Source organism: Mytilus californianus, unplaced genomic scaffold (genome assembly GCF_021869535.1).
Source record: "Mytilus californianus isolate M0D057914Y unplaced genomic scaffold, xbMytCali1.0.p SCAF_6, whole genome shotgun sequence".
Taxonomy (NCBI): domain Eukaryota; kingdom Metazoa; phylum Mollusca; class Bivalvia; order Mytilida; family Mytilidae; genus Mytilus; species Mytilus californianus.
In genome coordinates, this window is record NW_026262712.1 from 75,032,650 (window position 1) to 75,176,828 (window position 144,179).

A 144,179-nucleotide genomic window follows, 5' to 3' on the forward strand; every position below is an offset into this window, starting at 1 on the left:
AAACATCATTACCGTAAAAACTAGCTTTTGTTATAAATCAGGCCGTTAGTTTTTTTTTCAAATGAATTCTTTCATTTTTTTCATAACTGGCCATTTTATAGCCGACCATACGGTATGAGTTTTTCACATTGTCGAAGGCCGTACTGTTGCCTATAATTGGTTGCGTCCACATCTCCTAATTTTTATATTATACAACAAGTTTTACATAAAATTAACACTATCTATGTTCCATGTAAATGAGGTAAGGTCAGATGAACTCTGCTACAAAATCATGTATACCTTGTTACCATTCCATACACCAAATATATTTAACCCACTACTATCTGAGACTGTACGGACGACCGTGAAATTAGGTCGAGGTCAGGTGAATCATGTCTGACGGTCATGACTTGACCACTGAAACTTAACCTTGTTCTGATCCGTGAAATTATTTCGATGTCAGGTGAATCATGTCTGATGGTCATGTAGACCTTGCAAGGATACCATATATTAGTAACCAAATATAGTTATCATAGAACTCATGATAATTGAGACCTTCACATGACGAAAAAAGCTATACAGTTTTTGAGCAGTCACTTAACCATGAATATGAGGTCAAGGATATGACGGAAACTTCGTAACACAATGGATCTATATACAAAGTATGAATCATCCAGTTCCTCTGCCCTCTGAAATATAAAGCTATACAAACAGTTTACGGTGTTGCCACCACCATTATCAGATTGTATTCTGTATTCCTCGCATTCTGCTACTTGCGTCGAATGCGATTTAAAAGAAAAAGAACATCTGAAATTAGCTCTCTTACCTAAAGCTAGTCGGTGGGCTTTCAACTTAACAGTAGACAATGAAACGTAATAGCTACTACTAGCTCGGCAATTTTTCTATGTTGTTTCGCTCTTATTAAAATTCTGATCTTTATTAACTAGCATGCTCTTATATATAAGCTCAAATGAGGATAACGAAATCAGAGATCTATATTTTAATTAGATTGATGTTGTTTACAAGTGTTTGTAAAATACATCGATGCTGTACAAAACTTTCTTTTTGTAGATAATCTTTAACTTCATGTCAATTGTAGGCCAATTTATGTTCGATAAGTCATTTACATTACACTTGATATAAGTGTGTACGATGGAGTGATGAGCCTGCTGTTTCTAATTCTCATTTTGTTTTCATAACTTGTAACAGAAACCCTCCCCCTTTTTCACCGTTTGCAGTTTTTTTTTTTTTTATTTCTGTAAAGGAAATATATACTCAGACCTGCTAATTCAATCAATTCTGCGTTAATATTCATCAGTTTTGGAACTAAGTACTATTTGATGTGCTTCCACGTTCATCAAAAGAGAATTGGATATTTACCCAGAAAATCATGACGAACACCTTCTATCAAAAGACGAAAAAAATAACATTTTGGGAGGGTAACTTATAAATGTTAATATCTAAAAAACGTCTCTAAAGATCACTTATATCGAATCTTATGTAAAAATTCCGATTTTGGAACTTTTAAAAGGTCAAGGTCACTGTTATTTAACAGCTCAATGAAAATTGTAAATGTGCACCTTTAAGTACAAATGTCAATCTCGAACCATATTTGGCAATAAAATTATCAAATTATTCCTAAATATAGAAACTATAGTTATAATCCTTTGAATAATTTGAATTTATTTTGTTATAAACGCAAATATGTAGGGGTGGCCAGCTGTCTAAACGTGACTCTACGTTTTCCTTGAAATTTTAGATTTGACCTTTGACCCAAATTTAAGAAAATCGTGACCACTGTAGACAACGACGACATCAATTTTTCGACGAGGCTTGTCACCTCTTTCCAATGATATAAAATATAGCCGTGTGTTATTCCGTTAACCCAAATCGATTAAATTTGTTGACTGGGCACCCTACTAGATCCCCACCGATAAATAGTTTAGTTTCTTGTTTGACATGTCACGCAAATTGAAAAATATAAAGAGTCAATCCCTAGGGGTCACCTGAATCCTGCCATTTTATAATGTTAAAATAGCTGAGAAAGGATAAAGCACATGTATGGTGTGTTTGTTTTGATTGGAACGCTGTTACACTATTTATACTTACTCCATCAGGTGATCAACAATTCAAAAAATTAAAATTAACATAGAGACCTAATGGGAAATATTTTTGATTATATACCAAAAATTATGAAATTGATAGTCAGAGTTTGTATATATATAATAACATACATCAAGGAAAAAATATTGATTTGAAAAAATGGATTTTTAAGAATTTTTTTCTGCAAATATATAGAAGTTAAATGGACAAGATATATTTACTGGGGCTTCGTTTTGGAGAATTTGTAAAGCATACTGTTACACTAATTTCTTGCTTACGTCCTGTTGAGTGGTGAGTGTTACAACTTTTTATTTGTGTAATTGTATAATATAATATAATTTCACTAAACCATTTTATGATTTAGAGTCATAAGTAAATTTGATGCAGTACGTACGACGTTTTGACGACTTGGTAAAACAGCAAGTAGATATGAAAAAGCTTCGAATAATATATGCTGTGTGTAAGTGGATTTTCGAAATACAATGTGGTGTATCAAATTGACTTTTGTATATTTTTGATTCTACAGTACTTAACATACATTTACGCGGGGACATAAGTGTATGTGCTGTACATTTGATTTCTTATAATAGTTCGCATCTTATTATTGTTAACCTGTGGAATGTTTACCGTTGAAAAATACTGTTTAAACTTCAAAAGAAGTGAAGGCCGATATTTGACGATAATCGTTCATATGATAGCGGCGATGACGTTTCAGAGATATATATTGTGCATAATTACTACTAGTATATCCTATAAATCAATGGTTGCAGTCACAGACATTTTCCGGACACCTCATTTGAATTCAAAGCCATTTATTGTGTGTCCTTAAATAATTCATGCTTTACAGAGAAGGTTCGAATACAAATAAATAGTTTTTGATTTCAGCGAAATGAACAAACTTAGCAACCAAGGCTATTAGACAATCGTGACCGGTTTTAAGTTCAAATTGAAAAATAAAGATAAACAATAAGTAACAATCATACCAAAAAGTAAGCTATAAAAAGTCGTGGTATGATCAATTGTAAACGATTACAACAGAGAAAATCAACGACATGGTTCATATTTCAACAAGAAAGAAAACAAAAGATAACAGACAGCAATGCATCCCGGGAAAACGTGACTGAAAATGTAAAATTGCAAGGATTCAGGTCGAAAACGAAGATAAGTAATTATTTTTCCCGGAACCACATTGAAACGAAATTCGCAACCGATGTAAAATAAGTCGCCGAGGTGGATGTTCCAAATTGTATAGAAAACGCACTTAATTTACCTAGGTTTAAAAAAAACAAAATGTTTGAACGAAAACGAAACGTGAATTATCGTCTTTGAGTTCTTAAAAGAGCATTAGCTGTCAAATTCTTGATAACAGATTTTACTCAAATTTTCTTATACTAAAACGTATATTCAAATTGTAAAAAGTCTGAAATAAACAATTTACGATGCATGGACTCGATCATATGTATAAGGATTTTGTGTGTCTTTTAGTCTTGACGCCACTTAGTTAACCATCGATGTGTCCTCCGAAGACTGCCGATGGTCATATAACCCGATATAAACATAAATATAAATATAAATAGATAGCGAACACGTGCAATTGGATTTTTCTAGGTCTATTTGATTTCATCTTATAGGTTAAAAATATGTTAGTTATCGTTTTTACCTGTATAAGAATGAGTTTTTGTGGATCGAATCAGTCAAACAAATGGTTTACCCTTGTCTCAATTTCAGTGTTGACATTCTTTGCCTTTTAATAGCTGAACAAGCCTAGTTAATGCTTAACCCATCTCTATCTAAAGGGTTAAATTAAAGGTCACATGAAGACGAATTCAATAGGGTCGAATTATTCAATTGCAAGCTATGTTTCTTAGTTTATTTTGACAAAATTGAACCAAAACTGGCTGCTAAAAGCGAATTATTACTTCAATTTTTTACTTTCATGAATGGTTGAACAAGAAAAATATCATATTTGTTTATGTCTCGTAGCTAATGCCCCTTTAAAGACTTCTGAAATAATAATTACAATTTGTTTTTAATGTTGTTGACTTTTAAACAGTGCATGACTATCTATAAAGTTTACGACCTCTGACTGTTAAATATCGATAATTATGCTGATACTATATACAAAAAATCTTTAAGGAATAAATTAAAGCATTTCTTAAGAAAAAATATTCAAGAGGTAAAGGAATAAATACATAGACCGTTCAGGTTTCTGTGTTTTATTCATAATTACAAAAATCACAATTTGAATTTAATGGAGATCAACTTCGTCAATGATATTTCATTTGTATTAGGGTGAACTAATTGCTAATGCTAATGACAATTACATGTTTGTTGTGACAATAAAGTGTTCATCGTCCTGCCTAAGAACATCAATAAAACCTTGTTTGTTTATGCTGTGCATGTACTGATTTTGTGTCACGGATGCATGTCAACGTATATTTGTTCCACCTAACAGAAGTTCCCCTGGAAACTTTGTTATAAACAATGTCATAATATTTGTTCCTGTTGGAATAAATATTCTATACCCTTTATTCCGTAAAGAACAAATACTGTAATATTTGTTCCAATGGAAACAATATAACAGAATATTTCTTCCACTTGGAACTTATATTATCCTTTGTTTTTCATTATACACGTATGTTAAATTGTGAAATACATATTTACTGAAGGGACCTAATTGGTAACTGTTTTATCTTTCGATAAAAGATTCTGACAACAGTTTTCATAGTTCATATATCAAAGTGTGATACAATTTTTTGAATATAAAGTCAGCCAGCATTTGTTATATTCAGATTTTTGTAATGCATTTCTGGAGTCTTATAACACCCAAAGGGATTAATCGATCACTGTTTTATTGCAAATTTCTTCAAAATGTCATCTAAATAGAATTGAAAATAATATTAATAAGTCTAATTTGAAAATAGATATTAATTGACATTTTGCAGGCTAAATTACCTTTCAGATATAATTATATTAATTGGTGTTGTGTTAACATATAATCAGATGAAGGAACTCTGTCAAATGATACTTTATTGATTCATTCTAATTCAGATAATAAATTATTTAAACGTTCTACTACTGCATTGTTTTAAACATATAATTTGAAAACGGATGTTTTTCCATGTTTTGAAACAATTACCTTTTTTACATTGATTACATAGTACTCAAACGAACTAGTAATTGTTGTTGTTTTAATTTCTCTCAGAAACCTTTGCTTCAGGGAGATTTAAATGATGCGAAATATCATGGTGGCTTCAAATCAAACAATATCAATGACCAATTGTCTTACAGTAACAGAGAAAATAAGAAGTAGAGAACCAATTTTATATGAAACAGAAATATCAGTGTTAATGCTGATCTCTGTGGTTATTAATTTAAAGTGGACTTCTGTATGTATCATCTTCGACAAAGAAACAGGTATGTTTTTTAATAATGAATTTCTTTTTATTTGTATATGAATATATTGGTAAGTTTTATACATTTTATGCATGATATCATAAATAGACAAAAGATTTACAATAGTTTAATAGACAACCATCAATTAATCAATTTAAGAAGGTAATATTAAATAAACAAAGCTAAACATAGTTTGATACATAGCAGAATATGATTGCAAGAAAAAGGCTGTTTGAAGAAATAGTACATATGTTTAATTTATACAACATATGGTCTGTTGTTTATCTTTTTTATTACCAAATAAAGTTTTTATATATTTATGAAATCGTGCAAAATTGTAAAGTTTCGTAAATTATGAACACTATTGGTTTGCTTACATGAATTGCGAAATGTGTGAATAAAAGAGACTTTTAATTGACGCTTCTTATAAGCTAGTCTAGAGTGAATGATGATTAATTGATTGATTGTTGGTTGCTTAACGTCCAGTGGCAAATATTTCATTCATATTCAGGACGAGAACAAATTAACAATAAATACAATAGGTAGGTTCTGTAATAGAGGCGTCCGGGATTAAGGTCGGAGAAATTTAGACTACCACGGGAAATGAGGGTCTATTGGATAGGGAAAGAAATTTAGCCTTGCAACAGGTCACCTACGGACCCCCCAAAGAGTTGTTTCAAAGGTTCTTAAAGTGCAAAGAGCGTGGCTCTCTCTTTACACGAGGCATCGGATTTAACGTCCCAATTCTGACCGGACGTGGCTGCAAATTTGTACGTCCCACACATCCAAACGGACGCCCCACTTTGGCGAGGGTTTTACCGCCGGTCGGAAGAAGACCAATGGTGACCATACTTCTATTCCCCATTCACCCTTTGGGGGGAGGGAATGATGAGACAAACATAAATGTTCTAAATAACCATTCGTAATAAAATAAAAGAAAGAAAAAGTATAGAAACAACAGGGCTTTGAAAACACATAGTTAAAGTTATTTCAAAAACTGCCAGAAAAAAATCTATCGTTAATCCTAACAAAAGGGGGTAAAATAGTTGTCATTTTTATATCTTTAAAATGACAAACTTTTATGGAAGTTGACTTCCTGAAATTAATAAAATCTTAATAAACCTTAACTTGCAAGCATACGAAAACATATCATATGAACACGATTCAGATTTTTTCTACAAAACCTTTTACAGTATGTTTAACAGTATGTTTTGTGAGTAATTAAAAATGGTATCGTCTAAATAATAACAGCAGTTAAGTTTATAGGGAACACCATTTAGAAACGATTACCGTTGCGATAAAATAAGATGTCGACAAATATCACACAACAGATTAGTTTCCTTCCCCAAAGCTACAAAATCCCTTTCAATAATAAAAAAATCAAATTTCAATGTTCAATGGACAATCTGTCATTATTTAAGGATCATATGTTTTGCTATACTCTTGACGTCGATGGTTATCTGTAGCAAAATCCCTAGCATAGATGTCATAACACGTAGAGATTGCCATATATGTCATTACGGGTTAAAACCCGACCGTCATCTTCTCAAGGCGTGACAGAAGAAGAGGAAGTTACCATTATTAAAAGTGATATGACTTAACACTAAATTTTTAAAATATTACTTCACTCTCCAAACTTTGAAACAGGATTATTAACTTCTTTATTCTAACTGAAACAACGATAGAACTATCTTTTCCTATTACCAACAATTATGTTCTTTTTGATATTCACTGACACTAGGTCAAAGGACCGATAAAATTCTTCAAACCCAAACTACAACAGAAATCTCATTTCAAATCTGTTGATAATTTTTGAGTTTAAAAAAAAACTAAGCTTTCAACACCCTTAGGTAAAGTTAACCTCAAATGGATTTGGCTAATTTTGTAGGTCCTTTTTTTGTCATACAGATCTCTAACTGTTTATGTTCCTATACAGCCTTGGTTTTTAATATATTTGGCTTTGGGCGTTCCTGATGAAGTTTAATCCTCGGACGCATGTAATTTATAACCTGTTGTTTTCATTTTTTTCAAATTCGCAATCATTTCAACTTTGTAAAAACAGCAGTTTTATATAGGAGAATTCTCACTGCAGAACAAACTTCTTCTGCACATAGAATGTCGCAAAACTAGATAAAATAATCCCTCAAGACAGATAAAAAAAATATTACACCTTTCCCAAGGCAAAAAATCGAAAATTGAACTTCAACTCTACATACAATATATTAAAAGATACAACCTATTAATGACAACACTTGTAAAGTCACTCACAACTTAAATAGGCAAAGCATTGTCTCCGGCATTAAAAAAAGTATTGCAAACAACCAATCAAACGTAAAAGTACTGTTCGACCTCTGTAATCAAAGATATTTGCTATCTCTCTTATGCTTTATAAAAATCAACTCCATCATTCTTACAATCAAATCTCCACATAAGCAAAAACTACTACAACTTGCTTCAACATGGGTCAATACTGAAATTTAAAAACCATTAATTAAAAGATAAGCTTTATGCTGATTATCAAAGACCAAATCTATGGCCACACTGTACATTTAGCTAAAAAACTTGTCATCTATGACCATTACAGTTTTCTTTTACATGCACAGGGTATGGTTTTCCCCTGCCCGTGATATCCCTGGTATAAAGTCCTCATACGACAAATGTTTCTTCTGTGTGTAAATCAAATAATACAAAAGACAAACAACATGACCAATATGAATGCAGAGTGTCTCTGGTTTATTTATGGTCAATAAAGTGTATAAGATTGAAATGTTATGTCATTAAAGGTGTACATTTTGTACTTGTCGAGTTTCTCATATTCAAATTATATTTTTATACTTGTGTATTCTAAATGGTCAACAAAGTTTTTTGGCAGTTGATAAAATTATAATTTTGATTTATGTCAGTTAGCAGAAGCAACGGGTTATTTATAATTGTAAACATGTAATAGTTGCGTTATCAACAAGATTGTTCAATTTAATAAAATATAAATGCTCCGCTAGTTATTACCACTACTGTAATATACATAGAAGCTAGACATTAATCGAGGTGTATGTCCTTGTAATTGATGCACCAACACTTTGTTTTTATACTTTTTTGTAATTGATATCATGTTACAAAATGCATATATGCGTATAAGTACATCATGTAGTTTTTTTTTTTATTCTAATGATGTAATCATAACTTTTATTCGTGTTGTTTATCTATTTTTCTGTGTGTTGCTGTTTTGTTTGAGAGGTAGGGAAAAAAGTTTATAACTATAACGCCGCGTTACCCTTCTAATACTAGCAAATTACAGTATATATATATTCGAATGAAATTCGTTATCAGCATGACTAAGTATTACCTAAAGGGTTCGTTGAATCATTTGAAGTTATTAGAAGATTGTCAATCAGGTTATGCAGCAGCAGTTTGTAATTGTGAAATGTCTGACTCGAAGAAAGTTTTCGATTCTGATCATGCATCTCTGGCTGGTCTTAATGTGCATACGTTGCCTCATGTTAAATCCACACATCATACTAGTAATGACGACTTAGTGGATACTTTTTTACTGTTAAAAGCTAGATTGATTGATTGGAAGATTGCTACTCTTCAAAAAAGACTTGGCATTGATAATGAAATCTTTGCAGACGAACTTAAGCAAGACGTTTCAGTCAAACTTAAAGTAGGAGGAAACCAAATACAGTTAAATTTCAAATTTTATATCATGGCTGACCTTGTTAACCTTTGTGATAAAGATATATTATGTGTTAAATTGGTATATGGTGCTATACTCAAAATCAAGAAGCACAATAAGCTTATCCTCATTGCAGACAAATGTCATCTACTGTAGGCTAGAAAACCGTCCTTGAATATGAGTGACGACCTTGCTTCAGATTCTGAAGAGGAGACACCTATCCGTTCTGGTAAAAATTCTCACCCATATAAAACCCCTTTAGCTACTGTGTCTGCTCCTTCAGCTTCAGTTTCAACTAAGCAACATCGTGAACGACAAAACAATTATCAACAGTCGCCCTTTAGGACCAGCAGACGGAGGGAACCCACAGCTCATGACATCTGTTACAACTGCAACCATCTTGGCCACTGGCGAAGTCAGTGCCCCCTTTTCAGCGCAAAACCAGTTGTCCCAGGGACATCAGAAAAGAGTTAATGATATGTATTTTTATACTCTAGATGAAACTAATCTTTACGGAAAGTTTGAACTGTTTCTGTCACATGTAAAATAAAATATTTTGATGATATTTAGATATTTCATCTGTTGCAAAAGGTGTAAAATAGAGCTTACGCAAACACATACAATTCTGGGATCATGAGGGTGCAAATGATTTTGTTATTCAATCTATCAAATATGGTTACGTTATTTCTAAAAACTCCTACAACTATGTCTTTAAAAATAAAACAAATCTGCAAATTTACTTTCAAAATTTGTAGATAAAGCTATTTCAGAATTACTGAATTTTGGATATGTTATTGAAACTCCATTTCAGCCGTTCGTTGTCAATTCAGTAAGTATTTCTATACAAAGTTTGGTTATTTCAATGTGTCCAGTCATGGGTAACATGACATGTGAATTGACCCGGTGTTTACATCAAGCAAATGAAAACAGAGTAAAGTGTGATTTGAAGACAACTTTAGAATGTCCCGATTGTGTATTTAACGAACTTAGATTTGGCTGAATAACGTATAGAGGCTAAACAGAAAATATTTTGCGCATTATTCTTTTCCTAACGTGCTTGAATATTCTGATGCTAGTAACGTAGCTGCTGGAGCTTATTTGATAGATATCGACTCTATTATTTTTCATCAGATGTGGACTTTACAAAAGTCGTTAAAGAGTTATACGTAGAGAGAACTTCAAGCTATTTTTGACGTTGATGTCTTTTAAGAGCAGTTTGAGATATGAATATGACAAATGACATACAGGTATTAATAACTGCGTTACCACTGATCAGAAAAGAACTACATAAGTACATTAACAAGAGATAGCTATTGATATTTTTAAGTTGTGTTCTGAATTGAATATTTTTTTAGATAAGTTTGGATCCCGAGATCAAAGAATACAAAAGCTGATTATATTTCTAAAAAGATTGATGCTGAAGATTGGGGAACAAATAAAAAAATGTTCATTTAATTTGAAGATGACATGCGGGATCAGGTTTGGGAGTAATTTGAACACAACATTACCAAGATTAGATTTCAAATTATTAAATTCAGGCGTTATAGCAGTTGATCTAAATCTAATTTGATATTTGATTCACATCAAACCATAATGTCAACGATGAAATATTGTGATATTTCTTAACTAAGAAATAAATTAGTTAATGTGTTATGGAAAATATATAACATGATAACGTTATTCTTGACTACAATCCTCTTTGCATGCATGGATATTTAAATGCACAAGCATATGGAATGGATTCTAATTTTTTTCGCCTCTCTTTTACAAGTTAAAAATCTTAGAAACAAGAGGACGGAAAATTATCTGATATTTTGTTTTCATTTTAATGAGATGACTGCTTTTTCTATTTTGTAAAACAAAGAAAGTAACATTTTTCTATGCGATTATAATATAGGCCTATTCGGACCAAGCGGTTGATATGGTACTATCTTTCAATATATCTTTTCCAAATGGTAAATTCCATATAATTTCAAAATGTTGTTCTTTATCGCATCCAAAACTGTATCGTTAACGTAAAAAACAGAAGAAAAAAAAAGTATAAATCCATTACTCTCTCAGAAATAGCGCTTACCCATTTCTAAAAAACTCATCATAGATTCACGGATTTACAGTTAGACAAAACTATATTTGATGATTTTATGCCTGCAAAAAAAAATTTTTTTTCGATTATAGCCCTCTTCGACCCCAGCAAAAATTCGCCACTCGGAACCAAATTGTGAACTACAATTTATGTGTAAATGCTGAACGGTTCTGAAAACCACTTACAAATGAAGTAAAGCAACTTATGTTCAAAATGCATGAAACACTTGCACTTGACATTAGGTAAACGCTAAATAACAATATCTGTCAAATTCAGCAATCAACCTGAATATTGATTGCTGATGAAAACTTTTTTGCTTTCAAAATAATTTATCATTTTCAAGCGAAGAATTTATAATAAATTCATGTAGTCATCGCGTCACGCACGAAAGAATCTTCCGAATCTGAAATATTCATGACTTGAAAATTTTTGTTCCTCCGATTTCTTTTTGTGAAAACAGTCGCGTAGTTTGATTGTCTTTTTGCATTTGTTTTAACGTAGCAAAACCCGTAGAAATGACATATTTGTCATATAGTGATTTGGGGGCTGGTTTCGAATGTATCGTAAGATTTGTTTTAAGACCTGTCTTATGACAGATTTAAGGACTATCATAGGACCATCATTCGTTACGTTAAGACTGCAAATCAAAGCTGTCTGAAGTTATAATCACGATGGTCTTAGGACAATCCTAGATTATACGTTACTTCAATTGAAGAGTATTCTTTCGTCTTCTACATCACACTACGGTTATTATATTAAGCATTCTAGTTATAATGTATATGATGATTCAAATGATTATAAAATTATTGTAAAATGTACGAGAAAGAAATAGACAAAAGTTGTTTACCGTCAATTTTTTGTCTGGTTGGATATTTGTAAGTTTATGTAATATAATATTATAATATTTGAAGTCTTTTGTTGTAGTTAAATACGATTTTGGAATCTTTTTTTAAATATCGAGACTCAATAATACACGTCGTGCATATGCCTACATACAGCATTTTAATTCTTCCAAGTTCTCCTTTCATGATGCTAACAACTGTTTATTGCATATACACGTACTTTACATTACATTTGAACCGTTAGATGAAATCTCAGAAGACGTGTATGCATTACACGGTTATTTCATGGCAATACATTTAACAAACAGTTTCCGTTGACAATTTTAAATTTGTTATTTTCAATACAATGAATAGTCTAATAACACCTTTAAAGGTTGAAAAGGCTAAAGTATCACAATAAATGTGTTATCAATATAATTTTAAAGGACAAACATTTTGCCAACCTGAGACCATCTTCAGACACGTATTTTGATGTTCTAACTTTACGATTAATCTTATGATTTATCTTCAATTAGGACACTTTCAAAAACTTCACATAGGACTAATATATGTCCAAAGACTATTTTAAGACATGTCTTAGTCCTAAGATACTTTCGAAAAGCAAGGCCATTGTTATTAAATGTCTTTTCTTTGACAATTATTTACACAACCAGTTATTTCGGTATATTCCCTAATTACGATCAATGACGTGGTTCCTACAAATTAGATTGAACCCATGCTTCGATATGAGATGTTGAGTTAATTAACATATACTTACTTTACGTGTGTTGGAATTCCTATCGATATAATACTTCGATGGGACTATGTATTATGTAAATAATATTTAGATCTTATAGATTGAGAGGAATTATATCTTTGTCCTATACTAGAGTTGAGAAAATTATTCTATCAACTCTGGAATTTAGCTTAGAGAAGGATGAATAGGGATTACATATAGTCTGAGATCAGGTGGAGCTACTGCAGCTGCAACAGTTGGCATTCATGATAAATTATTTAAGAAGCAAGGTTGATGTGCTTCAGATAAAGCTAAAGACTGCGTTGTGAGAGAAAGTATTTGAGAAAAATTGACAGTTTATAAAAGTTTCGGAGTTAAATTTTCAAATTTATTAATTTTGTTTTGATCAAGTTGGCTTTCGTTGTCTTACAAAAGGCTGCTACAATTGTTGGCACAATTATCCTAATAATGTGTTGTTTTATTTATTTGATAATTTATATTTGTTTGTTTTTTGCGAATTAAAATATAAATATCTTTATTACAGTTATTGGTCACATGATGTAGTAACGGTCAAATGAATGTTTTCTATATACATGTGTTTGTGTTGATACTAATCACGTGTGTTTTTGTAAATGTTAGTTATGATTGGATGACATATACACACAATGCGGCTTTTACGATTATATGCGGCTCATGAAATGCGTGATAAGAATGATTAAGTATTACTTTAACATCCAGTCTACCATAAAACCATGCAAAACAGTCCACAAGGGGGGTCATCAGATTTAATTGAAACTTTGTGTGCTTAAACAACATTATGAAAGAAGTCCATAAAACAAATATTTCAGCTGGTTCCCATGCCTTTCAGTTAGGAGATGCTGTAATGTGCCGGGAACCAGTTTCCCCAGTCTATGAAAATGACCAATTTCAACACCCTGAAACTTATGAATGCAGAAAACAACGAGATAAAGAACGACGATTTATTGAATAATAAAAATAATTAATTCATCAGTACTTGAATTTACGAGAAACAGTTTGTGGATTATTCCCAGGGAGATAATCCAGTAAAAAATAAAATTTTCAGAAAATCATAAGAAGTACGTATTCTTAAAATTATCTAGCCTTTGGTCCATTAAAAATATAAAGATAACTCCCTATGTTTTATCAATTGGAATACTTAATTATGCATTCAAGCTAGTAACCTTGCTGTGGTCTCATTGTAGTACATTCTAAAATTCTAATCTAAAAATGCCTAAATTTACATTTTCTCTCAATAATCAATGAATTTAAGTAAGGTAATCTGTAGATAATTTTGGAAAAGTAAGTGTTTCTTTTTCAAAAGCACTATAAAATTTAACAAAATAAGTCAAAGTAACGATTACCATAGTTTAGTCACAATTTATGATGCCATATATATTGAATTTCTATGATACAAAGGGAGATAATCCAGTAAAAACGCATTTTTAAAAATCTTAAAATCACATTTTTGTAAACTTACCAGCTCTCTGTCCATGAAAATATAAACATATCTCTATTTGGTTATTTTAAGTGACAGAGTTAAGAAGGCATTTTAGCATAAACGATTGGTTGACTCTTGTTTTAGTACTTTTTAGAATTTTCCTTTAATAGTGTCCAAAGGAGAAGGTCCGGTAAGGGCTAATTTTGGCCTAAAATTTGAAGTACATCTGATGAAAGATTTTTGTCATTTTTTATACAATTAAGTGTCTTCTTTAGTCGATTCAATTAGATTATGTTAAAGATTTTAACTGAATTGGTCATCAAAGAGGCTCAAATCCAAGCTTAAATATGAAAAATCTTTCAAAAATGTCATAAAACGTCACTTTTCAGATTGTTTTTGTCCAAAATGGAAGTGGCCACATTCGTGTTCAGTCTCAACATTTATATATGTTATGTATTATCAATAAATACAACATATATTTAAATATTAAGACTGAACACAATTGCGGCCACTTCCAATTTAAACAAAAAGCGTCTTAAAATAAGCACAAATGACAATATTGTGAAGATTTCAGTACTTTTGCATGAGATAATGATGCTAGTACCTGATGCATGTCCATTGTACTGTCAAAAAAGCCCATATTTCTGTAACAAAAGTATTCTACTTTCCAATAAATAGCTAAACGTTTACATTTTCAACAACTTTGAAAAACGTTGTATTTTGGGGCCAAAAAGGGGTCTTACCGGACCTACTCCTTTACAATTTCTCTTACAGAATCAATGAATTTTTAATATCAATCTGTAGATAATTTTGAAAATATATAAATCTTACTTTTTTAAAACCTACGGAAGCGTATTACGGCCATCCTTTTTTATTTATTTTTTTTCAAATTGTCGACTATAATCTTGGAATTATCAACTTTAATCTTGGAATTTCCAGCTTTAATCTTGGAATTATCAACTTTAATCTTGGAATTATCAACTTTAATCTTGGAATTATCAACATTAAACTTGGAAATTCCAACTTTAATGTTGATAATTCCAAGATTAAAGTCGATAAATCCAAGATTAAAGTTGGAAATTCCAAGATTAAAGTTGAATTTGTTTGGTAGTGGTGTGCTATGTTTGTCTAAAACAATATAACTATTTTTATATAATATTAACAAATATTTGGTACCTTTGTTTATTCTAAAAATTGCGACCCGCCATGACATTTCCAGGCTTATGGAGGTAGAACGTCATTGTTAGAAAAATTATAAACATGATAAATATCGAGATTCAATAGAATAAGTATTTGTGAAAAAGAGATAAACACTTTACCTTGGCTTCTTTTTTGCGGAAGCTGAACTATACATCATATATAAAGTTTGAAGAATTTTAACGTTATTGTTTGAAGTGAAAAATATTTGAATCAACATATTAAATTGATACAAAAAAAAAATTCTCTGCTCTATAGATTTTCTTTTATAAATGGAGTCTGAAATTTATCCATAATAACTGCACCGTATCAAATGCATATAAGAGAACACCTACTTATAAAGTGTTACGCGTCGCATACTATGTATAGAGACATGCATAATAAATCTAAATTAAAAGACAAATTTAAAGAAAGGAATTCTTAAAGCTTACTTTGACAAATTTTAAACTAACTTCATTTCAACAAGTTTAAATTACATGTTCTATAATAGAGCCAAGAATTGTTTGTATTGTAGTAAATTTAATTCTTTGTTTTTTTATTTAAATACGCTATTGAACATTACTGAGCGCCAAAAAATACAATGATTTTGTATTTTATAAATTAGTGCCTTCAATAAATAAAAGTCGTCATAGAACAGTCTCATTTTCACACCGGTATTCGAAATGACTCGTTTCATTGCTATTACAACAAATATGTCATAATAACATGACAGAGAGTTTTGTTTCGAATATTCTAGATAAATAAACAAAAAGCAAATTTAGATAATGCACCTTCTTTAGCCTATAAGTGGCTAGTCACATATAGTTAACCACGTTTTTCTCACAATGATGTTCTACCTCCATAAGTCTAGATATGTCATGGCTAGTCACATATATGTAATAAAATATGTACAAAGAATGACATTTACTTGTGTACAATATATTAATGTAAGTATAAAGTCCCTGATTGATTTAAATACCACAATTGGCCATTAATATAAGATTTCCATAACATATTTATATAAGATATGTAGAACATACCCCAAATCAATATAAAATTATGAAAGAACTATGCATATAGATATAGAATGTCATTAAAAAGTAGCGTCATAAATATAAAATCTCGCAAAATTATGGCCAATATTTTTGGCATATCCACGTATACCCATTATTGGGAAGTTACAGCCCCTCTTTTCCATGTATATTAGGCTACGTGAAACTATACAAGACTTTAGATGCACGTCTATTTTTCTGTAACATTTTACAAAAAATGTAGCAGAGAAAATAATTATAATTAGATTAAGTATACGGAGAAACACAATAAACTATGGACTAGAAGTAATATATTAGTCATTTTTAAGATTAAATTAAAATTGATAATTCCAAGATTAAAGTTGAAATTTCAAAGTTTAATGTTGATAATTCCAAGATTTAAGTTGGAAATTCCAAGATTAAAGTTGATAAATCCAAGATTTAAGTTGGTAATTCCAAGATTACAGTTGATAATTCCAAGATTTATGCTGATAGTTCCAAGATTAAAGATGATAATTCCAAGATTAAAGTTGATAATCCCAAGATAAAAGATTAAAGTTGATAATTCCAAGATTAATGTCGACAATTTGAAAAAAAAAATAAGTAAAAAGGATGGCCCTAATACGCTTCCGTAAAAAAACATTATTATACTTAACAATGTAAGTTAAACTAACAATGAAGATAATACAATTACAATAAATGAAGCCATACATATTGATTTTCTATTGTACAAAAGGAGATAATTCAGTAAAAAATGCATTTTCTAAAATCTTTAAAAAGTTTCTATTTTTTCTTCATATTTAGCATTCTGCTCTTGATAAGTTATAAGTGTTTCGATATTTCTTTTCTTTTCATAAAATGAAATATAAAACAAAGCATACCAAGGTGTAATAAGTCAAAGTTTAGACCAAAAAACTGATTTTAATTTTTTTCTATGATTCTGTTGAGAAATGTCAAAATTTGCAATTTCTGAAAAAAATAAAAAAATCAATCTGTATATCCATGTTGTTTTAACGTGTTTTTTTTTAAAGAGCAATAATCTAACAAGGTGTAGATAGCTAACAAATTACAGTCACCATAACATTGATTTTTATATAACCAAGGGGATATTACAAAAAAATCTAACTATAAAAACAGGCCTCTAAAATAATTTGTGTTGTCATATTTTTACTAGAGTTAACTCGTCAAAATTAAACTCATCTCATGTATTTAACTGCTTCTTTCTACGAAATAATTGTAAATCTAGTTTTTCTTGCTTTATAAAGTTTCTATCTTTAAATTGTAGTTTTTAAGATACTTGGCAAAAATGCAAAAAATTGTAAAAAATCTTCATTAATTAAATATTTATTTTCATTTTACGTATTTTACTGATAAATGAATACAGATTTTTTTACAGTTAACAAGTAGTTACAGTCTGGGGTTAAAATTTGGTACACATCAATTACTTTGGCAAACCTTCATACAATTTTATAAATCTTTGGCAGAAGTCTTTTTATGATTCAGAGATAATGTCTGGAGCAAACTTTTGAAAATATATTTTTTTTCAATTCAGTAATTTTCTGAAAGATGGACTTTACATTTACAGACAATCTGGGATTGAATTATTTTGACATGACAAATTTGTAAACCTTCATGGATTGTTATTAAACTTGGACAGACGTTAATCTGTAAGATCAAGAAATAGCATCTAAAAAAATAATTTTTTTCAATTTAGTATTTACTGATAAAGGACTCACTTTTTTGGTCAACATTTTACTTAAACACTGACAGCTGCAATCAAGGGCGAGACACAAGAATCCGAATCACCCCTTACAAATTTTGTATTGTAAAATATCTATCTATTGCAGTTGTCTCATAAGCAATCAGTCCACACATCTTCATTTTCATATTGACATGGCAAGAAAGAATATGTTTGGTTTTAGGGTGACATATGAATTTAAATATTGACCTTGACTTTTTTTTTACCTTGAAGATCAAAGATCAAGTCATCATCCATGGTACGTGACACATGATATTGCGGTGCTGCACTTGTGTGTCAAGTATGGAAAGACTTTGTCAAGGGAGAGGAAAAGGTGTGCTCCAGATAAGAAAATGTAAAAAAAATCAAGTATTTTGACCTTAAGGTCAAATGTCAAGGTCATTTGACGGTTTTAATTTTTATGAGATACACTGTCTTGTAATACACCTTCATGCCAAAAATATCATAAGCCAGTGTCAAAAGATAAATAAGTTTTCATGATTAAATACACGGATTATTGTGAAAATTATGTGAAAATTACTCATTTTTATTCCGTTGCCATGGTAACGGTGTAGGAGACCCCAGCTCAAAATTCATAAAACTTGTAGCAGACGATAAACCTTTATCGAAATATTTAAAACATTAAAAAATACACTGTACTTTACAAGATTTCCCGTCTTTTTTGTTGACCTTTTTAGGAAGTATCTAAAAAATATCCAAAATGCCCTTTTAGACCGGTCAGCCCCAAAATATAGCTATACTCAAGCAAAAACATTTTGTCAAGTTACGAAGGACGAATGATGTTTGTTATAAAACTCAACTCAAATATCAGCTATACATAACCATATCTAGCATATTCAGAGTAAGTAACAAAATTGTGACATTTTTGTGGAAATTTTGGGAATTTTTAGCCTTTTCCAATAGATGGCGCTGCAAAATCTATAATAAGCCTTAAATCAAATTTTAAAGCTAGAATTTTTTATCTCTTGACTATCATAACATATGTGCAAAATTTCATTACATTTGGTTGACAGGTCATGTGGACCCACTTATAAGCCTTTTGCATTGTTCTATCAAAGACTGGGTGTTAAAAGTTCGTCTAAGTATTTGAAGTTATTCGAAGTTCGCCAAGCAGTTTATGTAGCAGCAGTTCGTAATTATGGTAACCAACCAACACTACCTTTTTGATTCGATTATTGTTTATGTAGGTATATATTTATATTGACTTAAAGTTTTATGTAACTTCCTCTTCTGTAGATAGATTTTGATTGTGTTTATGCTTTATATAAAATTGAAAATGGAAATGGGGAATATGTCAAAGAGACAACAACCCGACCAAAGAGCAGACAACAGCCGAAGACCACCAATGGGTCTTCAATGCAGCGAGAAAATCCCGCACCCGGAGGTGGTCCTCAGCTGGCCAATAAATAAAATTGTGTGCTAGTTCAGTGAAAATGGACGTCACACTAAACTCCAAAATATATAAATGAACTAAAATTAAAAGACATACAAGAATAACAAAGGCCAGAGGCTCCTGACTCTGGACAGGCGCAAAAATGCGGCGGGGTTAAACATGTTTTTTGAGATCTCAACCCTCCCCCTATACCTCTAGTCAATGTAGAAAAAAGAAACACATAGCAATACGCACAGTAAAACTCAATTTAAAAGAAATCCGAGTCCGATGTCAGAATAGGTAACAAAAGAAACTAAGCAAAATGACAATGATACATAAATGAACAAAGGACTACTAGCAGTTACTGACATGCCAGCTCCAAACCTCAATCAAACTGATTGAGATATTATATGTCTTCATCATATGAAAATCAAATACAGTCCCTCCCGTTAGGGTTTTAGTATCATACCATCATAAAATATATGAGAAGAACATAACCCGTATCATGCCAACAACTGGTTTTAGAATAAATGTGTTTATTTCGGATGCAAAGACCCTGTGAGTTAATCAATATTGATACCAACATATGCAATCCTTAATGACTTGACAACAGTATCGTAACTATATCCTTTCCGAATAAGTCTGTTTAAAGGTTTGGTTAGGTTTTGAGGTGAATGCCGACATTTTTGTGCTTTGTAAAGAATATAACCATAAAATATTGGATGTGAAATACCTGAACGTATAAGATGTCTGCATGTTGATTTATATTTACGAATGATGTCCTTGTACCGATAATTTTTAGTAAATGTTTTGAATAGTTTGTGATATCGAAAACCCTGGTGTAATAATTTTTCAGAAATACAGAGATTTCTTTCGTTGAAATCAAATACGGTGTTACATACACGAGCGAATCGAACACGTTGAGATATATAAACACCACAAGATGGCGACAAGGGAACGTCACCATTTAAAAATGGATAATTAACAATAGGAAATGAAAAATCATCTCTTTTATCATAAATTTTGGTATTAAGTTTCCCGTTAAAGATAAAGATATTAAGATCCAGGAAAGGGCAGTGTTCATTGTTAATATTAACTTTATTTAAAGTCAGTTCGGCAGGATAAATCTCTTTAGTGTACATACTGAAGTCGTCATTATTGAGAGCCAATATATCATCTAAATATCTGAAAGTGTTATTAAATTTTTGAATCAGATGTTGTTTTGATGGGTCTTTGCTGATTTTAGTCATAAATTGTAACTCATAACAATACAGAAACAGGTCCGCAATAAGTGGTGCACAGTTAGTCTCCATGGGAATTCCGATAACCTGACGATATACGGAATCTCCATAGCGAACAAAAATGTTATCAAGTAAAAATTCAAGGGCAGTTATAGTATCAAAGCAGGTCCAATTGACATAGTTCTTTTGTGTGTTGTTACTAAAAAATTAAAGATTAAAAAGAATTTGAACATATATATTCGCATAAATGCCAATTTAATCAGGTGTGTGAATTTTTTCTTAATAAGAATATGAGGCAACGTGGTATCAAAACTTTGAACAGGTTCGAAATCACAAAAACATGTAATTTATTAAGTACTTCCGACGAATTTTTGACACTCAAAAAGTAATTAATTCCACTATTTTCAAAGGCCTTATTTGAACAATTTATTACCAGGTTTTTGATTGTACCAAGCGTACTTGTAAGTAGAATAGATAGTTAAGTAGTGGAACAATGGCTTGAAGACGAAATAAATCTATATTTGTAAGGATTTTTATTTCATATGCCTGGATAGGTAGTGCATGTCTGTGTTTTGTGAAGTTAGATATTTAAACACTACGTGGCATAATTACAGCACAAACACACGCAAGAACATTCATAACAGAGAAACGCATAAACAAATAATATAATAGTTGACACAACATACAAACCACGGAACAACAACGAACATATTCTCCATCAACGAAAAACACCACAGGATATAAAAAACTGTAACGCGCTTACGTAACTAACATGCAATCTGGAACTTTATACAATTATTTACACAATATTGGTCCAAACAATTTACATGACAATAATGATATTGAAAGGCTAGTTTATAATTATTTTGAATACAAACGATAAGACATAACAGATTATCCAACCTAAACCATAACAGAAACAACAAAATAAATCCATTAATGTTAGATGTACAAAACACCGAGACATGCCGCACAGCAATGCAAATTCACATTCAGTATAACAGTCATTTTCGGGAATATGACAATGATGGTATTGTAGGGCAATTTTATAATTATTTGGAAAACAAACGATACGACATAACACATTATTCAACCGAAACCATATCAAAAACATCAAAAAATAAAAGCATTAATGATAGATGAACAAAATACCGAGACACGTCGTATAGCAATGTAAATTCACTCTCGGTATAACAGTCATATTTGGGATTAGGTCACGTTCGGTACTTAGCAGACAGACGACATAGATGTTAAACCACAATCTAATAAGACGTGGTAAAAATGTCATTAGTTAGTTTAGAGAAAGACACATCGTATAGATCAACCAATTCGTGATGGTGTCCAGTAAATTTACGGAGTGTCATTTTAAATCTTTTTAACCTGGGGTGCACACTTACGCTTTTCTTGTGTTGTACATGTTTTACTTATTAGATAATTTATATTCGTTTGAGCTTAGCGAATTAAAATGTAAATATAATCAACTAAATTCTGAGTTTGCTTGACCAGATTGCTCCTAAATTTGCAAGAAATAAAACAAATCAGATTAAATATCGCAAAGTCACCTAACAAATAAGCAAACCTTATTTAAGGAAAGAAGAACACAATCAAATTGATTATCTAACAATTTAACTCCACAAAAAGGGTTTAATTAAGTCTGTTTATAAATAGAATTATTAATTGCCTATTAGGCTGTTGAGTTATCTGTAAAGTAGATTTGCTTGATTGAATAGTGCATTACATTTGTCGTTTATGTCACGTAGCAAAAGATAAATTTAATATACAGGATCATTTATAGTCTTTAAAAGGTTTCTAATTGAGTACATAACAAAATTGTTCATTTTCATTTAATATTCATTTATTGCAATTTGAAAAGAACTTGCTATTATTAATGTACCTCTAACAAGCGCTGTTGAATTTTACTAATATTTCATAATTGTTGTAATTTACAACATATATTTCTTGTAATATAACCTGATGAAAAGAATAAATGAACAACAACTTTACATTAGGGATGTCAAGGAGTAATCCAGTACTCGAGTGCAAATTTCGTACTCTGATACTCGAATAACTTGATTGATTTTTGACATTTTCCTCTCGACAATATTGCCACATGAGTGTAAATGTAGAATGTTTAATATTTTCCCTTAATTTTAACATAAAAATTCATGAAAATAGGTACATTAAAACTATATTTGAAATGCCTCATTGGTCTTCCCTTATAGTAATATCCCACCTAAACAGATATGCATGATGGTTTGAATTGATGAATCGTCATTTCGTTAGCAACTACACTGACTTACCAAAATAAAAAGGAATATACATATCTGACAAATATGACAGGATACAGAGAACAATAAAATCATGCAGAGATAACTAATCATAACACATACAAGTTGCCTCTAAGTGTTCTGTATACTGGACAAATCAACGCAAAATAATATTCATTTTAATTGTGTTCTCATTACAAAACCTACAAATACGATTATTTTTGTTTGGAATTTTGTCATAGCGACCTGTATCTTATCTAATTGTAAACTTCTACTACGTAATTTGGTAAGTAGGTTGATATTAATATCATATTGCAAATAATTCTTCAAACAAAAATCTAATTTGAAACATTTATAGATAAAAAGTTTATTATAATAAAAACTAGAGTAGGACAAATCAGATTCTAACAACAGTCACGTAAATGGTGGTGTGATAAAGTCTCTGAATATCCGCAACTTTTACTTATTGGAAGACGTCTATATGCAGTGTCTGTGACATATGTTCCTTTTTTTTCTTTATTCCTGTACTCATTCAACATTAACTACGTAATATACTCTTATTTGATGTAGTAGACAACATTTTCTTCCTGAATAAGAACAGAATTAACCCTCCTTGTGATGCACCATATTCGACTGTCCATTATATGGAACGCCAAAACTGTCCTGTTATGCCCATTTTCATTATATGATGTGCATTTATCTTTATATGATGTGCACTTGTCATTATATGATGTGCAAATATCCTTATATGATGTGCAAATATCCTTATATGATGTGCAAATATACTTATATGGTGTGCAAATGTACTTATATGATGTGCAAATATACTTATATGATGTGCAAACATACTTATATGATGTGCAAAGATCCTTATATGATGTGCAAATATACTTATTTTCTCAATTCACTCTGTTCAACCGAAAATAAATCATTTATGTACTCTGGGCTTTTTATTTTCTGACGACACTCTAATACCAACCACGAAAAATATTACGTATGTCTCAAATATGTGCAATGAAATTATTTCTGTATTAAAAAAGACAAACACCATAAAGACTGTCAGGTGACCATCTTCGAGTGTACAAAGAAAGCATGTCAGATGCCGAGTTTCCTAGAAACAGACAAACGTTTATCAAGATTGTCAGCAATGTATTCATCTTTAGCGTTTTCGGTTTTCCAACGACCTTGTGCTTTAAAGAGTCTGTCCTGAAGTTCCATTATTTGCGGCTGCAGAAGCACCGGCTGATATTAAACTATGGAGGCCAAATAATTTGGCATCTAGACCAATGAAAGAAAGTGCAGCTTTAATAATTTCTCTTGCACGTGTATATGACAATTTTGCATCTGTTTTCTTAAAAAAAATTTGTTATATTTCTTAACATATACAATTGATCTGAAAATATACATATCAGAAGTCAAAACAATGTCACCTGCTTTCATGTAATCTAACAAAATTGCTACGGGACAAAATGGTGTATTTATTTTTGCTATAACAACGCTTTTCACTTTCCTGTTTTGCTGCTAGAGATGACAATTTCTAAATATTCTGGTTTGACAGGTTATTGGCCTTAATTGAACAAAGTTCACTATATCTCATGAATCCTGCGTATGAAACCGTACAAATAGATAATAATCGCAAATATCTAAGAGTCCTGGGATTACAAAATCTATTAAACAAAGTTTTTGTTATAGTAGTAGCATCTGTGGGTTCTTTCTTCTATACAGGCCTATTCGAAATCCTTTTTGAAGACTCGACTATACTACGAACTAAATCAGAATCGCAAGGATCAACTAAATTTGCTAATTTTTGTGCCCACTTTATACAGAAGAAAGCTGTTTCAACTGAACTAAAATGCTTTACTGTCTGGATGAGATGTTGTAAATAATAAAGGCTTACGTGCAGTTCACTTGCCGGTAGAATTGAATCAATTTCTGGATATTTCTGCGCCCAGGCTAAAAATCTTTAAAAACCGTAAGCATACTTGGAAACAGTAGTCTTTGCTCTCGAATCAATTACTGTGGAACGTAAATGAGACAAAACTCTTTTCAATTCTGAACTTTGTACATGGTTACTATTATTCCAAAATCCGGATGAAAAATTTCTCTGCAAACAAAACTCTTTGAAAAAATTTAAGGAAAACAGTGAATCGACTAAAATATATAAATATAATTACCTCTAATGGTCAGATATGGCCCAGTGACCAACTGTCACCCAGTGGTGAACACAAAAAGGTCCAATGACCCAAAAAGGTACATCTCAGAGGTCAAGTTACCAAGTACACTACAAAAGTAGGTCCGGTGACAAAATACATCTGTATAAACATAGTCCAATGACCAAATAATACCATGTCCAGAGACGAACGTTTTCTTCAATAAAGTTTTTAAACATTAGCATTCAGTTTTACTGCTAGAATTGAAGAATTGTACCGAAAAATTTTCCGTTTGCAAATATAGAACTCAAGTTATGCCCAGGTACAAAAATTCTTTTGTTCTCATGAAATTCTAAAACGTCTTCCACGTATTCCTTGTAACATAAATTCTCATAAAACAGTAAAGGCCAAAATGGTGCCGAAGGCCATCTAGGGACAACCAAAGTACCTTTTGTTCTGCATTTAACTAGTAAATGGTTAATTGTCCTAGATGCTATCGAAACTGGAGGTACTAACCAATTGTTTTCACAAGACCAGTTACATGTGAAAGCATCTACAGCTGATGTACTGGGTTCCAATAAATCGAACTAAATTTTTCAGTTTTTGCGTTTTCAGTGTTCGCAAATCTATCAAAACTGTGTGGGCCCCACATCGAATCAAGAAATCTAAAAAATTCAGGGGAAACACCCCAATCATCTACATCTACTATTCTACTTAATAAATCAGCTTTTTCGTTTTGCTACCGAGGGATCCAAAGTACGTGAAGAAATATTATGTAAACACAAATGTTAAAAATGTCCAACGCTAAGTTCTGTAACTCGGACACCTTACTGCCTTCCTGCACTATACTCACAGCATTTTGATTGTTTGTGTGTACTGTAACCGTACTATTTCAAAGTACTTTATTTAAAAATTTCAAGCAAATTTGTATCGCTTTAATCTCTCTCCATGTGGAGCTTCTAAATTTCACATGATTTAACCACATCTTGTGAAAAACATATGCTGAATCTGAGACAAAACCACCAGTGCATGTATCACTCGCATCCGTAAATACATGAAAATCTGAATAAATTTTAAACAATTCAGAAGGTTTTAGCGACAAAATAATTTCTTGCCAAAATCTCAACTCTTCAATAGAATCTGGGAAAGTAAAACTGACTGTTTTCAATTCTTCAAACTTAATTCTACTCAAAACATGCTCATTGACATGACGTAAATCCAATATTAACCTTTCTTTACCTTTCGAACTGACAGATACCGTTAACGGATTTATTACATGTGGTCTTACTGAAACGACCTCAGCTGACCCTGAAATAACAAGATCTTCAATTGCTGAATCTACAAATTGTTCATGCTTGAAAGCAGATTTATTATTTTGTAAAATTATATTATCTAGTTCATTTCTCAATGGAATTTTATACCCATTTTCAATTACATCAAGAATAAAATTAGACTCTCCAATATTTTGCCAAAAATTAAGAGATTTACCTTTTACATGAATAGTTTTGAAAGCCTCTTCATAATCACAATAAGAGCTAAACATGTTTAAATTATCATGTACCTGAAAAATGTCACTGTGCGGTCCATACTGTTTACACGGCACCTCCTCTGTATCCAGATTTTTTGTCCTTAGCTCGGCAATCTCTAGCCCAGTGCCCGAAGTTGGCACATGAATAGCACATGTCTCCGGCCTTAGCTTGTCTACTCGGGTCAGCTTGGCCCTGGCTGCTACGAAAGGGCTGTTGTGTAGAAACGGTAGGAATAAAGCTCCTGCCGTTATGCATACCTTGACTTAGTGCTCCTGCTGCTTCAGCGGGTCTTTTACGGCCTTGTTTTTTTCTCCGTCTTTGCCGACTTGATCTTCCTAACTGCTCGACTTTCCGCCGCTCTCATACGTTTTTCATCCTCTGAATTACTGCCGACATCATCTGAAAGATACTCTTGAACCGTGTTCCAGCCACCCGCCGACTTATCGGCTATCCGGATCAGCTTGTTACGCTTCCTAAGTGTATGAATCGACTCTTCAAGAAGCTTCGTAGCTCTAGCGGGCCTTTTACTATCAATGTACTCAACGGCTCTTTCAATACAGTCTACTATGTCAGAATTCAATTCAAATTGTATCTGGTTACCTTTGAAACGAAACGTGGTCTCAACTTTCTTCACCTTCTTAGCCAGACTCTGAGTTTTGTCGTCGGAATTTCTGTCTGGTTCAACTGACTCCTTACTGACTACTTCACTGTCAGACATATCTCTTCCTATACACAAATACGTATTACTCGTTAGATAGTCTCCGCCCTTGTCGATAACTTTTCTCGTGCACGCACGACTTTAAATACTAACGGAACTTCTTACTCTATTGTTATTACAATTAGCCCGCTTCCTATACTAAAAAATTCATACGCCTGCCGTACATAAATTTATTTATATGATTTGCAAACATACTTATATTATGTGCAAATATCCTTACATGATGTGTATTTTCCCTAATATTATGTGCACACATCTTTATATGATGTGGTTGTGTCATTATAGTATGTGCATGTAACCTTATATGATGTGGTTCGGTTTACTTCATTATATGATGTCAAAACGTACTTATATGATGGGCTTTCATCGTTGTTATGGTCAATGAACATGATTACGATTAGAACGATTACTGTCTACGTCATAACTGATTCCGATCTGCTTCACCGGAATTACTATAAACCCGGCTCAAACCTGTAGCTATCGTTTGGAAAATGGTTGAAATTTTAAAAGAGTTAAACCTTGGCACGTTAGTAGCTCGTTTTAAAGATGAAAAAAATCACATCTGATATTGTCAAAATATGAATTGCAAAGTTTAGGTTTAATAGATGGGTCTACAATAATGAACATACGGTTTACGTTATTAAATTATGGGTCCTCGAATGTATGTTGAGTTCATGGAGTTCAAATATTTGATCTTCCAGATGCCAGTTTACTGTTTCTAATCTAGCAGCTCCAGCCTCGTATCAGCTTCCGAAAGTGCAATTTATAGAAAAAATGAGACAGTGCAATTTAACAAAATTTCACATTTCAAACATTTCAGAGGAAGATTTTGATCCATTAAAAAAGGAGCTAGTTGAAGAATTTACTTGCCACGGCGAAAATATGATAAAACAACCTTTATTGCAATAGGCAGCTTTACCGGTATATGTATTCCCTCTTTGTCAATTTCCGCTTTATCTTTATTCATTTCCTATACCAATTAAATTCATTTTTAAAAATATTTCATAACAATAGCTATACATTTTTCTACTCATGCATAAGTATACCGATATGGATGATTGATTGATCAATTGGTTGATTACTTGGTGTTTAACGCCACTTTCAGCACTATCATGTTATTTCGAGTCGGTCAGTTTATATAAGTGGAGGAAGCCGTAGTGCCCGGAGAGAAGCACCGACCTTCGGTAGGAAAACTGACAATTCTAGTCAAGTCAATCAAGATTGGAGTCGAGCTTACCTGCCTACTTGTGCGGGATTCGAACTCACAACCTAAGTTTTGACAGGCTAGTGATACAGCAGTTCGACTACTTAGACCACTCGGCCCCGGTATGGATGAAAGGAGTTATGGGATTAACTTCAACTCGGTGCATTTCATTTGCGCACAGCTTTTTATTACGTTTTCGTGCATTTATTAAACAGCTTCAACTAGACAGTAACCCGCAACATAAACGGTTTCGTGGGAAGCCGCTCATAAATAGACCTCCAGACTCAAGAACTGTAAACAGGACTAAGGTACCAACTATTCATGGGAGGGGGGGGGCATGTTTTTTTTTATAAATGTTCTTGAAAATGACATAATTTGTTCCAGAAGAGAAGCAAACAAAATAGTTTGTTTCTTCATATTTATAGGCAGTTTCCTTCTATAAGAGGTTGATACATAAATTCAAAGTATGTTATTTTTTTTGTATTTTTGCCTTGCTGATCAAGTTTAGCTGGTCAAGTTTCTCTTTATATACATATATTACTTTTCTCAAGATATTAGTAAAAAAGACACAATAAAACGGCCAAAATTTGGACATTGACAAGGTAATGACTCCTGTAAGGGACGGGTCATTTGTAACTCAAAAAAGAGGGAATAGGAGGAAATAAAGGGGGCCTTTAAATTTATTTTGTAATGGAAAGTTGGTATTCATTTTTTTATATTTATAAATTTACGGCCGTATGATGGTATGGCGATGTCGTCGTCGGCCGGTGACATTTGGTTGCCAGACAATAACCTGAGTATAAGTATATGGATCTCTATCAAATTGTACCACAAGGTTCCATACTACAAAAGGAATTGATTTTTTGGGTTATTGTCTTAACTGTTTAGGAATTAGGGACCAAAAAGGGACCAAAAAAGGGACCAAAAACAAGCATTTAAATTTTTTTCTTGTTTCAGGACAATCGCTAATATATGTATCTCCATGAAATTGTAGGGAATTAAGGGGCCAAAAAAAACTCTTTTCTAATACTGTTCAAAGTCTTGAATTATTGGAGTCCTTTAATATGCTGAATCTAACCGTGTAAATATATTTTTGATTTTGGGCCCCGTTGGGAACGAAATTGAGGTCCAAAGGGTCCAAAATTAATCTTTGTTTGATTTCATCAAAAATTAAACTATTTGGGTTCTTTGATATGCCGAATCTAATCGTGTATTTAGATTTTTTTATTTTGAGCCCCGTTTGGAAAAAGGTCAACATTAAGGTTCAAAGGGTCCAAATTAAACTTTGTTTGATTTCATCAAAAATTGAATTAATGGGGTCCTTTAATATGCTGAATCTAACCGTGTAAATATATTTTTGATTTTGGGCCCCGTTGGGAACGAAATTGAGGTCCAAAGGGTCCAAAATTAATCTTTGTTTGGTTTCATCAAAAATTGAACTATTTGGGTTCTTTGATATGCCGAATTTAATCGTGTATTTAGTTTTTTTTATTTTGAGCCCCGTTTGGAAAAAGGTCCACATTAAGGTTCAAAGGGTCCAAATTAAACTTTGTTTGATTTCATCAAAAAATGAATTATTGAGGTTCTTTGATATGCCGAATCTAACCGTGTATTTAGATTTTTTATTTGGTGCCTCGTTTTCAAATTGGTTCACATTAAGATTCAAAAGGTCCAAATTAAACTTTATTTGATTTAAAAAAAAACTTGCCCCAACTGTTCAGAGTTCAACTCTCATCCTACACTTCCCCCTACAGTAAAAAAAAATTTTGACTCAATTGTTAAGTCCTAAGTCCCAAGTTTCAACATGTTCTTCCAGCAGAGTATGTTTCATCTGAAGCTAATATTAGATTAATGTGGGGTAAATATCAATGAGACCATAACCGGCATATCCAAATAAAGGTCCCTGAAGTCACAAACAACTTCCACACTTGAAGTTCTAGATCCACTACTGACGCCATATTTTAAACTTATAATAGCAATAGAAATCTAATGCGTGCTTTTGTTATTACGAACAAACGTATTGCAAAAATGTGTGTGTCTGTATGTGTGGTGGTGGTTGGGTGTGTGTGTGTGAAATTTTTATGTCTATGGAAAGGTGTCTTTAATTTATTTTCCTTCTTCAAGTGACTTTCCCATGTTTCCTCCCACGTCCACCCTCCCAATGAAACAAAATGACCCTTAGAAGTTGATTTATAATTTCAGTCATGTTTAATTAATTATTCTTAAGTCTATTCTTGTCTATACCATTTTGCAAGGAAAGGTTTCTCTGTAAATAAGTTATAAAAGATAATAGGCAATAAAACAACAAAACTGATAATAGCCCAACTTGTCCAAATGGGACCTTTACTATAGAGCATATTCAGACTGTGTCATTGCACTATTCTTTTTTTTAATCTACGTGTATTGTAGTTTTTAAGATAAACGCAAAATATTGAAAGCCACCGCCGAAAACTGAATCTCCCCGACCTGAACCTTTATCGAAAAAAAGAGTTATTCAAGGGTTCACAATTTTAAAATGCTTGGAGGGACAAATATTTACAAAACATTATTTTTTAGTTGACAAATGTGTTAAAATTAAGAATAATCTACTCGAGTCCATATCCAAAATTGATATGAAAGGTAGGGCTTACTATTTGGACATTGCTCTAGATCGTGTATTGCTCACTATTTCAACTGTTTCTACCCAAAAACTATTATTTAAGGATGAACTTAGGTGAAATTAAAAAAATCTAGAATTTAAAATTGATACTATTAGTTAAAAGAGTATTAGTTAAGGAGCAAAATAAGCTAAAAATATTGATAGGTTATGCAGCTCCTTTTCGAGATATTTTATTTATTTTTTTCAAATGGCGAGAAAATATTCTATCCTGTATCGTACATGTAGTAAAAAAAACCAAGGAGTCCGAACATCTGGCAAAAATTCCTAAACCTGACCTTAGTACTTCCTTAAAGCCAATTACTCCTACAAGGATTCATCGCCGGAATAAATTTGGTGGAAATAGAAAGTTTATGTAGATATAGAGCTTGACATTCTGCACAATGTTTTAATGAACAAGTAGTTTATTAATAATATTTCCCGTTGTTTTTCAATGAAAACTATGTGCCACTGTGACCAATATCGGCAACCTATCAATAGTAAATGATAATCGTTGAAAGGGGCTACTTATTATTAGAGCTTCCAAACATATAGCTTTGCAGTTTCAGTGAAGAGAATTTTTAAAAACTGACCTGTAAAATTCAAAGATTGACTCTGGTGGTATTATTTTTTACCAATCGGAACTAAATGAAGATCTTTTGTATAGGACTTTCAATACATAATTCTTGCAAAGATTTTTTAAAATTGATGAGTGGTTTCAGAGAAGAAGGTGAAAATATGAAAGTTTACGGACGATGTATGCTTAATAACGAGAATAGCTCACATGGCCTTACAGGCCTGTATAACAATAACAGTTACAGTTGGAAAACTGGACTTTATTTAAAAAAAAGATATTTTTAACATCATCAATCCTCAAGCTTTAATAATTACGGAGCCTTGATGTTCTTGAGATGTAAAGTCCAGCGCTTGAGATGTAAAGGAAATTTATATCTAGAGCGCTTGACTTTAAATCTATAGCGCTTGATTTTACTTCTGCATCGCTTCACTTTAAAAAAATACACAATCTGTATGAGACCAACAGGCCTCATTAAACAATAAATTAATGCAGTTTTTTATGTTTATTTAGACATCAATCTTATTAAAATACAGATCTTGTGTGTCCAAGCTTTGCTTAAAAGGATCTATTTTCTGTTTTAAAACCCATTTGGAATTCTCTGGTTTTGTCGGATTGATACACACCTTCAAAAATTTGAAGGTTGAAATTTCCTTGGATGATGTAATAATTACCAGAACAGAAAGTAAAATGGTGGGTATCTTAGCCATGTTTCCCCGAGTCTGGAGGTGTATATATGAGCGGCTTCCCACGAAACCGAAGCGGGTTAATTTGGTTGATTATATAGGGAATCACGGAGGCATGACAGGAGGAGGCCCCTCTTATGGCAGTCAGTTGGTCTTCTTATAAGTCTTAAAAGTTCTGGATTAGCCACTGATTATTCAATCGTTTATAATACTGAACTGCCCCTTGTCCGGTCTGCTCATCAAAAATATCTGTACCCCTCAATTACGAAAATGAGATTTTTCAGTCACGGATGACTGAAGTTAACCCAACGTTGAATACCATGACGTTAGATCAACGTTGATTTTAGGTTGATCAACGTCACGACCAAATTTCAACAAAATTTCAACGTTGTTTCAACGTTGAGTGCCCACTGGGTTTCTATAGTTGAAGCACCGCCTCGGTGATTTCTTTGTAGCGTATTCACCTCGAGTGCGGGAGGTCGTGGGTTCGAACCCTACCGGATTAAACCAAAGACTTTAAAAATGGTATTTGCTGCTTCCCAGCTAAGCACGTGGCATTAAGGAGTAAGAACAAAGACTGGTCGGCTCGGAATCAGAATAATGTTTCCGAGTAAGGTGACATGTCTTTCTGTGGATTGTTAACTTGTAAACTATCATGTTAAAAATCCGGCTCAGCGTTTCGGTCTAGTACAAAGCAGGGTTAATATACATATCACATTAACTTTCTCGTCCTGAGTATGCATATTAGTTTGCCGCTGGACGTCAAGCATCTATGCATCATCATCAAGTTGAAGCAGAAAAATAAATGCACGAAAACATAATAAAAAGTTGCGCAAATGTAATGGACTGAGTTGAAGACTAGTGTAAAGTTGAAATTCATCCAATATCTTTTTTCATCCATACCGGGGGACCTCGGTGGCCGAGTGGTCTAAGTTATCGAAATACTGTATCACTAGCCTGTTTACACTTATGTTGTGAGTTCGAATCCTGCAAGTGGCAGGTAAGCTCGACTCCAATCTTAATTGACTAGAATTGTCAGTTTTCCTACCCAAGGTCGGTGGTTCTCCCCGGGCACTACGGCTTCCTCCACCAATATAAACTGACCGCCACGAAATAGCACTATAGTGTTGAAAGTGGCATTTATCACCAATCAATCAATCAAGCAACCAATCAATCAATCAATCAATCAATCAATAAATCAATCAATCAATTAATTAATTAATTAATCAATAAGTTAATCAATAACCCATATCGGTATAATTATGCATGCGTCGATGATTTTATAGCTATTGTTATGATATACTTTTAAAAATGACTGTGATTTAATTGGTGTCTTTTGCAATAAAGGTTGTTTTATCATATTTTCACCGCAGCCGGGAAATTCTTAAACTAGCTCCTGTATTAATTAATCTTAATCTTCCTCCAAAATGTTTGAAACGTTGATTTTTGTTAAATTGCACTGTCATATTTTTTTCTATTAAATGCACTTTCGCTAGGTGATACGAGACTGGAGCTGCTCGATCAGAAACAGTAAACTGGCATTAAAAAAAATGCAGAATATCTTCTGGTAGATCAAATATTTGAACTCCATGTGCTCAATACACAGTTGTGGACCCATAATGTAATAAGTTTAACCGTATGTTCATTATTGTAGACTCATCGATTTAACCTAAACTTTGCTATTCATATTTTGACAATTTTCCAACAACTACAAAAAATGTGATTTTTTCATCTTTGTAAGGTACCACACGTGCCAATGTTAATATCATTTAAAATTTCACACCATTTTTCAAACTATAGCTACAGATTTGAGCCGGGTTTATAGTAATTCCGATCGGAATCAGTTATAACAACGATGAAAGCACATCATATAAGTACGTTTTGACATCATATAATGAAGTAAACCGAACCACATCATATAAGGTTACAAGCACATAATATGATGACACAACCACATCATATAAAGATGTTTGCACATAATATAAGGGAAAATGAACATCATATAGGTTGCACTTCTGTAAATATAGACAATGCAATTTCCCATAGGAACTCCCTTTGCGGCTAAAGCTGTGCCAATTTTACTATGAAGTTTCGTAAAAATGTATATCCTAGAACAGAAAGTTGATATGCCCTACTTTTTTTATTCAAAAGTCAAAACATAGGGCTGTGCGGCATATTTTCAACATTTATATGCCCCGAAATTCTAAGAGTTTAAACTTGTACTAAAATTCTGTACTATTCCTACCTCCAAACCATCTGTTTTTATACTGGTAACATTCCCAAGTTATTTCTCTATGAGATGAAACATATAGATCATCTCTCGGAACCGGGGGCCTCGGTGGCCAAGTGGTCTAAGTAGTTCTACTACTGTAATCACTAGCCAGTCAACACTGAGGTTGTGAGTTCGAACCCCGCTCGTGCGGGTGCACTCGACTCCAATCTTAATTGACTAGGATTGTCAGTTTTCCTATCGAAGGTCGGTGGTTTCCTCAGTGCACTCCTGCTTCCTCCACCAATAAAAACTGGCCGCCACGAAATAGCCCAAATGTGGTGCTTAAAAATGGCGTTAAAACACCAACAAACATATCTCGGAACCAGTACGTAAACAAAACAAAATATCTATGAATATTATATATTTCCCCAAAAGAGCGTGGCTTGTGAAACAGCTGTATTTACAAAGTGCAACCTATAAGGATATTTGAACATTATATAAATATGTTTGCACATCATATAAGTATATTTGCACATTAATAAGGATCTTTGCACATCATATAAGTACATTTGCACATCATATAAGTACATTTACACATCATATAAGTATATTTGCACATCATATAAGTATATTTGCACATCATATAAGTATATGCGCACATCATATAAGTATATATGCACATCATATAAGGATGTTTGCACATCATGTAAGGATATTTGCACATCATATAAGTATATATGCACATTATATAAGGATATTTGCACATCATATAAGGATATTTGCACATCATATAAGTATATATGCACATCATATAAGGATATTTGCACATCATATAAGGATATTTACACATCATACAAAGGTGTTTGTACATCATATAATGACAATTGGACATCATATAAAGGTAAATGCACATCATATAAGGAAATTGGGCAAAACAAGACAGTTTTGGCGTTCCATACCATTAGATATTTTGTCTAACTATGACGGTAAACGGATCGTTTACTTTTGTAAATACATTTGATTCCAAATGTATTCAATTCTTATATGTTATGCGTGTGGTTAGGGAATTAAATGATCCGGATGTAATAAAAGAGACAACATAATAACAAGAAAACTTTACAATAAAATCTTCGATTAGCGATATTGTCCGATTATAGGAGTACTTTCGAGTATTTCAATCGTCTACGCGAGTGTTGATTCTAAAAAATTGCCCTCTCTAACATAGATACAGGATCTTTGGAATGTATATTGCAATTACAGAACTGTTATTCATAATCTTAGGCATCACAAAATGAAATATTGCAAAGACGCTTGGAAATTGTTTAAATTTAAAATGAAATAAATTTCCGCGAAATTTCATGTCACAAGAATGAAAAATTTCAAACTGAAGGTTATTCCGGTACTGTACGCTTCAAATTTGGATAATTTTCAGATTAATATAGTGTTTTTGAGATAATTATTGTTCTATTTTCGATTATATTGCGTTAGTCGAACATGTGTTGATTTCATCAAATCAATATGGCAGCTCAGTCCTTATTTACCACATGTGAATTGTGGATTTGACCGTGAATAGTAGACACTCAAATCAATTTTAACAAAACAATTGTATGCTAGTTTGCGTTTTACTCGCTAGGTCCTGCATATGCTCCTGTGATGGAACTGGAATCTTGAAAGTAGGGACATTATTTTTTCTCCAGCACAAGTTTCTTAATGTTCACATTTCTGTATGCCGGTTGCCAAATTTGCTGCTAATAAAGTTTGATCATTTTGCAAATACTGCTCCAAGTCTTTCCAACATGGTTCTCCTTGCAGTTTGAGAAAGTTATCATATCTGAGATGATTTGCATGTAATGTTTTGATTAAATGAAACAAAAAAAAAATGACAAAAATACATGTATAAACCACTATACGTATTTGATATACAAATTATTATCAGAAAAGTAAGAAATACTAGAAGATTATATAAAGGAGTGGTCTAATCTAAGCATTAATGGAAGGACATACAACAGTTCCACAAAGCACTACATAACTCTTTAATCAATCTGGTCATTTTTATGTCCGTCGGTAGTTAAAGTAGTAAATGTCTTAGAATTATTTCAAGGCCAAACGAATCAAAGAACACATGGAGCGAATTTTATTGTTTTCTTTGATCATTTTCTCATATTGTAAAGTAAAATGAGAAAAAGATCTCAGCACTGATCCTTAAATTAAGCAGCAACACAATTTGTTTCATCAAATGATTTGCCTTGATCGCGAACTGCATCTCCGCCATTAGTTATTTTATTTCTTTACCACATATATTGTTTGAATTATTGAGAAATATTCAATGTGTACATCATTAAGACACGCACAAGTAATAGATGTGTAATTGAGAATGGAAATGGGGAATATGTCAAAGATACAACAACCCGACCAAAGAGCAGACAACAGCCGAAGGCCACCAATAGGTCTTCAATGCAGCGAGAAAATCCCGCACCCGGAGGTGGTCCTCAGCTGGCCCCTTACTAAAATTGTGTGCTACATTTGTAGTTCAGTGAAATGTACGTCACACTAAACTCCAAAACATATAAATGAACTAAAATTAAAAAACATACTAGACTAACAAAGGCCAGAGGCTCCTGACTTGGGACAGGCGCAAAAATGCGGCGGGGTTAAACATGTTTTGTGGGATCTCAACCATCCCCCTATACATCTAGCCAATGTAGAATAAAGAAGCACATAGCAATACGCACAGTTAAACTCAGTTCAAAAGAAGTCCGAGTCCGATGTCAAAATAGGTTACAAAAGAAACTAAGCAAAATGACAATGATACATAAATGAACAAAGGACTACTAGCAGTTACTGACATGCCAGCTCCAGACCTCAATTAAACTGATTGAAAGATTATGTCTTCATCATATGAAAATCAAGTACAATCCCTCCCGTTAGGGGTTTAGTATCATACCATCATAAGACATATGAGAAGAACATAACCCGTATATATTTTCTCGACGTTTTGTGTAAACTTAACAAGTCAACATCTACAATTGTTCAAAAAGAACAAAATAAGTTATATTGATATGGCATTCATTTTTTGGCATAATGAATAATCAATGTAATATTATATATTGAACGCGGTTACATGTAGGTTGAAATAGAAAACTAAATTTTGATGGTCGATTTCCATGATATAAGGGCTTATCTTTTCGAATGCATGAGAACGCAATCGGTAAATGATGCACTGAATGCACTCATGATGCATGAGTTACATGTATACATCAGAGACAACTAAATCTATGAATTAAAAGATATACGTTTTTTTTCGACTTTCACCGTGACTATACCATCATACGGATATATAGAAATAAATTACATAGATACAAGGTGACGGTATGCACGTAATTACAGCAATTTATACATATATATCTATGATAGAACTATTTAAATCAATACTTAAATTATCTTTCGTTTTTCTTCATTGATATACAGTATAGGTTATCATGGGTTATTTTAAATGATAGTGACTGTTTAACGTCCACTGGCGACTTAAATGCATACTAGGACGTATGTTAATGTGATATGAATATTAACCCTGCTTTTTACTAGACGCTGAACTTGAGTTTTAACTTGCAAGTTCATAAAGTACTAGTCCACAAGAAGACATGTCACTTTACCTCGACAAATTATTCAGACTCCGAGCCAACCAGTCTTTCCGATTGCAGAGAAAATACCAATTTTAAAGTGTTTGGTGTGATCCAGCCGAGGTTCTAACCCACGACCTCCCGCACGTGAGGCGAACACTCTATCACGAGACTACCGAGGCGGTTGGTGGCTTTTAGCCTAATCATGTTGTTGCAGTACCAAATTTACTGTTGAGTAAATCATCCATAATAGATAATGAGACGGCATGATTTCGAATCAGTAGATTAGGATATGTTAGCTTGCTTTTAGTAACTGCAAGCATTCAAAGATAAGTGCCTTTCGGTACTGATATTATATTGAGTTTTTATTAATCTTTTGTTAGTCCATTTAACCAAATTTGAAGGGAAATGACTAGTTACAGCTAGACATTCTATACACATGCACATTTCTGTATAGCTCTATATAGATCTATCTGTTTCTGTAACATATATTGTCGTATACTCCACATCTTTTATATTTTATATATATATATATATATATATATATATATATATACGCAATCATAGGTTTGAACGTTGTTTTCAATTTAGATTTGTATATATATATATATGTGTGTGTATATATATTGGCATGCTTAAATTCTGAAAGAACCAAACAAAGAAATAATTGTCTCAATACAGCAGCAGTCAAAAACAAAAAAGAACAAACCTTGAAAGAAATACAAAAACAAATTTAAGAAATCATTAATTTTCTTGATTTGTTAATGAAATCGCATACTTTAAAAATTGTTAAGGTGAATGAAAAGAGATATAGGATATACACTAATAAATTATTAACCCACCGACAAAGCAAAAGACTATCGAAAAACAAAATAAATACAAACAGCATCAAACACATAGAACAGAGAACTGGGCTTTAATAAGTACAACTAATGAAAGAACAAAACAGACAATAATTGTAAAATACTTTTTTTTTTATATAACTGTATTCCACGCCGCAGGAGATCTAAGAATAAAAAAGGAAGCATTCGATATAATACCGTTCCCTATTGTTAAATAATGGCTGTTAACCCTTTTTTTAATTTTCTTCTTATACTAAAATTGATTAAACAAACTTTACAAAATTTTTTTTTAAAGTTTGGTTTGCTGATGTGAAGAAAAACATTACAGTTTTGGCAGCATGATTTAAAGATTTATAGAACAGTATTGCCATGTTGACTATGGGAATTTAAATCTCCAAAAACGTTAAAAAAGCAAGTAAAATAGATATAATAGTATTTGAAGGATTTAGCGTATTCAATATGTTGAAAATATATTTTAAAATTTTGAAAACAATGAGTTTTTTTTTTATTTCAAAAATTAGATTTTCTTAATTCAATTTGTAAGAACCATTCCTTAAAGTATAAATGTATCCTATTCTTGTCGACTACTTCCTTTATTCATTTTGGCAAGACTTCATACAGAAGCTTCTAAGGAAAAGTAAAAGAAGCTATAATTATCTTTTAGCTTCACATTCCGCTATAAAGATGATGTCCTGTCACTAAATAATTCAGATTTGGTGACTATGTTGAACACATCTATACTGTACCATCGAACATGAAATAAATGATAAAACAGATACAGTTAAGTCAGCTTCATATGTAGACTTATATCTATCTAGACATTGGCAATGAGGGTCGGTTGCATACAAAACTTTACGACAAAAGGTATGTTTTCAGCGTCCAATTCGTGAACATTCCATTTGTATGTAGCAACATCCAGCAGCTCATGTATATGTAATTTGTGTTGATACGACATGCCATAGCTGGCATTTCATGTTTTGATTTCCTTGATAGATGGTTGTTGATTACAAAGAAGCTATTTAAACAAGGTTTCCAAGTGGTGAAAATTTAATGGACGTCATGATGAGGTGGTTTACGGTTATAGAATATCTGTATCAAATATGACGACGAATATGCTTCAATTGTCGTAACCACATTGACCTCGTATATGACAACACCAAATTTTTCCTTACATGAGAAACACGACGGCTGCAACATGCGGAACAAGATCTGCTTACCCATAAGAACACTTGAGATCATCCCCGGTTTTTGGTAAGGTTCGTGTTGCTCAGTCCTTAGTTTTCTATGTTGGCTGTTTCCGACTGTTTTTTTTTCTTCATTTTTTTAGCTCGTTTTTCGTTTGTATTGTCACGGCGTTGTAGCTTGACTTTTGACTATGCGTTTAAATTTCCGTTTGGTTTCTTTCGTCTTTCTTTTTCTATATTTACCTTTATTAGGAATGTTAGCGATATCACACTAAAACTTTTCAAACTAAACTTACACAGGTTGCCTGGAAATCGTTGTGTTTATTCTTTGAATATAAATATAATTTTGTAAGTTTATAATATCATCCCAAATTACTAGATCAAAACGGTAGCTTATAAGTTAAAATCATAAGTAGACTTATTATTGATTCTTCTTTGTCGAAGCTACTTCAAACAAAGTTTCTGTCTTACTTTTGTAACTTCGTTTAATGTAGCACATGTTATCTGTTCAGTAATGGAGTTCATTTAATAAGTTGCATAATTACTACATGTATCGATGTCTTTTGATGAAATATGAAATCAAGAAATTAATAGAATTTGTAGTATTTTCATTTTATGGCATTTTCAGTTTGTTTTCGAATTGTGAGTTTGAATATCGCTTTGGTATCTTTCCCCTCTCTTTTTATGACAATAGAATACAAAAGGCATATAAGGGTCGTTGAATTCGTGTCATACATATGTAATTCAATTTTTATTTCCTTATAAGTAAAATTGGCATACAATGATGGAAATTGTGTTTAGTTTATACATACTAGTTTAAAAAATGAAAATAAGCATATGTCTGCACTATGTGAATAGTATTAGTTATTATAACTATTGATTATAAAATCGATACAAAAGAGAAAATATATAGTCATGTTATAAATTATTAAGTTATTCTTTTACCACATTTAATAGGTATCCCTAGTGTTACTTTAAAGTAGTATACTAAAAGCATAGTTATTATCTTTAGTGCTTTTGCAATTTTTTTTCACAATTTCATCTTTAATTTATCTCGTAAAAAAAAAAAGATGGCAGATTTTTTTTCGGTCCCGTTCTTTAAAAAACATTCGTAGAAGGGTATCGGTAATTAAAATCCGCCAAACTAGATTTTTGTTGCTCACTAGTGTCCAGTTTGATAAAGACAACTGTTGGTAATAGATGTGAACGGACTGTTTTTGAAATAAAGAATTCAAGTTTGTTGCTTCATTTTTGTAAATTAGATTTTACTGAAATATGATGTTTGTCAATGGACTAATTGTACAAAATCAAATGAACTTGAAGTGAACAACACACATTTTTGAGGAAACGAGCTTATCGTATGATATTGGTAAGACATTCAACGGCCAGAAGACAATCCTTTAACGATATTAAACGATATTGACGTAGACACAGTCTTGGTCATCGTCATTATACATCACCTACTCTCCATGATGTCTCTATGTTAGATATTTATCACATTAGCATGAAGCTTTATTCATTTTCCCTTTCAAAACTTCATTATCTGTACAACTTATGTTTGGAAACCACTGTTACAAACTCCCATGCAAACCAATACAAACTTATAGCTATCAACTCGGGTATTGCCAGTCACAAACTTTTCAAACCAGTTCGCATTGGAAGAGATGAAAAGGAAAAAAGATCCTTTCTTAAACTTTCCTTTGCCAACAAAGGTCTTGATGCCATCAACTTGGGCAATATCCTACACCATAAACTAGTTCACTCGAAAATACCTCCCTATTTTAAAGATCAGTCTGTACTTGTTATTTCTTATACCTATACCAAACCTATTACAACTAAAATTTTCAATTACAAACACGTGTTGCAAGATCTCAATATTGACGACTTCAAGTTTAAACCTTCTGATTACACCTGTGCTAGTCTCCCATCCATATACAATCCAACTGGCCACGTTATTATTGGTGACCTTAACATTGTTAATTACACTTTTCTTCGAAATGTGTTATCAAAAGGCCCGAAATATCGTTAATCTAAATCCATCAATTGGAAACACAACTTAAAAATGCTGTTGATTCATTATTATTCGTGGGATATCAATTTTCGTGGATTTCATGGGTAAAGGTGACCCACAAATTCAAATGTTCAATGAAATACAAATGTTCTATAGGCTTGTATGCAGACTTTGGCAAAACCACAAAATCAAATATCCACGAAAATGCAATGTTTCCTCAATCCACGAAAATTGATACCCACGAAAATAAATGAATTCACAGTACTGATGGATTCAGTCGAGCATTATGCCAGGCAATGGGTGAAACGCTAGAAAGAAGACGTAGATACTCTTTCTGAATAGATTGAGGCTGTGAGGTTTTTGATACAAATCATAATTAAAAAGACCCAAATGTTGCAAAACACCTTTCCTACCTTCATGACAAATATGTTGTTAACTCCACAGATAAAGCCCCAAACAACGTCGTTTTTGTGTGTAAATCACATTACATAAACTGCTTAATAAATGAATTAGGTATTGACAATTCACTTGGAAACTCAACATATATCCTCACGACACTTACCAAGGGGAAAATCCTTGATAATCATTGATCTGTTCTATGTTCCCTTGGAATTTCAACCTAAAATGAAGAACTGGATCTTCCTTCACTGTATTGATTACCTAAACTACACAGCTGTCCTCACAAACAACTTTATATTGCTGGGTCTTCCAAGTGCTAAATTATTTACATCAATTTTATCAGCAATCAAAGCCGGGCTTCAAAGTTATTGTGAAACTATCTTTTCTAGAGGTGACGTGAAATAAGTGTGGATACTAAAAAAATGTAAAGATCTTTTAGAGAACATACAATCTAGACTCTTTTTTCTTGCAATAGTATTTAAACATATGACTTTTCTATACTTTTCAGAAGTATTCCCCATCCAAACTAAAAGACAAATTGAAAAAGGTGGTCCTGCTTTGTTACACAAAAAGAATGGTTGACGTACAAATACCTTGTCTTAGGGATAGATAAATCGTACTTTCTAAAACATCACTCTGATTCAAATAAATTTTTTTCTGAAACTAACATTATCAAGATGCTTGATTTCTTGATAGACAAAGTATCTTTTACGTTTGGAGGACGTGTTTTTCAAAAAAACAATTGGCATTCAAATGAGAACCAACTGTGTTGACCTTCTTGCCGACTTGTTTCTTTATTCACATGAGTCTGGCTTTATACAGGAACTTCTTAGGAAGAGAAGTGAAGTTAGCAGTATCCTTTAACTTCACTTTCAGCTACATGTATATAGATGATATTCTCTCACTAAATAATTCAAAATTCGGTGACTATGTTGAACGCATCTATCCCATCGTACTTTCGATAAAGGTTACAACAGATACAGTCTGCCTCATATCTTGACTTACATCTAGAAATTGACAATGAGGGTCGGTTGAAAACAAAACTTAACGACAAAAGAGATTATTTCAGCTTCACAATTGTGAACAGAGATGATTTCAGCTTCCCAATTGTGAACTTTCCATTTTTATGTAGCAACATTTCTGCAGCGCCTACATACGGAGTTTATATCTCCAAATTGATACGATATTCATGGGTTAGTATTTCCTATCATGATTCCCAAGGGTTGCTGTTAACAAGGAAGTTATTTAACCATGAGTTCAAAGTAGTAAAGTTGCAATCATGCCTTCGTTAATTCTAGGGACGTATTAAACTTACATCCGGGTGTGTACTTATATGTGCAACACAACGGGTGCCACATGTGGAGAAGGATCTGTTTACCCTTCCTGAGCACCTGAGATCAACTCAAGTTTTTGGTGGTTTGTGTTGTCTTTAGTTTTCTTTGTCGTCTTTTTTGTGCTGTTGTTTGTCTGTTTCTTTTTTTAGCCATGGCGTTTTCAGATTATTTTTGATTTATGAGTTTGAACGTCCCTTTGGTATCTGTCGCCTCTCTTGTAGAGATTAAGATTATAAAAAAAATTATTACATAAATAGCAGAAGTCAATTATCAAGTAAGAATCAGTCATCATGGTCATAGTTGTATGTATTTTAGTTGAATTTTTTATCATGAGTATTGTTTCGATCTTCTTGTTTTACAGTAACGTCTAGTAACATATGTAATTATACATAAGTGCTTTCCAATTATGAATGCATATCCAATTGAGAGAATAAGGTAGTTTGCATTTGTTTTATACATAATTTTGTTCGTTAAAGGTACTAGTATTATTAAGTAAGTACATTGTAGTACGCACTTAAGCCAGCATGTCGCAATGCTATATAACATTTCAAATTTAATTGTAGGAGTCGCATGCACTTAGTTATCTTGATATCAGTTCATCAAAAGCCAATAACCATATATCTGATTAAACAGTTGAAAACAATATAAAAATATGCTTTAAAATAGTTTTGCAGTAAAAATGAAGTTTAAAAACGTAAATCGAAAATACCAGGTAGACATAAAAGCATGAGCATTTATGAAATAAATTGTGTAATCAAATGAGAAGAAAAACAGTTGAAAGCGCATACTTTAAGGATGTTTGCTACTCAGTTTTGAAATAACAAGCTTTTTTAAAGACTGTTATAAATTGATGGTATATGAATAAAGGAACAAAAAAGCAGCAGAAAATGAAGGATCCGTGTGCTTGTTTTCGAGATATAAGCCACTGAAAGTTTGGCGGGAAATGATTCTCTCTAGATTTTTCATACATTTAACATTGGCAGCTTTTTTCTTTCATAAACAATGAAAAAATAACAAGGATTTCATAAGATTTTCAAAGAAGGCATTTCAAACTAAATGTAATCAACTTATGGAAAGAAAAGTGGGGGTTAGCGGGCAAAATTTTTAATGGCACTACATGGATAAAACCAGAGGATTCCAAATATCTGGGAAAAATTCAAAATCAAGTGGAGTGAACATCCTTAAGTCGGAATGGTAAAAGGTGCACTTTTTTTAAGCAATATTAGTTCATAAGGACAATGTTCATTACATTATGCAAAATTAGAAAAGAGTGTATAACATAAGAGACATGCATTCATAAAATCAAAACCAACACATATTGATCAATACGACTTTCACATTCGTTCATTTTCCCGTACACTTCCGGTGTCATAATACCTATGCATAGTAATGGAAAAGACGATTGTTCATTTACTCCCATTTACCTAGGTTGATTAATATACCTTATCATGAAAAGAAACTAAAATTAAGTGGTTTTAAGATCAATTGAGGCCCATTTTTGGTCCAAGTTTTAGAGAATTTAAAATTTACTGATAATGTAGGAAATGTCCATAAAATGAAATAAGGAAGATTTACAAAGTTACGACGTCATGATAATGTCACGGAGACGAAGAAAAATTCCGACTTATGCAGTTTTCGTTTCATATTTTCTTGTTTGGAAAAATTGTCCGCAGCCAAATAACAAAATTTTTCAATAAAAAGCTTGCTCTTCATAATGTACTCAAAATATGATACGAAAAAAAAAAAGAAATCAGGAAATTATATAAAATCTACTATAGTCGTTTTCGTTTGTTGATGTGGTAGTTCATTAAATGTGAAATGTGTTTCCTTAATGCTAACGTTATATAAGGGTTAATTGTAAAGAAGGTACAGTTACTCATAAATTTGCACTATATTTGGGGCCAAAAATGGAACTTTTTGCACCTTTTCATTTTTGTTATTTACAAACGCTTCTACGTTTTTATATGAGATACTGATAGTCGTCTGAGTAGTCGTTTTGTTGAGGCAAAAATCAAGATTGTCCAGTTTGCTATCATTTCCTGGTGTTTTAATAAAAACAGACATTCATTAGAAGAATTATTTTTTTCAAAACAACAATAGCATATAATCTCAATTTTGGACACAACAATAGCAAAAAACGTATTACGGATGGAAGATCATAATGTGTTCTCTATCTAAGTGTTTACCTTGATTTAGTTCTAAATGGTTTTTGCTTTGTGACAATGGATTTGTTTCTAAACTGTTGGAAGGCGAGCTGAATTAAAAACAATTCGATTTTGCTTTTGCTTTTTTCGTTTCTTGTATTATGCAACTTTGTTTTTGTTTGTTATCTGTTATCTTTCTTTAAATAATTTGCTTTGTTTTTGTTTTGTGACTACTTGACATTATTACCTTTCCTGTTGAATTCTTAAAACTAAAATTACTTAACGGATTTGAATAGGACAAATACAAGTAAGGTTAGATAATCGGTAAAGTTGGAGGTTGGGGAACAAACCAAAACAAAAAGACAAGAAACTGTTCACAATGCAATACATTTAAACTTAGTTTGAAGTCTCTCTAATGAATCAAAGGAATAAGTCAACAAAATGTGGTGTCAAGCGTTATCACGTGAATGCAAAATTTCTGTTGAAAAAAAAACACGCCTATGAAATGAAAAATATAAAACAATTCAATTGAGAAAACTAACGGCTAATTTATAACAAAATAATTTACGATAAACAAATATGACAGACATGAACAAAAGAAATCCACTGAACTACAGGCCCCTGACTTGGGACAGGCACATGAAGAATGTGGCGGGGTTAAATATGTTTGTGAGCGCTCAACCCTCTTCTAACCTGGGACAGTAGTGTTAGAGTACAACATAAGAACAAACTATAAAATTCAGTTGAAAAGGACATAACTCATCAGATCGATACAAAATATATTGAATGTTTACGTACAGCAACAAAGATTTTCATGCAAAGTAAGGATGTGTGAATATTATGTTTCAGGTATAATAATTATTAAAAGTTCTAAATATGTAAATCACAGTGATAAAAGATAAAACAAATCATACGATTTTCTCGTTTGAATTATTTGACATTGGTCATTTCGGGGCCTTTTATAGCTTACTTTGCGGTATGGCTTTGCTCACGTTATCATACCTCATTTTCTTTGTTTTATATACTAACATTAAAACTATGTTTTTGTAGTTTCCATTTTTGATATTTAAATTCTCTAATTTGAAAAGGACTTTTAAAGATTTTGAGCTTTGCAATATATTAATTAATCTTTTGTATTTTAGATTCTAAATTTCAATTTCAACGTTATTTTTATAATTATTCTAGACACTTTTCAATTTTAGAAAAAGAAGCAGCTCAGTTTAATCAAGATCTTTCCGAAGTTGAAATTTTTGCTGTATCGTACAATATGGAGGAGATAACGTCTTCTGACATCGATCATTTGTCAGATATAGATTCAACTCATTCACAGAACATCATCAAGTTTATTGTGTTGTGTCGTTTAGAAGCATGTGAGAAATTTTTACATCAGGTAAATAATAAAAAGTTAACGTTGAAGTAAAAATCGTGAATCTTAATACAAGTACTTTGTTTCACTTTTTAGCATTTACAGAATCTGTTTTTAAAAGAGGTAGACAATACTAAATAAGAAGTCTCATATAGACATATGTAACAGGAAATTAATAAAAATCGTAACTTTTTGATGTAAGTACAAATTGATAAAGGCTGTGAATATAATCAAATCACTATTACTCTTCATTTGTTGTAGCCTTTTGATTTTGGACGAAAGCATGTATGGCGAAACTCTCTGCTTCATTTTTCAAGATGGCTAGTGGGTGTTTTCCATAGAGATGGACAGAATATTTTTGAAGGCAATTCTAATATAACGTTCGACAATATAGCAGTAATACATTATTTCACTGCATCTGGAAATCAAAAACTCAATCAAACGGTAATAATGAGTAACGAAGATGAATTTAACGTCTGTTTTGTTTTTATTCTTTTCCTCTTTTAAGTTTAAAATTAGTAATTCAACATACACTACATGTAATTAATGTTATCACTTCGTAGCCGCGCCTAGCATACCAAATTATAAAAAAAAAACAACCATCAAAGATACCAGACTTATTATTTGGTACGCCAGACGCTTGTTTCCTCTTCACAAGCCTCATCAGTGGATCTCGAATCAAAACAGCTGGGAGGCAAAATCAAAAACCAAGTTGAAGATCATCTAAAACCGAAAATTCAGAATATTTTTTCCAAGTATGACGAAGGCAATCTTTGAAGTGTTTCGAATAATTCAACATTTTATAGGCAGTCAATTGATAGAAAAGGAACATAGCAATGATATATCATGTCAACACAAAAGTGCATATATAATATATTTGCAAGTTCAGTACCACCCATATCTTTTAAAAAAGAAATTTTCATATCCAAATATCTAATATTACGCGTGATTTTCAAAATAAGGCGATATTATCGTGTTCAGGATGTCATCCCAGTATCTTTATCTATTCAGGGTACAATCAATAAAATGCATAGCAAGCTTACAAGCCTTACTTTTGAACAGCGGTATACTACTGTTGCCTTTATTTAGAGTCATTTGGAAAACATCTCCATACTGTTACACCGCCGCAACCGAAAGCTGGTGTACCAAGAATGTAAACATCTCATGGTGTTTATATAAAGAGATGATTTTTTCATTTCATATTGTTAATTATCCATTTTTAGATGGTGACGTTCCCTTGTCACCATCTTACGGTGTTTATATATCTCAACTTGTTCGATTCGCTCGTGTATGCAACAACATATTTGATTTCAACGGAAAAAGTCGCTGTACTGCTGAAAATTATTACACCAGGGTTTTCGATATCACAAACTTGTCAAAATATTTAATAATTTTTAATAAATTTTATCATCGGTACAAGGACATCATTCGTAAATATGAATCAACCTGCAGACATATTATACGTTCAGGTATTTCACATCCAATCTTTTATGGTAATATTCTATACAAAGCACAAACATGTCGTCATTCAATTCAAAAGCTAACCAAACCTTTAAACAGACTTATTCAGAAGGTATAAAGTTACGATACTGTTTTTAGGTCATTAAAGATGGCATTATTTGGAATTACTATTGATCCACTCAGGGTCTTTGCAACGGAAATAAACATATTTATTCTAAAACCAGTTGTTGGCATGATACGGGTTATGTTCTTATCTTTTCTTTTATGATGGTATGATACTAAACCCCTAACGTGAGGGATTGTACTTGATTTAAATATGATGAAGATATGCTCTTTCAATCAGTTTAATTGAGGTCTGGAGCTGGCAAGTAAGCCAGTAACTGCTAGTAGTCCTTTGTTAATTTATGTTGATCATTGTCCTTTTGCTTAGTTTCTTCTGTTACCTATTCTAACATCGGACTCGGACTTCTTTTAAACTGAGTTTTACTGTGGGTATTGCTCTGTGTTTGTTTATTCTACATTGGCTAAAGGTATAGAGGGATAGAGAGTTTAGATCTCACAAAACATGTTTAACACCGCCGCATTTTTGCGCCTGTCCCAAATCAGGAACCTCTGGCCATTGTTAGTATTGTATGTTTTTAAAATTTTGGTTCATTTATATGTTTCGGAGTTTAGTGTGACGTCCTTTTTCTCAGAACTTGTACACATTTTTGTTTAGGGGCCAGGTGTAGCCCACCTCCGGGTGCGGGATTTTCTTGCTGTGTTGAAGACCCATTGGTGGCCTTGGGCTGTTTTCTGCTCTTTGCTCGGGTTGAAACTTTGACAAATTCCCCGTTTCTATTCTCAATTTTATTGTTCCGTTATAAGATGTGTCTTACCCTCCAAAACCCGGGTTAGGCGGTCGACGGGCTTCAACAAAAAACGACTTTCATCGGACCTGTGAATTCTTCTCCAGTTGCGTAACGTCCATCGGCGGTGGTTCCTAGCCCACTGTTATCTAAGTGGTTTATTGGCCTTCGAGCCCGTAGAAGCCGACGTGCTAAAATCATTTATGTTTAATCTATAACAGTAACGCGAAAAAACACATAGGACCGGTTTTTGAAATTGGTTTTTAAACAGTCAAAATGTAATCGATTGACATTTTATCTGTATCCAATAGTTACCTTATTATTTAATAGTTTTAATACACAGTATTTCTGTAATAAACAAAATTCATGAAGAAAAAAATATTTTGAAATTTAATGGGGTGGTGCTGAACGTATGGCGGAGTGAATATAAGCCTGATATCTTTAATGAGTTACAACTACTATGTCTTTTTTGCTTTCTTTGTTTTCGGCAACTTCAATTTTATAAACTTCCTGCCATCAAAAAAAGGTTGAAATATACCAACGGGACATTCAGGTCTCATTATTCAAACGGTAACTGTCAACCCCACAGCCAAAAAAGAAAGACGACGAAAGTCCATAAAACAATCCATAAAAAAAAGACTGAGCAATACGAACCCTACCAAAAACGTGTCATGAATAAGTAAGGAAAACGCGTACAAATGTAATAAAATACACAGTTACACACTTAACACGACATATCTGAACATGAAAATATAATGTGTATAGATAAATGTATTTAGTAATAGCAGTAGCTATTATATAATCTTTGTTTTCGCCTAAATTGTACAATAACTAAAAACGTTGACGTGAATTCTGTCTCACCCTGAAGAAGAAGAAAAAATGGCGAGACTAAGGATTGCTGTTTCAGGTAGGAGTGGCGGCGTCAACAATGTTTTAGTTTGTGATTTATATCAGTTTAAGAGAAACCACTAGCGGTAGGTCAATGATATTTCGTATGCAGTTGTATTATTGGCACATCTCATTTCAATGGAGATTTTTTGGATAATTCCCCTTAGTTACGGTTTATCAACTCTGAAACTTTTGCATCGTTTACATGTTCAAGTTTGTGATTAGTTTAAGATATCCCACTTATGGTTAGTCAATGATATTTGGTATGCAGTTGTATAAGATTTGAAAGTCTCATGTCCATGGAGATTATGTGGTCCCATCCCTTTTTTATGGTTCATTCACTTTGAAACTTTTGCATAATTTACGTGTAAATGTGTGTGTGTGTGTGTGTGTTGCCGTCAGTTTAAAGAGAACCATTTACGATAAACCAATTAATAAATTGTGTTTGGTATGAAGTTTTATTCACATTGGTATTTCTACACAGAGGTTATTTGATCCTGCACCTTTAGTCTTGGTTTATTGACTTTCAATGTTTTGCATAGTTTACATTATAACATATTGCTATTTGAATTTTAATATTTGCATTATAATTTCAAAATTACACATATCTCTGAGTCAACAGTTAAATTTTAGCATTATTCAAAAAACAAATTTGGATGGATACCAATCGAGACATTAATGTGGAGGGAATCAACACGACGAGAATTATCAAAAATTGGATACGTTAACTTGAATGGAAGTTTACTCCTCCAAAAAGATACAACAATCTTTCATAATAATGGAAGTGACCATCTTGAAAGTTTTATCTACCCAAATACAGAGTTTGGGTTTAACCAGAGGAAATTCCTGATGGGCACATTGCCAGTAGGTAGTTTTTTTGTAGTATATGATTGTGACATTCATTGTGTACAATATGTTAAATCAGATGGATGAAAAGGATGCGTTGGATATACGCAAATGAGACGGCAGCCAAATGGCACAAAACCAGATGACATATTGAAGTTAATCTACGGTCTTTAACCGAATTTTTGTGAGTTGTAAATTTTGCGTATCTTTAAAAGAGGGACAAAAGATACCAGAGGGACAGTCAAACTCATAGATCGAAAACAAACTGACAACGCCATGGCCAAAAATAAAAAGACAAACAGACAAATAATAGTACAGATGACACAACATAGAAAGCTAAAGACTAAGCAAACACTTTAAGTGTTATGAAGAAATCTAACACAACAATTATTAATTTTTCACCAACACATGTATATTGTTAATTTTTCCATATAACAATATTGGATATAGGCATTTATAGAAAAAAAAATGAAAATAACACGTTATAAATTGTATGCGTCATAAGCTCTTTTCTGGATTTACCTTCATCAGAAACGCTTTAAGCCGAATATTTGAAAGCCAAGGATGTATAAGAACCGAAATATTTTGAAGAGCTATATAACCAAAAGGACCTAAATAAATATGAAAATTAAACGGTTTCGAAAAAGGTAAAAAATGAAAACTTGTAAGAATCCCCTGTATCCGCTCGGCCGGTGATATCGCGCATTATCTGATGTCGCCATATCCGCAATGTAACACAAATAGAATCGTTCTTGTAATTGTTTTAGTCTTCCGAAGGGACAAAACAGATGAAAATTGATAAGTTTAAGAATGAGTTTATAATTGCAATCCCATGATTACCGTATTTAGACATTGTCCATTAATTAAATTACATAATCAGATAAAAACTGGTTTAATTTTAAGTCACATGTCTATCAATATGAAATAAAGTTTGCTCCGCATCCTTGGCAGTTTGTTTTTTTCAACCTGAACTATATTTCGAAGTATAAAATCTTTGCTGTATTAAAAATTAGCTATTTTTAGAAGGCATGCGGGAATTCACAGGACATTCGAAGAACTGTCAAAACAGGGGTTTCCCTAATTTTGGACACACATTACATAGAATCTTAAGGGTGAAACCATACATAAAGAAGATTTCATAAAATTAAAGTATGTCATGAATTTGTTCACACAATATTATCTGATTATTGGTTTTATGAGATTACCAAAGTGAAGCCATTAGTCTTAGGTGCGCGGATACACCGGCCTGCACCTTACATATTTATTTTACACAACACAATAAATTAATAGCTGTAATATCTTTTACTAGTGGGCACCGTTTGTGGAACTTGACGAAGAAAGGAACCAATATAGTGGCCTCACCATCGAAGTAATCCAAGAACTATCACATATACTTAACTTTACGTATGTATCAGCTGTTATCGTTGAAAATTCTATATGCACATATCAAAATTTTGAAAAACAATGCTGTTCATTTATTTGGTTTTTGTACTTGCAAGTTAGGGCACCATGTTTTATATATCTCGGTTCCTGTCATCTATTACATATGTCTTTGAATAAAGGGAGATATATTAGTATTTCAATGAAATAATAACCTACCTCGAATAGCATTGAAACCATGATATCAACATACGGTTAACCATAGACAACTGTCCTTACCCCTATATGAAGCCCGGAATCGCTCTAAGGCTAGCAAGTTTGAATGAATGTATCGTAAACAAACAAAAATCCTGTCATAACACCAATGTCATTAAAGTATTTTTGATTTTTTAACATTGAGAGTCACCACATTGAGATATAACTAACGACGACCGCTGTTAATGCTTCATACTTGAAAAGGGCACCTTAAGATATGGCAGAGTTAAATTAATTGTTTAATATCATACGCTCCTTTTCAGGGTTCGTGAAGTTCCCTCATGTTTTTGTTTGTTTCTTTGATTTGTCTTCCTTATCGATAAATGAGATTTGATCATCAGTAAACTACTGTTGCCTTAATTTATACCCTCCTTCTGTTTATCTTGATCAGTGGAGTAACATGCAGTTCATTTACTTAATTTATACCCTCCATCTGTTTATCTTGATCAGTGGAGTAACATGCAGTTCATTTACTTAATTTATACCCTCCTTCTGTTTATCTTGATCAGTGGAGTAACATGCAGTTCATTTACTTAATTTATACCCTCCTTCTGTTTATCTTGATCAGTGGAGTAACATGCAGTTCATTTACTTAATTTATACCCTCCTTCTGTTTATCTTGATCAGTGGAGTGACATGCAGTTCATTTACTTAATTTATATCCTCCCTCTGTTTATCTTGATCAGTGGAGTAACATGCAGTTTATTTATGGACGTACAGATCAGTTAAGACAAAGTACCTGACTTAATAGAAATGTGCATTAGTACAAAAAAGATGGGTAAGGGCAAAACGGTTAATAGTAGTAAATGACATTGAATATTTTTACATACTTATTCAAGAAAATACAATTTTAAATGCAAATGAGACGAAACAGCTTCACCATTCCAGATATGTATTAAAAGCACCATCTGATGGAAAATGGGGAGCAGACAAGGGAAACCAGTCGTGGAATGGTTTGTTGGGGGAGATTCAACGTAGAGTTAGTATAAAGTTGAATTCTTAGTAATGTATTATTCTATTGCGCGGCGATGACTAAGAATTCATTGAAAAAACATAATATCTTAATAATCACATTCAAAATTTAATGTAATAGAAATACCAATGTTGAAACCTTATCACAGATACCTGGTTTATAATTTGGTACGCCGGACGAGCGTTTAGTCTGCATATAAGACTTGTCAGCGGCGCTAAAATTAATAAAAGTTGAAATACTAAAACATATATGAAGAAGAAGAGCAATAAACACTGAAAATAGATGTGCCAAATACGACTCAAGCAATATCTACCTTGGGATAGAAAAATCTTAGTGTTTCGAATTAATCTTCTATTGATAAACAAAACACAAATAAAAGAATAGGCAGAGGATAACAAAACCGACAAACAAAATCAGAAATCGAAGAAAAACAGGTATTCCATAACGGGAAATTGAATCATGATGGCGTCCGTTAAAACTGTTAAGATTCTCTAAAATAATGCATTGCTATTTACAGATTATGTACAATGATTTGATATAGAAATTAAAAGAAAAAACCAACCTGAAATATGACAAGGATTAAAATGTGCAAAAATGTCACTAATGAAAAGTACGGAATTCAAACAAAATGATAACGGACAATGAAATATTGTTCCTGTACGCCGAGAGGCAGCACACAACTATAGCACCAATATATTTCATTTGTATCATCCATTGTAGGATATTGATTTGGTTGCAGCACCATTAGCTATCAACTCATACAGAGAACAAGTAATGGACTTTACTCATCCATATTATTATGAACATTCAGGAATTGTCATCAAAAGACCACCTCATGAACACTGGAGAAAATTACTGAACCCCTTAAACGTAACAGTCTACCTATATATTGGAATATCTCTACCAGTAATAACTTTGCTCTTATTTCTCTTTGAAAAGTATAATCCATTTTACAGAAATATTGCTGGAAGAAAGATCATCAGAGGGTTACATCATTTCTCTGATGCATTCTGGTACATGTATGGAGCCTTACTTTGTCAAGGTATGTCTTTGTATGTTTTTGTTTATTTCTAGAAAACTTCTAATTTTCTAACTTGTATTGGTCAAATGATAGAAAATTATAAAAATTTATTGTATTTGTACATCAGGTACTATTCCTAAGTTTTGAAACAAATAGAAAATAAAAAATAAACAATTACTAAATATTGAATCATTATGAAAATGAAAAAGCCATCCGACTAACAGCATATACAGTGAATCAGCGATACGGACAGGAAAGTTTTGTACATATAAACTTAGGTAAAACAAAACCCCTAAAAACTTGAGAGTGATATTATATGGTTCTCAATATGTCAGATCAGTCATGTTAGTAAATAATTGAATTTCAAGTGGTTTCATTTGACACCTCTATATGGTGCTTTTTAAATTACATTACAGTTAGTACTGAAGCTTAACCGACCATAACATTATCTGATGACTAGTATACATTTTATGAAAACAATTTTTCAGTTACGTTACTTGAGTAGTTGTCTTTTTTTCCGTCAATGAAGTAAAACTTATATATTTCAATTTTTGAAAATAAGAAAAAAAAAAAACATATTGTTATTTTTGTTACTGATAGGAGGGGAGCATATTGCAGTATCGTCAGCGGGTAGGACACTTCTAAGTTGCTGGTGGATATTTTGTATTGTAATTGTTGCTACATACAGTGGAAATTTTGTGGCTTTTCTAACATTCCCGAAAGATAAGCTACCATTTAAAGATATAGAAGGATTGGTTGAACAGTCAACGTATAAATGGGGTACAGCAGGAGAAACAATTTATGAAACAATTTTCAAGGTATGAAATTTGATATCAGAATATTTAGAAATACAAACATGAAAGCACCTTTTGAAATGATAATGGTATACCTGTTTCATATCACATTATTGAACGGACAGTATAAAACTAGGTACATGTTATGTACACTCTCCTAAACAAACTCAACATTGATTGCCACGTAACCGACCTCAACATAATTCTGTACGACAGAATTTATCATAATTATGCTGTCATCGTATTTATTGTGTGTAAAGAGGTTAATACATTAAAATGGCAACATATGTATTAAATATTAAAGTTTGCTTTTTAACATTCAGTTAAAGTTTAGGTATATAATATCTAAATAAAATCAATTATCGTACTGTATTTACTTAGTACATTCAAAACCAGAGTGAGTGTTCTCCAATGATAATTATTCGAAAAACATACAATATTTATAAAAATTACTTTGACATCCCGAATGGAAGACTGAAGTATAAAATAGGGTTATCCCTTGTACATATCTTGTTCGGCAGAAATACACTTACTGAAATTGAGCGTCCGCTTGGCTGTGAAGGATATATAAATATGTCGCCACGTCCGGTCCGAAATTGGGACGATACATTTGATGGCTCGTATAGAGAGAGTACAACGCTACTGCACGATAAAGACCAGTAGCAGAACCTCTTTGAGTAGCCTGTAGGTGCCCTGTTGTGAGACAAAATGTCTATCAATATCTAATATTCCACCATTTTCAAGTGACAGACGAAATGCTAGTCCCGCATTCCGGTGGACCAACCTTTTGAATATATTGTGCATTTGTTATCGCCTTGAATATGCATGAAACATTTGCCACTGGACGTTAGTCGAACAATAATAAGGCTGGTTCTCTTCCTTGCAACGTATATCAGAGTCAAACAGATAAATTACAGGGAACTAGTCTAAACAATAACCAGTCAATCACATATTGTAAGTATTATCCAAAAAAACTGTAACATCGCTTGTTATTAACAAAACGGATGCTCGTTCAATGGATATACTTATTAATTTTATAAATGTGACATAATTTTTAAACAAAGTCGGTTTTTGTAAATGAAACGCAAATGTTAAATAAAGTGCATTAATCAATTTCGTATGTTTACGGCACGATCAGTTGTGTTTTGCATGTTTCACAAGTTTGAACTAAGTGCACATTGTATTATACATAATTATCCGCATGGAGAGACAATACCGAAAATAAAACAAAATATGGCCAGACATTTATTTTTATATTTATGAGATCATAGTTAATAATGTAAGAACACGAATCGTATCAAAACAAAAGAGTGAAATTCATGGCTGGATGTTTGGCACACATGAATTCATCACCCATCATCACGGTACCACATAATATCGCTGTTTAAATCATCACCAAATGTCAAACGTGTCAATTCATTAATGGACACATGTAAATAATTAACGATATTTTGATTATTCATGCAGAACTCCGAATTACCAGAAAGAAAGAAATTATGGAATGGCATGATAGGATTTAATCAAACAGACCCTTCTGTATTTAGCAGTGACCCTGCGGAACAAATACGAAAAGTAGAAGGCGGCAATTATGCGTATGTTGCAGATAAAACGTACATTGAACTAGCTATATCACACAAATGTGACCTGTCACTGTCACCGTCAGATATCCAGCCTATATTGTATGCATTTCCGTTACCCGAAACTTCTCCGTTTGTTAAGACATTTTCTGATGCGTGAGTATTTATTATTGTTGATATCAGAATATAAAAGGAAGCAAATAACAAAGGTTTACCAAAAAATAATTTGGAAAAAAACAGACAAATCCATCATCAAAATAGAAATACAAACAAACAGTCCATAAAACACTATACGGAGCCTGAAGTTAAGTGGTCTAAACATCCGCAATTAGACCATAATTGATAGTACAATAACATTGTTGCTTGGATTTTATGTTAGTTTTTTTTTCTACAGAACATTGTTTTGTTGACAACTGGTCTATGGAAAATTAAGAACAAGGGCAAATGAGATCAAATTAACTAGATATACGTCTTTATTTCTACGATTGTTAAAGGGAAAGGATTTTCTTTATATCTATTTTCTTTGTTAATTCATCATCATTGATATTATCATGATTTTAATGATTTTGTGTGTAAATCTCCAGTTCATAAAATTTGTAGTCGTGCCATAAGTAAGGTTGATCACAGACGTTTTCGACTTTTCTTTTAAAATCCTTTTGGTTTTTATGACTTTATCGGCATACCTGATGATGGTTGTTCACACTTGTCGGGTAGTAGGATGTGTGTATCATAAATAATTTCAGTTATTCATATCGGATTCAGAGAATGATATTTTGGATCGTATATATGATATGAATAATTTTTAGGTATTTATTTTAGACTAAATTTCTTTATTTGACGCCGTTTATGTACAAAAATATTGTTATTTTCCCCATTAGTTTTCAATTCAGGCAGATTTTTTACTTCTCTTATTTGACTGACAAATTTCATTTGTTTCTCATACTTGTAGCCCACTCCATGTTTCTGGGATAATTCTTAAAGGGTCATGACCGGCATTTAAGATTTTGAGAATACAAGGGTCATGTTATGCCTTTCCTGATAAATCTGAAAACTAGATAAGACCATTTCCTCAGGCAATTATCAACCATATACATTTCAGAATTGCACAACATTTCATGAGAGGATAGAAGTTTATTAAATATCCTTTGAAAACACTACACATCTAAGCACATTATAATTTAACTCTTGGTACAACAGAATGTAGATTTATAAATGAAACCAAAAAGCTATCAATATCCCTAACTCAATCTATACATCAAAAACAATTAAAGACTAATTTTTAAAAATAAATTCATTTTAATTTATTCTAGATTATAGGTTTTATTGTTTGTATATCTTTCAGTATAATTTCCATAGTCGATAGTGGACTGATTCAAATGTGGAAAATGAAAACATGGCCAAAGCCTGGACCATGTCAGCAATTAAATAGCACAGAAGCTAAGACTATTTTTCTAATAGACTTTCAAATTGCATTTTACATTGTAGCAGCCGGAGTAGTATTAGGTTGTTTATCTCTTCTCTATGAACACATTAAACTAAAATGTGGGATATGTATAGAAAAAAGGCAGCGAAAGAAGAAGGAAAACAACACAAATGGATTTAGAAAGTCTACTGAGTTAACTGACGTATTTTACTCTAATAGCCTTTATGACGATAACGATGATTCGCCAATGAAACTGGCTATTCGACGACAGGTTGGCTCTAGTGTGTCAAAAACTAGAAAACATAATATTAACGAAATATCAGTTATCGGAGTTTGTGACGATACTTCTGAGAAGTAATGTATCATCATGACTAATTGAAACTTTATATTTTTCATGATCAGCGTTAATATTTTTCTAGCAAAAATTAAAATTTTGGAAGATCGAAAATTTTATCAAACACTTATATATTATGTAACTAAATAATTATAAAATTATAAAAATTATAAACAAACGGATTGCCCTATTTTTAAAAAGCATTAATGCCAGTGTATTCTTTACTTCTCCATATTGCAGCACCATATTCAGTAGTCCAGACGTATAGACCACTTTTTCCCGTGTTTTTTTCATTTTTAAGATTACTTAATAATGCATATTATTATTATGATGTAATATTACACATGCTAATTGACTATTGTGTAATAATGAAAATTAAAAATAAAAATAAAATAGTTAAATGAATAAATGAATGAATAAATGAATGAATGAACAGTAGGTAACATCAGAAAATGTAATTGACTTAAAATAAAATAAATAGATATAAAATACCCACTCAGTAATAGCATATCTCCTATTCTTATCCATTTCTATATATCCTCAATTCATTTTTGAATTCATTTTTGTTTTCACAAAAAGAAAAAAAGCGGAAAAATTTAAAATTATAAAGACAAGTGAATAACTCAATCCGAATAGATGGAACGATGATACTCATAACACTATAGTGCTTATAAAGTACCTATATTTCAGTATAACATATAACACATATGTAGCTAATTAGAATAAAGATAAAACCTATCAATAATCAAAATAGAGAATACGTAGCAATAGAAAGTATTTAACCAATCTTTAATTCCATCTGTTGATAGTGCAAGTTCAGATTCAATATTTTATTAAAGTCTCACCACTTATAACACATATAATACAATCGTTATTATATATACATTGTATAAAACAGTAAACTCATCATCAGATAAAATATTAAAATCAACGTTACTTCTTTTAACTTCTTAAATAAACTTTCAGCAAATTTACATATAAAGTACAGTCTAAAAAAAAACATGTTTCTCATCTTCAATTTGATCATAACATAAAAAGCAAACTCTTTCATTTACAGTTTTATTTTCATAACGACCTGTTTCTATTTGCGAAGGGGCGACGCCACACCTAAATTTAGCAAATGCACTTCTGTATCGACTTGAAATGTTCTTCCTCAAATACATCTCTGTTTCAAAAATATCTTTAAACAATTTATAAGTCCGTAATTATTTTCCAACATTTTGTGACAATATTCTATTATGCCAATTTACTTTATAATTTTCAAATAAAAAATCTTTCAACTGTGTTATAACATTTTTATGCAACACATTCTCTAAATTAGTGCAGAAATCTAAAATACATTCTCTAAATTTTTCATAATTCTGTTACACCAGTTTTACTTTTCATTAATAACATTTCTTAAAGCCCATCGGAATACTTTATAATTCACTCCATCTGTTGACATAGCATTACATAAAGCCCAATGTCTAAAACCACAACTCCACTGCTTAATGCCTAGGTCACACATTCACGGATTTGACGCCGTATTAGCTACGGATACGATCCGGCATCATTCGTGGCAATCTGTATTGGTCTGTAGATTTCCGTATTGTAGCCGTAGTCATACGTAGTAGTACTTGTATATCCGTGACAATTTTTCAACATGCGCAAAATTTGACCACTGATCAAACAACCGTAGTATATCCTTACTGGAACGTATTAGAACTTACTGATCCGTTTTAGTCCCTATTAAAACCGTTTAATCCGTACTTATTCGTGGTCCCGAATTATTTCTACGGTTAGTTCCGGAGAACTACGTACTAGTACGGTTACACCACGTAATTGTTAAGGATATAATACCTTTTGTTACGAATTTGTCATGGAACGGCACGATCTCATTACGTTGCATTATGGATAGCTAGGGATCAGCCAGGGTTCTCAAAGTCTTTTACGATTTACTACGTTACAACACGACAAAATACGGAATAATACGGTCCACGACAAACTAACATCAGGCTTCTGTATAAATATTCCCTACTTATGGGACCCAACGTAGTCTGTGTCTTGCGGTAGAGGTATACATAACATTATTCAACATGAACAATCAACAACTGATGCTTGCAATATTAATTAGCTGGAATTGGATATTGATATGGCACAAAATGCCAGGGCAGTGTTCGAGCTACTTGATGACAGACGTAAAGGTGACCGGAGGCAGAGGAGATGGTGGACTAGGGACTGGCTTTTCCGACGACCTATCTATGGCCAGTATGAGGCCATAATGGCTGAACTTTGTGCGGAAAATCGGGCTGCATTTAAGAACTTTGTAAGAATAGACCCAAATATATTTCAAGAACTGCTACATGTCAATGGTCCGGGGTACAGACAGTCAATCGATTCTGGATTTAGGCTAGCAATCACCCTGCGATACTTGGCTACGGGGGACAGCTACCGGACAATGATGTATGATATCCGGGTTGCGCACAATACCATCTATGGTATTGTTCAGGACATCTGCGAGGCCATAGTTTCAGTGTATGCTGTGGATGTCATCGAGACTCCTACTGAACAGTGGCAGGCTATAATAGCTGAATGGTTTACAGCAAAATGGCAGTTCCCCCATACGTTGGGTGATCTAGATGGCAAACATGTAGCCATACTGTGTCCTAAGAACGGAAGATCCCTAGTCTACAACTATAAAGGATATCACTCAGTCGTGCTGATAGCCCTTGTCGACGCCGATTACAAATTATGGAACCAGAGTGACTTGAAGAAGGCCATTGAAATGGGGTAAATCGGCATGCCAACAGCAACCCCTCTTCCCGGTGACGACAAACCAATGGGCTATTATATCATCGCAGACGAGGATTTTTAACTACCGCTAATCGAGGGACAGAAGAGTTGTAGAGAATACCTTTGTTATTCTTGCAAATAGATTCAGATGTTTGCTCTCAGTCATGAACCGTGCACGTCATAGTTCTGTGCCTATACAACAACATTATGAGGGTCAGATATTCTGGTGATCAGAACCCTCTAATGGACCAAGAAAACGACGACCACCAAGTCATTCCCGGAGCCTGGAGAGATGGTGTCAACATGAACGATGTGCAGATCCCCAGGGGCGGTAACTTGGACTCCTTCGATGCAAAACAGCAGAGGTTATACCTAAAACATTACGTGAATTCTCCTGTCGGGTATGTGTCATGGCAGAATAAAATGGTATGAAGGATCGTCCTTTAGAACTGTCGAGCTTTGTTGGATATTATTAATTATTACACTGTGAAGTTTGTGTTGTTCCTTATTTCTATTTACGTATGCCTCATTGCTGAAGATAAATACCTAATTGAAATATGCACGTTATAGCACACTCACACACATAGAATTTATAGCTTTAATTAAGTACCAAACAACTACTATAATGGCAATGATTTGCAAATGACAACATTTGTTTATGATCCACAACTAAATGCGAAAATATTAAATAAATAATTCAAGAAACAATACAAAATAAACATCGATTCACTGCCATAAAGAAATGATAAATCGCCAACTTAATTAGAAATTATAAACGGCTTAGAAAATGTGGCGGTTTGTACTACTGTGGATTTATTATTATTCGTTGGATACCAATTTTTGTGGGTTTCGTGGGTACAGGTGAACCACGAATTCAAATGTTCAACGAATAGCATATTTCCAATGGGCTTTGTAGACAGAGTTCGGCAAAACCACGAAATCAAATATCCACGAAAATGCAAGTTTTCAGCAATCCACGAAAATTGATATCCACGAAAAAAAATGAATCCACAGTATTCCGTATCAGACCGTTCTCATTCGTACTAACCCTTACTTATACCGTAGCAAACCGCTGTTTATCCGCAGTACATACGCCCGACACGTGTCGTTGCGTATTAAAACGTGTCATTTCCGTATTAAACCGTGTCGTACCATGAGAATCCGTATCACTCATGTCGCCGGAGTCACAACGTTGTGCATCCGTATCGGATCCTTATCGGACTACGGAAACTGCATTTCCGGGATCATCCGTGAGATTTAATCCGTAGTGCAACCGGCGAGGTGATCCGTGAATGTGTGACCTAGGCATAACACATGGAGGTTTCCAACCTATATCCCAATTGATGGCGTCACTAGGTGTATATTTACCAAGACCCATAAAAAACGGATAGCTCTGTGCTGAACAGCATTTATACAAAAAAATCTTTAGTGCCCCAGATGACTGCACGATAACTTATAACTGACCAGACTAAGCTACATGTATCATATATTTACCAAGACCCATAAAAAAGCGGATAACTCTGTGCTGAACAGCATTTATACAAAGAAAATCTTTAGTGCCCCAGATGACTGCACGATAACTTATAATTGACAAGACTAATTTAAGCTACATGTATCAAAAAGTTTGGTATATGTACAAATGTATTAAAGTGAAAATCTCCATGTGCTTTACTCTTTACAATCAGTAAATTTATTGCTCTCCCTGCTGACCTTGCTACAGCTTTTGCCATCTCTTTATAATCAAGGAATTCGGTCTATTTGATATTTTGATACAATACACAATTGTTTTTCACCAAGTAAAAATATTACATTGGTTGGATGTACAGAGGGATTTCTAAAATAAACAATCTTTGTCTTTTCAAAGTTAACATTCAATAATTTATTTTTACACCATGTATTAAGAATTTCTATCATTAATTGTAAATCATTCGCATTTTCAGCAATTAATATAATATCATCTGCATATAATAGAATACCAATTGTGCATATCAGCATATCAAATATTAATAATTGTGAACGCCATCCACCTCTTTCGACTACACATCAGACTTAATTAAAATAGTAATGTATTTCAACAAATATTGATACAGTGAACATATGCATTTGATAAAAGATAAGCCCTTAGCCCTAATTGATTTGTATCGTTAATAATTTTAAGAGTGATCTACTTATTCATTCAAATGACCACAGGGAACACACAATCAGTACTACTTATATAAATACAAATACAGTTAACAATAATTACGATAAACTGTTTTTTTTTTATAATACATGTAAACTAAATATCAGTTCTGAAATATATTTACTAAAATTTCCTCTTTTTTCTAAATTTCTTTTTTTTTTTTTTTTGCTTGCTTATAAAAATAAAGAGATGTGGTATGATTGCCAATGAGACAACTATCCATCAAAGTTCAAATGAAGTGGATGTAAGCAATTATAGGCAACCGCATGGCCTTTAACAATGAGACAAACCCATACCGTATGGTAGGCTATAAAAATGCCCCGACATGAAAAATATAAAACAATTCAATTGAGAAAACTAACGGCCTAATATATAATAAAACAATTTACGTAAAATAAATATGTCAGACATGAACCAACGACAATTACTGAACTACATCCTCCTGAAATGGGACAGGCACATAAAGAATGTGGCGGGGTTAAACATGTTTGTGAGCGCTCAACGCTCTCCCCTAACCTAGGACAGTGGTGTAACAGTAGTAAGACATAAGAACGAACTATAAAAATCAGATGAAAAAGGCTTAACTCATTAGATGGATACAAATAGAAATACATCTAACAAAAACACAGAGTGGACGTGGACGGGTACTTATACAAACCCACAACAAAAAGACTTAAAGTACAGATCTGAGAGTACTCGCAGTTACTGACAGCTAGTTCAAAGCCAATAACAACTAATAAAAAAATCATGTATCTAAGACTAAAATATCAATCAGTACACATCCAACATCCAATGGATTTAGTGTAAAGACGTCATTAACAGTCAGAGAAAAACATGACCTTGTGCAATGCCAAAACTATAGGTATCGACAGATTGTAGTATCGTGATAGTACATATGTGTTATATTTAGTATGGTTTAAATCAATGATAACAAAATCAATATTTATACCAATAAAAACAATATTCAAAGATTTGATTACAGTGTTTTTTTGTTTTTGTTTTTGTTTTTGTATTTTTTGTATTTTTTTGTATTATATTTAATATTTATTCATTTTGTTGATGCTGTAAAATTTAGGTATAGGAAAAGTGCTATTTCAATGCAGAAATAGAGGAACTGGTTTGTTTAATTAACTTATCAAAATAAAGATAAAACCTATCAATAATCAAAATAAAGAATACGTAGCAATAGAACCAAAATTTAACCAATCTTTAATTCCATCTGTTGATAGTGCATATCATCATATCACAGATTAATAATTTTGTACGCCACACACCTGTTTCGTCTTCACATCAGACTTAAGATATTAATGTATTTCATTAAGTATTGATACGATTAACATATTTATTTGATAAAAGATAAGCTCTTCAAATGTGCAGATTTTGGCAGCATAAAATACCATATTTTCATTTATAAAAAGAAATATCCATTTTTCATTATCAGACATGAAAACAATTCTCCTCAACAATACTAGCATGATTAAAAATAACATAAAGAATATCTGAATATACAGGACAGGTTAACAAAACATGTTTTTCATCTTCAACGTCATCAGTACAGTTAAAACAATTTTATACTCTATTTTCAATATCAATATTTTCATAACGACCAATATTCAAATACCAATTCTGATGGGTTCTACACCACATCTAAATTTTGCTAAAGCACTTCTGTATCTACCAGGTATATTAAAAATCAAAATAATTTTCTACACCATATACATTTTTGAACATTCTTTATATACGTAATTTATTTTTATCATTTGACATAATTTTGTCATACCAATCTTCCTTAAATTTTTCAAAAGATACATTTTCTATATTCTTAATTAAATCTTTATTTAGAATAGCACCATTACACAAATATTCCATATCAAGTTCTTTAAACTTATTTTTTACTCTAAAATGCCAATTTTTTACTCTTTTACATGTGTAACCCCATATATACACTTTTTATCATTATTCATTTTATTTAATCTTGTCCAATTTCTAATAACACTTGTCCACTGCTTGATTTTGCATGGCATCCAGCCCATACAAAGACGTATTATGTGTGTATTTTCCTACACCCATAAAAAAGCGCATGGCTCTATTTTTTCCACTATTTATACATGAAAAATCACGTGTTCCCCATATAGAGGCACCATAATCTATTACAGACCATACAAGCGTATCAAACAATTTTGTAAATGTACAATATATGGAAACCATCGTTAGCTTTACATTTAGATATCAACAATCCCAACGATCTACTAAATGCTTTAGCAACTGCTTTTGACAAACCATCATAGCTTAAATGCTCAGTAAACAATAAACCTAAATAGGTATATTGGGAAACAATATCAATATTGTTACCATTAAAAAAAATGGAAAATTTGATCTAAATACAAACTGTGTTCTAAAATGTACTATTTTAGATTTTTCGAAATTAACAGTAAGGTCATTAGTACAACACCATATATTCAAAACATCTTATATTTTTTTGTAAATCACTCTCATTCTCAGTAATAATTACAAGATCATCTGCATATAACAACATGCCATGGTTATGATTTTCAATGTCTAAACCTATGATAATTATGATAATCACAAAAAAAAGGTGACAATAATTTTATGGCGTTTTGCATTTGCGCCAATCTGCACTTCATTTGCGCCAATTTTCAGGTAAACACATATCATGAGACATATAAAGCAGGCACATTTGAGTTTGATTTGTGGAATACCCCTTTAAAGAGACCTTGCTTCTTTTGGAGGGATTGTTTACGATATGACTGTCCGTGACATGAACTTTTTGATAGGATGAACAGAACGTGTGTCAAACACTTATCCATGAATTACCTTTAACCCGGAAATTTACTTTTATCCATTACCCTTAACCAGGAAAAAAAACTTTTTCAAAATATTTTTCAACAAAGCAAAATATTTTATAATGGGTCTTTTGATAGGATATATAGTAAAGTAAGAAATATTTTTTGATGAGTAGAATTATAATAATTGGAATAAAATGCACAAATTTTGAATTAATCCTATGTGTAAAGGGAGAATTCATTAAAAAAATTGTATTTAATGTAAAGGGAGACAACTGCAACGTATTACTCTTAAACGGAAACGTCGTATTTACTTTTTATCTAAAAAATACAATTTGTAAATATTGAAGGCACAATTTTAAAGGAGTATAGCTATTATAAAAAAAACATAAATACATATTTCAACACAAAAATACACATCAAAGATTATATCAACTATATAATAAATATTTATAAATAAATGAAACTCAAATGTAATTTTATTTCCTTCAACAATCTTGCAGTTTTAAAGTTCGAAACTAATTTTATTAAAGTATCCTCAGTAAACGGGAAGAATAGTTGTACCTCCGCAAACAAAGTGTTGATGTGTATATACACGAACAACTCTGTCTGTCCGTCGGCTTATCTACCGGTGTGCATTGTAAGCGCAACTTCCCCCTAAATGGCTGGGCAGATTTTTTATGAAAATTTCCACAGTTGCATAACACAACCTGATGATGTGCAGAATGGACTATTATCCCGGTCTAACATTTTAAAGTTGATAAAAAAAAAATTTTCTTTCATACACAAATAGTATTGTATGACAGGGTATATATCCTTTTTCGGGTTCACTCACTCACAGATCCAGTCTTTATCGAAAAGTAATACATTAAGATATACTTGAGTGATATATTTCATTAAAACATATATCATGCATATACGTGTATGACTGTTATTTTTTTTTAACTCATTTAAGAAATGAATGCTTCGTTCTGTAATTTTATTGGGTTGTAAAAGTGTTGACTGAAGCACATTTTGTATGAAGCGCCGAAGCACTTCATTCTAAAAGTGTGTGCACGATAAACACTTTTACAACCCTTACAAATTACTAAAAGAAGCATTCATTTCTTATAATTACATTTTTATGCTAAAAGCATGAAAAAAACACCAAGTTTTTCTTTTTTTGGCTTGTGCACATTTTCGTGGAAGCACGTGTCATTACGAATGTAACATTTCATCTTGATATGAAGGTTTATTTTCGAAAGACGAGCGATTGTTGTTAGCCAATCAAACAAAGGATTCTCGTGAAACATACATGTAATGTATTTATATTAACATGGCTATTGTCATCACTTGGCTCGTGAGCGTCGTCGTCTTCGTACCTTTGTTCGATAACAATAAAGATGGGATCGAAACTGTAAAATGATAAGCAATGCTAAATTTCTTTTTTTAAATCTGAGCTATTCAGGTTCTTATGAGACACTGTTGATTACAGGTAGCTTGCAATTTCAGTTTGACGAAAAAAAACCACTTTACTGAAATATCCATGAGAAATATTTTCTCTCAGAAATACACAACAGACTAAATAGCTGCTTCTGAATATAGTGTAAAGTTCTTCTCTACTCAGTACTCTTATCCTGGAAATATGAGTGAGTACTCATTTGACAGAAATTCAACCAACAGCTTGCAATTCCTCCGCCCCCTCCAAACCCTCGGCCCCAAGGAGACGACTTACTATATAGAGATACACTAAAACTTACCAACACGTAATTAGATTACAGCTTCATCTGACAAATTAAGTCTGTAAAAAAAGATTTTAATATTTCATTCTTTGTGGATATTACTCCCAAATAATTTTACATTTTGAACGGACAGTCGTGCCGAAGGGATAATTCTTTTGGAACTCAGGACTTTCTTTACGGTACGTATTAATTAAGAGACACTAATTCATATAATGATACGACTATGCTATACTTATTTAGATTATATCTTCTTCATTTAAATTGTTCTTGCTTTAGTCTGCAATTTGTCATGTCAATACTCTTATCCTGTCTTCAAAAAATACATTGTTTCTTGTAATTTGGGGAGGGTTACTGCTAACATCATATATTACATATATATAGATGAAATAATGAACCTTTGAACTAACAGTCGTTTGGAAAGGATATTTCCTATATACCTCCAAATTGTTTGCAAGACATGTAGAACTGCAACACATTTAACAAAAACACCACTAGGACCGTATTGTCCTTTTCACAATACACAGAAATATCGATAACACAAATGAATGCAATATTTTCTGGATAATGCTTTTCTTCCGAAAAGGTCTGAAATATTTATACTTCAATTTTACTTTATATGTCATTATCCTTATCACGGAAATACTCAAGTGTTCTACATTTGTACAGTGTAATACAGTGTTACTCATATTCTGGGAAAACTTTTCCTTTCTGAGACTACTCCTATATACCTCCAAACTTTACAAAACGTATCAATACGACAAAATTTGCAGAAATAAGATTAAACAATGGTTAACTTATGTATATAAAAATAATAAGATGTGGTATGATTGCCAATGACACAACTCTGCACCAGAGACCAAATGACATAGAAGTTTACAACACCATACGGCCTTCAACAATGAGCAAAACCCATACCGCATAGTCAGCTATAAAAAAACACAAAATGACAAATGTAAACCAATTCATGAAAGAAAACTAACTACCTGTTTTATGTACAAAACAATGAACGAAAAACAAATATTATACACAGCAACAAACGACAACCAATGAATTAATTACAGGCTCCTGACTTAGGACAGGCACCTACAGAATGTTTGCATATTTAGACTTTACCATTACCTGAATTAGTTGGAAAAATCAAGCCTACAATTTTATCTTGCCAGTATTCTTATCAGGAAATATGTTATGAAGTTGAGTAGTTGTTGCAGAGAAAGGGTTTGTAGATGTGATGCTTTCAGTTATCTCCCTTTTCTTTTCAAAATGACACAGTATTGTTTCTTATATTCTGTGCAAACTGCTCAAAAGGAATAGAAATAAATAGGCTTTCGAATCGTGGTACATATACTAAGTCTTTCCTTCAGAAATTATAGAATCGTTTATACGAATGCTTAATATCAGACAGACATATACCCGTATAAAAAATAATCTGTTCGATTCCGTTTTACCGGTATATAAAAGTCAAAATCTAACGTGCATATACACGTTAGCGCCGTCAACTTTCAGATGATCCGTTTATAAACGTCTGTCTTTCCACTTTTATTTTATCAGGAACAGGAATATATATCCAATATGAAAGGATAAAAAGTAACTGTTAAAGTAAGTAAACTACTAGATTCCATTCAACCGTGATAAAGTTTACCAATAAAAAAAGTAATTTACCATATAAACATGCAAACCATTTAGATGCAAACTGTTGCTAATGTTGAATCATGGACTATGTATTTGAGACTTAGAACAGCAATAAAAACACTCACCCGTAATGCTTTTATTGTCTCGAAATAGAATTCAATATCCTTTCTACTTCATTATTAAAAACCAATCAATTTTAGGATATATATACCGAGTAAAAAAAGTTAAGCATCAAATATTTCTAATATCATATTTAATAAAGAGCTGCGCCATGAGCGCATGATACGCCCGTCGCCCTTTTATTTTTCAACGAATAAAGTTCCATAACTCCGCAATGACATTTCAGAAATTTATATATAAAAAACAAAAACAAAAGGGAGCTTATTTCAATAGATATAAACAAGTCACCATGATAGTTTCTTGAATTTGTTGAATTATTGTCTGAAAACTGGAAAATCCCCCTTTTTATGAATAAAAATAAAAATCGAAAGGGAGCTTACGTCAACAGATATAAACAATTCACGAAAGTTTCATAAAAAGGGTTAAAGCATTTTTGAGTTATTGGATGAAGTGTTGACGACGAGCGGACGGAAGGACAGACGGACGGACAGAAAGACAGACAACGGTATAACACCCTTCCAGTCTTAGACGGGCGTAAAAAAAATAATTATTTTTCTAAACATTACAATAAATAAACTATCGTAACAAAGTAAATCAACCAAAAGAGGCAATTCTTAATAAATAAAAAAAAGAAATATTAAAAAAAAATTTCCGCAAGTTTGTAAATTGTCATTTTAAACAGTTTTCTTCAACGAGATATAAGTTGCAATCATGAAATAAAAAAAATATATAATATTTATTCCATTCATTGGAATTTTTGCTTAAAAAATCGTAGAAAATTAGTAAATGAATTGAATTTAAAAAAAATATACAGATAAATAAGCATTACACAGTACATTTTCAGAAGTTTTATATACGGCATGTCCGATGATTGTAAGTAAATCGTATGATTTATATAAATACAACGTACTATATGAACTTGACACCTGTTAGAACTTCTCTGAACGCAAAGGGTATATAATTTACATCAGATGATAACATATGTTTTTGAAACGAGATGTTAAATTACCAGGTCGTTAATGGCTCTTCCTTCACTTTTATTTTTTTAATGATAATTAGTAATGACTGAATGGAAACAGATTTATTTGGTTCAGTTGCACATACGTCTTATTTCGATACATAACAACAAAAAAGGGGCTAAGAGTTGTGGTTAACAAAATATTTGAAAATTTTGAGTTTCCGCTGTATAAATAATATTTAAACTCGGTTTGTGATGAAGTTCGTGTAGTTGTTCAGTATTTGAAGTTGAGGTTGCCCATTTAGAATTTAAAATCACTGGCCCCAGACAAGTTTTATTTCATCAAATGAAGGTATTATAGGATCACATGTGTAAGTTTGGTTTATTAATTCATCCTTTTTTAGGTTATAAATGTATGCACAACATATTCTCTTATCCACAAGTAATATCTATTGTCAATTCCTTATTTAATTAATTCGATATTTTGAACAAATTAAAGTGCTTATTTACAAAATCATCAATCATCTGTGCCTCCCCCTCCTCATTTTGAAATTTAAAACGAACTTCGAAAATACCGCGAATTTGAGCTGATTCCTATTTTAATTTTTTCCTAGGGGTAACAAATACACGGGAGATATTATTTTAAATCTCGACGGCTACTATTCTTATTTCAGTTGTTAGTTCAATGAAAATTAAGATGACTGAATTCTGAAAAAATGCACAAAAATGACGATTCGATTCGTCAATATAATTTACCATCTCAAATAACAGATATGCTTAGTGATACTTGTAGACCTATTTACTTCATAAAATTGACATTTCCTGGATAAGAGTATATCGTAAGAGTAAATTATCGGCATAAAGGTAAACCCTGGATAAGTGAATGACAAACGTGTGTGTTTGATATTTAATGAACACTTTAAAATAAAAAAAAATTTCAACATGCATATTGTTACATTTTTAATTGTTATTGAAGGTAAAAAAAGGATGACAATTCATTTGTTTTACATTAATTGTTCAATATTACAACTTTGCTCTGAAATTATATTAAAAACGACCAAATGATGCGTTAGTGGAAAATGTAAAAAATAAAATAGGACACTTTAGGGTTCTTCGGATTTCCAAAGCTTTAACTTATTTGCTCATAATGTACTTTTGGAAATGATACTGTGGTGATGTATATCTTTTAAACACTAAAATGGATATTTCAATTTTCGGAATTTGATGTCATGTACTCCATATCCTTTTATCTCAACAGACCTGTCATCCTCACAAGGTATCAATGAATATAGGTGCGAAACAGTATGACAGACACAAGAGTAATAACATCCAGTGCATGCTTAATCTAATTTGTTGTTTGTGAAACACGTTTCTAGGTCGAGCATTTCTCATACTAAACATGTTTAAACACACAACAAATTAGTGCCAAACATGTTTCTCTTCTAAGCACATTCGATGTAAACATGTTTACAGACAAAACATTTTACAACTAAACATGTTAACAGACTCAGCACATTGAACTTCAACATGCATTTTTACACTTTCCAGCTAAACATGTGTATATTCTAAAAATGTTTTGAAATAACACGTTTAGGCCGTAAGCACTATAACTTTTAAACATGTTTAGATTTAAAACGTGTCAAAAATCGGTTTCACAAATGTTTGTAGGAAAGTGTTTAGGGCCTAAACACAATGTTTAGATTGTAGAGATTGACATATGTATAAACACCTTTATGTCGCTGAATTGTTGTTCATTTGCGTACATCTCAAACTGATTGAAAAAAAAAAGTTCTAAATTCAAAGGATTTCATATAATCCTTAGAAAATAATAATCGGTAAGTACATGTATAATTACTCTTTTTAGACAGGATAATGATTTCATATTGCTCTTTAGCACATTAATATAGAAGAATAGATTAAAATCAAAGAGTTACCTTTAAGAAGCCGTCGTTGATTCGTACTGTTTGTTTCTTGTGACATTATTTTAAGTTGGTATTAAGTTGATCTAAAACAGTTCAACCCAATATATCTTAATGTTTATTGTTATTTGGACAATTTTGTGTTGATGGCAAGTCTTTTTAGCTTGAAATATTGTATAGAAACATGTCTATTGTTGTAGATTGTAGACTGTATAGTGTCATCATAACGTCTAGTTATTTGTGTTGTTGTTGATTTCTATTTGACGTATAACCTCATCTCCTCTTACTTATAACACTTATCATATCATGATGGTATCCGTATATCAATTAAGAGCGTGACCCTTTGTTCAATACGTTCTTTGTTAGCAGCAACCCTCTATCAAGACAAACTTTTGTTTTTATTTAATGTCAAGTTTTGCATTTTCTCTTTTCATTATCTGAAATATGAATCCACACGACTAAACACAAGACAACCAGACAACATCCCAACGAGAAAATAACAAAAATTTATCTGTAAAGCAACATGACTCCTATTACATGTTATTTCCGTCTATTAGGGATCAGTCTAAAAAAGGCGTTATTTCACGGGTTTGATAAGATAGATACGAATAAAATTTAAATTAAATCATTTTGAATTATAAGGTAGCAAATATAACATTGTTTAGTGAGTGTAATTATTAACGATATAATAAAACACGAGCGGCACATTTCGCTATGTATACTATGTAGAATCATGTGCAAAACAGTGTAGCCGAGACCATTGATTGGCGCGCTAAAATATCCAATTGACTGGGTCAGATTAGGTGAACGTTCGTCTGTAACGCCCACAACTCACGACGTATTTATTATAGACATTTAAACTGTGGGGTCACCAAAGGGTCTCAACGCCTAAATAAAATAATTCGAAAAACTAATCAGGAATAACCTTTGTGTTTTGATTTATATTGAATACTTAAACGTTCTTTACTTGTGTTTTTGTTATGTTTTGATAATGAATTTTTATGATATCGGACGTTCTTTCAGCAAAAAAGGATTTAACTGGCTTTAAAAGTTACAATGGATGTGTTGATTATTATCTTTTTTTCGGACGTCAAAGCGATTTAACAATTGCGGTTGTCCAATTATGTCATCTTTTAACTTTTATCTGGTCAAAATTTTATTTTAGAACGAATGCATGATCAACTTTAAAAAGTGTGCAAACACAAAACATATAGACAAAATATACTTCTTTCCTGTCTTTTTCGTACTTGCAAGTTATTAGACAGTAAAAAGGCTATTTGGATCAAGCCTTGTGAAATTTGCATTTACGTTTTTGAATAGGTACAGTCAAGTTTAGCGATTGATAATTCATTGATAACATTCTGGCGTATCACAAACAAACAACTTGTAACGTCTCATTTCATTGGTCGAAAGATTTAAATACAACAACAATTGTAGTGTGCACGTGAATTGACACAGGTGACCGACAATGGAATGTACTACGTTACTACGAACGTAAAAAACAATGATTTTGGTCGAAATAATTAAATAAGTATTTTGTGAATTTCAAATAGTGGGGTCGAAATATTATACTAATAATTTGTGTTAAGTAATATTCTTTATGCATGCAGCACTTGTACCGCACTATGAAAAATATAAGGATAAAATAAAATACATGTGCCGCTTTTATACGGATGAATGTATGAACCACTTTAATTTCTTTCATATTGACGCTAGGTTATTATCCTGACAATTTCGTAGTTACTTATAATAAGGATCTCAGAATACTGATCCATTTCAAATTTATGATGGGTTGCACATTCCTCTTTTATTGTTTTCATGCTATAAAACGAAAATAAAGTAGTTAAGCGTTTGGTCATTCAGAAATGACGTGTCATAAACGAGCAAATTGTCCCCGAAAGATCGTATCATGTGTGCACGTGAATATAGATGTACTATGCAATGTACTATCATGGACACCACGAAATTCAAATGAATTCAGTGAAGGCATGTTGGTGTAAAAAGGTTTGAAATGTTTCATCGGCGAAGATTTTATTTTTGCATGTGTGGAACTAAAAAATAAATAAATACTTGTGAGAAATGTCGTAGTTTGTAAGGAACTATATAAATGTACTGTTTTCGATTTTAATTGGTTGAAAATTTATCCTTTAATTTCATACCGTAAGAATAGAGCTTTGCATAACATTGTTGAACTATCCGCCAAAGTAACGTGTGGCATGCGTGCGTATTAAAATGAAATACAAAATTATACATGTATGATAAACTTATAAACGAAATATTAAGAAATTAAGGATGACTACTGTAAAAGTATGTACAAAAATGGAGTCACCTTTTATCAATACATTTAGTGAATAACCACACTGTTTAAAACTGAATGTTTTCTATGCAACTATTTAAATATTTACAATATATAATTTTCAACCGAGGATAGCAAAACAGTTAATTATAAATTAAGAAAGTATATCGCTGGAGTTTATAAAGTACATTTCCTTCCACTGTGCCATGGTTTGCCATCTCCATTTTTTCTCTAAACAAAGCATGGCTGGTTACATGTTCTGAATTTACTTAGAATTTCGGGATTTTTTTTTTCAAAATCAAGTAAACTAAATCAAAAAAAAATCACACTATCCTAAAACTTATGAAAGAATATGAATAATGAACATGACAGTTTATAACACAAACCCATTTACTATGAAAATCGAGCAATATCTTTAGTATGTAATTTGGTTATTTTTGTAGTTAAGTACGGTTTCATTTCAAGTACAACGTTAATTCATCAAGTCCATTGAATAAAAGATAAGGCAGGGTGAGCAACTTGACCAAAAAAAAGGCAGGATGACGATTTATGTAAAAAAATCAGGATAAACTAATAAATATAGTCAGGGCCTAACAGACTGAAAAAAAGAAAGACAGGACAGAGATAACAACTAAAAAAAATCCAGGACAAAATGTTTCATCCAAGTCCCCCACCCCCAATCAAAATAAAATGGTAGCTCCCTTAATCCAGAACCAATTGAGAGGAGACAGTTGAATTAAATATTTCGACGTGACTGTTAAGATTAAAGTTTAAAATTTTACATGCACATGTATAAAAGCTAGAATTGCCATGGGATAATCAAGAACACAATCATGTACGTGAATACGACAATGGAAGTTTTTAACGACCTTGACCGGCTACGTGAATACTGATCAGTCCATTCAGCTTTATAGTACGCGTGTTCTATTTTCGCAGGTGTGAGGTCGAAGGTTTGAATTGACCAATGAAAACGATCGTTCCTTAACGAGTTAATCTAATAAAGTTTGTTTGACTGATTATGTTGCACGACCTTTCGCTAAGCTTGGCCGCAGTTCAGTATACAATGTATAGTTTGGTGATCTTTTCTGCTAACTACTATACTTGTGAAAAACCCTTGGCAACAGAAACATATTCAGCTTTTTTTTTAATCGACCCAATTTACAGTAATGGACGACTTCGTACCTTTTATGATCGCAAATAAAATATGTATATAATATACTGTGCACTGTAGTACGTATATATACTGAGACCCTTTGGCAACCCCACAGTTTAAATGTTTATAATAAATACGTCGTGAGTTGTGGGCGTTACAGACGAACGTTCACCTAATCTGACCCAGTCAATGGGATATTTTAGCGCGCCAATCAATGGTCTCGGCTACACTGTTTTGCACATGATTCTATTACAAATAAAATATTGAATATGTACTGCTGCAAAACAGTTCATTAAGCCTAGAAGGAATAAACTAGACTAATGAACGATATAATCGAATTTTGACCATGTGGTTGACCGAGTGATCTAGGACACTGGATATATGCGCAGACGATTTTGACTTTGGTCACCAATTTGAGTTCGTTTTGTTCGTGTTGATAGAACGATGTACATTTGCAAATTAAAAAAAATGTAGCCAATCAACATCAATCAAATTAATGTCAACGTCACGAGATAAAATCAATCATCAGTTGTAAATGTGCTGTTTATAGGTTAGACAATACTTGGTAATTTTTATGAATATTTAAAGCCCGTGGCGTAGTCAACTTTACCACATGGAACTCTTGGTTCAATAGCTTCCTTGTAAGCAGCAACCCCTGTGTTTAAATGTTTTTATAGTTCTATTCTCTTGTTTTTGTTTATCCTAATAGACAAACAAAAGTACTTATGGTGTTTTTTTCTTGTTGCTCTTCTCCTATAGAAATTGCCTCAGGGGATTGTGCACTTCATTAATAAAGTTATTAAAAGTTCATTATCATAATCAATCATTCGTGTGCAGCATTTTTACCTATTTCGTCTGTTTGTTTTGTTCACACATTGTTGTCAATATAATGGAATTTTATGCGACTGCCATACAAGTGAGAGGTTTAGCTAGCTATAAAACCAGCTTTAATCCACCATTTTATACATGAGGAAATGCCTATACCAAGTCAGGAATATGACAGTTGTTTTCCATTCGTTTGTTGTGTTTGAGCTTTTGATTTTGCCATTTGATAAGGGACTTTCCGATTTGAATTTTCCTTGGAGTTCGGTAATTTTGTTATTTTACTTTTTATCGTATATGAAAAGTCGTGTACTATTACAGATTAGGAGTCAAGGACAAATCAAACGGTTTCCCATTGGACGAGACGGAGTGAACATGTTCTAACTTATTTCCACAAAGTTCCTGTATAATGGAGAACCGGTTAGACTTTATAATATAAAGTAGACATACGTGTTATATGTCAACTTCTAGTCGCAATTTGTTGGACAAAAACTACATATACATTGTAAATTACCAATAAACGAATCCGTCGGTCGTAAACCGCGCATTTATGTACTCTACAAAAATAAATGAACGAACTCATTCACATTGGTTCTAAACAAACACCTAACCAATAGCAATTTATAAGACAGTGCCGCATGCGTGATAGGATATGTTTACTCTTCTAAAGTACCAGACTCTACATCTTAAAACACTTTAACATTCAGGAACTTTTGACGTTTTCTACCCAAATAAACTCTGTTCAATTTCAATCGAATTGAGCATTTTAACAAAAGCTCATATAAGGGCCAACTTGGACTCATTTAAAGATAATTGATTGAATGTTCCATAATTTTTTATTTAAAGAAAATATTTCTTTCCGTTGCCACGTGGTATCTCTCAAAAAGTCACGTGACTTGCTGAAAAATGTGAAAAAATATACAATTCAAGTGGATAGAATATCGAATAGGCATTTTGTTACAAAATAGGATATAGTTTTAGTGCAAAAGCATTACACGATGTTTTTTGGAAACGGACTGGGTGCCAAATTTATATAAAAATGAAACAAGTGTCATGGGCGTCGAAATATCGATGTTCGAAACATACAAATAATAACGGATTTGTGAAGAATTTTGGTCAAATTCAAATAAATGGTACAAGTTTTTGTATAAAAATGAGTTAATTGAAACTGTTACCAGAATAAGTCCTTTACGAAACACTGTATATACACTGATAATCTGGTATGGTTGGGCACCGTTGGGTGAGAATGTATCAACAAAGAAAAAGAGGGAGGGGGGGGGGGGGTCAGTTAGTCACCGAAATTCATAAAGAAGCATATAGTTGACTTGAGCGTGTTTTTCAGTTGTCTTTTTTAAAATTGGTAAAATTATGAAATTTAAGTACGTAATTCTAATTCTCTGGAAAATGAGCAAAAAATGGGTAGAAAATCATCCTTTTTCATTTTGGAAGCCATCTTTTGCAAATCCCTTTATTTTCAAATAAATATATAAGAAAGTAATGCAGAAATGTGTTATAGAGTCAATTTGACCCTCAATAAATATTTTTGTGAAAATTTAGTTTTCAGCAAAATAACAAAATATACTTAAAAGTCTGCTTATATATAAAATTGTGCTTTCTAAATTATTTCTGATTTTTTTTTAGTTAAAATTCTTAAAGTTAATTATAGAATGTTCTCTTATAATCTAATGGAAATAAGGATTTTAGCAGGTTTTTTTTCTGAAATTTGTCACTTCATATTTTCTCTTTGTAAAGTATTATTCGTATCAATATATTACATAATGAACTTATATTTTATAAACTAAGTGTTGACAGATTTTAGCTCCAAGTCAAGTTGAAACGATAGTACATGTATTTTTAATCAAGTCCATTGTACTGTTCAGAGATAGCAAGTTGTGATGTAAACAGCGTATGTTCAGGTTATCGGGTTAATTCTAAAAGGGCTTTGTTCTGTTTTTATAAAGAAAAGTTTTGAAAGATCTTTGCCACACCCCTTTTTACCACATATTGTCAAAGCAGTAAAGCTACAACCACAAATACCCAGAAAGTCAATTCCGATAAATGTTCGTATTTTTCATTGATTTGTGACTATTCCTTCATTTAAGCGATATGGTGTTTAACATCCTCATGATAATCAAGCACTAAAGACACAAAGTTTTGTTACTGCTATTCCAAATCCGCTAACAGATTTCAGGAGATTTTCGATTTTTTCATCACTTTTACCAAAAAAACTGAAATAAAGAAACACGAATTTTGAGAGCGTTTTGAGTTTTTCATATTGTTGATACTCTATGAATCAAATATTTTACAGTTTTGATAGTATTCTTGTAAAATAAATCAGTTATAAAAAATAGTCATCTGTTTCTTCAAATCAATGATTTACTTTACAATATTCTGTGAAAATATTCTACTAAAAAATAAAAACAAATTTAAAACAGAAAAAAAGTTCTTGTCAATAAGGGTCAAATTGACATAACAAATTGCATGATAGTAGTTTCGGGCACATTAAATCATGTTGCTGGTATTCCGAGTCCTCAACCACATCTGTACGTCAAAAAATGTCAAAGATACAAGACTTCATGCAAACTAGTTGTCCAAAATCTTGCCTTATCGGACATTCGTTGTTTTAACTGTTTAATGAGAAAAGGCATTTAATTACTTCAAGAAATGTGTTCCGTTGATATCCAATGATTACTTGCTTTCCGGCAGTACGATTATTTAGACATGACGAACACAAGTGAGATATCATTACAGGGATGTCAGCCACCAGCGTGGAGTTCGATATATCCATTCAAAACAAACATTGTTACGCTTACTTTAATTTCTGTGATTACCCATCTAGAATGGACTTCAGTTTGCATCATTTTCGACAAAAACACAGGTAAGTATATTACACCTTTTTTTAATGCAAAAGTGAGTAAATGGACCAAAATTGCACGTGCTGAATTAAAAATTAATACGTTTGTTATTGGAGATGCATTTATATGAATTCATTGAACTTTTCCTTCGCTCTCCAGAATATTCACTCCTACCAATGTAAAATTTCTATTTGTAATGGAAAATTATTTCATTCCTGAAATAACATTAAGTTTAAAACATGCAATCATATTATGAGGAAGATAAGTGGTGGAATTCAACCGACATGAACACTCAAAAAAAAAAAGAAGAAGACGTTTTTGTGTCTTTATTCCAATGACTTTTTGAAGACTACAAAAATACCGGTAGGATGTCTACTTTGGTCTTTGTACGACTAAAAAGGTCGAGTTCTGGTGATAACATATTAAGGAGATAGGGTATGATTGTAAATAAGACAACTATCCGACACATTTCAAATGACGTGGATGTAAGCACTTTAAGACTCCGTACGGCCTTTAACAATGAGAAAAGCCTTATAGTCAGCTATAAAAGGCCCGACATGCAAAATGTGAAAAAATTTAAACAAGAAAACTAACGACATAATTAATAACAATACAATTTACGAAAAACAAATATGACAGACATGAACAAACGACAGCCACTGAATTACAGGCTCCTGACTTGCGACAAGAATCAGGTGCAAATGGCTAAACTCAATAAATCGACAAAAACAGACGCACACACACAAAAAAAAACTAACATAAAAACAGTAGACACCAAGTTATAAAATATACACACCGAATACATTCCAGTCAAAAAAGGAGAAAATCGTTTCTTCTGACTTAAATTGTTGTATGCAGTTTCCCTCGTGAAACTGAAATATCCAAATCTAGAAAAGGACAATTATTGCTGTCTGTATAACTAGATTGGTTTAAAGTAAGTTCCCTCGGGTAATTAAATTTCAGAAGTGAGATCAGAAAATTTTAATGGAATAGTTTCAATGAAATTTATTCCAGATCATTAGTAAATGAATTTTTATTTAAATGAACAAATTTATGGGATTTTATCTTACAACAACTAATATGATATTCTGACAGCACTTTATACGAGCTATCTTCTCATATATTATCTAACTTAAAAAATTCTATCTATCTATTCTAGCTCGGTGACCTTTCATTTTTATTATATTTTTAAACGTATTACAATATAAGTACATTTCGGTAAAGTATGAAAAAATGCTATCACTTTCGTTTATATTTCTATGATCTACCTTATGCATATCATTCGGTGTATTGAACTTTACATACGCCGGAGCAAATGTACTAGTGATTTGTTGACAATTGAGTTGCCAAATTATGGTGGAAGTGCTAGCTAGTTACCATTTTTTTCTATTTTGCCTTAAACAATTTTGAAACATCATTTACAAGACATCTTCGATCCCATTAGTGATGCTATATATTTCCTCGTTATTGGTATGCGACATTAATTAATAGTTAAAAAAAAATACAGTATTCAAATGGAGAATTCGGAATCTTTAAACTTGAATAACTTTCTTAATTCTTATTCTTTAGAACGTGAGATTAGAAGAACATGATAAATAGAAGAATGGCATGTTTTTATTTTGAAAACCATTTTTAAATTTCGAAAATGATTTTTTTGTATTTTCATGTAAAATGAAGTAATGCACTTTGACACTACAAAACATGACTGAATTTCCAATATTTTATTATGAATTTTTTTTATTTATTATAACGCTTTAATGTTAATTAGATTCTCTACATTTACCGTGCCTAACACCTAACGAAGTCTTTACCACAATTAAAGGTATATTGAGTTATTTGTATACTCTTGACTAACCATAATAAGTCAAAGTTAACACAAGATTGTTAAATAATAAAATAATTTTTTGGTAAAATTAAGTCAATGCACACATTGATAAAATAAATATTATAAATGAAAACGTAGAGGTATTTATTGACATGATAGTTAAATGAAAAGTTTGCGTCAATATTGAATATGTTCTAAGTTTCTCTAATTGTTTAGGACATTCAATAATTGTAACAATGTAGAATCACAGTTGAATGTATAATTATATTATCGTGAATATTGTGTTCTTTGTTACCAAAGTTGAAATTTTATATATATAAAAAAAGTTAAGACTAATTGTAGTTAAATATCTGGTTTTTTTTGTTAAGCCGACAATACAAATTGTTATCTTGATATGTGATTGGTTGTACTCGTTTGAAAATGAGTCTTCGATTAAGACTTTCGTATTGATGACAGACTTTTAGTGTTCTCCCTGTTACATTTATTTACTACTTATAAAGAATCATGTGATTTAGAGCTTTAAATGTGTTTATGACACTTATCTTCATACTTCGACATCTTAATGACTTTTATTGCTTCGTTGTATATCTGAGTTGATGTACACATTTTATGTTCATAAAACCGTCATACTTATAAACCATTTTACCCAACTTTTGTACTAATAATATTTGTTTATACATGTTCCGGACCATATGAGTATTTGGACTATTGTGGTAAACTCGTACTGTCATGACCATATGCGTATACCCAGATAGTCCGACCATACGACCATACGCGTATGGTCGGACCATATGAGTATTATACTCGTTTGGTTATTAACGGGCTGGACCATATGAGTATTGAGACCATATAGGTATTTTTCAAATAAATTCTAACTTCCTTCGCAGGAGCGCACAGATTACTCTCCGAACCAAAAACCGGCACAAGTTACTAAATGAATTATCTTTACATATTGTCTGATTCTTGCTGCATCTGTTATCTTGCCACTAGTATGCTAGAATCAATTAATTTAAAAACGTTTTATCTTGTCGACTTTTTCATCCGCACGTGAAACCACAGGTTTTTTAGCATGGACCTTTTTTTCTTGTTTTCGTTGTGTTTAAATTATTATTTCAGAAACAAAACCTCTTCTAATCTCAACTTATTTTCATTTAATTATTGTGTTTTTTTTTTCTCCTATTCATACTATTTTTCTGTTATTGTAAGATCGTATAAATAGGAACAAGAACAAATTAAATAACTAAAAACAATTTGAAATATTTTTAGAAATTTTAATTTAATAAAAACACAATAGAAATTTTAAAAAAGAAAAGAAAGAGGGTTCAATGACCAAAGTTCATGTGAGTTAAGCAACTGACTTCTTGTTTAACAGTTCATTTAGATATTTCTTGAAGTTATTTTTATAAGTCGACAGTCAGGAACCTGATGTTCAGTGGTTGTCGTTTGTTGATGTGGTTCATAAGTGTTTCTCGTTTCTCGTTTTTAATATAGATTAGAACGTTGGTTTTCCTGTTTGAATGGTTTTACACTAGTCATTTTGGGGCCCTTTATAGCTTGCTGTTCGGTGTGAGACAAGGCTCCGTGTTGAAGGCCGTACTTTGACCTATAATGGTTTACTTTTACAAATTGTGACTTGGATGGAGAGTTGTCTCATTGGCACTCATACCACATCTTCTTATATCTATATAATGCGTTTCGTACAAATGAAAAGACAAATCAATAATGACCATATACGATGTTTTTTATATTTTTTACTTTTAAGTAAAATTCATTTTATTTCATTAATCATGTAACAATGATTACAATATTGAATAAGTAAAAATTACCTTTTTAGCAGCTCTTAATTTATTGGACACCTTTCCAACGTTCATCGTGTTAATTAACCGGACCATACGCGTATAGTCGGACCATATGAGTATATACGCATATGATACTTGTATGGTCCAAATACTCATATGGTCCGGAACATATACTTCTAAGAATGTGTCCCCGTGCTTGTAGTGTATGCCGTTGTATTTTACAGTTATGGGATTTCTGCTTGTGAGAGAGCTGTTAGTCTACTGCTACTTTTTATTATTACATTTGTTCTATTTCTTTAAATTTTAGTTTAGTTTATCATATTACATCCACTTTCATTTGAACTTTGGTAGATGTCTCATTGGTAATCATACCACAACTCCTTATTTTCATATTATCAACATTGTATAGTTGTGGAATATACATTTGGTGATGCTTTGAAGATTGTATGTTGACATCTAGATGTCTTGGTTGTTTGTGTTTTTTCGGTTGCTGTCTCATTTACGTATACCCAACATTTTCTTTTATTTATATTGATGTTTCGTTTTTATACAAAGTTATCATAATTACAATACTTTACTTCTACACTCGATAACTGCAAAATATCCTCCATTTTTCATACATGTGTACACGTATCGTCAACAATACCCAACCGCCTCGGAGGTATTGTGGTCGCGTGTTCGCCTCGAGTGCGGAAGGTCGTGGGTTCGAAACCCAGCCTTGTCAAACCAAAGACTTTAAAATTGGTATTAGCTCCTTATCCACTAGGCATGCTGCTCTCAGCAGTAAGAGCAAAGAATGGTCGGCGTGGAATCAGAATAATGTGTCCTAGTAGGGTGACATATTTTTCTGTGAACTGTTAAGTTATGATATATCACCATACAAATTCGGCTCAGCTTGTCGGTCAAGTACAAATAAGAGTTCATATTGCATTAACATGTTCTCGCCTGGAACATGTATTTTCTTTATCACTGGACGTCAAAAAGTCTTAATCATCTTCTTTTTTTGTCTTTCCTCGTGCATATATCTCAAATGTGTAACCTATTATACACGCACACAATGTTGTTATTGGTTTTAATAAAATGCATGACATTTTTAAATTCAGCATAAAAAGGACATTACTTCAAGAAAACTTTCATCTTTTTGAGAGATAAGTTTGGATCATTACACAAATGTGATGCTTTCATGTTTGTTATTAAACTCTTAAAGGTTATTTCATCGAAAATGTTTTATGGTTTCCTTCCTTTCCTTAGAAATATAACCTTCAAAAGCTTCTTTAATATTAATTTCAGTCTTTCAATTAGAAACCAAATAACATGGAATAATAGTGAAATTAAAATCTTCTGCTTTGCAATTTGTTTATACAGGTTGTCGTCGATGATTTCAATAAAAGTTTGAAGTAACATTGATGATTTGTAACATCAGTGGTATGACTTACTGGAGACAACAAACATATCAGTTACATCAATCTTATAACTTAATACAAAATTAACTGTAAGTCCAATGGTTACTTAGTCTTTTAGTTGTCTCTTTGATAAAGACTTTGTGTCTTTCTTTATAGTAAAATATTTGATAAATTTCCGGATGAAGGCACATCCAGAATTCATTTACTCTCATTCGGTCGATACCAAATATTTTGCGCTTCTCCGCAAAGCATGCGGTATTGAGGGATAATAGCATAGACCGATATATAAGGTCGGAATACTAGTAAGGTCCCGGTTACTATTGACCAATTTTCATCTACATGATCAAAGGTGGAAAACTGCAAATTATTGAAGTGTCAGGGTTTTTTTTCTGCGTAAAACAAATGATCAATTTAGTGAAATGTGTTGCTCGAGTTCCGTTAGTCTATTATAATAACTCATTCTTATTCAATTATTTTATTTATTACGCTGATATTTCCTCTTTTTTTAGTGCGAACTCTGTTGGCATATTGATAGATACAAAAGAAAATTGAAAATTAACAAATACAACATGTAGCAAAATAAGTAAAAGGATAATATCATAAACAGAAAACATTGGCCCCGAGGTCTCATGTTATAGGACTAGAGTTCCAAAAATCATAGAATCATGATACGAGAAAATTTGTTAGATATTTTCGTGCCCATTATTTGATAAAGCACATAAATCTTTGAATAAAAATGTTATGTGTGACTGTCAAGTATTTAGTATTTGTTTGAAAATTGTAATGTCCAAAATTTATTTTGGAAAATAAAAAATACTTAACTATTATAAAAATTTTGCAGTGTTAAAATGTCTCACATACTCCGCAATTGTTATGTTCAAAATTTTTTGGCAAATAAAAAATACGTAACTATTATCAAAATTTTGCAGTGGGAAAATATTTCACATACTCCGGAATAAGATCCTACCAATACTTGGAAATGAATATATTTCAAGTAAAAAAGAGATTTATGACAGTAACAAAATGTTATAATACGTTTAAACGGATAAAACGGTTAAAAGCTCATTAGAGATTATGTTGACTCTGTTTGTGTACTTTGCCGACTCTAAATAAAGCTTATTTATTATTATTTATTTATTTATTATTTATAGCGTGCAGATGAACCCCGATGCCTTTATACTATAGCATACTATATGGGTTTTACTTGTTTTTGAAAGCCGTAAGGTGACATGCAGTTGTTTACATCGCTATCCTTTGTTTACGGTTAAACATTGCGTCATTTGCAAAATATTTTCATATATATATATATACTAATACATCTAATTGACATCTTTTGATATATTCAACCAGTATTTAAATGAAAATAGGGTGCGAACGGATCCAAGGAGCGAACGTGTATGGTGAGAATGTGTTTTTTGGAGCGAACGCACCAGATACCGTCGTACATGTCAATATTTATATTTTCTTTTTTTTAATGTTATGCTTTGATATATCATCTATAATTCTGTCCTTTTTATGTGAAAAATGAACAAACCACTTTGTATTTCTGACAATACATATTTCCTGTTTTGTAGAACGTTTTGCATGGTTTGTTAACATCGGGAAAAGGGTGCTCTCATACACGCCCGCGTTCCAATGTCGTCAAAACTATTTTTGAGAAAACCTCTCAAAGCGACCGTTTCCAAGGCCCTCGTCGTTAGAAACATGCGTTAAAATATGCGCACTGTTAAGGGGCCGAGCCACCTTAATCATTATCAAAAACCTTTTTAAATCATAAATGGTGAAATTTGAAAAAGAAACCCGGAAAATGTTACGTTTAATTCGAGAAGATATTGCGAATTACGGTAATCTGATGAAAATGTCTTATTTTAACTGGGAAATTATCATGTAATCTTTTACACTCCTGCAATCAATAAAAATTTAAGACATTTATTTCATCAATACCTCGATTAAGTTCAGGGAGCCCTTGAAAAAGAGAAAATTCTGTGAAAAATAGCTTTTTATGTGCTAAGAGACGTTTTTTAATCAAAAGCAATCTATGATGAAGAACAAAAGTTACCCAGGTGGTAGTTTTTGTAAAATTTAAGGAGGTATTCTACAACTTTGTCAAAATGTACATTATGATATTTATGTAAATTGACAATGACAAAATACTGACTAATGGCCATGGGTACAAATTATAGTTGACACCCGACAGTAAACCTGCAGTGGTATCAATACAGCAGTAGAAAATCGAAGTCACATTTTCCCCTGTATGTGATGCGCATTCACATACCTTCGTCATTAATTCACAGGAGCATTAGTTTGGGCAGCCAAACAATATTTCGGGAGCTACATGTGTTCAAGCAAACGAGTCTAAAAGCATAGCCGTAACCGAATGATTTGACTTCTGGTTTGTGACATTCAGATTTTGCAAGGAATCATTTAGATAGGTTCATTTACTGAAGCTCTTCTACATATCAGGTAGCTCAATACAAATGATCAAACCCATTTTGTAGATGCTACGCGTGAACACATTTTTTTTATATAATACTTTAGGCACATAATGTTTGTGTATGTTAACGGTCTCTTAATTCGGTGTTACCGGAGAAGAAAATTGGATATTTTACGATTTATCTCTGAATAAACTACATTTGTTTAAAGCGTCATATTTTTTTATCAATTACAAACTAAGTGCATAGCAAAAAAAAATAGTATAGTAGTAAATAAATGTTTTGTTTCTTGTCCTAGAGACAAAGTGTGAAGTACATGTATATTACTAAATTGGAAATCTTTTTTAGCGCGTAAATGAAATAATCGCGCTATCTTTTAAATAAAGCGCACTATTTATTCGTTTCAGAGCGTTATTTATTATTTATATCAACTGTAGCGAGTCATTAAAAACAACAGCGAAATATTTATTATATCACCATTATATAACTCGATTTGCATATATAAACATTTCAAAATTTCACAGTTATAACATATAATTGCATGCTATTTTGATTAATTGCGCGTGCTATTTTTGACATTTATTCGAAGTTCGATATTAACCAATCACAGCTTTGTAGGTCGTGCTGTTTCTTATAGTGTAAAAGGTAGTAATTTAAGGATTATTCTTGCGCTATGGCATAAATGGGATTTTATAGTAAATATTTTCAAAATACATGGTGACTGTGTACATACAGATTAGGAGTGTTTCAACTTCGACGAATTTATGTTGGAGAATTAAACTTATAGTAGCGCAACAATGTCATAACAGCCTTTTTGCCATTTAATTGAACATTTATCTTTCTTCAACGGGAAACCATTTCAAGCTGTTTAGACATCAACGCCAACACCGCCTGCAATGTATATCCATTACCCTATAGTTCTGTGATAGCGCTGAATTTGTGAAAATTGTACATCATTATTTGGAACTATCTAAAAAGAGATTTTTCTTAATTCTGCCATTTCCGGACTTTCACTGATAAACTGCTTGGTCATAAATAGCAATTACTCTATGTTAAACGAATCGTTATTTTATCGAAATCATTTGACTTTCAATATATGTCTGTAAATTTAATTGTATTCACTGTCAAATTAGATAATAATCCTTTCAAAACGTTTTATGATATATAATCTAATTATAAGTCTCAATCCTTATTCCTGACACTATTCCAACCCGATTAAAGCCAGAATCTTGCGAAGGGTTTACTTCATACATTTGAACGTCAAACAGATTTTGGGTATGATAAAGCCGTTGTATCATCACGGTTGGTTAAAATTCAATTAAGACGTTCATTATTTATAGCGGTGCTTATTCCCTAAAGGCTACATGTTGGCGAATACTGGCTTTGCGATAATATTTCTGTGCCATCAATATTTTATTACTTAGTCTAGTATATCGTTAACGATGACAAATTTTCTAGTCATACACCACCAAGGGTGACTGGGGAATAGAAGTATGGTCATCATTGGTCTTCCTCTGACCGGCAGTAAAACCCGTGCTAAAGTGGGGCGTCCGTTTGGCTGTGCGGGATGTACAAATTTGCAGCCACGTCCGGTCAGAATGGGGACGTTAAATCCGATGCCTCGTGTAAAGAGAGTGCCACGCTCTTTACACGTTAAGAACCCTTGCAACAACTCTTTGACCTGTTGCAAGGCTAAATTTCTGTCCCTATCCAATGTACCCTCATTTCCAGTGGCAGTCTAAATTTCTCCGACCTTAATCCCGTAATCTATTACAGAACCTACCTATTGTATTTATTGTGAACTTGTTCTCGTCCTGAATATGCATGAAATATTTGCCACTGGACGTTAAGCAACCAACAATCAATCAATCAATCTAGTCATACATCCACATTTTTTTTCTATTGTTCTTTTTAACAAATCTCTTTACCTGGAGTCTACGGCTTTTCTCTACCGGATTTCCGATGATATGATATGGCTCATAAAATCTTATATTATAGCTGTAGTTTTAACTATGGATCTCAAATTTTATAACTTTAGGTTATAACATGAACATGAAAACAAGAAAATAATAGTACTAAGATTAAATGAGTAAAACAATGTAATATTCGGTTTGGTGTAATTTGTTTTTTTAAATTAACTACAATAAAATTCAATGTTCTTGTATGTTTTTAGAAAAGTACATTTTGATTTCTAGCGAAAATTGTCTATGGAAATCAAAGAAGTAATGAACATCTATTGCTAACGATTATAATGACGAAAGTTCAAAACGATATTGACATTCGTTGTTTTAATGAGAAAAAGCATTTAATGACTTCAAGGAATGTTTTGATATTCAATAATTACAACTTCAGATACAAAGTCAGACATATTAGATTAGGTAAATAGTCAAATAATTATTAATGATTTTAATCCTTTGTTTGCTTTACGACTTCGCAGTACGATAATTTCTGACATGACGAATACAAGTGCGATATCACTTCAAGGATGCCAGCCACCAGCATGGAGTTCCATATACCCATTCAAAACAAACATTGTCACGTTAACTTTAATTTCTGTGATTACTCATCTAAAATGGACTTCAGTTTGCATCATTTTCGATAAAAACACAGGTAAGTACATCACACTTTTTTTAAATGCAAAAACACGTAAATGTATAAAAGCTGCACGTGCTCAATTATAACTATGTATATTAAACTGTTTTTCCCTCTCCAGAGTATTCACTTTTACCAATGTAAAATTTCTATGTATAATGACAGATTATTTTCCCCAAGAAACAAGGTTTAAAAATTTGAAATATGCAATTCTTATTCTGAGCAAGTGTTTAAATTTTTTATGATTTTTATGTCTTTTTTCCAATGAAATTTTGAAGAAAGAAAAGAATAATATAACGCTTGGATAAAATTGAGAATGGAAATGGGGAATGTGTCAAAGAGACAACAACCCGACAAAAGAGCAGATGCCTACGTTGGTCTTAGTAAGGACAAAAACGTGTACAATATAAAAATAGATGTGGTATGATTGCCAATGAGAAAAATATCAGACACAGTTCATATGACGTTGATGAAAGCAATTGTAGACTACCGTACGGCCTTTAACAATGAGAAAACCCATACCATATAGTCAGCTTTAAAAGGCCCCGGCATGCAAAAATTTGAAAGAATTCAAACAAGAAAAATAATGGCATAATTCATAACAATGCAATTTACGGAAAACAAATATGACAGACATAAACCAACGGTAGACACAAAATTAGAGGCTCCTGACTCCTGGAAAACAAACTGTAAAAATCAGTTGCAAATGGCTAAACTCATTTGGCTAAATGGTTGAGTGCTCATAAACATTGTTAACTACGCCACATTCTTCATGTGCCTTCATTTGAACTTTGATGGATATTTGTCTCATTGGCAATCATACCACATCTCCTTATTTTTATATCAATAAATTCATACAAAACACTCAAAAACTAACATAAAAACAAAAGACACCAAGTTATAAAATATACACCGTATGAAGGAACCAAAAGAACATCCCCGTCAAAAAGGGGCAATCGTTCCTTCTGTCGCAAATTCTTATCTGCAGTTTGCCGTGTAAATCTGATATATCCAAATCTAAAAAGGACAATTATTGCTATCTGTTTAAGATTGATTTTAAATATGTTCCTTTGGGTAAATTTTCGCAGTAAGAATAGAAAATTCTAATGGAATAGTTTCAATTAAATTTACTCCAGATCGCTAGTACATAAATTTTCATTAAAATGAACAAATTTATGGGATTTGATCTGATAATAACCAATATGATCCCTATCGCCTTATATATAATTTGAAAATTCTATAAGTTCACCTTCAATACACATAATGATGCTCCTCTCTGTATAATCTATACAAAATGGGTAACTGTTTCACAGCCTGTAGATTGAAAACAAGCTCGGTGACCTAGTATTTTTTTTTATATGTTTGAACATATCACAATTCATATTTTGGCAAAGTATGAAAAACTTCTATGACTTTGGTTTATACTGTCATACTACTCTTCGTATATCATTCGGTGATTTAAATTTTATTTCAGCCAGAGCAAATGTTTTGTGAACAATTTGGTTGGCAAATTCTGGTGGCACTATCTTCTATCATTTGCATTCATTTTTTTTAAATATCATATAAAAGACAACTCGATGCTATTAGTGATGCTATATTTCCTCTGTTATTGGTATGCAAAAAATAAACAGATAAAAAAAAACAATACAGTATACAAATGGAGAATTCGAAATTGTTAGACTTGTATAGTTTTGTTAATTCTATTCCATTTCTATTCTTTAGAACTGTTCTGTAAACATGATCAGTAGAAACAGGGCATGTTTTTCGTTTGAAAACATTTTTAAATTTCGAAATTGAATATTTGTATTTTTTCATGAAAATGAAGTCATGCACTTTTACGTTACAAAACATAACTGAATTTCCAATATTTTATTATGAGAATTTTTATTAATTAACGCTTCTGTGTTAATTAGTTGTCACTACATTTACCCTGCCAAACAGCTTACTATGTCTTTACCACAATTAAAGGTATATGGAGTTATTTGTATACTCTTGACTAAACATATTAACATGATTAAGTCATTAATTAACACAGGATAAATAAATAATAAAGTATGGTTTGTATAAAATTAAGTCAATATATACACGTTTTTGTAAACCCTTTGGAAATTTATCAAATAAATATAATAAACGGAAACATAGAGCTATTTATTGACATGATAGTTAAATGAAAAGTTCACGTCAATATTGAATATTTACTAAGTTCCTCTAATCGTTCTTGCCATTTAATAATTGTAACAATGTAGAATCACAGTTTAATTTATACTATCGTGAATACTGTGCGCTTTTTTACAAGAATTGATGTTTCTATAAAAAAAATGTGAAGACCGATTGTAGTTTAATAATTTCTTTTATTTTTCAAATTTCACTTCGGTATATTGGTTTTTGGTAATCCGACGAACACGTGTAATACTAATTGTTTATCTTCGTATGTAAAATTGAGAATGGAAACGGGGAATGTGTCAAAGAGACAACAACCCCGACCAATCAGTAGAAAATAGCCGAAGGCCACCAAAGGGTCTTTAACACAACGAGAAAATCCGGCACCCAGAGGCGGGCTTCAGTTAGCCCCTAAACAAAAATGTATACTAGTTCAGCGAACATGGACGTCACACTAAACTCCGAAACATATAAATGAACCAAAATTTAAGAAAACATACAAGACGAACAAAGGCCAGAGGTTCCTGAATTGAACAGGCGCAAAAATGCGGTGGGGTTAAACATGTTTTGTGAGATCTCAACCCTCTCGCTATATCTCTACCCAATATAGTCTATACAAACACACAGCAATACCCACAGTAAAACTCAATTTAAAAGAAGACCGAGTCCGATGTTAGAATTGTTTGAATGTTGGTGCTCCTGTGCTGTGTTTTCTCCCTGTTACGTTTATTCACTACTTAAAAAAAATCATGCAATTTCAAGCTTGAGAAGTGGTTAGACACTTGTCTACTGATCGTTGTTTGACCTCTTAATATCTTATGATTTTATTGCCTATCTGGTTTGATGCACACATTTCGTATTCTTAAAATTATTTTATTCATTAACCATTTTACGCTTTTTTTTATACTGATAATATGTACTTATTAACATTTTATGTGTGTGGAATATACATTTTGGGATGCGTTGAAGTCTGTATGTTGAAATTAGTTGTCTTGGTTGTTTGTGATTGTTGGGTTGCTGTCTCCTTTACGTATACCCAACATTTTCTTTTATTCATCTTGATTTTTCCGATTCTCGATTACTGCAATATATCCTCACCTTATCATACACTTGTACGCGTATTTTAACAAATATCCAACTGCCTCTGTAGTATTTTGATAGCATTATTGCCTCGGAAGGTTGTGGGCTCGAAACCTAGCCTTGTCAAACCATTGATTAAAATTGATATACGCTTCTTCACCACTAAAAATAAGCATGCGGATTTCCGCGGTAAGAGCAAATATGGTCGGCCAGGGGTCAGAATACTGTGTCCGGGTAGGGTGACATGTTTTTATGTTAACTGTTACATTATGATAAATTACCATAAAAATTCGACTCCAGCTTTTCGGTCAAGTACACATCTGGGTTCATATCGCATTGCCATGTTCTCGTCTGTAATATATATTTTCTTTGTCAACGGACGTTCATCATCATCTTTTATTGTGTTTTCCTCATAAAGATATCTCAAATGTGTAACCTATTATACACGCAAAAAAGGTTATTATTGGTTTTCATAAAATGCATGATATTTTCAAATTCAGCATAAAATGGCAATTACTTCAAGAAAACATTCATCTTTTTCAGAGATAAGGGTCAAGTTTGTATCATTACACAAATGTGTTGCTTTCATGTTTGTTATTAAACTATTCAAAATCAATCCCAAATTGTTATTATATCGAAAATGTTTAATTGTTTCCTTTCCTTAGAAATATAACATTTAAGAGCTTCATTAATAACAATTTCAGTCTTTCAATTAGAAAGCAAATAACATGGAATAATATTGAAATTAAAATCTTCTGCTTTGCAATTTGTTGATGCAGGTTGTCTTTGATGATTTCAATAAAACTTTGAAGTGTATTGATGATTTGTTACATCAGTGGTATGACTTAATAGAGACTACAAAGATATCAGTTACATCAATTTTATAAGTAAACACAAAAGTAACTGGTAGTCCTATGGTTTCTTTGTCTTTTAGTTCTTTCTTTGATAAAAACTTTTGTAGTTTTATTTACGGCAAAGTCTTTGATAAATTTTCTGATGAAGGTAAATCAGGAAAAGCGCTTCCAAAGAGCAAAATTTTAAATTATAAGATATAATTTTCATTTACTCTTATTCGGTTTATACAAATGTACCACTGCTGGTGGATTGCTAGTCTTCGAGCGTATCAACAGCTTAGTACTTAGTGTTTTGGTACTGACATAATAAAATATTTCTTTAAAGTTCCCCATTTATAAATCGGAATAAAAAATACTAAGAAGCTAAGGTACAACTCCTTTAGGCAAAGTTAACCTTTGAACTTTGCTATTCATTTTAGGTTCATTTTGATCATATAGCTCCGAATATTTCTACGTATTCATATTTTCCAGGCTTTCAAATAATGAGGTTTTAGCATTCCTGTTGAAAATAAACACAGAAAAGCGTATCGGACGCTTTCAAGATTCGTTAGGAAAGTATTTACTTCAAATCCATTTACCTTTAAGTATTCGACTACAGGAATAAGTGTTTGACACTTAATTCTAATTGTGTGTGTGCGCATTCCAAGAAAGCATATCCCTTTCTTTTAACTTTTTATTTGTATTTGTCGACCAAATAATCATACAGAAGAGATAATTTTTGGAATGTTTAATATATCATAATAACAAAAAAAGTTTCCTGTTTCAAATCAATGAACGCAATTAGCTTTGTTAATATCATTATCATAAAGTAATAGCAATATTTTTCCCGTCAAACTACAATTACGAAAATAGAACAAAAAACAGTTGATATATTTACTTTTTCACTATATTAGTTTGATAATGCATATATTTCCAACCCCCAAGGTGACTGGGGAAAAGAAATGTAATTATTCTTGGACTTCTTCCACAGGCAGTATAGCCCTTGCAAAAATAGGGCGTCCGTTTAGCTGTGCGGGATGTACAAGTCGGTCAAAATTGGAACGATCCCTCATGTAGAGAGAGTGTCATGCAATTTGCACGTTGAGAACCCTTGTAACTACTCTTTTAGGGTCTGTAGGTAGCCATTTGGAGGGCAAATTGTCTATCCCTATTCAATATACACTCATTTTCCAGTGGCATTCTAAATTTCCCAGACCTTCATCTATTACAGGACCTATTGTTTTTATTGTTAATTTGTTCTCGTACTGAAATTGCATGAATACTTTGCCACTAGATGTTAAGCAAACAACATTCAATCAATCATATATGTTCATTTTTTATTCGTATTTAAGTATGAAAAAGCGGATCGCAATACACCAACTCTCTGTCGCTAAGAGGGCTCCATTAGACCAGTATTCAATTCTTCGATATGAGAAGGATTTATTTGATGCTTTGTGGTTGCAACTTGTTATTATTAAATTTTGAAATTGGAATGAAATCAAGATTACAACATCCTCTAACAAAGTTGCCATGAGACGTCTTTGCTATTCTTTTGAGTTTTTTTTTCAGATTTTTAATGTTTCTTAATGTTTCATTTATTCACTTTCCAAAACCTTTATTTCAAGCAAACATATAATGAGGGCCTTAGCAGAAGAAAAAAACCCGCATAGTACACATTGATCGTTATGTATTTGGTCTTTACAATACTGTATGCGTAAAATTATTTGTTGTTTCTTTCAGAATCCGAAGCATTAGAACTTCAACAAAGCTTATCAGTTACCGGAAAGTATGCTGTTATGTATTCTATGGAAGACATGACATCATCAAAAATAGACGATATTCTTAGTACAAATACACATGCATCTTTCATGCTTAACTTTACGGTTTTGTGTAGATTAGAATCATGTCAATCATTCTTAAAACAGGTAAAATGTTTTTAAAGCTTCGTAAATTCAAGCCTGTTGTAGTATAATCTGTAATATAAATTTATAACCATCATCTAGATGAAGATTTTTTTTTACTCGTCACGGTTATCATCGATACTTTCTTAGCTTTCTTGCCCTTTCCCTATAAATTCAAATCCTACTCAATAATTGAAATTGGAGTCGAACACACCTACCACGTGCAAGTTTCGAACTCATAACCTTAGTGCTGACAGGCAAGTTATCCAGTAGTTTAACTACATGTAATTGGAGCACTAAGCCATCGAGACCCCTCAGATCAACGAAAAATGTTGAAAAGCATACGGAAATATGGTTAGATTGATAGTTAGTGTGAATCTCGCGAATGCTATTCAAAATGATACCATTTGCATTGACAGGAGAGGAATTTCAAGCTAAATATACATAAGTTGAAGCACATAATTAAAATAATAAACGTCAAAAAGGTTCGGGAATTTTTTCAATCGGGAAATAAAGGTAGATGTAAAACCTGTCTTATACAAAAGTCCCATTTAGTTTAAAAAGTATAGGCATTGTCAGGTAAATGGGGAAGTAAATAACGTTTGGAACCGTATAAACTACTAACGGAGATAGAACAGGTTCGTCAGGTTGATGATTTCCTTAAGTTAAAGATTGATCGTTTAAACTATTGCCATGAACCAAACATAGACAATACAGTTATATTTGGTATAAACCTCCATTATTGTTTCAAATATTTTAACATAATTTAATTGTGGATGTAACGCGTCTTCTGATTTGCTGACGTTGTTTTGTTTATCAGCTCATAGACATAATTTTGTCATGTGACCGTGACGTCATCAACGTTTTTTCATGCTTTACTCTAGTTTAAAATAGAATTTAGAATTAAATCATGAGAAATGACTGTAATATTTTTTCTGTCTATTCGAAATAACATAACAAATGTGGTACACACTTTATAATAACCCGCTATGCGGATTATTCAGTGTGCACCACATTTTTGATGTTATTTCTTCATAGACAGAAAAAAATATTACAGTCATTCAATAAATGTACGTTATATTTATTCACTTAAATAGGGAAAACCACAATAACACAAAATAGATCGCAAAATGTGTTTTAAAAATACTAGGCACATTGTACTACGTGTACCATAATGTAGTTTGCCTTAGACCATACTGTTCTGGTAAGACTTTTAACGTCTTTGAAGCTTTCAAATGCATCAATCAATTTCGATCCCAAACTTTTGGTCTTTATGGTTCAAGATGAATGTGAATACAGAAACACGCGCTATACTTAGGAATCGGTATGATAGTATAACGTTTATATTTCAATATCTGCATTTGGAGAGAAACAAAAAAATAGATTTGTCATGTCTGCAAATGACATGGGACAGGCACATGAAAAATATGACTGGCTAAACAGGTTTGTAAGTATCGTTTCGTCTTCATCAAATCAGAATGGCTGTCTTTCCAACGTGTAGGTCCGATTCAAAGAAAAAAAGTTCTGAATTTTCCTATTAGAATCGAAATAATTCTATCATGTCATGATCTATGCTCATTGTATTGCTCGGTATAAAGATACTTGACAAATATAATGCCTACACATGTTAAAATGAGCATAGATCATGGCATGAACGAATTATTTCTAAATAAACATCAATCCAAATTTGAATAACATCAATAGGATTTAGAGTGTCGGTGGAATTGCTGTAAAACTAGGGAAAAACCTCCGAATTTATCAAATTTTACGTCTTTTTCGCAACTGTAAATTATTAATTTCAAATGAATATCATTCCAATACAAGAAAACTAGCGGGCTTGCAATCCACTACACGTATGCAATTGTAGTTCATTATCGGTTACATTTATCAAAGTTGAAGGGCATTGAAAACCAAAATTTCCGAAACATTGTGCTAAACATGGCTCAGGTTATCTATGCCTGGGTAGAAAACCTTTCTGAATGGGAATAATCCAAAAGTAACTTTTCAGAAATTTTATGTATCAATGATATTACATATTACAACAAAAGGGCTGACTACTGGCATGGACTGGTCCAAACGTCCACAAGTAATTATTAACCCAATGATCGTAAGAACTCATCAAAGATACGAAGCTTATTATTTGGTACGCATGACGCGCGTTTCGTCTACATAGGACTTGAACGTGGCGTTCGAATCAAAACACTTGTATCAATAAAGTGGTGATAATAAAAGATACCAGATATTATTTGATTTAAATGTTTGCATCTCGTAAATATATTTTGAAAATCCGAAAATATATATATATATTAAAAATAAAAAAAACACAAGAGGGACAAAATCAACGGCAAATGATATTTATCCCATGGTCATACCCGTCAAAACAGTCAACCAAATCATGATGAAGTTAATAAAACTTCCTTCATCTGCCTTAGGTACACAACGACATGACTTCTCCTTTTCCATTGAAAATAATTGATTCAATCGCTTGTCTGTAAGTGGCAACCATATCTTATGAAGGAAATGCAAACCCGAAAATATCGTATCAGTTTGAAATAGATTATATACCTCGTATGCAGGTTGTGCTGGAATGCACAATACCACACATACATACTAATTACTAATTTTCCCTTTCAGCCTTTTGAGTTTGATCGAACAAATATTTGGCGAAATTCACTTCTCCATTTTTCAAGATGGCTGGTTGGAATTTTTTATGACAAAGATTTGAGGATTTTGGAAGATATCCATATTCCTTTTGACAATGTTGCAGTGATTAATTTGTTCTCATCCCAATTAAAATCATTCGAAAACAACTACATCGAAAAGAAAAAGGTATTTGTTTTCTTTTATTCAAATTTACTTTTTCTTTCATTCATTTCTTATAATTTTTCGTATGTATGAAAATCTTAAAAAATCGAGTAAACGTGAATGATAAAGCGACTTAACGAAACACAACTAAAACAATTATTTAATCATTGATTTCTTGTTTTACGCCGCCTTATTGTCCCATACTATATCTTGGCAACAAAATAAAATGAAAAGACATCCAGAAAGCAGTATACAGTCTTCAACAAAAGGTTTTATTCAAAACAATAAGCTAGGCTGCAAATCGCCCCGAATCTAAAAAGTGTGAATAATTTAAATAAAAGCACCAGTAGTATAACACTTTTCAATATTCATAATTCGATTAAGCAAAAACAAAACCGGGTAACAAACTAAAACCGGGGAAAACGCATCAACTATAAGAGGAAAACAACGGAATAACACTGAACGACAACAAAAGCAAACACCAACATACATAGAAATGGACTGTTAAACAGTGACTATATATGTTTGTCCCAAAATGGGACTTTTTACAGTAGTCGACTGTGTCTTTATTATATTGACTATTTAACATTAAGCATTTGGCCAGGTGTTCGACTCTGTGTATAGCTATAGTACTGTCATAGTATGATTGACTGTGCTAATTATTAAAGACTTTTTTTCGTTATTTAGGGGGTAGACCTGGGCATGGGAGACAACTCTTTTTGAGTTATTGGAAGTCATTTGTGCGTTTTAACCTAGCAGTAATTCAAAAAGTGATCAAGCATTTATGTTGTTTACGTTTGAATATGAGAATGATGCAGGAGCAACTAAGAAAATTGGACAAATTTGATTACTAGGCATTAATCTGATGTTCAATAGTTGTCGTTTGTTGATGTAGTTCATAAGTGTTTCTCGTTTCTCGTTTTTTATATAAATTAGACCGTTGGTTTTCACGTTTGAATGGTTTTACACTAGTAATTTTTAGGGCCCTTTATAGCTTGCTGTTCGGTTTGAGCCAAGGCTCCGTGTTGAAGACCGTACTTTGACCTATAATGGTTTACTTTTATAAATTTTGACTTGGATGGAGAGTTGTCTCATTGGCACTCATACCACATCTTCTTATATGTAATTAAATTAAGGAATTACATTTTTTCAAGGTTTAAAAATCATAGCAGAAAAGTTTGAAAATGAACATTTATACATGAATTGCTTTTGAAAAATCCTACGTACTGAGGAGGTTTAAGAATGACCCTTGAAATCATTTAGATAATATCTTGTACGGTTTGGGAAAAAATGGATTGACAATGAAGTTATAAGGCTTTAATACTAAACTAAACTATTTGTCTTCAAATACAAACGGCAATATTCTAGAAGATATGATCTAAGCATCAATCCTAGTACAATTTTATGCTAACAGATAAATCAGCACAAAGATAAGATTTAGATAGTGACAGACTGTCAAACATTCAATTTAGCGTCTGCTCGTCCGATAAAAGGGGCATTTTGTAGTCTTGGGGAAGGAAATCAACATTACGTACTATTAAAATGTAGATACGTCAATTTGTCCAAAAGATAATCGTCCCATCTTGAATATACAGTTATTTTTATGACAATTTTCACTAAAACACACAATAGAAATAGAAAAAGAGAATGTAGAAGATTTCGGAGAGAAAAAAAACATAAATTTTGTTCAAAAATTTTCTTTTTTTCTTATGTCTGTAATCCAAATTAACTGAAAATCTTGTAAATTTCAAACGGTCAAATTCAATAAAAATTTGTAATTTTCAAGATTTATAAACAATACTTGTTAAAACAATTTTTTGGCAGGAATCAAACGATATTGTTTTCTGGCAAAGTTGGAAAAAGAAATATTTTATGCGAACTGGCCAGAATTTTAGACTTATTCAATAGTTTTAAACCATTTTTTTAAATTCAAACTTCGAATATTACCATAAAATTTCAAATCTACTTCAAAATATGTTTCTACTTCACATTTTAATAGTCATGGATATTCCTAATGCGGACATGGGCAAATACAAATATTCAATAAACAATACACTTAAAATTCAACGGTAAATTTCAACAAAATGTTGGCAGATGATGCATGGACCCCTACCCTTTCAATGGTTAAAATATAAAAAAAAATTAAACGACGGGAAAATTTTTGGGTTACCAAGGCCTACCCCCTTGAAATATGATTTTGCTGAACGATTGCAGTTGTGTAACTGTTTCATTAACTTTTATCCAAAGTGCCTGTTTATAGATGTATCACAAGAATAAATCATACCAGACATTTCATTTAAAATTTATATTACAGTTCTTACAAATCCTGTTATCTATGGGAGTTTTTGGTATTGTGTTCTACTAATTTCAATATGAAGTTGATGACTACTGGTTCTGAACCTTGTCATACATACTCTATCAATATCATTATTTACAACAGATACATATTTTTCAAATTTAATAATATTCTTAAATAATCTATATGTTATATGTAAGTTCTTATTGCATTAATAAGCTTGCTTGTATTTTAGCAAACCCCATGTTTACAAGCTGATAAATGTAAATGGTTTCCAATGTATACACTAATGTGGCACCAGGACCGGCGAGGTTTATCTGATATAAAGTCTAATGGAAGTAGACTAACAGACAAAGAAATATTTCCTAATGCAAGATTTGGTTTTAATAAGAGAAAGTTTTTGGTCAGCACAATACCCGTAAGTATGTTATTGTATACGTGATGTCCAAAATTTGAAATGTTTACTCTTATAATAGTATATGTATATTAGATGTTTTGATTAATGTTCTGCTGCACAAAAATGCGACCTAAATATTCAAACCTATAATATGCCTTGACTGACGGAAACAGTAAATAACGTATGAAAATGTTATTCCTTTTGATAAACTGATTCAAATAATTTAAAGAGTAAGTGCATACGATCTGAAAACAAAATGCCAAAAGGATTTTGGGTAAATATTTCATTCTTTGTTGAAAGATTGTAAATTTGTTCTTGCACAAAGAACATTCGATGGTAATTCAAACTTACTATTAATAGTTCTAAAGTATAGCTTTTAAGTTTAAAATTGAAAACGAAATTGTCTCAAGAATTATTCATGTCAGATACCAATTGGAATTAAGCGCATCGAGGAAGATTTTGCCAAATATGTAAAGATAGACAACTCCAAGTGGTTTTAAATCGTCGATTAAAGTCCTCAAAGTGAACTTTTATAACGGGAATTCACCGCGCATAATGGTTTTTAGTCGACTCTCGTTATCTCGAAGTCAGCCGGACCAGAGAAATATTTCGAGATACCCGTAGTTCGACTCAAACGAAAACCGGAAGTTTGGCAGACCAAGGGACATAACTCTTGTTGAGCTTGGTAAGGCTAAAATAAATCTGGATGGATATGGATAGGGGATCGATATTCTGGTCTCAGATCAATGTATTAGTGTGTTATGGTCTTTTATTGTCATAATAGCAATTTATGTTTTCATCTCTTATTCATTTGTTTACACAGTTACATTTTTCCTGTGGTTTTTAGCCGAGAGAGTAATTTCCAATCGATCTTAGCGTTATTTAAAGTTGACAAAATTGTTCATTCTCGTATCCAAGAGATTTTAGAAAATTTAGATTTCTTTTCCATTTTTCTGCAAGAGAAAATACAAAAAGATTAAGGATTACGATTGAGAAGTTGTTAGTTGATCACCAACGGAAGTCTTAATCCCTACTTTATACACAGCCAAGCGCATTTGTGTATGATAACGGTATTATTTTAAAAACATTTCAAAAAAATTTTCATAAACTATAACAATATTAATGTATCGCTAATTATTTATCATTGTTTTCAGAGATATTCTTAGGTAAACACTCGTGGAAAAAGAATGTCATAAATCAATACAATGGTCAGTGACCGGAAATTTAATTACACGTGTATTGTCAGATTAACTCTTTAATCCATTTAAATCCCAGAGGTCATGTTTTGAAATGTGTATTAGTTCGAGATAAATAATGCATTTTGAATGCTTTTGTTAACCTTGGGACCGTAATTTTAGTTCGAGTCAACCGAAATTTCGACTCATCCAATTTCGACACATCAGGAGTCGAAATACATATATTTATATGGAACAAATTTCAGGACCACGAGAAAACTTTGACTCATCCGAAATTTTGAGTCACCCCAGTTGATACAACGAGTATTTAGTTGTAAAGAAATTGTTATGATGACAAAAAAAAATAAATAAATAACATTAGTAAGTAAATATTCACTTTTCGATACCTTCTATGCATTTGTACATGTGAATGTAAACACTTTTTAAATCAATAGTTATATGTAAGTTTGAAAATGATTAATTCATTGTTTTTTTATGATACAAAATGATTTCCGTACGCGGCTTGCATCATGTTATTTAGACATTTCATTATTATTGATTTATGCCGAATATTTTTAAACTTATAATGTACTTTAGTTTTTTTTTGTTGTTACCTTGATTTGTCTTCTTAATCGATTAATGAGATTTCAACATTTTTTTTTGTATAATACTTAAGATTTGCTAACCCCGAAACGAATTACATTAGCTGTATTTGGAAAAACATTTCGGAATTTTTGGTCTTCAATGCTCTTCAACTTCATACTTTATTTGGCCTTTGTAACTTTATTTATTCGAGCGTCTCTGATGAGTCTTTTTTATACGAAACGCGCGTCTGGTGTACACCATTTTAATCCTGGTATCTATGATGAGGTTGTATACTACTATATTGCCATAATTTTCATAGATGCATGTTTTTACCATTCTTTTTTTTGTCAAGTCTTATCCATTTGTCGTGTTGAATAACAGAACAAAAACATACACTGGAATAACAATGGACCTACTGAAACACCTGTCAGACGGTCTTAATTTCACGTAAGTATTTTGTATCCTTGTAACAATGAAACAAAGCTGTTAAGTCAATATGGATTTTCAAATGAAAGAGATATTTTGATTAATGTTTGTAAAATTTACCTTAATCGAACAACGCGCAAGCAGTTAGTTCCTTTATTATGAAACGAGTTGGATATTGTTCAGTACTTAAATCTGTGTAAATCGATCATGTGTTTGAGTCCAAGAAAGTTCTTTATATAGATACGGCAATTGTTGGCAAAACAAATCCTGTTCAATACATATTCACTAAATTAAAAGTTATAGCATTCTGACATGTTTTCAATATATATCAGAGAAAGTGCTTCAAAATTGATTTTTCGACGGTTTATAAATATTTAAAAAATCTAAACTCCTGTATGGACCCCGCCCACTCCCTCATCTTGTTGTCTCTTTTTCAAGAAAAGTGAACGACCAGCAATAAAATAAATTCAACTATATGCATCACTATCATTGCTACAACTTACAATTGTATCTTGATAACGGATAAACTCATACCACATAGTACTTGTATCATCTGTAAAATAGATATGATCTCATTGGACCTCCGGACGGTAACTGGGGTGCTGAACTAGCTAACGGTACTTGGAATGGAATGGTGGGACAACTACAACGAAAAGTTAGTATTGTTATGCATTGCTCTGTTACTTTGATCCAAAACTGTAAGTTTTCTTTACCCTACTTGAAATCAAAATACCTTGTCTGCAATGAGAAGTGAGTGTAAATTTTAATAAGACAGCAACACAACTACACGAATGAATATATTATATATTGATTTTGGCAAAGTTGATCTCTTTAACTGTTTCGTTTTTTTTTATACATATATTGCCCTTTAAATATTCGGCTTTGAGTTCCCTGATGAACATAAAATCAGGAAAAGCGCCCATTACGGATATAATTTATAAAGTGTTGTTTTCATTTTTCTCATATTTGATCAAGGAATGATTCGGCAATACATTAGAATCTTGCATTCGTTATGTGATTTATTAGAATTATGGTTATCAGTTTGAGTTCTTTATTTCTTTTCATGATGACAATGAGTCTTGTTTGTATTGTATATTTTTAGTTTGTATGTTTTTTTAAAACGTTTCGCCTGAATACCAAAAGAGAGGCGAAAGATACCAAAGGAATATTCAAACTCATAAGTCGAAATAAGTGGCAAAAAAAGAAAAAGACAAACAGGCAAACAAAAGTTCACAAAACACAACTTAGAAAACTAAAGACTGAGCAACACGAACCCCATCAAAAACTAGGGGTGATTTCAGGTGCTCCGGAAGGGTAAGCAGATCCTGCTCCACATGTAGCACCCGTCGTGTTGCTCATGTAAGTACACACCCGGTTATAAGTCCAATTCGGAACGTCACATTCGGGGAAAAGGGGACGGGATTGTTGTAACGACAATTGGAACATATCCGTCGTCATCTGTGAAAGAGATATTCCTAATGATCAACCAACTCGTGATGGCGTCCGTTAAATTTACGGAGCAAAGATTTCAACTTCACTACTTGGAACTTTTGGTTTAATAGCTTCCATGTGAGCAGCAACCCTCTATAATGGAAATCATGATAGTAAATACAAGCCCTGGAATATCGTATCAACTGGGAGATATATACTCCTTTTTCAAGCGCTGCTATAACATTTTGATAAATCTTTGTCTTGAGTACTGACTTAATTGTTTGTTTTCTTATCAAACACGCGTTATCATGACTGTTTATGTTTTTGACCGGAAGGTAGTTATTTAGATATGGCGTGAAATTAGTGAATATGAGTTAATCCATCCGGGTGGTACACACTTTGTATTGTAAAACTGTATAATTTGTTCAGTAATGTAACCAACCAATAGTAGTCTGAAACTAACCCTGCTTAAAAAACAGTATTGTTCTTTTCTGTGATGGAATCATAATGGACACAAACCCCGAATAGCAAAATAACAATGAAAGTCAATTTCGAATTTCAAATATGGAAATAACATTAACGGTTCCAACTTTACTGCACCAGATGCGCATTTCGACAATTAGTGTCTCTTTCGGTGATGCTCGAGACCAACTAATTGAAAGTTAAAAACAAAATGTTGAAGAGCTGATATAAAACAAAAAAGGACCAACAGTAAATCCAAACCCGGACAATGAATCAGAGTTGTTCATGAGAGAAATACATACCTTAATTTAAAAGGATTTCGAAATTTTATAACAGTAAATATCAATACAATAATATTTGTATTTTCATGCCAGTAATAAAGTACAGGCTACTAAGCTAGTGATACTCTATGGAACTAATAGTCTACCAGAAAATATATTGACTTGTGGTAGTAATAACATTACCAATTTTATTAATTTATTGCAACAGATGCGAATTATGACAATTAGTATCCCTTCAGTGATGATTGAGGTTACAATATTTAGAAGTCAAAAACCTAATATTTGCATTGAAGAGCTGATAAAACGAAAAAAGACCAAAAGTAGATCCAAGCCCGGACAAGGAATCAGAGATGTAGATGAGAGAAAACACTCCTTAGTTTAAATACATTTTAAATTTTTATAACAGCAATTTTTAGTCAAACAATATTCGTACTTTCAGACCAGTATCGAAGTACAGGATCCTGGGCTGGTGATACCATCGGGACTAATTGTCCATCAAGGAACGAATGAAAATAAAATACATACGTAAACACAGAAATCTGAAGATATGGAACATAGTTGAACATTTTAAATCAATTGTTCAAAAAAAAAATATAATTACTATCAATTACTGCCTTTTTGGAGAAACATTTTTATACTTGACAGTAGTATATCTATAAAATGTATTTAATGAATCAATTAAGGCTTAGTAAAAGAAAATGGAGGAAATGAAGCGGATTTTCAGATTTGATGTAATCTTATAATTCGTTTAAATATTTGAAAATGAACATTTTAGTAACATCGCTTCCTAAGATAAGTTAGTACTACTGTCAAAATAAACAGAAGTAGACACTTTAGGTAGCATAATACAAAGATTGTTTCACCCCCAATCAGACAATTTTAAACTGATGTAATTTCTTTCATCCAACCTTAAATTTTATAAATGAGGTACCAAAAGAAAGAAGAAAGATTAATCTTTCAAATGTTGATTATTTCATTATGACATGATTATTACATAATTAATTATTATGTAATTAGTTGCTATATTGCGATGTCCACACTTGAATGAAATTAGCTTCTTTGTTATTCATACCATCCCAAAATATTTTATAGATTCTTGTGCAACACAGTTTGACCTCCAAAAGGGTGTCTCAGATTTTTCCTATCATATTTCATTCTCTTATATTTGCAAACTCAATTCATAAGAGATCACTAAATCAAATTGGGTATAAAATTTGTTCTATTGATGTTGTGGGAAATCTGAGACACCCTTTTGAAGATAACTGATCAAGGAACAACATGTGTGAAAATCAAGCATATAGGGGCACCCGTCTAGGAGCTAATTTCATTTAAAACTACATTTTCATGACAAAAATGAATGTGTCACAATTGAATAAATAAGGATTTTCCTACTTGTACCCCATTAACTTCAATATAATTCACACATGTATCACGGGGATACTTCAGGATTGGCCTTTAATCATAAATCAATTAGGTTTTGACCAGTAAGAAGCATTCGAATTCAGCAGTTCTAAATATATAAAGAAAATGCACACCCTATGCATCAAAAATCAGATCTGGTGGGGAGATGTTATATCATTATTGACCTTGCTGTAAGTCAGTTGCTACTGATATGGTCAAAACTCCGGCCACCATAATAAACCTTTACTATTAATGATCTCAGAAGTTTAATTACACATTGCATTTACTTTTTTCAATATGGATTTTATTCTTTTAGTACATAAATGATATATTTTGTTTTTTGCATTGTTACAAAAACTAAGTCATGCATGTGTACACAAAATGATCAGTTGGTCAGTATAGAGGATCCTTGTGGGGGATTTCTAGAATTATAATTGTATACAGTGACAATATGGTGTTTTACACAAAGTATATTTTTTTTCATTTTTTGTAGTTTGAAAATGAAATATTTACTTTGTATTTTCTTTTAAAAAGAAATTCATATTTAAAGATTCTCCGCAAGAAATTCCAGTATAAACATCAGCAACATTTATTGTTGTACAATTATGTTTGTTTAATATCTGTAATTTATATATAGCTCCAAATAGTTGTTTTTGTTTTTTCTCCTGGCAGCTCCAATACAGAAATGCATTTTTATTTGGAATTCATTATCTTCATTTTTCCATAAATCCCTAATCCACCTCTTTTTCGTAACTGTTATTTTTATTGCTGGTCAGTGGTCGTAAAGCTATCAAATGATTCTACTGATTAACCACATAGTACTGCCCACAAGTTCTTATCTTGTATCAGTCAGATACGTGCATTTGTTTATAAAACTAATTATCATCAAAACTCATTAACAGTGCAAGATATGTTTATATTTTTTTCTTCTGTGGTTTTTGAATATTAAGAAGTAACAAAAACAGCTGAAAATGAAATTTTGATAAAATTTAGTTGCTTTTGTATTGTGCTACCTTAACTATACACATTACATTTATCGTTTTGATTTCCCGTTTGTCATTAAAACCTGCAGTGTTGCAGTCCAAATTAAAGTCAGTTGTTTTATGTAAAATGATAGAAGCCATTGATAACGTATAATATAACTTTAGTTTTTCAGTGTTATATAATACAGGAAATTGACATGGTAGCCACTGCTTTGACAGTTCTGTCACAGCGGGAAATGGTGATGGATTTTACACAGCCCTATTATTATGAATCCACATCGATTCTGATAAAGAAGCCAGATCCTGGTGAAAAACAATGGACTAAATTACTTGACCCTTTCAGTTCAACAGTTTTCTTATGCGTCGGGATATCGGTACCAGCATGCTCGCTTTTACTTTTCTTATTTGAAAAGTACAACCCGTTTTACAGAAAAGTCAAAGAAAAAAAGGAAATAAGAGTACTACACCAATTCTCTGAATTAGTTTGGTATATGTATGGTGCACTTTTAACTCATGGTAAGAACACTATTACGGTGTATGAAAAATTACCCACAATATATAATAATTGTTTGATTTACTTATATGTTACAACATTTAGATTTAATTGACAGTATTTGACCCTTTAAGATGATAAACTGATAAAGAGTTCATATTCCGTTATGACAACATCGAATATATTGCTTAATTACAATAAACATTGATTGAAATGATAATAAACGATAAAGTTTCTATAATTTTGCTTTGAAAATCAAAATTTTACTTACATGTTGAATATGCTTTTAGCCAAATAAGAAATAATCATGAAATGTACGACTTAACACATATCGATACAAAATGTGCTATCTAAAATGATTAGAAAATAGAACTCTGTACCAAATCACACTTCATGGACGTATCAACTTTTATAATAACATATAATTAAATATATATGCAGACAAACTGTATTTCAGGCGGTACGCACATAGCAGCATCGACAGCAGGAAGGACATTTCTCAGCTGCTGGTGGATATTTTGCATAATAATAGTAGCGACATATAGCGGGAATTTCGTTGCCGTTTTGAGTGTTACTAAAGAGACGCTTCCATTCGAAGGGATTGAGGGATTAGTAGGACAAGACATTTATAAATGGGGTACTATTGGTGGATCCGCTTATGAAACCATATTTAAGGTAACTCCCTGAGTGTTATTTGAAAAATAGAATCTAAATTATTAAATCAGATGTCTTGTAATAGTCCACTCGAAAACTGGAGGCTATATAACATTCTCCTTGTCTTTCCTGCCGTTCGTTTAGAGAAATATTTCCGTCAGAAACTTTTCAGGTACTACTGAACATAATTACTTTATATTTGATAAGCAGCTTAGCAATGATGCGTTGTTACGTGGGAACACTATACAGATCTGTCGGACACATATTTCCTGTTTGCCGATACTTTGGTCTTTTTATTTAATAAATTTGAAATTTTGATCACACTTTTCTCAAACATTAATAAACAGAATGACTTCATATGCAATCATCAGTTTTTCAGTAGTGATGAGTTATAATGTGTTAGCATTTACCGGTTATTATTATTTTGCATCTTAGATCATGAATAAAATTAAAAAAGGTTCGTTCATTATATATATATAATTATGATATATTATTATAATATCAGAATATAATGTTTTTTATATTCATTGCTGTCTTTTATGTTCTATGTTGTATTTTCATAGTTCAATGGTCAATGTTAAGTTTTTGAGTTTTGGTCTTTTTTTCTAATACTATATGCAATAGGTCAACTATATTTGGTGTATGGACATATTTTATGATGTACATGTCAGTCTCGCAGGTTTTATTTGACCTTGATCTCATTTGCACGGTTCATTTCTCAGTGTTAAGTTTTTGTGTTTTGGTCTGTTTTTCTTCAACTATAAGCAATAGATCAACTATATTTGTTGTATGGAAGGATTGTAAGGTGTATATTTCTGTCTAGTAGATATCATCTGACCTTGACCTCATTTTCATGGTTCATTGGACAATATTAATTTTTCATGGTTAAGTTTGTTTCTTAGATACTATAAGCAATAGGTCAACTATATTTAATGCATAAATTGATTGTAAGGTGTACATGCCTGTCTGGCATGGTTAATCTGACCTTGATCTCATTTTCATGGTTCATTGGTCAATGTTAAGTTTACTTGGTTAAGACTGTTTCTTAGAAACTATAAGCAATAGGTGAACTATGTTTGGTTTATTGAATGATATCGATTGTAAGGTGTACATGTATTTCTCGTTTGGTTTATCTGACCTTGACCTCATTTTCATGGATCATGTTAAGTTTATGTTTTACTTGTAGTAAATCTTTATATTTAGGACTATGAACATAAAATCAATGGTTAGTAAAGGAGGCGAGACATTTCAGCGTGTGCACTCTTGTGCATATATATATATGTGTATCTAAAAGGGATTAAATATTAAAGAAATAATTAAAATTGTTCTTCTGATCAGAGGTAAACTATACTAGTAAGTTAATACCTCCTACTTGCAACACACTCATCAAACATTAAAAAGATCACACCTGGTCGGAGAGTTATAAATTTTAAACAATATCCTGTAAAACTTAAATTCCAAGGCCTATTAAATTCACTAGAAATATAATACACGAGTTTAAAGAAAAAAAGGATTTTCCTTTTACCTGTAAAACTCACCTGTACTGAGGTCATGAAACCTTATTAAGATGCTTCTTGTATCCCATGTCTTTAATTTTGACAACACTTAATTAATCAATCTAATTTTTTCCTGTAACTTTGGAACACAGTTCCTTTTTTAAAATTTTATCAAGGATTGCTATGGAAGTTCTATAATACCAAATTCTTGGTTTAACAAAACAAAAGTGTCATTTGTAAAATTGATTAAGTTGCTTTCTATACAATATTAAAAAAAATGATCACTGCTTTTAAACCTAACTCGACTGACACCATAGATTTATACTAGGCTTAAGTTAGTGTTGAAATGTTTCCAGTAACCATGAAATATATCTGAAACATTTGAACAGTTTTGAATACCATTTAAGATATTTAAATAATGGTCGAGAGTTTAGTATTTTTGATGTACATAATGTAATGTGAGCATGAGACAGTATGTATATACAAATTCATTTAACTGAAAACTTAACTAATTACATGATGTTTTTTAATCCGACCAGACATTGGTTCCTTTGATCATTGTGTTTCTATTTTTATTTTAGAGGTGATATACACGAATGTAGGACAAAAAGTCACAGGACAAAAAGTCACAGACAAAAAGTCTCAATTCAGCCAATGAATAAGAAGATATTTACTTTCAAACACATTTTTGTATTTTTCTTATATATAAAAAACTTTATGCTGCCAATAAATATATCCTTTGCATGCTTAAAATTTGATAAATCTTCATTAATCAATGCTGATGAACAATTTCATAAACTGTAAAATGAATATAGGCAATAAAAAATAATGATTTCAAGAACTTTTTCATTTTTTATTCAAATAATTATAAGGAAAAATAAATGTGACGTTTTGTCCTGTGACATTTTCTCCCATTAAATTTGTGACTTTCTGTCCTGTGATTTTTTGTCCTGTGACTTTCTGTCCGTTTACCAATATACACATGTTTATTGTGAAATTTTGGTTTCAATGATATATCAACATGATTAAATACATTTTGGATTTCAAATTGTTGTTCAAAATTTCTAGCCAAGAAAAATAACTGTTGTTGAAAATAGTTCCTAAATTGATGAAATGCAATATATAGTTACAGAAAAAGGTCTAGGTTGGTTCGGACTTGGTCGAGTATGGTTCGGACTCGGTCGAGTATGGTTCAGACTAGGTCGTGCATGGTTCAGACACTTATAAAATGGTTGAGTGCTGGTCGGGTAAAGGTCAAGTACAAGTTCAAACTGTTAAGTATGGTTCAGAGACTACAGTCGAGAAATACTGAGTAAATTGCAGACCACTTCAGACTGATCGAGCAAATATCAGTCAGTCGAGTACAGATATAAGCCATTTCAGACTTTTACTGGTTTGTAGTGACATAGTATCTTAAATAAAAAAAGTGAGTCAGGACAGCGATAGACATGAAGATCTTGCTGGAAAACTCGGAAATAGAGACAAAAAAAATATGTAATATTATTTGGAGGAGAAGCAGCCATATGTAGATCAGAAGGACATGATTTGAATCTTAGTGTTTTTTCATGTAACACAGTTAACACTTTATAATCGAAGTGTAGAAGATTTAATAATTAAAGTATGATTTTAATTATTGTAAATACATTTATTCAGGATGTCTTTACAAACAATGGAATCAGTGACATATTATTCACCCATTTACGTATTTGAAAGTATTATATATAATAGTAGTTACCTTAACATCACATATGCATTCAGCGTTTTTTTTCTTCAGAACTCAGCATTACCAGAACGGAAAGCATTCTATGATGGAGTCCTTAAATTTAGCCGAAGTGACCCTTCCATTCTTAGAGGTGATTATGATGCACATATACTAAAGGTTTTAGAGGGAGAGTATGCTTTTCTGTGGGACAACATTCCAATGGAAATATCTGTAATAAATAGCTGTGAATTAGCAAAGGTATCAACAGATATGTTTTCGACGTATGCCATAGGTTTACCTAACAACTCACCATTCGAGAAGATTTTTACCGACGGGTAGGTAATTCCAAAATGACAATGGTAATTATTCTATTACAAGAAATGGTAGAGATATGAATAAAAGTCATAAATGTACTATACAGTGTGTGGAACAATTTGGCTATTCTCTTTGTAAATAAAATAATGTCTAAAGTGTTAAAAAAAGTAGCATCATTTATCAGGTTATATATATTTTTGTATGGCAATTATGTTTTAAATGAAAAAGAAGTACGCATTCATCCGAAAATAAACTGGTAAAGGTAGTTTTAGTGGACAAAAATCACGGCATTTATACAAAACACACAAACAAAAATTCAAAATAAAAAAAGAAATTAAAAAAAAGAGACATATTTTCAAATTATATAATGAAAAGGAATAAAAAGAAGTATACGTCAAGTGTAAAATTGAAAGCTGGAAAATATCATGGTATCTATAGTTAAGTGAATAAGGCGGAAGGGCATCTTGTTAATAAGTTCACAATCGTACAATATAAAAAAAAGTTCTAAAGCACTATCTAGAAAACTACAGACAAAAATGTCTTTGTCATTTTTCATAACCGAACAAAGTTAGATTATTCAATTTGTTTTATTACAGGATTATATTAACACTAGAGAGCGGACTTATCGATCTTTGGATGACAAAGGTTTGGCCACAACACCACTCTTGTCGTGAATCTTTTCTGACCTCAACAAAACCAATAGCAATTTTAGATATACAGATTGCATTTTACATTATTGGAGGTGGTGTATGTTTGGCTCTCCTTTCGCTCCTCACTGAAGTCTTCAAACTTAAATGTCGAAAATGTCAACAGAAACGGACAAGAGCACGAGAAGAAGATGAAATGCAGGAAAGTGTAAACCATCAAGAAACTATTTCAATAAAGGGAAATACTGATGTAAGATTTAGTTACGGCTACAATCAACATGAAACATAAGAAATAAATAGTTAAAATGTGAATAATTAACTGCATAAGTTTTACAAGGAACATCTTGCTTTTGTATAGAATAAAGACTTTAAAAAAAAATCACGTTTATAACAATGTTTTATAAATCGCAAAGACAAAATGTGATTGAATTGAGACGTGCGTTATAGGTTAATGCGACCCACCTTTGTCCAACTCTAAATCGTCCTGAGACGAGGAAAGTTGTAAATTAAGTTTACAAAGACTTTCAATGATCTACATTGATGTACATTGACCTAAAATATGATACACTTAAGACAAGCACTGAAGAATGTCCAACTCTTGCATTAGCTAATTGTTATATGGGTTGACTAAATTAAGTTTTGGAGGACCGAACTTGTAATATCTTTCAGTTGAGTAAAAATAAGTACATTGCAAATTCTCAGTGCAGAAAAGAACACTGTAATAGTGGTATGTCAGACGATCAAAAAAAAAAAAGCAAGAAAAAATAGATCATATCATATTGAATAACGGTTATTAACGGTATTATGGAATTTAAATCCCTGCCAAAGGAATGATGGCTTTTGACACTCTTATACATGTATGTGTTCAAAGAATCAACGCCCTAATTAGAACCTGAGTGTGAGATTGGATTGGAAAGTGTCGCTCATTTAATTTTTTTAACGTATTAGATGGATTGTTACTGGTGTGAAGGTCCAGTTGTTTCAATGTGAAGTTGCGATTAGAGTTATAGTTAAAAAGACGGCCATCTAACGACGTAAAACACCACAAGACACATTGAGGTCAAAATCGCAGTTGTAAGGTACTAATAAACTTTTTGATAAATGAACACAAAATCCAACAACAAAGACCGGAATAAGTTAAACATTACTTCAAATCTGAAGTGCTTCAAAACTGAAAGTTCATTTTCTAAATTTTTACGTGCATGGCAAATATTCAATCAGTGACTGAATTAAATACACTTTATCAAATAATAACTGATTTACAAAGATAAAAAAAACACAACACAAGATTGCAGAATATTTCACATTTAACAGGATATTGTACTTTCTCGGATGATTTATCTTTATTATTACAATCAATAACACCTACTTTAAATAATCATGTCTGCTTGATCGTTGATGATGATATTCAATAATCAGGAACACTTCCTCTAAATTGTTTTTTTTTTTCAATAAAACTAAAATTACACAGACAACTACCGTAAATTTAACTTAGCTATGTTTATCTGTTGTCCTCTTTTCTAAATCAAGGAATATTAGTGAACATATTCAGCAAGTCATTTGACAATGTTATAATGTTTATTTTCAACAGTATGATCGTGTGAATCGTAGAACATTATACATGTGAAAATACTAGAACATTGAATTATATGGTCAGATTGTTAGCTTCAGAATGGCTACCATTTGTCTTTCAGAATTCAGAGCAATATATTGTTACCTTTTTATCATTAAATTGGCGCAACGAAATATCTGTGTCACAGATGACCACGGATATTTGTCCCTAGTCGTAGTAACAACCGAAGATTGACCAAATAATATAAAGATGTTAAGGGGGTGAGAAAAAACTTTTCTTTTTCCTCTAAAATAAACTCAATACAGACATTAAACTTTGTAAAAATGACCTACCCCTCAAAGGATTGTTATTTCATCAGTCCATTTTCGCATAGAAAGAAGTGAGGCGCTCTCACTTCTTCGGGTACTCTGAAACATGTGTTACTTGATTTTGTTTGTCTTTTTTGTCGTTTATTACAAATAATAATACCGAAGGAGTCGGGTATGGGTAGTTGGTGATGTGTCTGTTGTACTGTCTGATTTCTGTTATCCTCTTTATTATCAACAATTGACCTCAAGTCCCAATAAGTGGTTCTGAAATAATTACTAGTTTTAATTTCTATCCTCAATCTTTAAAAAATACATTTTGATAAAATGAAGACCTCGTTGTCAACAAACGATGCTACGTTCTTCTCGGTAGCTCTCTTGTTTCACTTTTCAATGTTGACATAATTTCCTTTTTTGAAATAACTGAATATGCTTACCATACGCGTATGGGCTAAAATGGAAGGTCGCATGCAAACAGATTTAAATGACTTTGAATTATTGACTTGCGCAAGCCAATAATACATCAGCGATGTGCTTGGGCTTATTTTGACAAAATGTAACCAAACTGATTAATAATAGTGAAACATTATTTCAAATACCGCTTTTATACATCTAAAAATAAAAAAATCATAAAATCATACATTACTGTATTGGTCGAACTCTAAGCTAATGCCCCATTAAGCATTCAACAGTCTGCTTCATGCAAAAATGTACAATGTAAGTGATCTACTACATCTAAAAAAAACTTTCGTATTCCTGCTAAGTGAGTTTTGATATTTGATTGAGACATTTGTTTGCTTTTGAGGTTTCCAACAACAATTTCAATATTTCTTATTTTCTACCATATCGATTGTGTATACATTAGGTAAATGTTTGTATTATTTCTAATTTTCAAAAATGCTAATTTGAATATATGCATCGAAACAACACAAATAATATCTTATTCTCGTAAAAAAAACTTTTTTAAATTATGATAGTACATGTTTGATTTCTTTGCCAGAATTATGTTATTGATATTACTCCATGGCTTTGTTCTTCAATTCACAGTTGTGGCGTGATCGTCAGTTTGCAAAGAATTCTGCTCAAACTGGTGATTTGGGCCGTCTTGAACTTGTATTGAGGTGAGAGGATATTTTTGCTATGTGTTTAAGGTTCACTGTGACTTTAAGATGAATACAGCAATAAAAGCACTGTTCTGTTGCTTTATATGTTTTTTGTTTTGCTGTGCACATACTGATTTTGTGTAATGGATGGATACCCATATCCTTTCTTTGCTATTGGTAATTTGTTTTCGCTACATAATGTTAAGTTTGAAATGACAGCTTCTGAAGTTGTTCATTAACCGTTGTCAACAACATTATAGAAAATGAGAAAACAATTCAAAATGTATCTTTTTATAATTTCAGATCGGAAATATAGTTTTTCTTTTATTTAACTTCTATTGTCGTAAAAAATAATTAGGAGATAATTTGCTTTTGTATATTATTTCATGAAATCGTCTCACTAGAATAAAATAATTTATAATTTAACAATATTAAATATTTATGAAGGCCATAAAATTTGTTGGGTTTTATACTCACGACATTTCATTTAAAACATAATATATCCGACTCGAATCACTGTGTAACTGATATTGTTTCTTGATAACGATGTCTTCATTTCATTGAAATATGCTTTGTAAAGTTTGAGGAAAACATAAAATATTTAACCAAATAATTTGCAATAGAAAGGAATTGAACATGAATGTAGTATGTCGCCTTTGGTTTGTTAAGCGATGACCATATAATTTTAGTACCGTTAATACTGCTTTAGCACAACACGTTGTGGCTATGTGTCAATTGTTAATACTAAATAAGATAACAGAACTCAGACAGTATAATAGACAACACTAACTACCAGTACCCGTATCCTTCGATACTTAACAAACGACAATCAAAGACAAACAATATACAATCATGGCCCACTGAGGGGGTGAATACCTAAATTATCAACTGAGTAAGTGTTATTTCACGAGGGCTTTAGCCAATTTTGGATATTCACCGACTCAATGGGCCATAACTGTTTAATAATACAAAACAAACATTTAAGTGTAAAAAATTGCCTTACGGGAGAAAAAAATTGTCAAAACACTTATGTTAGAAAATTATTTTGGGTCTAAGAATTTCTGGTATGTTCAACAAAGTTAGTCTAGACTCTTTCTGTAAAATATTGATGGCCCTGAAAAGGACCGTTTACGAGAGATATCCTCGGAACTAGATGATTTTCCAAGCCTTGTTTGATCTTGTTTCCTTGTTACTTTATGGGCTTCCCACCTGGCCGTTGCCATTTTGTTTACAGGCGTCAATGACGTCATTTTTATGGGATATAACTCGTGCAAAACCCAAGAGGCTAAAAAGGTTATTCACCGAGAAATGATAAGTTTGTTCGATGGAGGCTTCGATTTGTCAGGGTTATTCACCGGTCCTGCCAATTTTGAAAAAAAAACATCGGAATTAAACTGTGACACGTGACTCCTTATTAGCCAATCGAATAAATAATTATAATGTAAGGTATAATAACATTAAACAACACATGGTCCAGAGTACGCTCGAAGTAGTGAGAGCACCTCGCTACTTTCTGTGCGAAAATATACTGTTGAAACAAACAATCTTTTGAGTGGTAGGTCAGTTTTGCAAAGTTAAATGTCTGCCATTATCCAGGTTATGAAGTATGAAAATTAAGATAGGTGATATGATTGCCAAGGAGACAACTATCCGTCAAAGACCAAAGGACAAGGATGTAAACAGCAACCATGACAGCAGCTTAACGTATAGCCTTTAATAATAAACTCATATCGTAACTAAGTTTTAAGTAAAGGCACGGGATGACAAAATATAACAATTCAAAAGAAAAAAAACACAATTATGATAGACAGGTATCTACGACACCTACTGGTATACATGCCCCTGACATACCACAAGCACACACAGAATGTGACAGGGTTAAAAATGGTTGAGAGCGTTCAATACTTCCCTTAAAACGGAACATCGTAACTGTGAAAAATACATTGGTAGTAATGGTACTTTGTCGATACCACTCCTGGTAAACTGCTAGTCCCCAGTGGTATCAACATGACAGAGCTGACATTATTCATAACATACCTATCTAAAATTTCCCGTTGATAGAAGAAATTATCAAGAAACCACTTTTCCAACTCCCTCAGGCAAAGTGGATTTGGCTATTCTCTTGGTACCTTTTGGTAATGCTGCTCTTCAAGTATTTAATCATTTATACACATTGGCTTTCAAATGTTCCAGTTTGAGCGTTGCTGATGAAAATATATCCGGAAAAGCGTTTCGAATGCACCAAATTTGTGAATACTTATGTTGATTATTTAAGAGTACTTGCAGTTACTGAATGCAGTTAGTTTTAAGCCCAATTTAACTTCATAAGTAAACCATGTTTCCAAGACAACAACATTAATCACTATACCTACAGCGAATGGGGTGTAAAGACGTCAAAGGCATTCTGAGAAAAGCTTGACAGGATGTAGGGGGAGGGAAGTTTTAACACTATTAGCTATTTATAGTATATATCAATATATGTTTTGTTATTTCTTGGGACAATGTTTAAAGATTGTACTACAATGTTAAATATATAACCTTAAAGAAAAATGTGTTTAAAGGACCAAACAATTTACACGAATTTATTCAAATCCAGATGTGATATCAAGTTTGTAATATATTTATTACAGGTACAGCCAAACTACCAAAACCAAATGTTTTAATGTATGAAAGATTTCAATGCAGGTTTTAAATGTATATGTTAATTAAAGACACGTTAGTTTCCAACCTGCAGTTCAAATTGTAAGCATTCACCTTGGTCCACCAAACTTGCAGAACTTAAATATTAAATTTAATGTTAGGCGTAAAACAGAATAAAAGAGTCTCCATCACACGAGGCAGCAACCAAACGACATAAGATAAAAAAACATGCTCTTGTCCTGTATATCCATGCAAAATTTAATATGTAACTTTGAGTTGAAGAACAGCAATACAACACTGTGCCCTTGCTTTTTTGAGGCTTTGACTGATCATATACTGATTTAGTGTTATGGATGGATACTCCGTATCCTTTCTTTTTTATAACATGGATTGATTTTTGTTTGATTAATATCAGTGGCAAATACGTCCTAAAGAGTCATTACAGGGATGAAAGGTGACAATTTCGACTTCTACTAGAAAATAAAGGTATGTTAGAATGAAAAGAAAGGCAGACATTTTGCCGTGTCACAGGCCACAACTAAAACAGTAGTTACAAGGGTTCTTTATAGTTGAGATAGTTTGGATCTCTCCATACATCCGGGCATCGAATTTAATGTCCCAATTCCGACCAGACGTGGCTGTGTATTAATACATCCCGCAGTATGGAAACCCCACTCTTGCATTGGTTTCAGTGCAGGACGAGTGAAGTCAAGGAATATACAAGAATAACTATTACTCCTGTCAATCATGGCGTTTGCCAGTGATGGATAGTCAGACAACTATTCGTTATTGTATAAATAGTTTTTACTAGCACAAGTGTGGTAAAAAAACAATGGTCTTAAATGCAAACAATTCAAAGTTAAAACATACTAGAGGTTAAGTTATGCATATGTATTTAAAAAGGATTTTACCCAATATTATTGGTTACACATGCAGGTATATTTTTACTGACACCATACAACTCCAAACATATTTTGACTTGTTTTGGTAAAGATGCTTATTGATTTGAACACACAACATACTGTATAATCTTTGATAATCCTGATTCAATTACAATCAATTGAAGACATGCACCATATATTGCTGTTTCGTCCTATAAATATCGAATGATTTCATGGTTTTATTATTTCAATCTTTATCGAAAATTGTTTTAATCATAAATAGTGAAAGTTGAAAAAAAATCCGGAAAATGTTACATATAAATCAAAAAATGTTAAGTATTACGGTAATCAGATGAAAAATGCTTTATTTTATGTGAAAAAAAATATCTTGTAATCTTTTACACTTCTACAATTCTTGACGGGTTTTGATAAATAAAAAAAATAATATCAATATCTCGATTAAGTTACGGGATTCCTTAAAAAAGTAGATTTTGTGAAATGAATGATACATAATGAAATATAGGTAAATTGACAATGTCAAAATATTGACTTTTTATCATGGGTACAAATTATAGTTGATACCAGGCATGGGGTAATCGTAATCATTAATCGTAATTAGCTGTAATCAATTACTTTTTGCATATAATCACATGTGAACAGTAATCATGCTTTTTCGGATTACAAGTAATCGTAATTTAATCATTAACAATGTAAAAATCAGGTGTAATCATGATTACTTTTAGATTACTTTAAGATTACATTCATATGATTACTTGCTAGTTACAAATTTTGTAAATGAAAATAGTTTTTAATATACCATATAAAAATAAGATGATGTTCAGTATGAATGAAAATAATTATCAAACTAGTATTCGCTATGATTGATCATATCTTCCACATAACTAGTTTAGTATAATCAAGTTGGGAATGTAGAGTGGAAATGTGTGATTTATTTGTAAGCAGTTCTCTAAAGGAATTTACCTTTCCAAATGTTTCATTGTGAAATGTATGCCTTGTGATAAAAGAATATGCGTTGAAAGCATAATTAAATGTTATTCATTTATATTCAGAAATGATGGAATACTTCTGATATTAACTCCAATTTAAGTTGACACACTATTTATAACTACATGAAAATTCAATAGCAAAGAACATTAAGGGAATTTAATTCCAATTTTGACTTTGATGATCAACATAAATGACCCCACTTAATTATTAATATAAATGTTTTTTGTTACAATTTGTATAAATTTTGTTTTCCATAAATAATTTACCAATTAAAACAATTAATTTTTAATACCCAAGCTCACCTATTGTTTGTCAAAAATATTGAAGTAGTGATTACCACCTGCAAAACCATATGTATGTGTCAATTTTATCCCCACAGACAACAAAAGTACTTAATTATTTTTTCATTATTTATTCAGGTTTTTTTGTTAATTTGAAATTTGCAGTTTGCTTAAATTTTTTTGAAATGATTTTTTTTCTCATTAACTCTTAATTACATAGTTAAAGAGAATATATAGATATATAAACAATTACATTAAATATTTAAGCACATGTGAACAATACAGACATAAAGTATTGAATTACAGACTAACCAGGAGGAGGGACCCTCACATTTATAATTTTTTTTTAAATCTATGTATTTTTTCTTGAACAATATAGTTACCCGAGCTCATTAATTGTACTAATTAAAAGTACCATAAAATTTTTTTTTACAAATGATATCCATTTACATTTAAGACCATAGTTGTGAAAATTGATATACTATAGTTTATATAAAAGACATGCAATTTTACTTTCTTTACTACACAGTAATCTACTGAGAAACTAACCATACGCACTTTCGCGTTTAATTAGAATTACAGATTATCTACCCAATTCTGCATAAACAATACAGCAGGTGTAATCTGTTTTAAGTGTAGAACAAGCTTACAGAATTTTAAATGAACACGTTTTATCATATCAAAATGTTCATATCCCCAAATTTCCAAACCATAAAGAAGAATAGGTAAAACTATCTTATCAAACATGTCTAACTGACATTCCTTAGTTAAACTGTTTTGTCTACACTAGTTTAATATACCATACATTGATTTTGTAGCTTGTTCACAAATTTATTTTCGGATCTTAAGAAATAAACCACTTCTAGCAAAACATATACCAAGGTATTTATAATCAGTTACAATTTCGAGTTCCCTATTCTGTATAAAAAAAAATAATATTTTTGGGTTGTCTCCCTTTGGAGAATATAAGAACTTTTGTCTTATTAATATTTATTTTCAGTTGCTTTTTTTCACAATAATCACAAAATTCATTTAATATGCTTTGTAAATCTTCACTACTCTGTGAACACATCACAGTGTCATCCGCATATAATAACATAAATATTTTTAGATACTGTCAAATTGTGTTCAAGGTCATCACTAATGGAGTTAACACCAAGTACATTTTAGCCTTGAAAAAATGTTGTAAATCATTTAGAAATATTGGGAAAAAAGCAGTGGAAAGATTTTCTACCTGTCTTACACCCATTTCACAAGCAAATGACTCTGATTTATCACCATTAAATATAATGCGTCATTTTACATTTTCGTACATAGTTTGTATAATACGGAAAAATTTGCCGTTTACTAGTATATTAATATATTCTAGAGGTTTAAATAATAAAAAAAATTCTCTGAATAAAATCAAAGGCCTTCTCAAAGTCAACAAAGGCAGAATAAAGTTTTTTTTTTCTTTAATTTAAGTAACCCAAAACGTGCATACAATGAAAAAAAATGATCAGTAGTTGAATATCCATGTCTGAAACCGGCTTGATTTTCTAGTAAAATGGAATACTCATCAAGATAGTAACATAATCTTGTGTTCAAAATAGGAGTAAAAATCTTACCAAGACAAGACAAAAGAGTAATAGGACGGTAATTTTTAATAAATACCCCAAATGTGTCTTTTGTAGCACTCAATAGAACAGTCGTACTATCACTTGCAATATCATCTACAGTACCTTGATCCACTAAACTAATATCATAATATTTAGATATTACATTCAACAATAATTAGTTTACGTTAAGGTCGTTTTTGTATTCAATTGTCTTTTCATGTTTCCAATGTGTACATTACTGGCATTAATTACTTCAGGTTCACCTTGTGTATTTTTAAAACCATTTACAGTTAAAGACAAACAAAAAGGAGAGTGTATATTTGAGAATAAATTACAAAAATCAGAAACTTTGAAATTATCTACTTTATATAAGATATTAGCAATACATAATATATAATGTACTACGCTAATACTTCGACTTGTAGGTTTACCATGTACTCGGTCTGTACAAACTCTTCTATTTAAAATATGCATGTGATTATTTTTACAAAACTGAATTACTCTTTTACCATATGAATTGTTAACAGTATCAGTACTATAAAGTATTCTTGGAACATTAAGATCGTCTAAGACACGAATGTCATTAAACTCATTTACATCTATAAACTCAGTTACTGTGGCTTGACTATAGGTGTTGCTGTTTACCTTTACCTATTGTTCAAACAGATTGTAAAATTGACAATACAATTTGGACATTTAAATTGACCAGTTGCCAGATTTAAATCTCACTGAATCTGTGAGAATCTACCTTGATGGATTTACCTATGAAAGTCCATGAAGTGACTTCACCTGTTCAGTGGTTAAATTTGTTCAAACTTTAAACTGACTATTGTTGATTAATAGATGAAAACAGCAAATTTTCAGGAAAATATTATTTGATATTTTTAAAAAAGACTCATTTATTCCAATAACAAAAATAATGATAACTATAATAATGTAAAGCTGTTATTAGGAAATGAAATTTAATAGTACATAGATCTCCACAAATGCATCAAAGTTTGTGTCTAAATTAAAAACTATGATATGAGAAAAGAATATGGGATGCATGGATGTACATTTTTGTACTTTAGACAACAATCTTATGATACATGAATGCAAGTAATATCAGAGTACTACAGATTATTTCTTCATTACTATAATATTTAACTACTTAAAACAATTTATGAAACTGTTTCTCAATATCAAAGACAAACTTTAACAAACATAAGGACAACTTTTTATTTGTTTCATATTCTTTATTCTTTATACATCAAATCAAGAGACAAAACATCCCTTGATCAACTGATATATCCAGAGTGTTGGAATATTCTTTCCGATAAAGATTGATTAATGCTATCTAATACAGAGTCAGCTTTTTCAAGTTCCATATGATATTCATAAAAATGATTTTCTCTTTTAATTCCATCTTTGATTAGTTTAAAACAGTACTCGCAATATTTAATTCTGGATGGTATGGTGGCTGATATATCAAAGCTACACCATTATTTGCAAACAAATACTCGATTTTCATATGATAAAGACTATCTTTCAATCAGTTTAATTTAGGTCTGGAGCTGGCATGTCCGTAACTGCTAGTAGTCCTTTGTTCATTTATGTATCATTGTCATTTTGCTTAGTTTCTTTTGTTACCTTTTCTGACATCGGACTCTGACTTCTTTTGAAATGAGTTTTACTGTGCGTACTGCTATGTGTTTCTTTATTCTACATTGGCTAGAGGTATGGGGGGGGGGGGGGGGAGGTTGAGATCTCACGAAACATGTTTAACCCCGCCGCATTTTTGCGCCTTTCCCAAGTCAGGAGCCTCTGGCCTTTGTTAGTCTTGTATGTTTTTTAATTTTAGTTCATTTATATGTTTTGGAGTTTAGTGTGACGTCCATTTTCACTGAATTAGCACACAATTTTAATTAGGGGCCAGCTGAGGACCATATCCGAGTGATGGATTTTCTCGCTGCGTTGAAGACCCATTGGTGGCCTTCGGCTGTTGTCTGCTCTTTGGTCGGGTTGTTGTCTCTTTGACATATTCCCCATTTCCATTCTCAATTTTCCTGTTACTAGATTTTTCAAAATTGAACTTTCATAAAAAAAATGCAAGTTGAAAAAATTTGTTGTAGATATGAATATTTATGTAATCATCAAAACTAGTTTCAACATTCAGTGTTTGTGATTCCTTTGCAACAGATCTAATTTTCTTGCGAGATAATAAAAGATCATTTTTTAAGGCTCTGCATATTGAAGATTCAGTTGGACAAGTTTCTAATGTACAAACACCAGTATCTTATAACTTATTTTGGATTTCTATAATTTGAATTGACTGACGGTTTTCTACAAAAAATGCAATACACTCTATTACATCATAAGTCATAATTGGTCTGGATTATTCTCTAGGTCTTTTAATTGGTTCATCATCATAAAAGTACTTTTTGACTGTAGGTATACTAATTTCAGTTTTCCTAGCTATTTCAGATATTCTTTCACCACTTTCCTTTTAATGATGTAATTGAAATTGATCTTTTTCATCAAGTTTGATTCCTTTTTGAATCTGTTTGATTGTGAAATCATCATCCTTTGTTCCAATAAACAATGATAAATGAACTGTAATGGCCTATGATTTTTAAATACCTGTCTCTTTTTTTTTACAAAAGAATTGGCGCTGTGACAATAAAACTGACACATTGCTTTTCACCTGAAGTCCAGAATGGGTTATTCTACTATAGTTTATGGAAAAAAAGTTCTACAGAATTTCATTTTTGTTTGTCTTTTTAATTTATATTATCCTAGAAATATTCAAAATGTTGGTAAATAAAAATTATTGAAGTCAGCTTTAGTGAATTCAAAATATAAAAAAAATCCTGCAACTGAAATGTATAACAAGCTACAATTTCTGTAAATAAAAAATTATTGAAGTCAATTTTAGTGAATTCAAAATACAGAAAAATCCTGCAACTGAAATGTATAACAAGCTACAATTTCTGGAAATAAAAATTATTGAAGTCAATTTTAGTGAATTCAAAATACAAAAATATCCTACAAATGAAATGTATAACAAGCTACAATTTCTGACCCAACTTCACGAATACAATAGATACTCCCAGTGACCAACAAACCAGGGGTCTGTTGTTCAACTTGTTGTAAGTACTAACGAGTCGCTAAAATTTTATTAATCATTCGATTAAAAATAATCATATGATTAGTGTGTTGTTCAACTTGTCGTTAATTTTAACGCGTTGTTAAAAATGCTAAAACTGTCGTTAAATGTTATCCACCTCATGAAGGTGAATTAAATTTTAATCATGCGATTTAACATCCAAAATGGCTGCTGCATCATTGTAAAAATTGGTTTATGCTAGTAAAATGAGACATGTAAGAGGTATTTATCCCCATTGAAAGTTTAAAAGAAGTCCGAGTTCGATGTCAGAATAGGTAACAAAAGAAACTAAGCAAAATGACAATGATACATAAATGAACAAAGGACTACTAGCAGTTACTGACATGCCAGCTCCAAACCTCAATTAAACTGATTGAAAGATTATGTCTTCATCATATGAAAATCAAGTACAATCCCTCCCGTTAGGGGTTTAGTATCATACCATCATATTAATGAGAAGAACATAACCCGTATCATGCCAACAACTGGTTTTAGAATAAATGTGTTTATTTCCAATTCAAAGGCCCTATGAGTGAATCAATATTAATACCAAAATATGCAATCCTTAATGACTTGACAACAGTATCGTAACTATATAAAATTGGTGTTTGCTGCTGCTGCGCTAATCACGCGACATTAAGGGATAAGAGCATAGACTAGTCGGCTCATACTCATACAAATGTGTTTGAGGAGGGTGACATATCTTCCAGCAGACTGTTACCTTGTGAATAAGCCTGTAAAAATCAGACTCAGCCAGTCGGTCTAGTACAAAGCAGGGTTAATAATTATATTGCATTGACATGTTTTACATTTGTTTTAGTCTTAAATATGCATCTATTTGCCATGTTTGACAATAAACAGCCATCCACCATCATCATCATGAGACAAACAACCCATGCAGAAACACGATGTTTTCCTTTGATGTTAAATACTTGTTTGTTTTTTTTTTCTTTCTTTCTTTTTATTTTGAAATAATAGATGTGAATATATCTGCTCAAAGGATTAAACAATTATTAATTATTTAATTATATTTAAAGTCATTACAGTACTGTTATTCTAGAGGAGGTATTTTTGATTGATTTTTGTTGGCTGAATGTCCAGTGGCAAATACTTTATGCATATTAATGACAGAGAGTAGAGAGTAAACGGGAGATAAACAATCATGAGTCTAATAAAAACAAACAACACCATGACTGAAAAGAGGTGATATAAAGACAAACGGCAATAAAAAAAATTAAACAGGTAACTGTAGATTGAGGACAAATCCATAAAAAAACCCCGAAAAAAATCAGAAATATAAACATATTCAATAGATATTTTATTCATAGTAAGCTGCCATCTTTATTGGTTTGTTGTAGCATAATCACACCCAATTGTAAAAGAGACCACAAAAAGGCACCAAATAACCAACTAAACAACTGCTCCTTGTCACGGGGGAGGTGGGGGGTCTCAACCTATAAATTTGGATACAGACGTCCGGCTGGGGTTTGAAAAACACACTGCATTCATATATATTGATTTACTAAAATTCCCACCCACCCATTCATATATTTCATTAGACAATCACAACCCATTTATATATATTTCCCAGCTCTCATGACATCCTATCCTAATGAGATGTTAACCATGATTCATAATTATTATGAGATAAAAAGATCAGAACACAGTTTTTACAGACTTCTTAACAGAAGATAAACATGAATAACCCATATTGACATAAATATTTCTTCACATTGATATATTATTTGCTTGAGATATTTGACATTTTAAAAAAAAATTACCCATGTCAACGGGACGTCTGTGTATACCTTTATATAGGAAGATGATTAAAATGAATTAAAAACTCTGGCCCTAGTCATGATCAGTCATGGGTGTAAGGAATGTTTATTATTGTAAAATGTACCCGAAAGTATATTGTGTTAAAAAGAATGCATTAGTTTTGGCATTTCTAAATTATTTTTCCCTTCAAGCACATTTCATTTTGAACTCAAACAGACAATTTTTATTAATCTTAAATATGAATATGTTACTATACAAAATATGAACATGTTATTAGATATTATTCTAGTATTCAATCATATTTGGCACCCAAAAACTAGATAAAAGTAGAAGGCTATATTTTAATGCAGAAAAGGATGTTATAGGCCCTGATTTACAATGCATTGTGGGGAACACTTGCTAATTACCCAAAATTGATCATACGTTTAAAAATTAATACAGTGATTAACTAATACAATGATTAAGATAAGTTGAACAACAAAATTTAATCATTGTATTTACTTATCATGTGATTAAATTTTAACGACTCGTTAAAATTAATCATATGATTAGTTTAACGACAAGTTGAACAACAGACCCCAGATATTTTTGGTAACCATCTTTATTACAAATTTATTTTTCAAACTTTAAGGATGGATACATCTGTGAGTGATATTTTGCAACAATTGGGACCAGAATTTCTGAAATACAAGCAAACTTTTATGGAAAAAGAATTTTGCGATAGCAGATCACTTCGAGCCATGAACATTGAAACTGACTTAGACTACATGTTTGATAATAATCCACTACCACTAGGACACAAAAGGAAATTACAATATGCTATGAAAAACGTAGAGTCAGTTACTTGTTCAGAAAAAAATGAGATCTCTATTGCTTCCCCTGAAAATTCTTCTAGTGAAAGAAATAACATGGATAAGATTAAAGAAAAATTGATAACAAACTTGCAAATGAAAGAAAAAGCTGATTTCGTCCATTAAAGAAGGCCGATGGACTTAATAGTGAATGACCCAGACCCAATAGGGCCATTGAAATCTACAAGATGTTGCGACTGTCACATGAGGGGCCACAAAGCCGATGAAAATAGGGAAAATAAACTCTGCACACTCCCAGTATGTAATTCCTGGAAAGACTGCGGCCAAAAAGACAAGCACGCAGAATATAAAGTGCAATGCAAACAAATAGACAAAGACATAAAAAATGCAGACAAGGAGATCGATGAGATGTCAGGGGTAATAGCTCGGTTAACTTCATTTCATGGAAAAAGCCATATCCTCATTCAATGGATTATACAAATATCTTGATGCAGAATCCATATTAGAACCCCTATGGAATGTATTCAGCTGGATATTATGGATATATCCCATTCATGTGTTATCAATAAGATTTTTAGCAGAATGTGGAGATTAAACCCTCACTTCCACTTGAACCTCCACCAGACTCTGATTGATAAATGCAGCACTATGAATTCAAAGTGTTTCAAATGAATTTGAATATAAGAGGGATTTACTTTTGTTTTTAAAGATATTCCTGGAGTGGAATACATATGTTATAATGAAATTGAATATACTGATTAATTGGGATTTACTGATTTACTAAAAGTCATAGTGAATGGAATTTATTTTCAAAGGTAGTACATGTATTACTGATTCAAAAGTTATAATGAAATGAAATGTATTATCATGTTTATCAAAGGTGGTATTACTGATTCAAAAGTTACAATGCAATTGAAAATATTTTCAAAGGTGGCATTATTGATTCAAAAGTTATAATGAAATGAAATATATTTTCAAAGGTGGTATTATTGATTCAAAAGTTATAATGAAACGGAATATATTATCAAAGGTGGTATTATTAATTCAAAAGTTATAATGAAATGGAATTTATTTTCAAAGGTGGTATTATTGATTCAAAAGTTATAATGAAATGGAATATATAATCAAAGGTGGTATTACTGATTCAAAAGTTATATAGTGAATTGGAATATATTTTCAAAGTTGTAATTTCTGATTCGAAACTAATAATGTAACGGAATGTATCTAAAGTCAATTTTTTAAGGAGAAAGTATTAGTTAATTCATATACCAAGTGTTTTGTGCGAATATCAACCTGTATTAAAACGTTCTATTCATTGATTTGGATAGGATTAACAATTTACAATGAGAAAAAGTTATATTTGGGAGAATTTCAAGCTGTGTCAATTTATTTTATCTAGTGATTTGGAAAGGAATTTATAACCAAAATACAGTGTCATATTTTCAAACTTGCAATTTGGAAAGGATTATAAAACAATGAAAAATTATTTCTATGCGAATTTCAACTAGTGATAGTAATCTCAACCGAAGACTTTTGATAGATTTATGTATTTAAAAAATAAAACAATTTTTTTTCTGATTTAGAAAATTGCGGTAAAAGTCTCTTGGATTTTGAGATATATTTTTTGTTATTGCAGAAGTCTGACACCTATTGTTTTGCTGGTATCTAATGTGTCTCTATTGTCCATATCAATAAAAAAAAATACAATATGATTATTACCTTAGGCGAACATCTTTTTTAATTATCTAGCATATATTGGCAATTTGCTTCACTGGATTCACAATATTAGGTGAAGAGAGGTTGAGTAAAATCTAACAATAGGAAACAATTGTGATATTACACAGTATCAATTTGACGAGACAAAACTATGATATCTCATACATATAATATACATATGAAATCATTATATCAGTGTGCGGTTAAATCTACATTTTAGAAAAATTTCCTTAGTTTATGCATATAACACTATAGCAGTATTACTCAAATCAGAGTAATAAACTGGTGCATTGTGAGTTTTAACTATTTCCCAGAATCTGTCACCAGGTTTTGTTTGTTTAACATTCTGCTTCTTGACTTCCCTAGGAAATTTTTGATAGCATTTCAAAAGGTATGCCATTCTCCCCTGAATTTATTTCCAATTAGGACCATTTTCAAAATGCTTTTCAATTTTTAGTCAATTTTCAGGATTCACATCCATGTAATATCTTCCAATTTACAATAAATGCTTAAAGATGGCTCAAAACTGAAGTTATTTTCTTAAGAATAGGCATATTATATTTATCCAATAACTAAACAGGGGAACAATATACATTTACAAAAATGAAAAGTCAATAGACATTCAGAAGTGAATCAGCCTTCGCAGGATGATTTTAGATGGTCACATATACAGTTATTGATCTCATTTGCTAGGCACAGAGAAACAAAATATATAGCTAATTTCCAAATTTGAAGCTATATAAATTGTCTATGTGATACACATTGATTTAATTTAGTTGTTATAGTCCTTTGAAGTAAAACTCCACAAAAACTTGTACTGTTAAATTTAGTTTGAGTTTAAATTGACTTCTAACTGATACAGAATTTATGAAAACGAGCACATTATCTTAGCCCTTTAAAGTTCATTTACCCTCATTTTCATCAACTTTGAAATTTTTACCCTGAGAATAAAATAAATCTACGGAATATTTTCTTCTTCCAGACTAGCAAATGCGGTAAGTAACTGTATGTGTGACTATCTAAAATCATGCTACCAAGGTTCTCAAGAATTCTTCAGGAATCACATTTTCATCTTCTCATAGTTTTAGAAAAATAGACCAAAACACAAAAACTTAACATTGAGCAATGAACCGTAAACATGAGGCCAAGGTCAAAGAAACCCTGCCAGACTGACATGTACACCGTAAAATATTTTCATACACCAAATATAGTTGACTTATTGCATACAGTATTTGAAAAAACAGACCAAAACACAAAAAGTTAACTTTTACCACTTAACCATGAAAATGAGGTCAAGGTCAGATAGCATCTGCCACTTGGACATGTGCATCTATACATCAAATAAAGTAGACCTATTTCTAATAGTATCAAGGTGGACTTGACCATGAAAACTTAAACTTGTTCACTGATCCATGAAATGAGGTTGAGGTCATGTGAAAACTGCGACAGACATGAGGACCTTGCAAGGTACGCACATACAAAATATAGTTATCCTATAAGTCATAATAAGAGAGAAATTAAAAATTCTAAAAATCTTAACTTTTTTTCAAGTAGTCACTGAACCATGAAAATGAGGTAAAGGACAATGGGCATATTACTGACCAAAATTTCATAACATAAGTCATCTTTAAACAAAGTATGAAGGATCCAGGTCTTCTACCTTCGGAAATATTAAGCTTTTAAGAAGTTTGTTAACGTCACTGTCCCCGCCGCCGGTTCACTATCCCTATTTCGAGCTTTCTGCGACAGAAATCGCAGGCTCGACAAAAATAAGTAAGGTCAAGACACTGTTCCATTTACACCTCAAATTTCAGAAAGGTTTGCAGTGTTCTAATTAATGGCACAATTGCAAAAGATAAGAACATAATGTAGAGAAACTTATGCTCCCACTTTTTGCAATTTTCACAATTGTAAGAACACTGCAAACCTTTCTTAATTTTGTGGTGTAAATGCCAGAAGAACAAACAAAGCCAACAAATACATGTTACGGATATTTGGTTCTCACAAAATAAATCTGAAATATATAGCAAGGGTTAGATTCTATCAGTTTCCATGTGTATAGCCAACAGTGTTGGTGAAACGTAATACTTGTGATTGTTTGTTGCTGTGTCTGATTTATATCAATGCAACTAGTATCTAACAACAAAATTTAAATTTTTTTCCAATATTCAAATTTTTTTATGATGTAGGGGATTGAAGTCATAACATAAGCCTTGTTGATTTTGTGGACTTACTAAACATTGTTTACAATGAATTATTTTGAGAAAATTAAATGATTTAACTTTGGTATACTGTACAACCATAATGACATTTCACTTCCTACTAGACAAGGGAACAATTGGAATATTACCTTTTTCATCTATTAATTAAGTCTGAGGCAGTCAGTAATAAACCTTGAAAGACACTTTACATTAGCTGTCAAATTGTTATTCCATGTCAAAGAATTGGTTCATATTACCATAAATTTCAATAATGTTTGGATGTGAAAGGGAAAAAATTATATCCTCTTTTCAAACAAGTATGCCTCCCAAAATTTAACCAGTTTTACTTTTAATGTCTTGTAAATAAAATGAATATGCAAAACACTTTTGCTTCATAATTGTGCCAAAAAGTGTTTTTATAAAGGTGCATATAAAAGGTTTCATATTTTATTTCCTATGTAAAATATTACATATTATATTACAATATTTTACACAAATATTGAAATAATAGTATGAAACATAGGGGGAAATCAAATTTGGTATGACATAATTAGGTTTGTATCTTGTGGCCAATTACTCAAGATTCAGCTATAACATACTAGTTTAAACTGAATGCATGCAATGTTTGTTACCAAGATAAAAAAGTAAGCCGTGCTATAGTTGGGTAAGTTTTGAAACAATTATCTCAGTAACACAACATCAGTGAAAATTGAACAGGTGAAGTATTGTGACAGAATCAAGGTAAACTCTAAATGCATGAGTGATCACCTATTCATCAACTCTAACAATACCAACTGGTCAATTTAAATTTCCCTATTGTTTTGTCAATTTTATAATCTGGTTGAACAATAGGTAAAGGTAAACAGCAACACTTATAGTCAAGTCACAGTAAATGTTCTTCGAAATCAGAAATATCGAAAAAATCTTGTTCATTTGCAGTGCGACTATTGGAATCACCAAGAAGAAATATACAGTTACTTTTCTTTTGTAGTTCACGAAATATTATTTCAGTTTCTCACATTGCATTTTCAGACGTGTAACGAGTATTTTCAGGCGGAATATACACTTTACTCATTATTATATCATCTTCTGTACTTAATAATTTACGATCTACACTAAACCATAAAACAAAAGGACAATCTACTTACAATGAATAAATTTTGCAATCTGTGATCTATTGCCTAAAGCTATCCCACCTGATCTAAAGCTAGTAAATGTTTTCCTATTTTTATAATGAAAGGTAAAATTTTCATAATTAATTTCATCTAAATCGTCTAATTTTGTTTCAGTAAGACATAATAAAGCATTACATTTTAATAAATTCCTCAATTCTTGAAACAGTAGTTTCCGTTTTAAAACGGGAGGTTTGGCATGTCATGAAACCATGTTCAACCCACCATTTTCTCTTAAAATGTTCTGTACCAAGTCAGGAATATGGCAGTTGTTATCAAATAGTTCGTTTCTATGTGTGTTGGCGTTTGTTTTTGTTGCACTTCGGTGTTCCTGTTGTTCCTTTCTTTTCCTCTTATAGTTGATGTGTTTCCCTCGGTTTCGGATGATTTGTTTTCTCTCTATCGATTTATGACATTTGAACATCGGTATACTACTGTTGCCTTTATTAATCCACAAACATGTAATTACAATAAATGAACAATATCTTTATTTACATGATTAGAATTAATACTGTTGTTAGTACACTTGTCTATGTTATCAACACTTTCACATATTACACAGTTCCTAGTCTAAATTATTAATAAGATGAATAAATAAAAGATATGAAATAACACAAGTTTTCAAAAAAATTAGCTTGTTTGTGAGGATAAAAAGTTTATAAGAAATTCTTTAATATTACAATAAACAATGTAATCATAAGTAATCCAAATTAATCATGACTCCTTTAAAGAAAAGTAATCCAATGTATTTGATTACATTTGGATTTAGGTGTAATTGTAATGTAATCGATTACATTTTAAGGTTATCGACCCCATCCCTGGTTGATACCCTTACAATAAACATGTAGTGGTATTAATACAGTGGTGGTAAATCGAGACTAATACAGACATTATTTTCAGTAGGTGATGCGCATTCACATATTTTCGTCAGAAAGTCACAGAGCCATTAATGTGGGCAGCTGAATAATATACAGAGAACTACATGTAAACAATTAAATGAGCAAAAAAAAAAGCCCTAACAAAATAATTTTACTTCTGGTTTGTGACATTTAGAAATCAATTTTTGAGAGGTTTAACTAGGTTTATTTGTTGAAGCTCTACTAAATATCAGGTAGAGCTCGATACAAATGATTAAGTTCATTTTGTAGAAGCTACATGTGAACGCATTTTTTTCCCTTAACATATAGAATTGACTTGACTCACACTTCAGGCACATGATGTATGTGTAGGATATAGAGGGTCTTTTAAATGTGTTGATTGGAAATGAAAATTGAACATATCGCTGCAGTAATAACATATATAAAGGCTTCATAATTTTTATCAATTGTAAATTGAGGACATAGCAACATAAATTGAAAGTTAAGCAATAAATAAACTTGGGTTTAATTTCTTGTTCTAGAGAAAAAGTGTTGAGTAGATGACTAAAGGTCATTCGTGTTATTGGAAGTTATTTAAGCGCGTATATAAAATGATTGAGCTATCTTTTAAGGGCGCTCTTTATTCATTTTAGCGCGCAATTTATTATCTACAGTGTATTATTTATCAACTATAGCGTGCCATTCAAACAGAAACAGCGCAATACTTATCACATGACCATTATAAAGCACGTTCTGCATAACATTTCATAACAGCGCGGAAATAATTTTTAATTACGTGATATTTTGATCAATTGAGCCTGCCGAATTAGAACTTTGCGCGTCGTGCAGTTTTTTAAGGCGAAGAGATTGGTAATTAAAGGATTATTCTTGTTCACTGGCACAAATTGAATTTCATAGAAGATGGTAAACTTTATGTGTTTTTTTTTTTTCTTTAACAGCATTTGATTTTCCAAAGATTCCTCCTCAAAGTTATAAATTAAATTTTAATTTGTGTAAGAAAGTGTTCTTTCTAAAAGGAAACATGTTAATTTTCTTTTTTGTTTGAGTTAGCGATCATCTGGTAGGAAGCTGTGATAGTTACTCAAGAGGGCTTAAAGGTTTCACTTCTGTAAATATAGACAATGCAATTTTCCATAGGATCTCCTTTTACGGCTAAAACTGTGTTACTTTTACTATGAAGTTTTGTAAAAAGTTATATCCTAGAATGTGCGACAATTTTTTTCAAAGGTCAAAATATAGGCCAGGGCTGTGCGGCATATTTTCAACATTTATATGCCCCGAACTTCTTAGAGTTTAAACTTATACAAAAATTCTGCACTACCCCTGCCTTCACTTTTGGTCCTCCTAGGCGTTAAATTTCGCCACTATCCATGTGTTTTTATACTGGTAACATTTCCAAGTTATGTCTCTTTGAGATGAAACATAGAGATCATATCTGGGAACCAGTACGTAAACAAAACAAAATATATATGAATATTATATATCTCCCCAAAAGAGGCGTGGTTAATGAAACAGCTGTATTTAAAAGAACAGAATATACCAATGGTACAAAAAAGTCATACCTCGACGAAAGAGAGTCTAGAAACAAAAACGAACAAGCAATCAGGAATCAACCAAACTCTGCAAAGAAACTAAAGAGTAATCAACAGGAAACCAAGAAAGGTGATTATCAATCTATAGCTAGACAAACTACATTCACCTCAAAAGCTAACCAAACCTTTAAACAGACGTATTCAGAGGGATATAGTTACGATACTGTTGTCACGTCATTAAAGATAGCATATTTTGCTATTAATATTGATTCACTCATAGGGTCTTTGCATCAGAAAATAATCACATTTATTCTAAAACCAGTTGTTACTGATGATACGGGTTATGTTCTTCTTATATATTTTATGATGGTATAATACTAATATAAACCCCTAACGAGAGGGATTGTGCTTGATGTTCATATGATGAAGATATAATCTTTCAATCAGGTTAATTGAGGTCTGGAGTTGGCATGTCAGTAACAGCTAGTAGTCCTTTGTTAATTTATGTATCGTTGTCATTTTGCTTACTTTCTTTTGTTACCTTTTCTGACATCGAACTCGGACTTCTTTCACACTGAGTTTTACTGTGCGTTTTGCTGTGTGTTTGTTTATTTTAGTATTCTACATTGGCTAGAGGTATAGGGGGAGGGTTGAGATCTCACAAAACATGTTTGACCCCGCCGCATTTTTGCGCCTTTCCCAAGTCAGGAGCCTCTGGCCTTTGTTAGTCTTTTATGTTTTTTAATTTTAGTTCATTTATATGTTTTGGAGTTTAGTGTGACATCCATTTTCATTGAACTAGTACACATGTTTGTATAGGGGTCAGCTGAATCCCGCTTCCGGGTAAAAAAAAATTTCTCGCTGTGTTAAATACCCATTGGTGGCCTTTGGCTGTTTTCTGCTGTTTGGTCGGGTTGTTGTCTCTATGACACATTCCCCATTTCCATTCTCAATTCTACTGTTATCTTCTTTTATTTTCAATCAGATTTTTCTTTTCAGAAACTTCAGTATGAGTCTACACAACTATGTGTAATATTTAAGTAGTAGCATGCGTTAGTATCAATAATATATCATTGATGTTTCATTCTTGTATGTACTTATAACGATCTTTAGAGGCTAAATGCAGCATATCTATGGTAGGATATTTTTAACTTTTTAGAGCATCTGATGTAAGTCTCAATGGAATCCATATTATCAAAATCATTGAAAGTGCTTGAAGGGTGAATACGTATTTTTCCAGACTCTTGCTTTGTTCTCTCAAGGACTTGTATAATTCTCTTGAGTTAATGTTTTCCCCTTTACATAAATGAAACATGTATTTCTATTCCAGTATAGTTGCATTTCCTTTTTCAATGTATATGTTTAGATTTCTGCTTGCAAACTACGCATTGCCATTTTTACCAATTATTATAGATTGAAACTGTTTCAAATTCGACAAATTCGAGGAGAATTAAACGTCACTTTGTGCGTTGATGCTTTGGTTAACTCGGCTGTGTATTTGTATATGTTGGATTAAGTTGTTTTATGTAATGTATCCGTTTTTATTCTGTAGTTAGTCCTCACTTCGGTTTTATCATGTATATCTATTATATAGTCATTTTATAAAATTTACTGTTTGCAAAATTATAAATTATTCTAAATAATAAGGATGTTCTTGTCCCAGGCAGAAAAACCCTGGCCGTGTTAGGCGCAACTTTTTGGAAGTTTTGGTCCCCGGTGCTCTTCGGCTTTGTACTTGTTTTGGCTTTCAAGCTTTTTTCATCCGAGCGTCACTGGATGGTCTTGTGTGGACGAGACGCACGTCTGGCGTATTGAATTTTAAGTCTAGTGCCTTTTGTTAGCTATTATTCGTGTGTTTCTTTGTCCTATATGTTCTCCCATGTATTTGTATTGTGGTCCTGTCATGTGATGTTGTCGTTTTGGTGTTGTGTTTGACGTTGCCTTTAAAGCGGGAGGTTTGGCATGCCACAAAACCAGGTTCAACCCACCATATTTTTCTTAAAATGTCCTGTACCAAGTCAGGAAAATGGCCATTGATATATTATAGTTCGTTTCTGTGTGTGTTACATTTTTAATGTTGTGTTTTTGTTGTGTCGTTGTTCTCCTCTTATATTTGATGCGTTTCCCTCAGTTTTAGTTTGTAACCCGGATTTGTTTTTATCTCTATCGATTTATGAGTTTCGAACAGCGGTATACTACTGTTGCCTTTATTTAGCGCCACAATGTTATGATTGACTTTTTGCCCTATAATTGCACATTTATCTTTCTGCAACAGGAAACGATTTTAAGCTGTTTAGACATCAACGCAAACACCGCCTGCAATATATCCATTACCCTATTGTTTACTCGGCCAACTAGACTAAAATGTCGAATTTGTTAGGAAGGTGGTGCCTTTCCTCGTCGGCTTCATATATGTGTGTGAAAACTCATTAAAGGTACAAGGCTTATAATCAGGCAAGTCAGACGCGTGTTAAGTTTCTTAAAAGTTAAATTACAGCAAATAAACATATCAATGATATTTCATGTCAAAACAAAGGCGCTGACTCCCGGACCGGTGACATCTGGTAATGTGTAACACAGGCTACTATTAATAGTAGAATATCTTTTTTCTTTTAGAATAATCCAAAAACCAAATTTGTTTTTTTCAATTATTTTAGAGAAAATCATTTTTAATTACAACTAATTGATCGGTTTGAATTATATCAATTACTGAAAAAACGATAAACATTAACCAACTATATTCTATCTCTACTTGTTAACTTATTTTTTGTTCAAACAAAACTATTGAATGGGGAACTTTCGACTAACTATAATTTGTGCTAAGAACTGCAGTTGAATCGTCGTGTGTACTGAGTAAAGGTAGCTTAGTTGAAAACAGCGCAATTTTCTGTGACAATCAGAGATGTAATTAAAGTACAGTGAAAACAATATTTTATTGACGATGTTATAAAAAAACGATATTGACATTTGTTGTTTTTGGTTAAGGATTTTTAATTACTTCAACAATGTTTTCTGAGGATAAATCGTACGTGATGCAAGCGTCTAATACAAAAATACAATTGAATTTGTTAATTAACAAAATATGTTATAGATAATTATCTTGATCCTTATTTAGTTTCTATCTTAGCAGTACGATCATTATAATTGGTGACATGGCGAGTACAGGTGAAGTTTTATTTCATGGATGCCAGCCACCATCATGGAGTTTGATATATCCAAACAAAACAAATAGTGCCATGCTGACGTTGATTTCTGTGATAACCCATCTTAAATGGACTTCCGTTTGTGTCATTTTCGATAAAAACACAGGTAAGTACATTATTTTTATTTGCATAATTTGAGTTTTTTCGAAATACATGATACAAAAAAAAAATCTAAAACCCCAAGCAGTAAGATTGATCGAACAAATGATACTTTTAAATGAAGGAACGTATATATTTCGATATATATTTACAATTTATGATATGATTTTAAAGTGTTTTCTCACAATTTTGCTTTTGCTAAATGTAATTATCTGTTAATTTTTTCTGACAAATTATGTGAAGTTCATGACATTGTTCTGACCAATTATGTGAAATTCATGACTTTGTTCTGACCAATTATGTGAAATTCGTGACTTTGATTACGTTACGTTTGTAACATTTTTTGACATACTCCTTTCATATTCTGAGTTTTATATTGAAAAAGGGTTCAAATGTTATTGGCTTTCAAATAAAATTAAAGAGCAAGACATTGCAAATACTTACATGATTACAAAAATAGGAGGAAGGAACGTTCCGTTTGATTTTTCATAGAATTGAAAAATGGCTATTAATGTTAATTTTTACCAAAAAAATGGTGGTCAGAATTTTTTTCAATTAATGTCTTTAACATTTAATGACAAAACAATTGGGCAAATGCTATCTGACTTTCTGATTGTTAAGAGCACTTATAATTTTACTTTTCTGCTGATTCATAATAGATCGTCAGGATGGAACCCTACCAAAAAGGGTGGACAAGACTTGTTAAGGTGATTGGTGGGGAAGGGGTATGTGGTAAAGTCGATACTGATCATTACTAAAAGGGGAATGAACAAATAGAAAAATAGACCAAGACACGATGTTGAAAATAAATAAGACGACGAACAGCTAAAAAGCGCATACCCTTTGAATATGTTCTAGTATGTCATGTCATACTCCCCATAGCGTTGCTCTTTTCTCAACATGACAAATTTGGGATATCATACCAAAAAACTTCTTAGAAAAGACAAGAAAATAGTCGGAAGAGTTCCTGTTAAGCAGTATTTAGTTTTTTATTCAGTGTTTTGTAGATTGTTGTTTGTCTTTTGGTCGTTTTTTGTTTTTTGCCATAATTTTGTCGGTCTTTCACTATTTATGAGTTTTGATACCCCCTTTTGGTATCTTCCGCTCTTTGTAACATGTAGTGATTAGTCTTCTAGTCGACGGTGGTCTAAAAGCCTTTAATATTTGAATAAATTTCATATTTTAAAGAAAAAAATCTTTCCTATTAAATATTACTTAACAAATCGTTATATATATATATTGTTAACACATTGAGAAGAAGCATACACGAATACCTATTGTTTGATAGTAGTACAATTGGGACAATTTATCTTGCAAAAAAGAATTTGTAAAATAATTTTTCATAGTTAAATAATAACATAAACGATACCATTTTTTCTGCACCAGATGCGCATTTCGACAATCAATGTTTCTTCAGTGATGTTCGAGGCCAAAATATTTAAAGATCCAAAGCTGATTAAAAAAATGTAGAGCTATAAACCAAAAAGGACAAAAAATTATAGCCAAAGCCGGGCAAGGAATTAGAGCTTTGCATGAGGGAGGTACATTCCTTAATTTTAAATAATTTCCAATATTTTGTAACAGCAAATTCTAAAACACAAAATCCGTATTTTCATGCCAGTACCTAAGTACTGGCTACTCGGCTGGTGATACCCTCGGGGACTATCAGTCCACCAGCAGAGGCATCTACCCAGTGGTAGTAATAACATAAACGGTACCAATTTTTCTGCACCAGATGCGCATTTCGAAAATCAATGTCTCTTCAGTGATGCTCGAGGACAAAATATTTGAAATCCAAAGCTTATCAAAAAGATGAAGAGCTATAAACCAAAACGGATGTATGGCCAATGTACGAAAATACCAATAGGTCCATAACTGGAATAATTCAGTATGCATTGCCTGGATATATTGCCAGACATGGGGTCTCGAAATTAGATTTAAATAACTGTCTTACTATATTTTTGTTATTTGCATTAAAATAACTTAAGAAAAGTAATTAATTACATTAAAAATTACATTTTATAATAGAATGAATGAACATTACAAATGAACATGTCACTGGATATTAAACAGAACATAAATCAGAAGTTGCCAAATGCTTTCTGTTTGATTCCTTGGAACAGTTCTTCCATATGTGATACAGACAATTGATTCCTTCAAATTTATTTGGATCCTTTTTGGTTATATAGCTCTTCAAAGGTTTCTGTTCCGGTGCATCCTTGGCTCTCAAATATTCGGCTGTGAGCGTTCCTGATGAAGATAAATCCAGAAAAGGGCTTCGGACACATGAAATCAATAACAAGTTTTTTTCATTTTTTTCAAACAAGAAAGTGGTAAAAATTCAACGAGATATTACCATTTGAACATTAGTATTTTAAAGATCTAAATGTTTTGTATCAGAGGATGTGTAAATATAGATAGCTTTTTACAAATTCAAACAGTGGCTGCTGAATTCTTCTATTCTCTTTATGAAGGACAAATATTTGTGTGCTCTTTCGAAAATCACTGGAATACCCCAATTTAACAACAGAATAATATTTTTAATGTCATTTGATCTATTTAATTAATGCTAAATAAAACACTGATGTCTTTAAGGTTATTGAATTGAAATTGTACTTAATCAAAATATAAGCATTGAATAGTTATTATTTATAGATTAATCTTTATTATGAAATTATTATCTTTGATATTAACTTCCTTGCGTATCACAACCTCTGTGGTCTCGTGGTAGCATCCTCGTCTTTAGTCCGGGTGCCACGGGTCAAATGTCAGACAAAGTCAAACCTAAATCTTTATAATTGTCACTTGCTACTTCTCCATTCAGCGTGAGTAATTTAGAAATAAGAGCAAAGACTGGCTGTCTGTGAATCAGAATGATGTGTCCGGGTAAGGTGACATGTCTTTTTGCTGACTATTACCTTAGCTTGTGAACTAATATTTTTTTTTATCTAGCCAAGTGTTTCGGTCTAGTACAAAGCATGGTTTTTGCATTTATCACATTTCTATGTTTTAATCCTAAATATGCACGTAATTTGTCATTAAACGTTAAACAGACATTCATCATTATTAACGTATGTGTAAAAAAAAAGGTATGATTAGGCCTCTTGGTTGGGCCACTGAATTCGAAAATCAAAAAGTATTATATTTCTGCCAAATAACATGCTTCAGATGTTCATTATTCTTGTGATTTACATATAATTGTTTTATATCATAGGTTAGACATAAGAAGTAAATCAATAGTATTCATGTTTTTGCAATTGTGTCTGACATTTTTTAAATAAGGGCTTCGAACTTCTTGTATTGAGAGAGAAACTACACAAACTGTCAAAATAGCCTCATTGTATGACCTAGTCATTAATATTTAAATAATATGAAACAAGACGAAATAGAAATTTTACGACCAGATGGTTATTTTAAAGATGTTAATATTCCCTTGGCTCATTTCTATTTTGACCAAAACCTACACGTGAAATGGCCATTTTAGATCAAATATAACAAATTCAACATGTTTATGACGCCATAGGGACATCACAAGTAACCATACTATATAAACCAACCAACCTGTTCGTTTATCAATTAGGTTTGACATATTTTGAAGGGGCAAATAATTCAACTATTTTTGCAGTTGCAGGGGCCACACGAAAGCTCTGATCATACCGCCTTTTTTGAGGTTACTATAGGCTAAAATAAGTCACAGTTCAATTGAGTCCGGTGATTTAAATGTGACAATTCCTTCCGACAAAATTGATTATAAGACCGCTCTACTGCTGTGATTAATTTTTGCACCTTATTTACTAAATTGAACAATACTTTTTGTCAAAATAACCCTTCAGATGAAATCATCGTACAAATGTATTTAGCTCAATAAATTATCAGCATTGGTTTTATAGTATAAAATATATCATGAGAAAAACAAGATAATCCGATCCTTTTTTATTGTTGAT

General features: G+C 31.9%; 2 protein-coding genes across 3 annotated transcripts; both read left to right on the plus strand.

Annotated features, from left to right (window-relative positions):
* The first annotated feature begins 5,238 nt into the window (after positions 1 to 5,238).
* Positions 5,239 to 65,520, plus strand: LOC127704949 (glutamate receptor U1-like). 2 transcript variants are annotated; one of them, XM_052209190.1, is made up of 10 exons: positions 5,239 to 5,499; positions 47,541 to 47,728; positions 47,966 to 48,148; positions 51,535 to 51,765; positions 53,057 to 53,151; positions 54,271 to 54,361; positions 55,076 to 55,397; positions 55,977 to 56,194; positions 57,638 to 57,903; positions 59,090 to 65,520. In XM_052209190.1, the coding sequence occupies exons 1-10, from the start codon at positions 5,313 to 5,315 to the stop codon at positions 59,526 to 59,528; spliced, it is 2,220 nt and encodes a 739-aa protein (XP_052065150.1). In that variant the 5' UTR covers positions 5,239 to 5,312; the 3' UTR covers positions 59,529 to 65,520. The 2 variants fall into 2 exon arrangements, with proteins under 2 accessions (XP_052065150.1, XP_052065151.1); XM_052209191.1 differs by having other exon boundaries at positions 59,233 to 59,403.
* A 33,877-nt stretch (positions 65,521 to 99,397) lies between these two features.
* LOC127705555 (glutamate receptor U1-like) lies at positions 99,398 to 115,015 on the plus strand. Its single transcript, XM_052209880.1, has 8 exons — positions 99,398 to 99,589; positions 102,097 to 102,279; positions 104,371 to 104,465; positions 105,009 to 105,099; positions 109,191 to 109,518; positions 109,953 to 110,170; positions 113,420 to 113,682; positions 114,259 to 115,015. The coding sequence occupies exons 2-8, from the start codon at positions 102,139 to 102,141 to the stop codon at positions 114,596 to 114,598; spliced, it is 1,476 nt and encodes a 491-aa protein (XP_052065840.1). The 5' UTR covers positions 99,398 to 99,589; positions 102,097 to 102,138; the 3' UTR covers positions 114,599 to 115,015.
* The last annotated feature ends 29,164 nt before the right edge of the window (positions 115,016 to 144,179 follow it).

What these genes read in the sequence shown, in the direction of transcription:
- LOC127705555 (XM_052209880.1), top strand. Translation starts at nt 102,139, where the DNA reads ATGTATACACTAATGTGGCACCAGGACCGGCGAGGTTTATCTGATATA. An exon ending in TGGGACAACTACAACGAAAA is followed by an intron (nt 105,100 to 109,190) that starts GTTAGTATTGTT and finishes TATATAATACAG; the next exon opens with GAAATTGACATGGTAGCCAC. An exon ending in CTTATGAAACCATATTTAAG is followed by an intron (nt 110,171 to 113,419) that starts GTAACTCCCTGA and finishes TTTTTTCTTCAG; the next exon opens with AACTCAGCATTACCAGAACG.
- LOC127704949 (XM_052209190.1), top strand. Translation starts at nt 5,313, where the DNA reads ATGATGCGAAATATCATGGTGGCTTCAAATCAAACAATATCAATGACC. An exon ending in CATCTTCGACAAAGAAACAG is followed by an intron (nt 5,500 to 47,540) that starts GTATGTTTTTTA and finishes TTTCAATTTTAG; the next exon opens with AAAAAGAAGCAGCTCAGTTT. An exon ending in TCACATATACTTAACTTTAC is followed by an intron (nt 53,152 to 54,270) that starts GTATGTATCAGC and finishes TCACCATTCCAG; the next exon opens with ATATGTATTAAAAGCACCAT.